Below are 144,179 nucleotides of genomic sequence, written 5' to 3' on the forward strand. Positions count from 1 at the left end.
TAAATCCCTATGTCACTCGATGGGTTGCCAACTGACTTACTGACAGAACCCAGATTGTAAAAGTAGCCAACTCCAAATCCAGCTCCAGACAAGTGACAAATGAAGTACCTCAGGGTTCAGTCTTGGGACCGCTCTTGTTTGGCATCTACTTCTCTGAAATACAGGCCAACACTAAGGGACTCAGGCTAACAAAGTTCGCAGATGACTGCAAACTGGGAGCCATTATAGAATCCCCAAATGATTTGGATATTCTACAAAAGGGCCTTACAGAAACAGATGCTTGGTATCAGAGCCATGGGCTCAAGCTTAATGCCAAGAAATGTATAGTTATCCCCTTTGGGAAAAAACATGTACCCATGAATTACCACATAGGTGGCAGTATGCTAAAGACCAAAAGTGTGATGTGAGACTTAGGGACACAGGTGAACAGTGGTCTTACCTTTGATAACCACATCACCACAACAGTCAGGAAATCCTTCTATGTGGTACACGTCATCACTAAGGGCTTTTCATCCAGAAAAAAGAAGATCATTGTCCCACTGTACTCATCCCTCATTAGACCCATTATAGAGTACAACGCCCCATTTGGTATGTACCTCACAAGACATCTGCAACAGCTGGAAAGGCCGCATAAACACTTCACTAAAAGAATCACAGCCCTAAAGCAGATGCCCTATGCTGACCATCTAAAATCTAAAAAAACTCCAGCTATACTTTGTGGCATATCGTCTACTCAGAGGCGATCTCTGCTTAACATACAAGACCATGTCAAACCCTGAGCTGTTGGACATGCTCCACTTAAAGAAATCCCAATCCCTCAGAGCCACATGCTCCAGGTATCTAAACCTTGTCATCACAATGAACAGAACATGCTGGAGGGATAGGTTCCTTACCCAGAGACTCCCCATACTCGGGAATAAACTGCCCATACATGTCAAGCAGAGCATCCTGCTAGACAGGGGTCCAGGGAAGTAAATAATGAGGGAAGAAATATCCGGGAAATTGCTTGGCTAGGCTTGTATAAGCCCTAGGGCCGATAGCCTAGTACCAACATATTAACCTATGAACCTATGACTGTAAACTGTGTGCATTCATTGAATCCCCAAGCAAAGTCAACATACTACAAAATGGGCTTACATACATAAATGATTGTTGCCAAACATACAGTCTTAAACTTAACTCAAAAAACATGCACTGTTATTCCTTTTGGCAAAGAAGAGGTACCTGCAAATTACACTGTTAATAATACCTCCCAAGTTCCCACACAATGGTGAGAGATTTGGGAATGCAGGTTGATAGCATTGTCGGCTTTGATCATCATGTTCATACAGTGGTAAGGAAAGCCTTTTACGTTGCACACCTCATAAGTAAGGGCACAGTATCCAAGACTAAGGATGTTATTAATCCACTGTACTCACCCCACATCAGACCAATAATAGAGTACAATGCTCCCTTTTACATGTACCTCACCAGACACTGAGCAGCTGGAGAAACCTAAGAAGTTTCTTACCAAGAAAATCCATAGGATTATAGGATCATAAGATCATAGGAACTTACTAGGTTATTGGCCCTGAGACCCTTACAAGCCTAGCTAGGAATTTAGCCCATGTTCCAACAAGTCAGCATCCAATGCCCCTGTCCAGCAGGGATACAGGTGGGATCCCAGTGATGTATTTTCTGTTCCCCATCCAGTTATCCAGGTTGCATGCAAAAAGGATTAATGAGGTACTCTGCTTGATGTGGAGAGGGAGTCTATTCTACAGAAAGGGGAAGTCTCTAGGATACAAATATGTCCCACCAACAAGTCCTATTGATATCACAGACCAGGTTGAAGTTACGTGTGCAGATTACTCAAGTGGAGCTTAACTTGTGGATATGCAGCATTCCCATCAAGGTGGGGTCTGAGATTGCTTTGTATGCCAGACAGAGGTCACCTCTGAGGAATCTGTATGAGACTGAGTAGAGGGACAAGGGTTTTAGCCTATCTGTGTAGGGTGGATGTTTAAGGCCCTGGATTCTCCTGGCAAGGAACCTCTGTGGTGTCTCCAGCTGCTGCATGTGCTTTGTGAGGTACATGCCAAAAATGGCATTGTACTCAATAATGAGTTTTATAAGGGAAGAATACAGGGATGTTATGACCTCCTTGTGTCTGGATGAGATACCCTTACTAATGAGGTGGCTATGTAGAAAGCTTTCCCTACAATGGGGGCAATATGGTGTTCAAAAGTCAGTTTGCTATCAGCCTGGGTGCCTAAGTCCCTCACAACTGAGTCTGTGCTTATGACCTTGTTATTAATGTGATAATTTGTGTGGATGTCACTCTCCCCAAAGTGGATGTTGATGATGATGCATTTTTTGGCAGTCAGTTTGAGGCCATGTTTCTGGCACCAGTCATTTGTTTGGGTGAGACCCTCTTGCATGATGTCCACATCACTAGGGGAATTGATGACAGCGCCTAGCTTGCAGTCATCTGCCCACTTGGTCAGCCACAGTCCGCTAGTTTTGGCTTGCACCTCAGAAAAATATATCCCAACAACAGAGGCCCCAAGACTGATCCCTGGGGTACACCACTCATTACGGGTCTACTGCTTGACGTGGCTTCCCCTATTTTGACTAGGTGGGTTCTATCTGTGAACTAGTTTGCTACCCATATGGTAACATATGGATTGATGCCTAGCTAAGAGAGTTTATCTATTATACCTGAGTGGGGAATAGTATTGAAGGCTTTGGCCAGATAAGATAGGCAGTGTGCACTGTCTTCCCCTTGTCCATGGCTTTGGTGACTGTCTCAAAGAAGTGAACCAAATCATAAACTCCCCTTGATGAAACCAAATGGTGTGGGACTGAGTGTTTGGAGGCTGCCAATGACCTTGTTAATGAGGTCCATGATAATCCTTTCTATGGCCTTGCAGATGATGGGTCTATAATTTCCTGGATTGGTGGATGTTCCACCTTTGTGCAAAGGGATGACAGTGGCTGTCCTCCACTTGGCTGGGATGAAGCCAGTACTCAGGCTTTGGTTGAACAGGGTGCCTAATGTTGCTGCAAGTTCCTGCCTGAGTTCATGTAGGATGCAGCCTGGGATGTTAACAGGTCCCATGGAAGCTGTAATTTTTGCCTTTGATAGGGCACTGATAACTTGCTCCCTAGAGATAATGGGAGGGGGGCAGGTGCTGGGAATGTCCTGATTTAATGGTGGGGGAAAGAGGGGTGACGTTTTCACTGAACTAGTCTGCCAGCAGGTTGGCTATATCTTTGGCATTTGTGTATGTGGTGTCCTTAACCACCAGTTATAAGCAGATCTGAGTGCTTCCTTTTAGATTGCGGACATATGTGAAGAAGGCCTTATGGGTGTCTTTAGTAGATCTGGCCAGTTTGGACTCGAAGTTTGCTTTGGAGGATTTCACTAGTGCTCTTATTTGCTTGTTCAGGCTAAGGAGAGATTGCTTCTAATTAGGCACCTGCTCCTTCTTGGTGCTGGACAGCAATCAAAATGTTTTCCTTTTATTATAGAATTTATTTATTGCAGATGTCCACCAGACAGGTTTACTCTTCCTTGAGGAGGAGGATTTTGCCCTGCCAGGTATTCCTGATTCCATGCAGCTATATAAATGCTCAACTAGTACTTTGCTTTAAGTTTGGACATATCTGCCAGTTCCTCTTGAGGGGTAGGAGCTGTGAAACAGTTTATACCTTCCCTCAGGAGGCTGTAATCAGCTTTGGAGAAGTTTATTTGTTTGACCCAAGCTGGGGTGGGGTTGGGGGAGATAGTGACTTTGAAAGTGACCACATTGTGGTTGGATCTTACTAGAGAGGATGACACTGTAGGGATGCTGCAGTGATTATTCATGTTGTTTAACATCAAGTCCATGAAATTATCACCTGTTGTGGCGGTGTTGACCATCTGGTCCAAGGCAAAACTCAAGGAATCTCTGAGAACTTGTTTTTGGCATGAGTAGTCCTTCCAATCTATGGTTGGATAGTAAAAGTCACCCAGGATCATGATAAATGCTGAATCTTGATAGATTCAAAGAGGTCCAGATAGGTGGAGTGGGCATCTTGAGTCAAAGTGGGGGCCTGTAGCTAGCTATGATTTGAATATTGGTCTTGGTAATGGTTAACTGCACCTGGGGTGTCTCCTGTGTGTCATACTGTTTGATCAGCCTGGAAGTGTGTATGTCTTTAATATATATTGCAATGCCACCTCATTTTGCTTGGCTGCCCATGGTTTGGCATCAGAATGTATCATAGGATGAGTAACCTGGTATGGCTGGGGTGCTCTCTACAGCTTTGAACCAGGTTTCTATGAATGCACAAATGTCAGCATTTTCCAGTGTTAAGAATGCTTGCAATGAGTGCAGTTTCATATTTAGACTCCTAGCATTTAGCTGCATGACCTTTAATTTGAATTTTGATGAAATTTTCATGTTGGTAGTTTTAATCTCATGGCATTGCCTAAAAAAGGCAATATGTTGGAGGGAAGAACCTTTGCCAGAAGTCTGAACCCCAAGGGAGACAGATGCAGGCCATCTCTGGCAAAGCATTGTGGTCTGTCGATCATATCTTCCCAGGCTGTCAGGCACTGGATCCCCTTGGAATGACACCAGAAACTAAGCCAATTGTTAAAGTAAATCATTTTCTGTTTGTGTTGTGGCATCATTCTGGGTGATGGTAGGATGCTGCTAGGAACATACCTGCCTGGGACACATATTCAGCGAGCTCGATCATCTCTCTCTTCATATAGTCCAGGGAGGTATATCTCAAGTCATTCATACCAACATGGACTATGACTATAGTCTATGGTCCTCAGATGTGACCTCTGTCTGGCAGACAAAGCGATCTCAGACCCTGCCTTGATGGGACTGCTGCATATCCGCAAGTCAAGCTCCACTTGAGTAACCCACACACATGGCCTCAACCTGGTCTGTGACATCAATAGGACTTGTTGGTGGGACAGATTTTTTTCCCAGAGACTCCCCTATCTGTGGAATAGACTCCCTGTCCACATCAAGCAGAGTACCTTTTTACCCCCTTTTAATCACAACCTGGATAACTGGGTGGGAAATAGAAAATACACCCCTGGGATTCCACCCATGTCCCTGCTGGACAGGGGCATCGGGTGTTGATTTGTCTATACATGGGCTAAACTCTTAGCTAGGCTTATAAGGGCTTCAGGACCAATAGCCTAGTAACTTCCTATGATCCTATGATCCTATGACAGAGTCATAACAGTACCTGTTAAGAGGCTTTTAAGTGCATTGGTGATATGGCAGATTCTGGCATTCCAGGGATTTCAACACATGGCCTACATGGAGAGAGACTGAAGTTCCTGTCAGCATACTGTGTATTGTATAGACTGCTGAGAGGTGACTTGTGCCTGGCCTAGAGACTACTCTTGAACCCTGCCTTAATAGAAATGTTGCACCTCTGCAAATCAAATGGGAAAAGACTCACTCACTGTTGGGACCTTAACTTAGCCTGCGACATCAACAGGACATGCTGGAGAGATAGATATGTCTCCCAGAGATTGCCACTGCTATGGAACAAACTTCCAATTCACATGAAACTGAGCTCATCAATAACCCTATTTAAGTGTAACTTTTATAATTGGATGGAAAATTGTAAAATTACCCTGGGAGTTTCACCTATGTCACTCTTAGATAGGGGCAACCAGTGCTGATCATGGATTCACAAATATGGACTACATATCTTGGTCTATAAGAAAACAATGGTACAACTTTGTTAGACTTGAAAAGGCACTAGGGCCATTAGCCTAATAACCTCCTATGAACCTATGAACCTAGGGCCATTATGGTAGTAGCCTCATATGAACCTATGAAGCTATGCAGGCCTGCCAACATCTTGTCTCACACACGTCCTGCTGATGTCATGTACTATAAGCTCAGCTGCAGTCTTGTAAAAGACAGACTTGTGCTGTGTCACTTGCTTTAAGTACTGTGTTCTCTAGTCTGTGTACTTAGGTAGGAAGGGATTCTATTCTCATTGCAGTTAATTGTGTGTGTGTGTGTGTGTGTGTGTGTGTGTGTGTGTGTGTGTGTGTGTGTGTGTGTGTGTGTGTGTGTGTGTGTGTATAGAGTCTTTTACCACAGCATGTGGGACAGTGTTATTACCATAATCTCAAAAGAACCTGCTGATTTTATCAGCTATATCAGATGTTTGGATATGCAGTCATTCTACCAGAGCATGGACAGACACTGGCACGGAGGACAGGCAGACGTCATCTCATCCTATATAAGACAGATTACAGTGACATGGCTTTTAATCTATCCACATACATCACGGCATGGTTTGTAGGCCCTGTGTTATTTTGCTGAGAAAGCCCTATGGTCTCTCCAGCTGGTGCATGTGTCTGTTGAGGTACATGAAAAAGAGAGCATTATACTGTATTACTCTTCTGATGAGGTTTAACTACAGTGCTGTCATACAAGCCTAAGATCTGAATATGATGGTGTGGATTATGATGTGTACCATTCATTGGTACTGGAAAATCATTACAGAGAGAATTTAGAAAGTAATGATATACATTGCAGTTTCTGACTTCACAACCCTTACAAGAGTATTCACTATACAGTTGTGAAATTTTGATGCTATCAACTGTGTAACTTTCCAAGACCCATGTAAGTCAAAGATACAACGAGCAGTTCAACAACACAAATGCAGATACACACACCCTGAGCATCAGACACAGTTACTGTATCCCTGAATACAAAAAAAAGAAAACAGGGATATGGCACAGTTGTCATCACTTGTACAGGATGTTGTGTTGGGGGGAAGACATGAAGCCTAGGCTGACACAAAAGGTCAGTGAGTATGAGCGAGTAAGGAAAAGAAAGCAGACATTGGGATAAAACAACAAATGGCAGTAAGACAAAATGAGTAACTGTTGTGTATGTATCTGTAGGGGTCCTCTAGGAGAAACTGGTGTGTGAGTGTGTGCATGAACACAGCAATGCTCTTTGTTAGCCCTATATCTTGGTCTGTCAGAAGGTGTAAGCCTTGCATAGTACAGGTGGCAGTTCATTGCTGTTGTCCCTGACCATGAGAACTTGCTCTGCCAGGAGTTGTACTGGCATCTCCATGCCCAAGGTCAGATGCAGTGCTGCTGCCTGAACATGACCGATGTTTGCTGGGCAAGCTCCTTTTATGGGGAGGACCAGGACCACAACTCCATGGCCTGCCACATCTGGGTCTGAACAGCACACACTCACTGATGGAGCAGTGGAAGTACTGCCACTATGGGAGCATGATCAGGCATGACCACGTTAGCTGAAAGCAGATAATGTGGTTGACCTATGCTCACAAGTATGCCGTTCCCCTCCCAGAAGATGTTCCATCACAGACACAGCTCATTCTATCACAGGTTCCTCTTGGTCCATTACAGACACTCCTCATTCCAATGTGTCATTCCTCTGATGCATTGAATCAGCAACACAGTGGAAACAGTCAGACTGTGCCACATCCACATCCCTGAGTATTTGTCTGGAGCACCTATGGGAATGTGCCTCCATGATGGCCCTAAACATACACTGACTGGCACAGGAAAAGACATCTGCACTAGGTGGAAGAGGGACAGCAGGCCTTCTCTGTGCATCCCTTTCAATCCTCCTGTGTGACACCTCAACTACACTTTGGCTATGGCCAAACTCAACAGGCACTGAAGCTGCAGTAGCCACATTACCTGACCAATGTCTTTGCCCTCTAACGGTCCAATATCTGTGGGGTCACTGGACAGGGTTGATGTAGGCCTACTGGCTGTGTCTGATGAAAATGCAGGGGATGGCAGTATGTCAACTTCAGTGTCAGATTCAGCCTCTGCACCCCCCACTTATGTCTTGCTTTGGCCACCATCATCGTCAGAGTCTGCTGATACACTGACATAAAGTGTTATAGGGCCCACACTCCCACTGTCATGATCACCTGCGATAAAAAGCAAGAATCACAGGAATAAATTAATACCTACACTACTATAGTGCAATATATGCTAACAAGCTAACAGTGCTGCCAATTATTAGACAGTACAGCAATACACACAACAGGCTTGAGATCAACATCACACTCTACAATATTTCTTTAAATTGCTCAGCAGTACTAATATAAAAATGTTTGCCTTACCATCTGCAGATGAGATACTACTCTGTATGCCATATGGTCCTGGAAGAAGTTAAGCAATAGGTAAGGTATCACAATTAACAGTAACACAGGGAGTAATGCATTTATCCCTTTATACGTGCATTAAGTTTAATGTCAACAAGAATGTGGCTGACAGCTCCAACCTAATTATAATTGTAGCAATCTTCAACCCCCTTCAAAAAAAGATATGTGACACAAAATTAAATTATGCATTTCAAAGGTTGTGCTATACAACAGTATTTAACTGTTCGGATAGCAAAGCCTACCTAGAAGTTCCTCCTGGGATGTGCTTGCTGTCTTGGAAGGTGTTGCACCCACATCCAGTACATGCTGTCCTGCATTCTCCTGGGATCTGTCTGGATCTCTTATATTGGCCAGGAAATGTTCACTGGGATTTAGTGGAGGTTCCATAGCAGACCTTCCCCTGAGAGCCATTTGGTCACAGTTCACTGCAGCTGCTCACCTGCATGAAATAGCGATCATGTCAGTGGCCCTGTGGCATACCTGTTCATATAAAGTCTAGGAAATCAAACATAATGAAGTCATTGTTTAGGGGCGGCTTGTGCTATAGGACTGCAGGACTGCAACCCCCCCAACTGTGGAAAGAAAATAAAACAAAATAAAAAATTGCGAAGAAAATAAAACAAAATAAAAAAATTGTGAGAAAAAAATCACTAGTCCCGGAACTTTGCGCATGTGTGATTGATTCACAGAGCTCACACAGAAGAACTCCGGACTGCTGTGTCAGCAGTCTGGATAGGAGGAAAGGCATCTCTGCTGTGCAGATGCCCAGAAGTCTATGCGGTGACGACCACATAGAACAGAAGATTTCTGGACTGCAACGTCTGCAGGCTGGAGCCTGCTCTCACGGGGAAACCTTCCCCGGGACTGTTAGCAGGACTGTTATGGGCTTGAGTGGGACTGTTGCAGCTGCAGATGGACTCGGGGAGCTAGACGTTTAGCTTACACTGCTGGGAACAAACTGTTTTCAGGTAGGGAAGTGTGTGTGTGTGTGTGTGTGTGTGTGTGTGTGTGTGTGTGTGTGTGTGTGTGTGTGTGTGTGTGTGTGTGTGTGTGTGTGTGTGTGTGTGTGTTAAATAACTAATGGTTCATGACCCAGCAATTTGGAAGTCCTAACAGCAGCTATAGTTCCTAGAGAATGAGAGATATTTCACCAGGGGTGAATACAAAGTAAATGATTGCTCTTTGAACCTTAGCCATGAAGAAAAAAAATGTGAAAAAAAAGGAGAGTTCAGCCTAATCAGAGGCCTACGTTATACTGGACTTCCCATCATAATTTAGGTGATACCCATATGTTAACTGAAGTGACAGACATTGCAACTTAGTCTAATCTGAAATGACTTCCAAAAGTGGCATTTGTATCTGTGTTTGTTTGACAGCATGCAACTTATTTTCAAGTCAATGTCTTATCCTCAAAGCTACATTTCTAGCTTTCTTAAATCTATAAAGAGTATGATTTAGGTCTAAAATCTAATACAGGTGTTACAGTACAGAGAAATTAGTTTATCATTTAGCCCACTATGTTTCTTGCAAAGGTTTACTATGTTTGGAAACCTTGTGATCTTGTAATATAGAATGCCAAAGGGTATCAAGATATTTAGAACTACTCAACCTATATACAGGAGAATGCTACGATATAAAAACAAAGATGAATTATGAGTTAGACTATGATTAAACTAATATGTAGGAGACTATAGCTAGTAATAATGAGTCAATCCACCAAATGAAGCAAATGCATAGGATCAGAGTAGTTAGATTAATACATACTACAGGGTTTATGGTAAATGGGGTGAAATAGCCAAGTAATGGGACATTGGAATGGCTGCAGGGGGGAGGACCCATTCGACCATGATTTTATGAGGTGGGGATGGCAGCAAACTTAAAGACAGCCCCAGCTGTACTATAATTCTCAACTGTCCAGATTTTCACAGAGTGAATAGATTTTTGCTTAGTATTTTTGGTTTGTTCCTCATAAAATTTGTGGTTTTCTGGCAAATCATTTTAGAAATGAAGTCACTAAATAATGACAGACATTGAGTTTCAGACTTCATACCCTTCAGAAGAATGTATGCTAAAGCAAGACCTGTTATTTTATCAGCTGTCTACATTTATACAACATCAATTTTTAGTACTGTCTGTACATTCCCCCAATATATTTGGCCTTGTCCAGATTTCCTGCGTTAAGAGGTTGAGAGGTACGTACAAATCACTTTATAGAATTAGGTATATCAAAACCTCTCAACTGTCCCCGACTTTGACACAAAATGTTACTCTCCCCCTAATAATCCCTCTGCAAAATGGCAATTTTGGAAGAAAATGTGGAGGGTTTACAAGTACGGAATAATTGTAATGATCAGAGTTATAGATTACTTTTATTTCAGAAATGCATGTAGATTCTCTTATTTTGTCAGCTGCTCAACTTAACAGTACTAATATTAAAAGTGTCCCTTCTTTGACAGGTTCCCAGCTGTATTTTTGCATCACATTTATGGTCCATTTTTCAAAAAATTGTGGTTTTCTGGCAAATTAGTGGCAAATCATTAAAGACTGAAGTTAGAAAATAATGACAGACATTTGAGCTTCAGATTTCATACCTTTCAGAAAATTCATACTAATGCAAGACCTACTATTCTAGTATCTTTCTAACCTGTTTATAAGAGCAATATTTAAACAGTGTCCTTATTTTTGGGCCTTTGTCCCACTTCTATTAATGGCTTTGTTCAGATTTCTTGCTCTGAGGTTGAGAAAGAAGTATGACAAATGTGTCAGGGCGATCACCATCAACCAGAGGCATTTCAAATTGTGACCTCCTTGTTGCAACCCACTCTCCCATGTAGTGACTCTGGATGTGTCCAAGCAAAGCAAGGAACAGTTATGCAGTGTAAGTGTGCAGAGTATCCCCCCATCCAAGGTAGACACAAGTACTATAGTGGCTTTTCATTTGTCCTGATTTTGCAGAATGTTCTGGTTTTCTGTCATATTTTTATACTATTGATTTATGCTTATTATTATTATTCAGAAAATGCATGTGTTGCACTGCCTGTTGTTCTGTGTTTAAGTAACAATGCTTTAATGACCATCAGGTAAGCTTGTCTGAGATTGTAAGATGCAAGTAAGCTTCAATAAGCATACTATTAAAGGATTACCAACATTGAAAGCCTTTTTGTTGTTGTCATGCAGAGAATATTTACATAACTAGATAACGTATAAGCCTTAGGTACTGAAATGCGTATTACAGTATTTGTAATAAATGACAGGATTATCATATTTTCAGAAGCTCACTACATTTGTTGGAGACTTGCAGTCATCTTTGCAGGCTTTGCCAGTAAACTAAACAGAATGCCAATCTATCATGTCTGGTCCATAACTTGTGCAGTAATCCTTTAAGCAATTTATCTTGACCTTGTTTCTTGTTTGCTTTTCATTTTTTACTTTGATCATGTTTTCCCCATGAAACAAGTAGATAGTTGTTGTCAGGCAGCAGGTCTTTTTTGGATAAGAAACATTTTTACAAGTGGGGGTGTCACAGAGATTGCTACTTTCAGCATGTTACTTGGTACTTTTATAAAGCTGAATATAAATTATAATTAGAAGTGCAGTGCAAGGAGAAGTGGTTTGAGCTGTGTGCTGCTTGTTTTTTTTATACTTGATTTTAACTGGCATCCCAGTAATGTATTTAAAAAGTAATTTATTTTTTCATGCCTCACAACCTTTTTATTTCCATCTAGATATTAAGTAAACTGTCACGTAGCCAATTAATTGAAATATTTTTTTCTTCTACACTTCATTTTGTCTTGATTGGACTCTTATAATGATGGTTTGGCACCCAGGACAGCGTATTTAATTAAAGTCCCAGTTTTTGTGGTTTTGATTATAGCTTCTCCCCTTTCTAGTTTTTCACACCCCTTCCCATTGGCCTCACCCATTCATCTGTCTCCTGCAGCCCTCCTTTGATTTGAAGTCACCAGCCGTCACTGTTGTTAGTTACATTACACCCAAACTTGTGTATGGAATAATATGGAAACCCTATAGGAAAAGAAGCATGAATAAACTGGAAAGAGTACAGTGGAACTATACCAATGGCATCCATGGATCTGAAAATCTAAGATATTATGAAAGACTAAAAATATCTGAACTTACACAGTAGTGGTGCTGCGGTTGCATTGTCACCTCACAGCAAGACATTGTCTCATTTGATTCTCAGCTAGAGCGTCTTCTGTGTGGAGGCATGCGTGAATGGGCATACCTTCATTGAAGGTTGTGCATCAGGGCTGGTAACTTGGCATGTAAAAATCCACTACCAAACATTAGCATACCGGAGTTCCGCTGTGGTGACCCCTAACAGGGATAAGCCGAAAGACACAACAACAACACAGTGTCTCTTACAGATATTTAAGGGGAGATCTTAGGCTCAGAGTAGTTAGGTTAATACATATAGGGACAACTACCTCTGGGAATGTTTGGGGTTATCAAAATGTACTAGAGAATCATCAGATAACCTATGTAGAAAATTCTTTAGGAATGAGAAGTGTACTCATTGGTTCTCTGACAGAGAAGCTGATGCTTGGAACAGACTACCAAATTACATTAAAGCAAGTACTAGTTTAGATATTTTTAAGAACAGCCTGGACATTTATTATGGGAACAAGTGTTTTGGTATATTGGCAAGCTAGAAGGGCATTAATGCCAGTGCTTGAAACATTTGTATGTATGTATATATGCTTTCCCATGGCCGCCCGCAGCATTCAGATTCTGCATGATTTGCTGCCATATTTGCATGTGGTGTGCCATATGTCCCCGTTTCCTTTCCCAGGAGAAAAGCACCATGTTGATAAAACCCATCCATGATTACTTGATTTTCCCCATCAGTGAAGGGAGGGGGGGGGTCTACATAGAATGACATGAGTAGCATACTTGCAGGTGTCCTAAAAGACAACAGAAGTAAAATACACATGAGTATCACATATCTACAAAATAACTGCTTCCAGGTAAAACAGCAAAGGTAGGCAGTCAGGAGTACCCAATGGAACAACATAAAACTGTCTGCAGATGTGAAATACTAACAACAGGCAGGATGCAGAACAAGGAGAGTAACAAGAGTAACATATCTTTGTTTGTGCCATCACAGTAACTCACCTTTGCCCCCCATGAAAGAACAGGCAATGACCCATTGTGCTAAGAAAACATCTTTGAAATGCTAAAAGTGCTACCACAGGACCTGTCCCTGAAACATTTGTACACATTTATTTATTTATTTTATTTTATTTTACATTTGTTAACCGGGGCTGTCTGACTGAGCCAAAAAGGCCCTTTTTCAGCAGAGGCCCGGGGATAAAAGCTGCACAAAGAAAAATTACAGACACATTTAGTCATTTAGACATGATCAGTTTACACACAAATTACAGGAGACATGTTTTTACAGTGGTATTGCGCACATAAACAGTTACAGTGGAGAGAACAAACAAAAAAATATTAATTTTAAAAATAAATGTAATTAATAGATTTGTGGTGTACGGCTGGAATTTGGAACATAGGTAGAATACATACATAGTACACAGGTACAGTACATACATTGCAGATTAGCCAGTGTTTGTGAGTAAGATTGAAAACTATTATCAAGTGCTCTAGAGTTTGTATGTATGTGTTATCTGCTTTCACTAGCCTGGGGAGCAATCATGGCACTGCCAACTTTCCTTGAGATGTTGCCTGATGAAGTCTTTAAAGGAGGCTTTGGATGATGTGTTTTGAATGCTTGTAGGGACAGAGTTACATTTTTTAGCCACTGAACTACTATATAGTGCATCTCCAAAGCTAATGTAGCTGTTGGTGACTTCTAGTAGTAGTTTGCTTGATGATCTAAGAGGCCCTTTGGCTGAGTGATGTTGTACTAGGTTTTTGAGTGCAGGACACTTATTGGGGAGGTAATAGATAGAATGACAGAGGCAGAGCTGATTGTAGGTTAGGAGGTTGGGCAGTTCAAGCCAGTGGAGCTGTCTCAAAGCAGTACAGTGATGAGTTCTATATGAGCAATTTGCAGCAAAGCGGGCAATTCTGTTATATCAGGCTTCCATTTTGCTTAGTTCAGTTTTGTTGAGATTAGTCAGAATGGGAAATGCATAGAGTAGGGTGGATAGAAGTTGGGAGCGAGCAATGGCTGATCTTGTGTTGTTGGTAAGAAATGATTTGATACGGTAGAGCGACCCCAGTTTGGCATGTACTTTTTTAATAGTTAAGTTGAGATGACTATCAAATTTTAGGTGGGAGTCTATGGTTATTCCCAATAGCTTAGCCTGTGCCACTGGAGCAATTGGAGTAGCATTAGTGGAGTAGATAGTGAATTGACTGTTAGTGTTTTTGTTAGAACTGGTTATAATCATAAGATGAGTTTTCTTTGGATTGAGGATAAGTTGGGCTTTGGTAAGGTAGTTTTCAACATCAGAGAATGCTAGTTGAGTTGTTTGCAGGAGGGTGGGAATGTTTTGTGCAGCACAGATTAAGGTAGTGTCATCTGTATACTGAATTATAGATGCATGCTGTGTGGAGGTATGGAGGTAATTTGTGAAGATTGTGAATAGTAGTGGTCCTAAGATAGAACCCTGTGGGACTTCTATAGTTATGGGCAGCTGAGGAGAGAGAGAATTTTCCCATTTCACAGCTTGGTACCTGTCAGTTAAGTTGCTTTGGAACCAGGTAAGAGTGGAATTTGATAGATGATGCTGGTTTAGTTTGTTTAGCAGGATTTGGTGTCAGACTGTGTCAAATAATTTGGACATATCCAAAAAAAGAGTTGACACTTGTAGGCCTTCATTTTTGAGAAGGTTTACTGTGTCTGTGAAGCAGAGGAGGGCTGTATCACACAGCATTCCATTTTCATGTATTGTCAATCATGTATACCTCTGAAATGGCTTGACAAATATGTTCATGTCATCAGTACACTTCTAACTAATGCATCCAGATATAAGTATAAAAGCCTTTGCTTCACATTATTCTTAAATACATTTCAGCATATGCAGTATTTAGGTGACAAAATGGGAGCATACCTGCTGAAGTTCAATACTCCTCTCCACAGAAATATCCTGAAGAAAAAGCATTTTTACAGTCTTCCAAATATATACAAACTCTCCTCAGCATCATTTTAGCTAGCTACACATTTACATTTTATAATGGTGTAGATTATTAATCTATCTTTGTCTGCATTTCATTGATGCTAATTACAACATAAGCAGCTGAACTGCATACTAATCAACTAATCCAACATGGTGGAGCTATTCAACAAGCTATAAAGCATCCACATAGACTCCATGCTGGTTTTTCCTGCAGATGTCAAAACCTTTGGAGTACAGACAAGGAAAGTTTACACAGACCGAATGTTAGGGGCTGCTGCTTTAATCCATTTGTGTGTGCTCTAGGAGGAAACGAATGCTGCTGCCAATAAGCCTAGGCTGAGGAGGAGAAGAGTTTTCAGCCACGTTTAACTTATCACAACATATATGATGTAAAAAGTGTAAAGTGCTACAGGGTGGACAGAGACACACTGCAGGAACTCTTTGACCTCTGCCGACCTCAACTCAAAGCCACAGCCAACTGAGGGCAATTCATCTTAGTGAAAACTAAGGTATATGTACCCTTAGAAACTTAGCTACATGTACTTTTCAGAGACCAACAAGGGACATGCTGGAGGTGTCACAGGCATCAACATCCAGGATGCTCCACCAATGCCTGAATGCTATGATCCAACATGCCAGTGAGAACACCTATTTTTCCCATACCTCTAAGGAGAGGGCCAGAAATATGCAACGGTTTTACTGGGTAGTGCACTATCCTGAACTACTGGGTGCCATAGATTGCACTCATGCAGAAATTAAGGCACAAACTGGGGAACAAGGTAGGCTCTATATAAACAGAAAGGGCTTCCACTCTGTCAACTGCCAAGTCATGTGTAATGCCAAGGGAATCATCCTGAGCACGTGTGCTGGCAACCCTGGCAGTTACCACAACTCACATATCTGGCACACCTTCCAGCTGTACCAGATGTTTTCTAGGGGGGGTTATCCCACAGGGCAATTTACTGGGGGATGCAGGCTATGCAATAAAACCGTGGCTGGTGACATCCATCAGAAATGCTCACAGCCCCAGAGACGAATGCCATAATGAGGCACATGCTCAATCTAGAAATGCCATACAGCATGTGTTTGGGCTGCTAAGGTCATGGTTTCAGTGCCTGGATACATCTGGGTGATCCCTGCAGTATAATCCATGGAAATGTACAGAACTACTCACAGTATGGGCCATGCTACACAACATAATCCTGAGGAAACAGCTGATGCAGGATCAGCAAGGGGAAGGGACACACATCCCACCACCAATGGCAAGGTCACCACCGTCACAGGCAGATGAGGAGTCAGTGGGGGAACTACCAGCTGCTGTGGGTATAGGCAGACATAGGCATGCTCAGCATGCCCTTGCATTGGCTAAGAGACAACACATAGCACACTCACTCACCATCTAAGGGCATAAAACCTTCCTCCTACTCACATACATATATTAAGATTGATGTCAGCCAACTCACACAGCCTTTACCTCCCTATGTATTGGCTGTGTACTGCTTGCATCAGACAAAGTCAGCCCTGGAATAACACTGTGGCAACTGCTGCATTTACATGGCAAGTCCTGAACCTGGAATGCATTGTTTAATAATATTATGGCATATCCGTGTAATTCATCACTTGGTACAGTAACCAAGTAAAAGGTGGGATATTTGTACAGACATTACCTTAACATGTGACACCAAAGACTTATCTGACTTATATGTGTCCTTTAGTAAGTAGTAGGCCTCAGGCGTCAAATAGTCATACAGCCGTATCTCTCAATAGAACTGATGATCACTGCATGCCCTCCGTTTAGCACCATACATTTGTACTGGGAAATCATTAAATAGAGATGTTAGACAGTAATGATAAACATTGTAGTTTCTGACTTCACAACCCTCACAAGATCAGACAACAGGCTGAACTGAAACATGAACAGTTGTTATTCCAGCTCTCTTGTGACAACTGTTGTTAGTATAGGATTGTCATGTACATGGTTCTAGGTTCAACTACAGCATATTCCATGCACTTTTACTGTTGTTCCACTTCCCATTATAGTCACTCTCACTTATAACACTTGCCATAGTATAGCTGATATTAATGATATGTATGAGGGCTGAAACACTAATATTGTGTCAGTTATTTCTTTATTTATTTATCTATGTATTGTTACTCTTGATGCTTGGATTGAGGAATTTAGGATGGAGGACAGTCCACACACGTGTAAGTATTAACCACAAAGAGTACCTGTAGGACTTAAAAGATGAATATAGGCAAGACTGGTATTCATAATGGTATTCTGTTCTCTGCCATTTTTTTTTACAGCTGCCATGGAGAGAGGGTGTAATGTTAGGACCCATGCCACTAGTTTGATGAGGATGAGGGAGACATGTGGTATGTATGCAGCAGAAGAGTAGTGTTATTGTATCATTAAAAGCTAAAGATAGCTTATTTGGTATTTTATACAGTTGTATCAAACTGAATATGCATATTCGAACTGTAAAAGCAAGTATGCATGTATTAGTCTGTATCACAAACCAAGATTACGGTATTAGACTTTAGTCAGAAGTTGTGGGTTCAAACACCACACTTCCCAACTATGCAATAACCATTAATTCTTCAATTATGTGTAACTTAAAGGTTTAAACTAAAAGCTGTATACCAGTGGCACAAATGCCCCACTGTAAACTGTAATCTGGATAATTGAAACATGCATATGTGCAATAGATGCACATGTAAAGGAGTACTTGCTGTAGTCTGTAGTACAGTGTGCATCTGTCAGGAGCTGCTAGTCTTAAAAGTATTAAGATATCTATTAGGGGGTGGTAGCCCTAAGAGTAAAGGTTAAGATATTAGAGTGAAATCATTGTATTAATGCATTATATGTTACATATGAAGGTGCTAATGTTATCTCTGTTTCTATCTCTCACTCCAACCCTTATATCTTTTTTTCTTTCTTTCTTTTTTTTTATTTTATTGTATGTCATCAAAATCTGTCCATGTCATCCATATGTACCACATTACTAAATGCTCCACAGCACAGCAGGGTAGGTCTGCCCCACAGGATCCACCTGCCTCCAGTCTACCGGCCCTGGCACCATTGTCCAGCACATCTTAGAGCTGACCTGGCAGCACTACCTCTGCTGCCCCTGCACTACCTGCACCCTCAGGTAGTTCTGCCCCAGAGGATAGGTCAATGGTTCCTTCTGGGAGCAGTGGCAGGGGGGATGAGTTTATCACCCACTCTGAACTGCCAGGAATGATACATAGGGTTGAGTGGCACACTATTGGTGCACACCTACACTGGATGAAGGGGCAGCTCTCCCTCATTTTATGTAGGACCAGTAGGAGGAGGAGGAGATATTGAGCACTCCAGGCAGTGACAGAGTGAGTTGACAGTGATGACAGTCCTGTGGGCGAGGACTTGATTCTCACTGTCAACCAACTTGATGACCCTCACCTTATCCATGGTGTCCATCAACCTCTTGTGATCATCACTGTCCCTGTGTCTTGTCTTGTTTGTGTTTTCTGTCTGCAATTGCTTCCTCACCTACCCAACTTACCATACCCAGACATAACTACTTCCCTTCATCAACATTCCTCTCTCTCCCAAAAAAAAATAACAAAATGGGCACCTGTCGTGCACACGCACAAAAAAGGAAATCATCCCATACATAGCTATTCATTTCACATGTGTCTTCTTGACACATTTGATTAGGTCCAATTGTCTATACAACATAATTGCGATGTGGTCACCCTCTCTCTGTAGGTGGCAGTCCAAATTCAGATAATATTATACATATATCAGTTTTTATTGTTGAGCAAATAGATAGTTACAGCTCTTTCCTACCTCCCTCCTGCACATTCCTGTATTGCTTTCTATTTGTTCTTCCCCTGCTTGCTCCCCATTTCACCACTGTCCTGTCTTCCCCATTCCTTTTCTTTAATGCATTATTGTGCAATGGTGCACCAAAATTCACCAATGATAAAGCAAAAGTAGTAAAATGTAATAGATACAGCTGTATTCAAACCTAGTACCATCCGACCCCAAAAAGAAATGTATTACGGTATTAACACCTGCTGCCACAGAGTCAGTTAAATAGCTGGTGTATTCCACAGACTCAATACTAACTGTCAGAGTTTAGCAATGTTGCCACTGGAATAGTTACATGATATTCCCTTATTTACTAATCATGCTTAAGGCCTCCCTTTTGCCTATCACGCAATGCCATGCAAACAAGATAAGCACAGCCAAACCTTCCATTCATTTCTCCATTTCCCCTGATTGTGCCAAGTGCCACATTGCGCAAACAATGGTAAAAAAATAGTAATAATAAAATAATAATAAAATACTGACAGAGAAAACACAATTTGCACACAAATAAAGAGGAGACTGGATGTTAATGAACCAGAATCAGTGAATTGTGCACTGATTACTTGCATTTCCACCCTTGACAGATATACATGTAGCACTTTGTCAGTCTAACCTGACACACCCACCTGAACCATTAAACACAAACCATTAAGGAATGCCTGCACTATGTTTACATCCCTACACAGATCCAATTTTTTCGGATTTAGCAATTCTAATTATTTCAGACCTCATTTGTATCTTCCCCATGCTGACAGCCCTGAATCTACACCAGAAGGCAACTGTGTAGCTAGGGAAACTGAAGGGGAGACAAATTGTTTATGTGTTGTACACAGGGGAGTACTGATTTTAAGATGATGTTGTTGTTGTTTGTCTTTTGGCTTTTCCTGGTTAGGGCTCGCCACAGCACAACTCCGGTCCACTAATGATTGGCAGTAGATTTTCAAGAACGCAGAGGTGCTAGCTCGACGTTCAACCTTTAACGAAGGCACGCCCATTTACGCATGTCTTTCGAACGCCCACCCAACCGCGGGGAGGACATGCATATGCCTGCATTTCCTCAGCTACATATTGCATATGCTGACATGCAACTATGAATAGTCTGTTTAATGTTTTTATAATTAATTTGAATAGCACACACTCTTAGGCTTCTGTCTGCATTATTTACAAGTCCAGTGTTCATTTGGGGGCAGGGGAGCAAGGCTGCATTTGTGTTATTACACAAAAAAAGGATTTGATGTTGCTATTGTTACTCTCCTTTTGTTGCATCCAGCCTACTGTCACATGTTAAGGACAGTCATGTACAAATCCCACACATTTTACTTTTTCTTCTGTCCATGTAGACTCCTTTCTGTGGCTGTATTCCAAAAGTTATGGAATTCACAGGGAACACCGACAAGGAATTTACACAGTTGCTTTATAGCTTGTTGAATAGCTCCAGCATGTTGCCTTGGTTGATTATCATGCAATTCAGCTGCTTATGCAGTAATTAGCATGCCAGAGTGCTTACCTTGCTTGCGCAGGTGTGCTCACCACTACATGGTACTTACTGAATTTAAATGTTTCTGAGCCCGTGCGTGCATCTCACAGAAATGAGCACATGGTGGAAAACCACCATGTAGACATTACTGAATCCCAATCTCTGTTTATAATGTCATTAGTTTTACTCATAAATCTTGCCACTGTTTGCCTTCTCATAGTCAGTGAAGTATCTGTAAAGTTTTGACTGTTTTAATTCACCATTTCTTTTTCTTGCTTTGTTTGCATTGCTGCATCTGTATATCTACACTTGATATTATTGAATGCCAAGCCCTGTTGCAGCGATCAACTCTGAGAAGTATAACTCTGATTTTTCTTCTGCTACTAATGCTAGGCCAATTTCTGATGCATCAGTCACATCTTCCTGTAGGTCCCAATCTACCCTGTCACTCCACGTAGCTTCTTCTCATTCAGGCAGCTAATCCCAAGTAATAATTTTGCCAGTATCAATGTTGCAAAACATTCATCTTGTATTTTTACTATAACTATCTCTTCACTCTCTTTGTCTGTCACAAACGTATCTCCTGCTTTTTTCACTTACACTGCTTTACTCTCCTCCATATTGGATTACTGGAACTGTAGTACCTGCTCTCTGATACCACCTTGGAGCACCAGAGAGCAGGAGAAGTTTCCGGTGCCCTGGCCCTTAGTCAGTATCAATACTAATTGGATCTCTCCAGAAAAAAGGCCAGTGGCATAGTGGGACTAACCCAGTCAGCAAAGTTGAAGTAAAATATTACATAAATAAATACATGGTGACATATGCCTCGTGGCAGCACTACAGGCTGTAGACTACTCCTAGACCTATCTTGGTCTGTGCTGAGTTATAAGATGCTCATCTTCAGTATATTAGAAAACTGATAACAGACAATGGGATATGGGCTGGAGACATTTAGAGCTCATTACATGAATGGCAATGATAACCAATCTCTTCTAAGTAGGATTTGGTGTGCTACCAAGTTTAAGGTGGAGAAGAAATATATTTTTTTGTTCTAAATGGACAATATTGTTAGCTATATGCGCTAGATCAGAGTAGTTCACCTAAAACAGCTTTAGATTTCTATGCCAGCAGTATAAAGGTTGTTATTGTGGCTGTAATATTTGTAGATTGCATCCATTATGTAAATAAAGAAAAGAGCTCTGAAAACAAGTAACTGCTATTGCAAATATTTAGACTGTATAGATCCTAATGAACTTCTAAGGCAATCATGACCACTTTTTAGACTCAATGGCTATTACCTCTTTAGACTTGAGGGGATAAGTTAAAATATTAACAAGGTGCTATTTGTAGTCCACAGTCTGATTTCCTCAGCCTCTATTTGCCTACTGTGTAATTATGAACATGTCACTAAACCAGACAATGCTCTAGGGCAATTCTCAAACCAAGCTAGTGTCTTCAGTGGTCTCCTGGACAGCATTCCAGCCTATGATCTATGGACTGCAGACAGTGTCACATAAGACAGCTGGAGTAAGAATCTTCATAATGACATTTATATTGATTTTCCTCCTTTCCTTGCCTTGATTTAACCTGTTCAAATTTTTACGTTTGATAACGTTTGAAGGTATCTTTTAGTCCCACCCCTCCCACTTGCTGTCAGCCTTTGTAGTGCATCCAATTCTGTCTCTTCTCTGTTCGCCACATCTGTTTATCTGTCCTATTTTCTCCTAATACTCATGCCCCTCTACTGATCTTATTGCTTTGGTAATTTTATTGCAAAGAATTTTGAGTCTACTTTATAGCTGCCAAACCTTATACGTTACCACAGATGTGGTTTTATTAATGTCCATTGCTGGAAAGGACTCCCCAAGTCTAGTATCCTAGGGTCCTCTTAATGATTGTCAGTGTCCTTTTACATTTTATAGTATGAGTTAGCTGGGGGAGATTATTAATTTGTCACAGAACAAAGTATTAGAAAGCTACTTTAGACAACACCAGCAACCACAGGAAGCATTGCTCATTCACAAGAGGTGTATCAAGTGAACATCAACAATGGCTAAGAAATGATCACTGGGAATTACTTCTTTGTTCTGTCTTCATCTCATTATATTTTATCTAAAACATACAAGGGCATTTTGATTATCGAATGCATTTTCGGGGTAGGGAGCTCTATAACCTCATTCACCATTGCAATACTCAAAAAGATTATATAACAGTAGCAAGTTTGGGTAAGACTCCTGATCTGTGATTCATTGTAAACAGTTTTATGCCTACATTCTGCTCTGAGGCAAAAACCCAGTGAAACTCATTTTGTTCTTTCATTACTTACGATTATTCTTCTTGGCAGCCTTTTGATGTACCTCCCAAAGATACTTCCATGTAGCCATTTTCTACTGTTCACTATCTTTTAATGATAGAGATAACTGTATTCTGCTGTTGTTCAGCTCTTCCTACATTTGAGTCCCATGTTGACAACATTTTCTTGAAGGCATACTGAAACACAGAAGATATAAAGTCATTGCTCTTTGTTTCTGTAGATAAGGTTAGGTTACATGCATTACCACTTATAATACTTAATTTTTCCCATGGCTAGCTAACAACTTCAGTTGACTTTTATTGTATCTAACAACTTTTTTTATTGCAGTCTCTGCAGAAAACTGCAATAAAAGTCAACTAAAGTTGTTAATTAGCCATGAGGAACTCTATGTTTTATGAGTGGTAAAGCTTGTAGCCTTATTGCAGCCACACTTACAGCCCTAGGCATTTATGTTTAAGGCTGCGAGGGAGACAATAAAAAGATATTTTGATTAATCTGAATATTTGAAATATATTATCCATTGAGGCCCAAATCCAATAACGTAAGTACATGACAAATGTCTCAGAAGAAGGCTATAATTGTAGGACATGTATTTTACTTTAAATACAGTGTATTTTTTTTGTACTTTTAACATTACTGAATCATACAGCACTCTTCAACATTCAGGACTGAATCCATTGTTACAGAAAAAAATATGCTAAGATCCTACATTTCTTTTCCACGTATTTTCCCTTTCAATTTCACATAGATTGTTGCTTAAGAGAAAAATTGTTTCTTTTTTAAGCCATTTATTTTAGTCAGTGGGCATAAATGTGAATGCGGCTTTCAAGTAAAAGTACAGCACAGTCAAGCAGAATACATTTAGAAGAGAAAGACAATGGCTAAAGCAACTAATTATTAGTAATGCATGAACATTTCTTGATGTAGAAATGATCAGTGAATAACTCACCAAAAACGTGAATATGGTAGTGTTCATAATTTGCATCAGTAGAGCTTTGTAACTAGCATTTATAAAAACGTAACATTATACACAAGAGGAATATATTAGGCATGGTAAAAAAGTTGCTGAAACTGAAAGTACATTTAGATGATGTCATGCCTGCCAAAGCTCATATATGCAGCTTGACCCCCAGACTGAAGTTATATGAGTTTATTTTTTGAGTAAGTCATCATCATGCATGCCCAAAAAGTAACATAAATAAATATACAGGTTATATACAATCTGTCTCTGGTTTTACACATAGCTTCAGCTGTAGGAAAAAAGAATGTAAAGCCAGAACTTTGCAGCTGTTTTTCCATAACTGCGGTTACTTTGGCCATTTTTTTATTTGGTCACATGCCTGTCTTATGATGTCCAAACATCACATGATTCTGCATTGATCAAAGATGCATTCATATATCATGTTCTGCTTCAGTGTTCCTACAGACCTACAAAATCACATTGGCTGGATTTAACAATCCTTTTTTTTCAGGTCACTATGATTTAAGTATAACCCCTGCACTTACTTTTTTTGTTAATATAGATGCATAAGATTCAATTAGAATGTCTATTGTTTTGATTTAGACCTGGTGATAGTTGAAAAGGCCTGCACAAATCACTCAGCTACTGAGTCAATAAAGAACAGTGACTGAATATATGAGTAAATGCACCCTGCATTTGGTTTACTCATAAGCAACCTACCCCATCTTTGCTGCTGTAGAGGGCTAATGCCCAAGCAATGGCATAGGTAATCCAGGTTTAATTAGTAGTTCAGACACCATCTAGAAATGGCATGAGGGAACCAAGGGATAACATAGCTTTTCCTGTTCACCACTCTTCTGGGGGTGATGCAAATCACATGCTGCTACTAGGTAGAGGTGATCTTCTATGACTCTGGTAGACAAAATAATTCATAATTGTAGCCAGGGCAGGCAGGTGGGAGAGTTTGAGACATCACTGCCTTAGGTCCCAGAGCAAAAGTTCTCTGAGACCATTCATTATTGCATGACTAATAAATGGCTCTGCATAGAAATATCAGCACTCAAAATGCTGAATGCTCACAAGCCAAAAAAAAAAAAAACAAAAACACAGTAGAAGAATGAATGTCAGAAAAATGCCCTTCGCCTTTCAATTTGTTTTTACAGATGAGGCAAGCCCCCCCTGCAACCCCCCACCCCCAAACATAACCAACTTTGAAATCGCCATACGTCAGAGAAAACGGAATATTCAGAGAAATGGCATCTTGGACTTGGTATATGTAAGTCAATTCTTTTAGTCATTTAGTCGCCATATTTCAGGACTCACTGTAGCATGTCCTGATATTTCAAATAGTGTCCAAATAAGCACACATACCAGCATGTAAGGGGGAGTAGGGCCATAACACAGAGTAAGCCTTTCTCTATGTACAGCTTTGGTGGCTCCTTGATCCATGCATAGCTTCACAAAGTAACTCGTGGTAACAGACTGGCAGAACTAGTGATCCTCGAATAACAGGTTTACAACTGGAAACAGGAATTAAGTATGGACTGAAGAGGTTGGGAAGTGGGGCTTATAGAGAATTCTATGTTTTCCACAAGTGTAGAACTGTGCCTAAGATGTAATTAAAAAAAGTATATATATATATATATATATATATATATATATATATACATATATATATATATATATATATATATATATATATATATATATATATATATATATACAGAGAAAGAGATGTAGATATGTATAGATGTATAGATATACGGATATATAGATGTGCAGTTACTGTTGCCACTCAAAAACAAAAAAGAGGTACGTCTGCTTCCAAGTAGCAATGCTTGTGGAATTGTGACTTAGGAGAAAATACATGTAATGGAAAATATACAACTGCAGTATAATATTTTTTCTTTTGTTAAAAAGGAATTGATCCTGAATGTTGGAGTCTAAATGCAATTTTTGATTCAACAACCTTATACCATGTCTAAAATGTTACTCCTATACAAACATAATATATATATATATATATATATATATATATATATATATATATATATATATATATTTATTTATACACACACACACACGCACACATACACACACAGACACACACACACACACACACACACACACACACACACACACACACACACACACACACACACACACACACACACACACATTAGGTTTCTATACATACAGAGAGAGTAAGAGATAGAAGAGAAAAGGAAATAATATATTAGACTGCCTCAGTAGTCAATATGCATGCTACATAGCTCACTTTATTAGTTGCTTATTTAATATTTCTTGCCTACCATAAAAGTAAAAAAGGGAGGAAATGTACAGACAAACATTTCTTTATTCTTTGAAGTCAGTCATTTATTGTGACTATGGAAAGAGCTAAGCCACACTTGTTTTGTGATTGTCTGATGTGTTATTGTTTTGAAAGATGATTGCATCTACATGGGCTTCACTGAGGGTGGGTAACATGTCACTGAATTATGCGGCATGGCTAGGGTAATATGCAGACCCAGCCAACCCATCCTGTGGTACATTAGTATCTGCGTTGCATAATGTTATGAGTTTGGGTCACTGTACTAGGATTCGTCATATGTATTCTGTGGGTGATTGAAGGAGTTACATTATATGTGAGTAGAGGCTGACATTATAATAGAAAGTTGTATAACTGAAGCATGGATATGCCTGTAAGGAAATGTGACCACTAAAATGGTGCATAGCTGAGAAAGACAATCAACAGTCCAGGTACGACAGTTAGGATTGGCTAAAATCATTGAAATACTTATTAAGAGATATGAAAGTAATCTAATCACCATATCTGTAGGCAGTGGTCTTGTTTGGCATCTAATCAATGTCAAGATGATGAGTGGGCTGAAAGTCCACTAGTTTAGGTGGAGTCTAAGTATTCCAAGTTGTTTCTGTGTGGGAGGGAACTAGAATGACAGCTGAAATAACAGACTGTGAATAGCAATGAAGTCAAGAAAATACAAACTGGTATCACTGAATAGGCTAGGAGTAATTTGTATGCTGTTACCAAAATGGTCAGCTTGCTGGGGGAAGGAAAAGTATGACTTTTATCCAGCTCAACTAGTTTGAGGACGGACAGGCTCCATTTGTGGATCCTGCCAATATCTGAAGTAAAACCTTTGGGGGAAGCCATAGCATTCATCACAATATACTAGGAAACACTTTCAGACTTGTGTAAGGTGTGATGATTGCATCATGCCACATCCCATGTGGAGTATCAAGATTAGGGATATGGCACAAAAGACATAATGATGCGCCTGGGTGTGTCTATCTTCTCTCTAGGCCTGAATAACAGATCTGGTCTGGGAGCACAGATGGCTTCAGTGGACTGGGCACTGTCAGCTGGGGAAGCCAAAATGATTTCATTTTTGTGTGTGAAGTGCTGTTAGCATGATTGTAATTGGCTGAGGCTGAAGTAAAGGAACTTTCACAACTGGAACTGTTCATTCTGCATTTTTTCACTTGGTACAGGGTCACTGCAAGTTACTTGCTCTGTATACAGTACCATCATAAATCCCAGAGTGTGGAGAAGATTGTAAGCTTGGGTACAATATATTGCCTTTATGTCAATCATTTTTCAAAAGTATGTCAAAATATCCAAAACATCCCATTCTGTTGGCTCTTGAATGTGAAAGATACCACAGTTTGTTTGTAGTACAGTCAAACCTGTTGAATTATGCATGCATGCAATAAGTTGGTTGTTCAGACTTCATATATTGCTTTGTTTACATAATACCTCATACTAATTTACAAAGCATCATATATTTATTTCTTTACAATTTGTGAATTTGGTAGATGGACTGATTAAATTGACGCAGTTCAATCATGAACTATGTGCATAGAAAAAATAATAGATCACGTTGTAGAACGAGACATGAGAATGCATATAAATGAGAAACCATTATATAGAGGATTATGACCTGGTCTCTAATCACAACCAACAGTTTAAGTGTTCAAGGCCTTTTAGAACTCATCACTGTCTTAATCTTAAACAGCTAGGATGGCTAGAGTTTCTAAACCAGCTACAATTTCACCAGCTTGTCATAGTCCATAGGACCCTGTATCAACCCACCAACACTCCAATACTCTCTTGCCTCATTACACCATATAACAATCTTAAACATTTATGCTCCTCAGACAGACTGCTTATCAATACCAGCAGATCCAACAACTTAGCTGGAGACTCTTTGTTCACTAATACTGTTGGAAATCACTGGAACCTTCTTCCCTCAGAACTTATAACTCTGACTTCTCTGTCACTTTTCAAACAGAATCTAAAACTATTTCTCAATAAACATTGGTTATGCCCCTGTACTAACCCTGACTAACTTTCTCTACTTGCACATGTTTGAATACACTGTATCTCTATCAATGTATCCTTAATCAACCAAAGACCATGTTATTGCAATTTATAATATGTATATATTTATATATGTAAATAGTACTATCTCTTGCACAATACCTTGTACTGTTTTGTGATTTGCTCACTGCAAGTATTCTATCTTTATAAACAACAGCTGTTATATAATTGGACTGCTGCAACTACATATATTGTATTTGTGTATCTGACTTGGAGCTTTTCTCCCTGGGCCTCTACTGAAAATGGACATGTATCCAATTAGACTAGCCCGGTCAACAAATGTAAAATAAAATAAATGTAAAATAAAAATAAATAAATAGATGTCAAGAAATTCACCTTGAAAGCAACGCAAAGGAAAGCTCAAGAGGTGAATCTTAACATCCATGTTGAGAATACAAATGACAATTCTTTGTTGTGAATGGAGTCTATCTGCTCTATGTACCACCATTTAGAGAAAATGGTATAGCCATAAAGCTCTTTGCACTGCCACAGAGACTGTGGACAAAAGGACAGAAGCAGTGTCCATCTGAGGATATAAAGGCCTTAAAAGCTGTCAGGCACTTCATTCTGCCACAAGTCATACTTTTTGTTTTAAAGTGTAGCAGAGAGAGAGGCATCTTATGTATTTGAAGATGCTTTAGTTTCTACTGCTGCTCTGAGGGGGAGGGCATTAACTGCTGTTATATTTTAGCATGCAACTAAAACTTAACAGTGTTTAGGGCTGCTAAATAAATATTAGTTGAGTATCTTTATCACACCAGAATTCTACTTAACAACCTTGTATTTTCCTGATTTCCAAGCATAATTGAAGTGCTCGGTGTACTACATATCATTATATGTAGCGTTTCTCCTAACGTTATTATACCATATCCCTAAAGTATAACAGTTCAGCCCATGTATACACAACTGCATGCATCAGTGATGAGTTGCCCTTTCCCACCAGACTTTGTACTAGTAATACATTTCTCTGTCCATCCATCCATCTGTTTTCTAAGCCACAAGTCTTGGTGGGAATTACAGCTATAGCAAGGGGGGGGATTCCCTGTCTGTAGCAAAAGTCATCACTTCATCCTGTAGGATTGCCAGAAATTTCTAGATAATCTTACAGGTTCAGAACTTTAAATGTGCCCTCATTTTTTCCCACACCTGTGTCAAAGTGGACTTTACCTGGTACAGAGTGTATGAGAGATACTCAGGTGTAATCCTCACATGGTTTTCAGATTATCCAAGATGCTTTTGTATTGTCAGGTTCCTCTCATAGTGAGTCCAGCTAAACCATGAAGGAACCTCATGTCTGCCAATGTATCTGCAATCTCATCCTGTCTGTCACTATCTAAGGCTCCAAACCAAAAGTGAGCATGGGTATGTAGACTGATAGGTAGACAGACAGCTTCATCCTATGACCACCCTTTGTTTCACCAAAACAGTCTATTAAAATGCCAGTAGTACTACCAAACCAGTGGTCAGTGTCCAGAACCCATCTACCATCAGTCATGAATGAGACCCTGGGATACTTCTACTCTTGCACCTGAGGTTAACCCCCCCCTCCCCGAGAGTACTCCACTGATTTCTGGGAGAGAAGATGACTTCTCTGATTAGGAGGAGATGACTTTCAACATGCTATCTGCATATGTATACATAACCCATAGCAGACATAAACACATAAGTACACACACACACACACACACACACACACACACACACACACACACACACACACACACACACACACACACACACACACACATCAAATTATAAAGATAGCAACATACAGAGAAACACAGGCATACACTGATACATATATATATATATATATATATATATATATATATATATATATATATATATATATATATATATATCTTGTGAAGTAATTTGAGTATAGAGCTGAATTAAGGACTAGATTTTTGGCTTACAATTATAAATTTTTAAACACAAATCCAAAAATGCATTACTGTCTCCTTTGGGAAGTCATCTACCCCAGGGAACTACCACATTAACAATACGCACCTAAGAGCTGATCCAGTTATTTGGGATTTTGGAACTTATGTGGACAGTGACCTAACTTTTGACTAATGTGTCTATATTGTAAGAATGTATTCCAGAGTTTATAAACAAAGGGATGAGTTTAGATCTAGGGATGTCATTGTTCCATTTTACTCAACCCTCATTAGACAAGTCATTGATTCTAATGCCCCCTTTGGCATGTATCTGTCCAGACACATGAATAACTGGAATGCTCAAAGAGGTACCTTACAAGAACCCCTACCTAACTATGTACACCGATTAGAGAACTCAGTATTTAATGCAAGCAGAACAGCACAAGTCTGACTTGTAAAGTGTCAGACAACACTTTATAAATGATGATATCAACAGTGTCTGGTGAGAAGAGGATGGTAATGACAGTGTCCCACATGCAGCCTAAACAACATGTCCTACATGGACTGACTCAAGCTTCACTCACTATACTCAGTATTTTACAGACTGCTAATAGGTGACCTGTTTCTAGCATAAAAGGCATTCTCTGACCCATTGCAGATGGATTTTCTGCACATCACCAAGTCAAATGGCATCAGAAATACTCAGTCTATGGATCTAAACCTCTTCTGCAACATCAATTAAATGATACCGCTGCTATGGAACAGACCCCCCCCAATCCACATAAAACAAAATTCATCCCTGTCCATTTTCAAGCCCAACTATGATCCATGAATGGAGAAATGGAAACTTTATCACAGGACTGCCTCCATGTTACTAATGGACAGATGCAGCTCCTAAATGCTTTACCCCATGCATGGGTCCCCTCAAATTATCTATGGTATGATCCCAGTTGTTTTCATTAGGGGATACTATATAATTATTGATCATGAGATGAGTAAGACCAATCTGTAACCAAATGGGATATGTTATTTCAAGCACAAAAAGGGAAACTGGCTAGGTGTAAAGTGGTCCTCAAGGGCAGCTAGCCTATGAACTTATGAACACAGCCTGCTGGTTAGAAGGCTAGGAGAGACTGAAAATGTACTGTGAAGGATTATTTTATATAACGCTGAGAAGAAAAGGTATGCTGCTTTTCAGTTTATGTTTTTTGCTGTTCCAACAAACGTAATAAGCATACGTTTTATATACTTTTGCCCAGTGTCTTCTCAAATTTTATACTGCTGATATGTGGATGGGCAGCTGGTTAGAGCCGTACCATTTTTCAGATACTATCAGTACCTCAGCTGCCACCTTAAAACCATATTGTAGGCTACCAATTCTTTATAACACTGTAGCTGTTGTGTTGTTGACATGGTTTCCTGGCAAAACCGAACCCAAAGAAATTACTACAAAGACTTGTGGAGTCACATGTAGGGATTGAACAAAAACTGGTAAAACTACAACAGCTAATTCTGCTGTCAAATGTGGATGCTATGTCTACTACAACAAAACTAAGAGAAGGTTATGACCTATAATTGTACTTGGTGGTCTTTCAGTCCTATGCCATAACAGAGAAGTTGGAATTAGGAGACATGACAAAAATCCTGTCTTCCCAACTAAAAAGAGAGGTCTGAAAACATAAATGCACATGGAAAACACAAAGACAATGGAAAACATACATTATATAATACCTTTTACTGGACCAACATAGGTTTTGCAATTACTCAAGCTTTTTGAGCTGGCAAAAACCCTTCTTCAGGAGTTATTCATATAACAAGGGCCCATGCCAGATCAAAAGTTTGTGTAATTGCAAAACCTATGTTGGTCCAGTAAAAAGGTATTACATCATGGTTGTGGTCCCCTGTCTTTATATTTTCTGCTAGTGGACCAACACAGCATATCTTTAATTTTTTTCTTTGTACAGGGAAGGAACTGATTACATGAGCTGTGACAAAATTAAGAATGAACTATTGGTCAGAGCTTGTATTATCCTTAAAGAACAAGCAGTCAGATTTTATAACTAGGCATTTAATGCAGATGGACCAGTAAGGATTTAAATGCGTGATTTAACATATATTTTAAAGCTTTGGCTAGAATCTCATGACAACAGCAAAGTGCAAATGTTATATATTTTAGCAGTTGATGCCAAGTTATGTGTTACAAATGCTGACAAACGTACTGCTAGTATAACTGTGAAAACTGAGAGCTTTAAGTAAGTTGCCCTTGCAGAGCGTGACAAGACTACTGCTAAAATAACATAACTGAGTCTGCATTATATAATTTAATCAAAATTAAGTTAGTAAAATGCATTACGACTTTAAAAGAAAGGGAGGATCAAATCTGAATAAATTCTGGAAGCATGATTTTCCTTGTTAAAGGTCCCCTGGTATAATGAATAATATTAATAACAATCAAAAGGTGGAGGCAATATGTGACAGAAAGGAATATCCCTTCACATGTATAGACTCTGATCTAACTCACAGTATAATATTAGGAAAATGATTTCCCCATTTTAATGCACTATGCATAATGTATAGATTCACATGCGGCAGGCTGATACGCTTGACAAGAGCAGCAGCTTGATACACCTATAAGAATGAGAGTTAGAGGCAAAGCAGGGAGACTCATAGAAATTAAGACTCAAGTCCAGGAAGAGGGAGGTGCTAAGGAAGTTACGGAATGAGCTAGAACTTAGTTGTGCTTAGAAGGTGAAAAAGTTCCTGTCGATTATCAGAAACAAGCCATGAGCCTAAAACAGTAAGAGATCTCAGTAAAGGGACTAAAAAGTGAGCTGATAAGGGCATTTGACTTAAAAAAACGATATAAGACAGAAGTCTGTACAAAGACCTACAAGAAAATGTGAGCAGTGAAGCACAGGAGAAAGTTGAATAGTTTCAGTGAGGACAAGAAATTACAAGTCAACTAAGCAGGAGAATGCAGAGCCTTGACTCTGTTTTTGTTAATATCAAGTGGAAAATTCACATAAAGGCACACTTTTAATCATATGTATCTGATTGCCAATAAAGTAAAAATGATGATAAATTTTGTTCTGCAATACCATTTGCTGTAGGAAGGCAACACAGAGAAGAAAAATAAATTGAGGCTTAAGTAACTGCTCACACTAAGGTAGAGGAACATTAACTTTAAAGGAAAGAGAATACCCAAGAGTCGTAGTCATAGCAAAAAAAAAAAAAAAAAAAAAAAAACAGTAAAGCCGAAGGCAACTTTGGTTTAGAACTATTCTTAGCAGGGAAATACATAAGAGAAACTGTAATGATAGTGTTGTACTGTTGGAGAAAGAAGCAACACCATCAACCCCAAGGAAAGTTAATGAAGAAATTAACCCTGATGGACTTACAGTAAATATACAATAGAACGATGTCACTTTAAGTAGCACACAAGAAAATATAAACACGTTTGTAGAGGAGGAGAATGAGCAAGATATTCTCATTACCCATTGTTGAACTAAAATATAACCCCTGATACAGACTAAATAAAAGTAAGACATTCTGCATCACTTGGGTACCAATATCTTATGGATCTTTAATAATTAAGCTAGCCCATAGTCACATGCTAAGGGGTCTCATGGGAACGGATAAGGAATAAGGTAAGATTATTAGCCAGATTTTGCTATACATGTATAGTGAAAAAGACAGAAAATGTATTATTTGAACATATTGCTATGGATATTTTGGAGCCAGAAGTAAAATCTAACACTGGGTAACAGTACATGCTAGTAATAATAGTTTCCAAAAGCAGGATCAGTGGTAATTGCAAGACTATTGCCTGAAAACTGATGCTGGTATTCTCCAGGTATTCATAAACACATTATTACTAACCAAGCCACTTCCTTCATGTTAAGAGTACTGCATCAGCTGTATCATTGCTTTAAAAATCATACAGTTAAAGAGACCAGTATATCATCCACATATTGACTGCTTACAAGATGGGTTTAATAAAACACTGAAATATATGCTAACACACACACACGCACACACACACACACACACACACACACACACACACACACACACACACACACACACACACACACACACACACACACACATAAAAAATGTCCATTTTACTTTGTAATTTCTGCATTTGCTCTGGTCAGCCTAACTTTTCCACTGGAATTGTTCTTGGGGATACTAGTGCTACTGTTAGCCTTCTTCAGTCCATCCATTAACCCTTATTCTATATAGAGTGACACAGCATTCCTTGGCATGGAACCAATTATTATAGCAATAACCCACGTCTGGGTGTGGGTAATGCTAAATTTACCCACGGTTGGCGTGGTTTGGTCCCGAGCCGAGGACCAAACAGCCAACCGTGGGTAAATTTAGCATTACCCACACCATGACATTATTTAAGAAAAGAAACTGTTACTTTTCTTAAATAATGGCATAGTATAATGCCTGTTTACTGCCCTTCCGCAGATGTCTGGCATCCGGCAGTTCTGATGTACCGCGCCTGCGCAGTACATCAGAGCTGTGCAAAAGAAGAAAGCAAGATCTCCGTTGCTTTTAGTGTCTCGCTATGTTAAATGAGTTTAACATGGCGAGACAGTTAAATAAGCAACGGACATCTCCGTTTATTTTAAAACTGTTTCGCTATGTTAAACTCATTTAACATAGCGAGACATAAAAAACGGAGATCTTGCTTTCTCCGTTGCTTTAACACTCGCTATGTTAAATGGGTTTAACATAGCGAGACAGCTAAAATAAGCAACGGAGATCTCCGCTGCTTATTTTAGCTCGCTATGTTAAACCCATTTAACATAGCGAGACAGTTATACTAATGGAAAAGTCCGGCGACGGACCTTTTCCATTAGTATAACTCGATTTACAACGGGCACGCTGGCCAATCAGCGTGCACGTTTTGGGGGGATCATGGTATAATACCTATTAAAAATTTCAAAAATAACACTTGCTGCCTTGTGGGTCAATAACATCTCCATCACCTCACATCCCGCCTCACTGGTATATCTGAAGTACTTGTCCCCTTCTTATCAATTCATTTAAATGATTTCATTATACCATTGCCAGCACTTGTACAGAGCTAGCAAAAATTATTTTACCACTGTTTAATTTATGCAAAGCTAGAAAAACATCCTCTACCACCACTTAAAGTATGTCATGCCAGTAGCATAAGGCTTCATAACTTCTGGTCTTTATTGCCATTGTTTAACTTCTGTGTTATGCAATTCACAGGTTATCTACCTGGGGCTACGGTCTAGGGATCAGTTCTGCCCATCACATGTGCTCTTATAAGAACCATTACCAGCATATTGTCATTTTCACATAAACCTTTGTTTTCTAGCTGATCTATCTTAGCTTATAAAAACTGAAAAGACTGATGGAAGGAATCTGACCCTCTCCAGTGTTCAGTGACATCCTCCTCATAACTCATCTTACTTCAGTTTTAGCCAGGGTACCAGTCCTGTCATTGCATATTTTATTAGGGTTTGTAACCTTTCCCATTAGGCATTTCGGCATGATTACACTTCTGCTGTCTTTTCCTGTAAGCTATTCTGTGGATTTGTTTCACCTCGCATTATTATAGCCTTCCTTATACATTGAATACATGGGCAGTGAACCCTACCGGCATTTACTAGCAAATTAGTTTTGATTCTCCTTGAGCAGACAAGCAGTGTGTTAGCACTCAGCAGCCATCTTAAGTGGGATTATACAAGCCCACATTCCCATCCATACACATAGCACACCATTTACTGTCATCCTGAAACATCCATATTGTTTTACAGTTTTCCTTATGATATAAAGTTGATTGATAAAAAAAGTGTTTTCTTACAAAAGTAGTCAAAGTTTGTATACTTGAACTCTAAATTTTAACACAGACTGCACTTATTCTGGGATTCACCGATGTTTAACATAGTGCACAGTGAAATTGATGCAGGTAGCAGCAACGAGCAGTGTGTGAGTGATGCAGAGTCACAGACAGAGCTGCTAAACAGTCTGAAAAATATCACAACATGCAGGGCATACCAAATGAGTGTATCATTATATGGAAATGAGGCTCCCTGCAAATGATGCACATGTGTTATGTAAATGGTGACAAAATAGTTTCAAAAATCTTAGCTACTGATAAAGGCTGGAATCCCTGTCTCTTTACTGAGTGTACTGTAGGCTCTTCAGGGTAGATTAGATCTGTGGCTCACTTATTGTCCTCTCAGGGATCATGTTATACTTGACCAACATTTTTCTTGAAATAATGTGACCAACACTAGATTCTTCTTCCAGTACCTCCTCCTGCTCTGGAACAGATTCCATCTATCATCCTTCAGACTTTACTTGGACAACTGGATGGGCACCCTTAAATTCATTCCAGGACTTATAGGCCTTACCCCTAATGAAAGGGATGGTACAGTCTATGAGTGGTTAATGACATGGCACTCATGACCTTCTGACAAATTGCCTTGCATTCCCTATGATCCTGTGGCATCAAACATGGTGGAGGAATTCAGACACATGCAAATTAGGTGCACTGTGCTGCAGTGCACACGAAATTTAAATGCCAGGGATTTTTGGTGTACAGGGCTAGGGATGTGCATGGAGTAAGAGCAGCTGTTGCCAAACAATTCATAGTAGTGGTTGCCACTGGGATCAGTGCCAACGAAATTGTGCATTACAGCCATCCATGCTATTGCAGAAGGTACCGTCAGCACTTTACATACTAGAATGGTACCAGATGCACAGGGAGACCATATAAATAGCTGGTTGAATTATGTCACCTACAAGTAGAGTCAATGGGGTTACAAGGATTGCCCATCTCAGTGGACACAAAGGTATGTGTTAAATACATATTATTTGGTACTGATACTTTTCAGTGACCTACAGTGGACACGGTAGATACCTAGTAGGCAGCAGCCTCATATATCCTGCACCATTTTCTTGATCTCATGATGATACAGTATACAGAGGAGCACATCTTTTTCCTCGGGATTACAGAGGACAAAACCACCAGTCTTTAGGTATTTTATGGAATACTCTGTCTCCCTGCAGTCCTGGTAGCCATAGATTACCCACACATTGTCATCAAGACTCTGACTGGTTCACTACTCCTTCAAATGCAAAGTGGTCTGTAATTCCTAGGGCATTGCACATAATTTGTCTATGAGCTACCCTGGTAGTTCCAATAATTCAAACAAATGGCACACATCTAACCTATATAACTGGTTCCTTTGAGAGGCCTTCCTACATGGTTATCTAATTGGTTGGCACACTTGTTGCTAGGTTACATAGTTCAGTTAAAGGGAAGGTCACATATAATGGTGCAACCATTGTGTGCTGCAACCAGTGATGGATATGTTTTAGGAGCTGTAGATGACAGCTCTCATCCACAACCCCCGCAATGGCAGAGAGTCTATATAATACTATCCCTGTAGGAATGTTACATTATTGAGCATGGCTTTGGATAACTGAAGGGGCACTTCTGTTGCCTTATCATATTAGACAGGGTGTTGCATTGGTTTGTAAAACTGAGGGGGAAATTGTGCCACCTTAATAAATCAGGCAGGGTGCTGCAGTAAAATCTACGCAATGTGAGTCATGTTCCATAAAGTGGCACTACAGAAATAGCCACAGTGTCAGGGAAACATCCCAGTATGGTCCAGCATAGTTGTAGGAGGCAGTGCAGGGGCAGACTGTAGAGTCCAGGGGCAAAGAGGTGGCAGCAGCAGCACATGTCAGGTAGAGATGGGCACTGTAGATTACAGCAATGGTAAAGAGGTGGTGTCTGGTCTGCAACTATGAGCCATGATATCAGATGACAAAAAGCTTCTGAGCTTCCCAAAAAACATAAGCTGCATGTTTTTTTTTGCTTGATTATACTATTTACTGCACTTTTTATTGTGGTCTGCTTATTTAATACTGTATTTTAATACTGTAAACTAAACTGCACTGCTTGTACTGCATTTGTCTGTCCTACTGTGCCTGTTAAATTGTATTTCGTTGCTATTTTCACTGTTTACAAAGCTTTGTTTGCTATTTTCACTGTTTTGCAAAGCATCTGTTCTGTTTATTCTATTTTCCTGCCAAGCAGTGCTTTAAGTAACTGATTTGTTTGCTGTTTAAAACATTATTTAGTGTCTATTTGCTGTTTTTCTGCTGTTTAAAACATTTTTAGTGTCTCACTGCTATTTTTCTGCTGTTTAAAACAATTTTAGTGTTTCAAATCTAAATTAGTGTATCTAGTAGTTGTAGCTTAGTGTAGATACAAGTTTGCTGCATCTGAATCTGTTTGTAGTGGCTGCTGAATTCTGAGCACATTTTCCAAGCCATCATTGATTAAAGGTGTCCACCCTTAGGTTCATAGGTGTGTACTAGGCTAATGGCCCTGGGGCCTTTACAAGCCTAGCCTTAGGGTTACCCTGGCATAGTGCCACCCGACTTTAGTTCCCAGTGCCTCTGTTGAGTAGAGCCAATGGAGTTATCCCCAGGGTGAATTTTCTGTTTCCCATATACTCATCAAGATTTCTCTTGAAGAGAGTCAGTCAGCGAGGTGCTCTGCTTGACATGTATTAGAAGTCTATTCCATAGCATGGGCAGTCTCTGGGTTATGAACCTGACCCTCCAGCATGTTATGTTAATTGTGGTAATGAGGTTGAGGTCTCTTGAGTGTGTGTTGTGGAGGGATTGGGATTTCTTTAGATGTAGCATTTCTAACAGAGCTGGGTCAGACATGGCTTTGCAAGCCAAGCAGAGATCGCTTCTAAGTAGGCGATATGAGACAGAAAATAGTTGGACATTTTTTGAGTCTGTCCATATAGGACAAGTGTTTAAGGCCTAGGATCCCCTTTGTGAGGTACTTTTGCTGCCTCTCCAGTTGTTGCAGGTGTCTAGTGAGGTACATGCCAAATGGGCCGTTGTACTCGATGATTGGCCTAATGAGGGAAGAGTAGAGGGAGACAATGACGTCTTTCTGCCTGGATGCAAAACCTTTAGTAATGAGATGTGCCACATAGAAGGACTTTCTGACCACAGTGACAATGTGGTGATCAAAACAGAGGTTGCTGTCAACCTGTGATCCCAGATCTCTTATACTGCCTTCTGTGTTCCGTGGACTACCATCAATGTGGTAATCCTTTTGAACTGGGTTTTTCGCAAAGGGGATGACGACACTTTTTTTGGCATTGAGCTTAAGGCCATGGTTCTGACACCAGTTGTTGTTCTCAGAGAGGCCATTCTGTAGGATGTCAACATCACTTGGGGAGTTAATAATAGCTCCCAACTTGCAATTGTCTGTGAACTTTGTCAGCCAGAGTACCTTCATGCTGGCCTAGACTTCAGAGAAGTAGATACCAAACAGAAGAGGACCCAGGACCAAACCCTGTGGGACTCCACTCATGATTAGTCAGCAGTCTTACTTGGAGTCAGTTACTTTCACACTGTGGGTTCTATCTGTGAGCCAGTGTGCAACCCACCTAGTGGTATAGGGGTTGATGCCTAGCTTAGTAAGTTTTTCTATGATTCCTGAGTGGGGAATGGTATCAAAAGCATTGACCAGATCAAGGTAGGCTGTATGAACCACCTTGCCTTCATCCAAGTTGTGGTGACTGACTCAAAGAAGTCAACCAAGTTAAGCAGATATGATGTACCCTTCACAAAACCAAACTGTGTGGGATCCAGAGTTTGCAAATTCCCTATATCCTTGTTTATTAGGTCCATGATGATGCCTTCCATAGCCTTGCATATCAGACTCATCAGGCTAATGGGGCAATAGCTCCCAGGGTCTGTAGTCACTCCTCCTTTGTGGAGAGGGATGACTGTAGCAGTGCACCATTCAGTAGGAACAAAACCTGAGGTGAGGCCATGATTGAGCAGGGCACACAGGTGAGATGCCAGTTCACTCTGTAGTTCATGTAGAACAGAGCCAGGGATATTGAAAGTCCCATAGATGCTGTATTCTTGGCCTTGGACAGTGCTGTTTTAACCTATGCAGCAGTAATACTGGGTGTCTGGCAAGCTACTGGTATTGTGATTGGTCCTTTTTGGGGTGGAGAGGGGTAACATTGGCACTGAATCTGTCGGCCAGTATACTGGCAATATCTGTAGGTTCAGTATAGGAGGTACCATTGTGCAGTAGCTCAAATCTAGGTATTGCTGTAGAGATTCTTTACATAACTATATAAGGTCTTGTGGTTGTCTTTACTATCTGCTGCAATTCTGTTTTCATAGCTAGCTTTAGAGGATTTGATGAGGGATCTCAACTTTTGTTGAGGCTAATAAGGGAGTTTTTCCAGTCTTGGGACTTCACCTTATTCTGCATCAGTTTCCTCCTTCTGTTGTAGAGTTTCTTTATGACAGGGGACCACCAGATTGGCTTCCTTTTTTGGAGGAGAGCATCTTGGTTCTATCCATGAATCTGTGTACATGTTTGTGCAGTGCATTGGTGTTTGATTCAGTGGTCACGCAACTATTTTCCTTTGTTGCATGGATGCCATGAAGTTAGCCACCTCTGTTTTTAGGAGCCCAAAGTTAGCTTTGAAGAAGTTTTTCATGGTGGTAACCTTTGTGGGGGGTGGGGGGGTGGAAGGGATGTGGATTTCCAAGGTGATTAGTTTGTGGTCAGATCTAACCAGGGAGGAGCTGACTATTGATGTAGAGCAAAGGTTGACATGTTAGTAATGACCAGATCAAGGATGTTGTTACCTCTAGTGGGGGTAAGAATGAGCTGGTCCAGGGCATTGGAATTAATGTACTCTAGGAAACATTGGGCAAGTGTATTGATACATGAGTAGTTTTCCCAGTTAATGGAGGGGTAGTTGAAGTTGCCTAGTAAGAGAGTGTTAGGTTGGACCCTAATATTCTCTAGGATGCTTAGGAACATGGAGTGTGAGTCTTGGGACATGGTTGGGGACCTATAGCAGGCTACGACCTGAATTGCTGTCTTACCAAATATTAGCTGCATCTAAAGTATTTCTGATGCGTTATGTTGGGCTACCACTCTGGAGGTGTGTGCATCCTTTATGAATATGGAAACACCACTGCCTTTGGAGCTTCGGTCCAAGTTCTGGGGTCGAAAGGTTTGGAATGAGTTATAGCCTGATAGTGCAGGGGTACTTTCTGCTGCCTTGAACCAGGTCTCTGTTACAGCACAAATGTCGTTGTTCTCCATTTTAAGGAGTGCTTTGGTCAAGTGCACTTTGAGATTTAGACTTCTAGCTTTGAGCAGCATGACCCTCAGATTGCATTTTTATTTGTAGCTGTTATGGTGGTAATTTGGTCTTTGGAACACTACCTAAAAAAAAACAGTATCTGCAGGAGAGGACAGAACTAGTAGATCTAGGGGAAAAATTGAAGAACAGAATTTGGCACAGCTCAGAAGCTTACAAACAGTTCTGGACACTGCAAGTCTGTACCTGGACTAGACTAGTTACAAGAAAGGCAGGAAACAAGTGCAAACACGGGCTTTTAAACCAGAAAGTTGAGAGAGATGGAAAAACTGCCCAAATGGCCAATAAACTACAATTTCTGGGCCAGAAAACACTCCTCTTGTGGTAGATAGGCTACCTAGAGCTAACCACTCCCACTGATAAGCTAGAAGGCTTCCCTACAACACAGAAAGACTTGGGGGGCTCAGGAGCTTACAAACAGTCCTGAATACAGCAAATCTGTATCTGGACTCGACTAGTTACAGGAAAGGGGGGAAATAAGTACAGATGCAGGCGAGAAGCGTGCTGATTGGAATCTGTCTGGTGAAGGGAGACTGGTCTAGGGCTTGGAGTAAGCACCTTAATTGGTTCTTTTGAGTATTTTTTTTACTTTTTAGCTTCTGGTATTTAAGCCCCTGCATTTGAGCAGGTTTGTGCTTGTTTGTGTGTTGTGCAGTACCAAACACTGACACTTAATTCTGTGCCATAGCTAGACAGATAATTCTGACAATAATTCCCTTATATACAGCTGTAGTACATTAGTGTAGTCCTCATCTTTAGTACATTTCCAGTCTAAGAAGTATTGCTAGTGAGCTTTGACCTATTTTGGGGTTCCTATCATGTCATCGAACTGTTACAAGTTTGAACCACATATAGTCGAGACCATATGTTCGAATTTGCAAACGTTCGAGCTTGTGAATGGAAATCTGCATAGGCAGAGGTTTCCATTCACTTTAATGTGGTGCGATCCCAGAGATGGTATACTTAAGTAGCAGGGGTGTGGGGGTGCAGGGGGCTTGCCCGCCTGCTTACAACAGTTTATTTTGTTGTCTGTAGTGTGTTTTTTTTTTTTAGGCATTCGAAGTTATGTAACTTCGAACATAATGGTTCTACCATTAGGTGGTCGAAGTTATGTAACTTTGACTATGTAATATCGAACTAATAACCACCAGCCAAAAACCCTGTCAGAAATACCCATCAACAAAGCACCTCCTACATTAGTGCTGACAGCACCCCTTTGTGATAACAGTTCTTCAAACTTAGCATCATGAACAGTCAGACTACCAGCTTCTCTTGCCAGTCTTATTGATTTGGGTCTCCTGAGGCAGTATAGCAACTGCCTCATGTACACTGACAACCCTCTATTAATAACTCACTCTAGTACAGAATGCAACAGATGTATCCATACCAAGAATCTTAAATTCATGCTCTCTCGCACTCATAAAAGAAACACTGAAGACATTGTCAACTCACCCACCACTACTCATACACAGTTTACGCATCCAACACATAAATAAACATATGTGTGGGTTCTCTCAAAAAACGTACAAAACACCAGATACCTCCAAAACAAAACACTTCTACAACTAACACAGTTCCCACAGCACCCAAAACACATAGCGACACCAGTGTCTCACCTACCAAGCTCTTAAGGTGTAACACTCAAAAACACCATATTTTCTTGTCATTGGATACTCCATAGTGCAATACATGGATGTCCCACATACCAAGTTAGATAAGGAGAAAGTCACAGTCGGCTGCGTATTAGGTGCCAGGATTTGTCAGATCATGCATGCACTCAGGTCTCTCGGCAACAAGTACCATTATGACTCTGTCTAGCTCATGTTGGAGTAAATGGCCTGAGATGTACCTCACTGGACTATATGAAGACAGACATGATTGAGCTCTCCAAGTATGTGTTCCAGGCAGGTATGTCCCTAGCCTTGAGCAGCATATTACCCTCACCTAGAATGATGCCCCAGTAAAAACAAAAAATGATTGATTTTAATAATTGGCTTAGATTTGGTTGTCATTCAAAAGGGATCCATTTTTGTCAGCCTGGAATGACATGGTTGACAAACCTTGCTGCTTTGTCAGAGACAATTTGCACCTGGCACCACTAGGCTTTCGCTGCTGCCAAAGGCTCTTGCCTCCCCCATAGTGCCTTTTTAGGCAAGGTCTCAAAAACAAAATTGCCAACATGAAAATTGCCAGCCATAACAAAATAAGGGTTACGCTGCTAAACACTTTTAAACTAAAAACTGCACACCCTGGAAGCTCTTCTATCGCTGGAAGATGCAGAGGTCTGTGCAGTCTCAGAAACCTGGTTCAAGGCCTCAGAGAGTACCCCAGCCTTGTAAGGCTACAAAGCCTTCCATACCTTCAGAACACAAAATGAGTGCATGAGAACCAAAGGAGGCGGTGTTTCTTTCTATATTAGAGCTAAATTCACCTCCCAACTAGTTAAACTGGATAACTCCATGGAGCTACTCCAAATTCAGATTACTGTGGTCAAGACCCCCATTCAAGTCATAGCTAGTTACAGATCCTCCTCCATGGATTATGATGCACATGAGGCCTACTTGACCAAATTGGATTCAATCTAAATACTGCCAAACACTCTGGTCATGGAAAACTGTAAAACCTACTCTAGCCCTAACTCAAAAGTTTCTTGATGTTGTTAACTAAAATGCCCTGGAACAAATTGTTCAAACCCCAACAAGAAGAACAAACATACTAGCTCTGGTCCTCACTAACATGACAAACAGATGCACCACCACAACTGTTGGACCATCATTAGTTAAATATGACAACAAATTAGTCACCTTTGAACTGGCACCAACACCAGAACTCACAAAGGGCGAAGTCAGACTAAAAATGTAGCAAACTATCCCCTCCCAGGGGAAGGTATAAATGAATCCCAAGCCCCACCCCCAACTGGAAGTGGTAACTACACCAAAGCTTGCACTAAAGCCCTGTACAATCACTTGTATAAGTGTACAAACTCAGCTGTTCCAGAGAGAATCAAAGCCAGAGCTCCAAATAAAAACAAGCCACCCTGGTGGATATCCAACATCAATAAACTTTACAACAAATGCAAAAAGTTGCTGTCTAAGAAAACTAAGGTGAGGCCGCAATGATGGAAAAGCAGCCTCCTCAGCCTCAACAGGAAGCAAGGCAACATGTCAAATCCTCTATGGGTAACTTTGAGAAAAACTTAGCAATCACAGCCAAGGATAAGCATAAGGCCTTTTACAGCTACATACATAGCCTAAAAGGTAGGATCCAAGCATGTGCTGAACTAGTGACTAACAGTGTCCACTGATCCCGTAAATTTAGCAAACCTGCTAGTGGACAGATTTGGTGAAATTTTACTCCCTTTTCCCCTCCAAACATATCACAAACCTTGCTCCTAACCCCCCAACCTACATATCTGAACAGCAAGCCATTAATGCATCTGAGTCTGTTTGTAATGGCTGTTGCATTCTGAGCACATTATCCAAGCCATCTTTGATTAAAGGTGCCCTTCTCCACCCTTGTGAGAGAAGTGTGCTGACTGGAAACTGCCTGGTGAAAGGTGACTTGTCTAGGGCTTGGAGTAAGCATCTTCATTGGTTCTTTTGAGTTTTTTAAACTTTTTAGCTTCTGGTATTTAAGCCCCTGCATTTGAGCAGGTTTGTGCTTGTTTGCATGTTGCGCAGTACCACACACTGACACTCAATTCTGCACCATTGCTGGGCAGATAATTCTGACAATTTTTCCCTTATATACAGCTGTAGTACATTAGCGTAGTCCTCATCTTTAGTACATTTCCAGTCTAAGAAGTATTGCTAGTGAGCTGTGACCTGTTAAATCACTAGCCAATAACCCTGTCAGAAATACCCATCAACAGAGCACCTCCTAGATTAGTCCTGAAAGCACTCCCTTTGTGATAACAGTTCTTCAAACTTAGCATCATGGACAGTTGGACTACCCTTGTTTCTCTTGCCAGTCTTGTTGATTTCGGTCTCCTGAGGCAATGTAGCAACTACCTCATGTGCACTGACAACCCTCTATTAATACCTCCCTCTAGTACAGAGTGTGAGAGATGTATCCATACCAAGAATCTTAAATCCGTGCTCTTTCACACTGAAGACATTGTCAACTCACCCACCACTACTCATACACAGGGTATACATCCAACACATAAATAAACAGATTTGGTGAAAATTTCACTCTCTTATCCCCTCAAAACATATCACAAACCTTGCCCCTAACTTAACCCCCACCCTACATATCTGAACAGCAAGTCATTAAAGCCTTGTCTAATGCAAATAACACAGCTTCTATGTGACCAGACAGCATCACAGGCTGTCTTCTAAACAAACTAAAACATGAACTAGCATCACCATTAAGTACCCTGTTCGATCACAGCCTAACCACAGGCTTTGTTCCTGTGGAATGGAGAAAAGCAACATTTATTCTCCTCCACAAAGTTTGCTTAGCAACAGACCTGGGGAATTATAGACCCATAAATCTGACCAGCCTCATCTGTAAGTCCATGGAACGTATCATCATGGACCTCATAAATAAAGACATAGTTGACCTCCAAACCCTGGATCCAACCCAATTTGGCTTTGTCAAGGGCAGATCTTGCCTGTTAAACCTGGTGGATTTCTTCAAAAATGTGACTAGGGCCATTGATGAGGGAAAATGAGTGCACACAGCATACCTTGGCTTGGCAAAGGACTTTGACATAATCCCACACTTAGGCATTAACTTATCAAACTGAATGTAGACCCCTTTTTTGTAAGATGGGTTGCTAACTGGCTCACAATCCAGTCACACACACTATCAAAGTGGATGACTCCACATCAACCAGCAGACCTGTCACCAGCGGGATGCCACAAGGATCAGTGGTGGGCACCCTACTGTTTGGCATATACATCTCAGAAGTTCAGGCCAAAACTAAGGGACTGTGGCTGGCCAGGTTTTTGGATGGCTGTAAACTGGGTGCAATTATTGAATCCCCAAATAATGTCAGTATACTTTAGGAGGGTTTTACGCAGATCAACGACTGGTGTCATAGTCATGGTCTCAAACTGAATGCAAAGAAATGCATCATTATCCCCTTCAGTAAAAACAATGTCCCTTCACACTATCAAGTTAGCAACAATACCCTATGTACCTATGAAGTGATAAGGAATTTGGGATAACAAGTAGACTGACACTTTTTCTTTGACCACCATGTGTCTACTGTACTAAGGAAGGCTTTCTGTACAGAACACTTGAATAGCAAAGGCATCACCTCTAGAGCAAAGGAGGTTATAACCCCTCTATACTAATCACTAATCAGGCCCACAATTGATTATAACTCCCCTTTTGCATGTACTGTACAAAGAGCTGTCAGCAATTGGAGAGAACTCAGAGGTTTCTAACTAAAAAGATCAAGGGACTCCAGCATGTGCCTTACATAGACAGACTGAAGTCTCTGTCACTATACTCAGTATCATATAGATTTATTGGAGACTTATGCCTGGCTTACAGAGCAATTTCTGACCCAAACCTAAAGAATTTGCTTCACATCTGTAAATCAAATGGGACTAGGGCTACACATTCCAAGGACCTAAATATGGCCTGAGACTTGAATAGGATGTGCTGGAGGGACAGATTTGTCTCCCAGTGACTGACGCATCTTTGGAATACGCTGCCAATTCAGGTGAAGCAGAGCACCTCTATGACACTGTTCAAAAGAAACCTGGATGAGTGGATGGGCACTATAAATTCTTACTGGGGATAGCACCCACAACCCTCCTGGTCATTGGCACTCATTAGTAAATACAATTATGGGTATTGACTAGAGTATCTATGGTATTACATTGGGATGAAATGACTAGACTTGAAATGACCTCCGGGTTTATAGCCTAGTAATCTCCTATGATCCTATGACAAAGACAACCAGAATAATATGATGCATTCATTATATTATATGCAGGCTATGCAGTTTAGTTTATGCATTGTCCAAGATTTACATCACACATTGCTATAACAGTATATGATAAGGGGTGGGAAGGGCACATTCATCATTTCTTCCATTTGTTTGGGTGGGAAACAGTGACAGCTGAAAGCAACATGGCTTTACAGGGTAGGTAAAGCCATGGGAGTTGAATGTGATAAGTACTTCCTGGTTATGGAGCATCAGGGATCACAACCTCCAGTGGTAGAGTTTAGTTGCTGTATTGTGGCCATTGGAGTGAACACTATGGTGGCTTGTAGTCTCAATGTCTTGTTGTGTCTTTCAGCTTTTCCCAGTTAGGGGTCGCCACAGCGGAACTCCGGTCCGCTAATGATTGGCAGTAGATTTTTACGTGCCGAGTTGCCGGCCCTGACGCACAACCTTCAACAAAGTTATGCCCATTCACGTATGTCTCCACACAGAAGATGCTCTAGCTGAGAATTGAACAGGACGTCGTACTGTGAGGCGACAACGCTACCGCAGCACCACCACCGCAGTCTATATCTTGTCGTCACAATGTCTGTGACAGGAAAATTGAAGAAATATGGGAATAAAGTGCGTGCACCCTAATAGATTGTCCAGTGTTAGTAGTCAAAAGAGTTTTATCTTTCATAACTTGGATAACAGTCACAAGAAGGTGTGGCACTTCATGTGTTCACAAGTGATAACCATAATGTAGTGCAATGTGAATGTTTGCAAGTAGTCTATCATCTGTTGAGTCCAAGGTGTGCAACTACTTGTATTTATGAAACTGCAAATGGCTGGGTATGACTGACTGAGTGCACATAACAGATGGTGTAGATGTCTCAGCAGCAGTCTGCGTAATACAAGTACGGATGCACAGTATATGGATGCTCATGGGTTTATATGACTTCATCAAGTTTATAAAAACTTGAAATTCCTGTTGTCTAGACCATATGATCGAGTTTTCAAAAACTCAAAATGAATGAGGGAGTTTTCAAAAACTCAAAATGAATGAGGAATAAATCTATGTTTTTACAGGGGGGAGCCCCCCTGTAACCCCCATGTGGGGAGCTGTGCCGCCATGCCTCCTGCAAATTATATATAGCAACTTTGAGATCACACTACAGTGGGGGAAAGGGTAAATTCCCTGATCCCCACTGTCCAGCAATCTACACAGAATTTCTTCAGGGAATTTATTCTTTTCGCCACTGTAATGCAATCTTGGAGTTGGTATATATAATTTGCAGGGGGTGGGGGGGTGCAGGTGGAGTTACCTCATTACAAAAATGTAGATTTTTTTTTTGAGTTTCCAAAAACTAGATGAAGTCATATAAACCTGGATGCTCACACAGCTGTACACTGCATGGCCTGCAGAAGTATAACAGAGACCTAAGAATAATTTACCTAAGAATATATTCCTCCTTCACTTGTAGGCTCTGTGGCATTTCTCTCTCAACCCCTAGCTAATTGCCCTCACTGTCCACTCTTCCTCTCCTTCCTGTTATTCTATTCTTTCCCAGCAACCTCATTGCACCATTCTTCCTGACTGTCTCACCTTGCAGCTCATTTCAGAAAACTTAGCTGACTCTCTGATTGTTTTTTTGTAAAAGTCTCTACCTTCCCTGTGCCAGCCCTAAAGGCTCCTCCGCCCTCCATCTAGTTATATCTCTTTCCCCTTCATAAACTCTGCTTCCCATGCTATTATCCTTATTCTCCACCCATTTCACCCATAATGCATTGCACTGTTTAAAAATGCACTCTTAACTTGGTGCCCTTTCTTTTCTTCCCCGTCCTGCTCTGGATCACCCATGGATCTGCCCTTTTGATTTACAAACGCCATTTCTCTGCTTGTATTCTACCATGATTTACTAGAAAATGCAAGCTGCTTTAAGATTTGCAAGCTGATTTATCCCCACATTTGATAGAGTATTTTTTCTTTATATGCTCTATTTGTGCATTTGATGTGGATTCGGTATAATGCTCTTTCTCTACATTGCTTTGCATATTTATAATACCAACTGCTAACTTTTTGTACAAACTATGCTGATATCCTACATTTGATAATATAAATTTACTACATGCCTCAGACACCAGATCCAGTCTATTGGTTTAACTTGCTTGCATTATAGTCCGTTTCTACACCAACTCGCATTGGCCTTTCTGAATGTACTAATGCCTTCTTAGAGCAAGACATCTACTAGGCTTACACTAGTACATACAAACTGGTGTAAAGCATTTAGTTTAACTACAATCACATATCTGTGCTGTGCATATCTCTTGTTTAATGCCAACAAACATCAGCAGACTGCAACCATTATTAAAGCTCTAATGTGCTTACCAGTAGCCAGTGCCAAAAGTACAACCCAAATATCTCAATACTCTTCTTTGCTAGTAGTCTCTCAAAAGGCGGAACAAGAGTATGGTACTTATGTGTACTTAGTGGGCTATTGAGCCCGTTGCAGTGCTTTTATTGAAGCAGTATCTTCTCTAGTACCTCTGGACTTGATGAAAAAAGTCTGTTGATTAATGGTTGCTTCCAGTCTGGACTACCTGTATTAAGACCAATACAGTAAGCTATTTCCAGGAATATAACAGTATAAAGCACAGTTTCTATAACATACTGAATAATTACTGCATTTGTAACCTTTAGCTTCTTTTACTATTTATTGTAAGCCTTACAGAATAGCTGCATCACCAGATGGTGCTTCACTCCACATGTTAAACCACTATCTGGCTCAGTACATGTTTTTCTTATTGTGTGCCATAGATAATTTCTTTTTTTTACTGCTGATTCTAGATGCTGTTTTTGTCTCTTTCTGTCTATATTATTCTAATACTGCATTTTGTACTGCTGTTTACGGGTCTATTTTATCAATTAGACCTTAGGACTGGATGGTTAAAACTCTATTGCATATTGTATAACCGCGTTGGATGGTTAAAACTCTATTGCATATTGTGTAACTGCAGTCCTCATCACATAGTACCTGCATTTGGATGTTTAGGAGTTGATGGTTAAATAATTAATGCATATGTTATAACCAATGTCCTCAACAAGTATTACCTACTGAATTTGCCTGACTTCTTTCGGTTATTAATTGCCTGTATCTGCCTCTTCCTTTTGCATTTAAGTGTTAACTTGTTGTTATTGATGGTTTATTAATACTACTCTGTATCTCCTCTCTCTCTCTTACCTTTGTGCTCTCTGCTTTTATATACCTCTGTCTCCCTTACCCATTTATTTTCTCCTGAGTTCCCCTTCACCCTGATCTCTTCATCCTGTCTTGTATCCTCCCATTTATGTCTGTATTGCTTTAATCTGCCCCGTCTAACTTTTTTCTTTTTTCTTCATTTTTTTCTCCAGGCAGCACATTCAAACTTGACCTTCCCCTCACTGCTAGCCAGGCTGAGGCTTTCTGGAGATAAAGTTACAGCTGTACCTCAGAATCTACACTGCAGAAGGGAATCACCTCTACCTCCTGCCAGATGCTCCAACCTAATATCCGCATTTTTATTTCAAATTTAATGTATGTACACACTGTTATACCTTGCTACGGTCTTCAACTTTATTACATTAATAAGATTTTAAACTTGCGTTTTAGCCCAATGGTCCCTTGTACATTACCACTGCCCATCTCCAGTCTTTCTTACCTTCAGCCATCTTGTCTCTTTAACTGCATTTCCCAACCTGCTTTCTTTACTCACCCTTTCAACTGTACTCTCTCTGTTGCACTAGCTGAGAGTTTTTCCTCTCCTTGTTACATGGTCCTAACAAATTTTCTCTCCTTTTTAACGTAAGAATATTTTCCTCCCTCACTTGTAGGCTCTGCAGCATTTCTCTCTCACCCCCTAGCTAACTGCCCTCACTGTCCACTCTTCCTCTCTTTCCTGTTATTCTACTCTTTCCCCAGCAATTTCATTGCACCATTCTTCCAGACTGTCTCACCTTGCAGTTACTTTAAGCAAACTTATCTGACTCTCTGTTTTTTGTGCCAGTCTCCACCTTCCCTGGTCCAGCCCACTCTATTCACCCTGTCTGCACTCAGGCTCACTCCACTCCCCTACCCTCCCCCCACTCCCACCCCCCACACATAATTTAACTTATACCTAATCATATCTTCTTCCACACTCCTGACCCCTCCCCTTGCCATCCTGTCATCAAATTCCAGTTAACATTGCCTCACATCTTGATATTTGTTCAGATCAGCATAACTAATCATATCCACACATCCCACCTCCTTCCACTCTAACTTTCCCTCCTCCCCCCTTATCTACTCAAATATCTGTTTCGCCTCTTGCTCACCCTTACCTCCTCTACTGAATCAGTCATGTTTCTAACTATCCTCGACATTCCTCCTATAATACTATTTTACCTCCTCACCTCTTATAATATTCAACTGATACCTCAATATTCCTCTCCTACATTTACCCACTCAAATGCTTTTGCACTATCTCATCACTTTTTCATAATCTCCCCATTCATACTTCCGTTAAAAAAACATTTCCTAAAATTAAATTGCATCTTCTTCCTTCAGTTTCTTCAAAGAGTAAAGAGAGGTGCTTTATTACCTGACTCTCTATGTAAACACCGTCCTTAAAACTCTACTGCTATTAAGTGATGTCCATCCAAACCCTGGCCCTAACTCTCTCTCCCCATCAACAACTTAACAGATCTACTCACCAATCACCTCTCTCTCTCACGAAGAACATCTATCTTTTTTCAAAGAATACTGCAAGTGTACTCAACAAAGTTAGTGAATTCCATGCCTGGATGTCATCTCACTCCCCAGATATTATTACCCTTACTGAAATTTGGCTGAAACCCATTACTCATTGGTAAAGGCTTTCTCCATCCAGGGTATAATATGCTCTGACTTGACTGTCAAAATAAAAAAGGGGGTGGACTGGCCATTGTCTACTCTAGCCATCTTACACTCACATTGCTTGACAAACCTACACTATCCTTTCTATCTGCTGAACTCCCAAGTGCCAATCTTAAAATTAATAGTCATATTAAAATTACTGTTTTTTTTCATTTATATACCCCCTGATGATAACAACCCCCTTCTAGAACATATCTTCTCCTGTTTTGCCCAACATATATAATGAAACCATCCTTCTAGGGGATGTCAACATAAATTGGCTGTCTCACTGCTCACCTCACTGCACTCTAAGTATCAACTTGCATGGCTTCACCTAGCTAATCTATACTATCACACAGACTAATAAGTCTTACAACTCCAGCTCACTTATTGACTAGATATTAGTCTCAGATCCACAACAATATCATAACCCCAAAATTCTGCCTGACTGCCTTAGTGATCACTCTCCAATAAAAGTCCTTAGATTCTCTTCACATTCCCCAGACTACAGAGATACACTGAATGTTGCAATCTATCAGACTTCAATCTTAACACCTTTAATACTCTCCTCTCCAAAGTAAATAGGTCTTCTCTTTGCCACCTGCCTCTAGATGAAGCAGTCATCACATTCAACTCTACTTTCCTATATACTTAACTCATTGGCACCACTATGTACAATACATATCAGATCTAACATATCCCCCTGGTTAACTAATGCCACTCACTCCTTGATGAAAGCTAGACATCAAATTTGGACAACCTGGGTAAAAACTAATTTCCCCATTCACCTGCAAATATATAAAGAACTCAGAAACCTTACTGAAAAGCAAATAAAGACAAACAAAACTTCCATAATGACCCACCTGGTTCTCAAATATGTAATCCCAAGAAATTCTGCACTCAATAAATCAAATACTCTATCCTGGTAACCCCTCATCTCCCAATCCCTGCCCTACAAACACACCCCTTGAAACCACATCAAACTTCAACTCCTACTTCATAGAATCCATCAGTAAGTTGATAAGTCCTATCCCTTCGAATTCTGACACTAAAACTCCTCCAGATCCCCCCTCAAGTCTGGACTCCACTAACACCTTCTCCCTTAAACCTATACCTACCAGCTATATTAAATATTTACTTTACAAACTAAAACCTTGCTCTGCATCTGCAGAAAATCTACCTTCCCGCTTTTTCTAGCTAGCAGCAGACTCTCTAGCCCTCTCAGTTGCTATACTAATTACCCAGTCAATCACAGAATCCAAATTTCCCTCTGACTGGAAAGTTCTGGAAATTCTATACCTTACCCATTCACAAAGGAGGAAACTCCACTGAAGTCTCCAGCTTCAGACCTATAGCCATCCCATCACCTCTTTCAAAAAATGTGAAAAATGCATACATAAGCAAGTTATGGAACACTTACTTTAGGAAAATCTGCTCACCCCTATACAACACGGCTTTCATCCAAGCATAGCACCACTACTGCCCTACTATTCTTTATCAATATGATTTCTCTGGCAAAGAGATAACAATAAATTAGTATCATGCTTATTTTTAGATCTCTCTAAAGCATTTGACACCATGTCTCGCTCCCTTTTTCTGGACAAACTAACATCAATTTCTCCTCGTCTACTAGGGCCTGGCTTTCCAGCTACCTCTCTGACTATCTACAATCAGTAAAATGGCTCACAGCTCTTTCTCCCCCACTCCTCATCAAAATGAGTGTTCCCCAAGGATCAATTCTTCACTATTCTTCACTATATTAACTGATTTACTCTTTACCGCCTGCCTTCAGTCTACTCTCATCCAATATGCTGATGACTCTACTGTCATCCCTATTGTGGACACCCTGTCTGACTTATATTCTATTACTCAGAAATCCTGCAACTCCTTTGAAACCTGGCTCTCCAACAACAAGCTAAGTCTAAATGTTAGAAAGACTAAACTCTTACTTTTTCTTCTCAAAAGCCTGAATAACCTCAAATCCACTTTTACTATCCATTCTCTAGATAATACACATATCATAGCTGAACCCTACACAAAACTTCTAGGGGTCATGATAGATGACAAACTGAAATTCAGTTTGCATGTCAACAATTGTATTAAGAAAACCCATCAAAAACTCAGCCTATTATATAGAAATAAAAAGTTCCTATCCAATGAGGCCAAAGTCTCCATCTCTCATGCCTGTCCCCTACCAAGCCTATTGCACAGTTATCGGATCTTCTATAACCTCCAAATCAGCCTCCTAACTAAATTAGAGAATACCTTTAACAGAGTGTCTAGATTCGCTCCAAATTACAGCTATAGAACTCATTGCTGTCTCTCTCTAAATCAGTTAAACTGGCTGGAACTACCCCACCAGCTTCTCCTCTCCCAGCATCAAAATATCCACTCTATCTTATACCAACCATTTTTCTGTCCCAGCCAGACTCCTCTTATCTCCTAAACCACAAACAAACGTTCGCTGTGGAGAACCAAATGAGGGTCCAGACCAAGACTGCAGACAAATGTTTAATAATCCAAACTCTAACGCTTTACACACAAAAAATACGTTTTCGAAAATCTTCCTCAGAAAGCAAACACCAGAAAACAATAATGTTACAATTAAATATCTTTGTATGAATAGATAGACCAATGAATTCATAGCATAAATGATATACCAATAATTCAATTAAAAAGTTTAAATTGAAAAATTTCAATTAAAATGTTAAAAAACTTCAAGCGTCCTCTTCCCTTTACTCAGCACAATAATAAAAATATAAAAAATGTGTGTATGAATGAATGAATGAATGAATGTCTCTTTAAACAACTAAATATGTATGAATATGAAAAATTCATAAAATTAATATGTACTTTAAAATATATAATTTCTATTGTACAAATATAAAATACAGACAACAGTTAAAACATTGTAGGGTCATTTATAACAAATTGTGTTCCTGTACTGCCCTCTAGTGGAAATTTATAATTTAGCACTCCTCAATTTTAAAACTGAAATAATGTGTATGAATGAATGAATGAATGTCTCTTTAAACAACTAAATATGTATGAATATGAAAAATTCATAAAATTATTATGTACTTTAAAATATATAATTTCTATTGTACAAATATAAAATACAGACAACAGTTAAAACATTGTAGGGTCATTTATAACAAATTGTGTTCCTGTAATGCCCTCTAGTGGAAATTTATAATTTAGCGCTCCTCAATTTTAAAACTGAAATAATAATAGGACGCTTGAAGTTTTTTAACTTTTTAATTGAAATTTTTCAATTGAAACTTTTTAATTGAATTATTGGTATATCATTTATGCTATGAATTCATTGGTCTATCTATTCATACAAAGGTATTTAATTGTAACATTATTGTTTTCAGGTGTTTGCTTTCTGAGGAAGATTTTCGAAAACGTATTTTTTGTGTGTAAAGCGTTAGAGTTTGGATTATTAAACATTTGTCTGCAGTCTTGGTCTGGACCCTCATTTGGTTCTCCACAGCGAATGTCTGTTTGTGGTTTTGGTTTTCTTTGTTTGCTTTCCTCTTATCTCCTCTTACACCCCTTCCAGGTTGCTTTGAAGTTCAGAGCAAGACTTACTACACATCTATAAACCCAAGAGCAAAATGGGTCAAAACGTCTATAGCAACAACCCTACTATCTCCTGGAACAAACTCCCATTAGAAGTGTTATCACTTACTCAACCAAATATATTCAAATCACCTGCCAAAGAATCTAAGAAGCCCCTGCATATGTCACTGTACTCACCCCCCCTTAAACTGTCATCATCTCCTATTTTTAGTACTCTGTCAGCCTTTTACTGGTTCTCTTAACTTTTAGTGCCATCTATCTTCCTCCTCTTAACTTGATTATTGCCTCCTACTCCATCTTAGAATACCTCTGCATGTTTTTCACTAGTGACAAATACCTGACTGTATGTACAATCTTAGCTCTTTTCATCCTTGCTCATATTTTGTGAATGTAATGTAAACTCAGTCACTCTACATATTTCCTAAAATTGTACTTTTCCTAACTTAGAACTTTAATATTTCCTGCTGTTTAATTTCAACTCAAGTATTGTTAAAGTCTTCTTGTTTACATAGTTTTTAATGTTAAAGTTTATATGTAAACGTTGTGGATGTTTTCTCCCCAGTCCTATGCTGAAAAAGGGCTATCAGCTCAGCTGGACAAACCTGGTCAACAAATGTGAAATAAAATAAATAAATAATTAATTAATTAAATAAATAAACAAACAAATAAAATAATGTTGAGGTGTCAGGTTGTTTGTGAACAGGAGCCTAGAATGATGGTGATATGGATGAGCTCTCTCATGGTAAAACTGCAATGGACTGTGCTATGTGCACATTGTCATTATTGTCATCCACAGAAGACGTGCTGACATCAGGCATGTGCTGTCCCATTGTGCTGATTCCTTCATCAATAGAAACTATGAAAGCATGACCATGTAATGCCTGTGGCAGCATCCACAAATATGCCTATACCTTCCATACCTTCCCTGTGACATGTATAGTAGTAGACAATAGCACATGTATGTAACATATGGAAACAAACATAGATTGATATGTCATTTGACACATTTGTGGCCCAGTGGAACCTAAAAGTACAGATATGCAGAAAGTCCATGGTAAATCATTTATATTGTAAATGCAGTACACTGTACAATATGGATTTGCAATGGGTAGTACCATTCTGTTGCATCCCTTACTGACACTTGGGTGGTCATTGCAAACCTAGTTCCTACCCTCAGTCCACTTCTAGACATAAGAATCTGTTCTCCCTCTTTGTGGGACAGAAGTAACTTATTTTACATGAGCCATTTCTATCTTTGTGGTCAATCCACTGAGGTGGACATGCCCTTTGTCCAATCCAAAGAGTATCATATGGGTTATTCCTTCATCTCACCTAGTGCAGAGACCTACTATAGTCATTTTCAGCATTCATGTTCTGCAACATTCCCTGCCACATTTGGTCTTAGTACATCTTGTTCATGGCACTTTTACTCAATATGTGCATGCCATACTTGTGGAGGGCTTGCAGTAATGCTTCTGTCTCCTGGTTGGTGAATTTTTCCTGTTGTTGCCTTTCCTAAGGGACCATAGCAAGCCCTGTACATCTCTGTGCTACACATGTCAATGAAAGGGCATGACAGTCTGTGGAAGACATCCAGCTATAGCCACTTGTATCATTTCCTCATTCTGCAGCAGGTTAGCCCACGTACTGCTATGCATAAAACTCCCATGTACAGTTTGTTGCAATGGGCATGGCCTTTCTAAACTCATTTCTGTACCACTGTATTGGCCCAATGCAGTGGTATGCACATTTTGTTCCCCCCTTCTCCTTACAATGAGTTGTCATGTCTACCCTTGTGCACAGGCATCTTCATATCCCTTACGCCCTGTCCTTCCCTTGGTATCCAGTATCCGTGGTTCACAACAAGGCCACCATTACCACAGCTGGATATGGCTGTGCATTATCATTATTTTGTGTTCCTACTCACACACACCAGAGGACTTGCTTACATTGCCAGGGTACATTAGCAGTGGTTATCTGCCTGCAGTATTTGTAGCTCCACTTTCAGAGAGTTATTATGTAAAATCCTGTATTTGACAGATTTTTATTTGAAAGATTTCTCATTCAAATTGATGCATGCATTTTATATCACACATATACGGATCTTGTAGGAAGGCAGTTATGCTAATGAGACATTTTAGCTCCACGACTTGCATCTGGAATGCAATACAGTGCTCTGCATTCAGTATGGCAGTGGGGATGCAAGTGGCCAGTTCTAATGTGCACTGCTTTTGTGAATCCATAGCAGTATGGCATCGCATTACAGAAATTTGGTAGCACCCCACTGCTCCACTATGCTTTACTTCATGTGATGTGAAAACATGTGCATATGTGCATGAGGCTACCATTTGGCTCAATGAGTGAACCAATGCAATGTTTATGACTTCCTCAAGCACTACAGGGCTCCGGAATGTTGCTTCAGAGAGAGAAAGATATTTTTGTTTTTCCTGAACAGGATTTTATTTAACACCTGCTGGGGCAATATGATGGTATTTTATAGAACATAGATGCCTGTCATGAGATTTCCAAGATGGCAAGTGATGCCACTAGCATCACTCATCCTGATTAACAATGCTGGCATTGGAATAGCAACCTTCAATGGTGCCACCCTGACCTGCTTCAGCAGTGGAACACAGAGGTTAGGAAGAGAAAACCAGGCATGCATTTTAAGCATTTTTTTGTCTCCTCATATTACCCGATATACTTTTGAACTGAGATGTGCATACTTCTTTTAGAGCAGCCACGATGCAAGAAAAGAACATGTCAGGCTGTCACAGGTGGCGGGAGTGACTCGCCCAACAGGGGAGTGCATACACCGCGTGTGGTACTGCACTGTGTAACTGCCATTGTATATGTATCGTACTCAGTGAAGTGTATATACCGTGTGTGGCACTACACTGTGCATCTGCCATTGTATATTTACCATACTCAGTGGAGTGCATATAATATCTGTGGCACTATACTGTGTACCTACCATTGTATATGTACCATACACTGTATGTAGCACTGCATTGTGTAAATGTCATTGTATATGTACTATACTCAGTGAAAGACACACACCATGTGTGGCACTACACAGTGTAACTTCCACTGTATATATATCATACTCAGTGGAGGACATATACTGTGTGAGGCACTACACGGTGTAACTACCATTGTATATATGTATCATACTCAGTGGGATGCATATACAGTGTGTGGCACTGCAATGTATAACCACTATTGTATATGTATCACATTCAGTGTAGGGTATATACTGTATGTTCATAGGTTCATAAGTTCATCTGTGTTTACTAGGCTAATTAGCACAAGGGCCTTTTTAAACTTAGTCATGCATCACAAATCTCTGACAAGTTCTGATACCTTTGATAAGTATAAGCAGGAGCTTGGGAGATGAAAAATTTGCAAGTTAGGGCCTGGGCAATGAACCTTTTAGAGGTTGCCTGTGTCAATTAGAAACATAGGTGCCAAACTAAGGATGAATTTCCTGTTCCCTATCCAATTGTCTTGGTGGCACTTGAATTGCATTAGGGAGGAGCTCTGCTTCACATGAATGGGGAGCCTATTTCACAGAAGGGGTAATCTCTGGGATATATACCTGTCTCTCAATCAGGTTCTATTTATATCACACATAAGATTTAAGTCTTTAGAATGGGTAATTCTGCTGCTGTTTGTTTTGCGGATATGCAGGAGGTGCATCAGAGTGGGGTCTGGCAATGCCCTGTATGTCAGGCATAGAACATCCCTCAAAAGCTTGTAGGAGACAGAATACAGGGGTAGAGCCTTGAGGCAATTTGCACAGGACATTTTACTTAAGCCCTGTATTCTTTTAGTGAGGAACTTCTGTGGACGTTCCAACTGTTGGATATGTCTGGTTAGGTACATACCAAAGGGGGCAGTGTACTCAATGATAGGTCTGACGAATGCCGAATACAATGGAACAATGACTTCCTTAGATTTACATGCCATACCTTTGTTTATAAGTTGCACAAAAATTGAAGAAAAGGCCTTCACAAAGTATCGCAATCCAAAAATTAGGATATATTCCAATCAAGCCTAAGTCACGACTACAGGGACAACTCTAAGGGTTGTGTTGTCAAACCAGTGAGGACTTCCTGAATTAATGTTAGAATTTCTCAATTTATTTACCATGCACTTTGGAAGGCTTTGTATCCTTCCTTCCTCAGACAAAACAGGAACGCATAATGTTAAAATCTTTAAATAGGCATATGTTAAACACTGGCATTGGTCTTGATTAAGCACATAATTAACAATTACTGATGACGTGAAATTGAAACAGTAGATTAAAGTTATAGGTACCTTTTCCAGCCAAATACCCAAATAATACGTGAAAACGTTTTTAAAAACAAGTATTAAAAACCTGCTCCGGTGTATACAATATCTTATTACCCATAAGCTGATCTAAATAGCTACCTGTACCCTCTTGTAGCTATTAAGACACATATATTAAAACCTATAAAACTGGGTTGGATAAAAAATATTAATAATAATTATAATTATTATTAATAGTTATGTTTACATGGTTCCATAAACATCAAGTAAATATACCCTAAGATATACTTGCTATTTGGAAGGCATCCTGGGATATTGTCTGGGCCCATTGATGCAATGTTTTTGGCCTTAGAGGGAGCATTAAGGACCTATTCCCTGATGATAGCAAAGGGAGTTATATTTGATCGTATTTCCTGAAGGAAGGCTGAGGGAGAGGGAGGGGTAAAGTTGGAACTGAATTTATTGTCCATTAAGTTTTCTATATCTTCTGGCTCAGTATAGTTGGCTACATTTACAATGAGCGCTGCACATAATTATGTATTGCCTTTGAGGTTGTGAACATAGCTAAAGAATGCTTGTAGTTGTCCATGGCCTGGGAGGCCAAATTCACCTCAAATTTGGCTTTGGTAGAATTTGTTATTCCTCTGAGATGTTTGTTTAGTTTGATGAGTGCTTTTATCCTGCTGGGTGCTGCACCTCCTAAGTTTTGCCACAGTTTTCTTCCTTCTGTTATACAGCCTATTGATTTTGTGATTCCACCAGGATGGCTTGTTTTTTGAGTTAGTTCTGTAGTTCTTCCTGGTGGATACAGCTGCCTCTATGCAGCTATTAACATGGTTGTACAGGGTTTCTGTGAAAAGGTCTGTATAGGCAGCAGTGTTCTCAGGGTTTATGGGGCCTTGACATTTTGCTAGGTTATCACTTGATAGCAGGAGGTTAGCCTTAGAGTAGTTCCTGAATATTCTAGGTTTAGCTGACCATTTTGTGCTCTGACCTTTCAAGGGGAAACATTACAGAAGGGGGTGTGCATCATTTTCCCATATTAGTGAGGACCAGATCCAGTATGGCTTCAACCCTGGTTGGTGTGCTGACTTTCTGGTTCAGGGAGTCTGTGTTTACAAAATCCTGGAATCTCTGTGCCTGTACGTTTGGTGCCTTATAGGATTCCCAGTTAATAGTGGGGTAATTAAATTTGCCCATGAATATGGTATTGTGTTGGATGGTTAGTGTTTTTAATAAGTTTAAATAGATGGTATGGGTTTCCTAGGTCATAGGGGGGATCTATAGCTTGCAAGCAAGTGATATTGGATTTTGTCTGTGGTGATTTGAACATGGAGCACTCAAGTGCATTGTCCTGTTTGACCAGCCTTGAGGTATATTTATTTTTGATGTAAATAGAGACACCTCCACCTTTACTCCCTGTCTGTGTAGTAGCTGTTCTAAAAGTGTGGAAAGCATTATAATGTTGCCCTACACTGTACATCTGTCATTGTATATGTGCCATACTCAGTGGAGTACCTATAACATGTGTGGCACTACACTGTGTAACTCACAGTGTACATGCATCATGCTCAGTGGAGGTCATATACTATTTGTGGCACTGCACTGTGTAACTGCCATTGTATATGCCTCATACTCAGTGGAGTGTATATACCATGTGTGGCACTGTGCTGTGTATCTGTCATCGCATATGTATCATACTCAGTGGGGTGTATATACCATTGCATATGTATCATACTCAGTGGAGTGTATATACCATGTGTGGCATTGCACTGTGTATCTGCCATTGCATATGTATCATACTCAGTGGAGGCATATACTGTGTGTTGCACTACACTATGTATTTGCCATTGTATATGTACCGTACTAAGTGAAGTACATATGCTGTGTGTGGCAGGACACCATGTAATTGCCACTGTATATGTGCTATACTCAGTGTGGGGTATATAATGTGTATTGCACTACACTGTGTAACTACCACTGGATATGCACTATACACCATGTGTGGCACTGCACTGTGTAACTGCCATTGTATATGTACCATACAAAATGTATAGCACTGCACTGTGTAATTGCCATTGCATGTATATCATACTCAGTGGAGGCATATACTGTGTGTGGCACTACACTGTGTATTTGCCATTGTATATGTACTGTATTCAGTGGAGTACATATATCGTGTGGCAGTACACTGTGTAACTGCCATTGTATATGTGCTATACTCCGTGCGGGGCATATAACATGTGTGGCATTACACTGTGTAACTGCCACTCAGTATGTACTATAGACCATGTGTGGCCCTGCACTGTGTAACTGCCATTGTATATGTACCATACTCCATGGAGAACATATACTTTGTGTGGCACTACACTGTGTAACTGCCATTGTATATGTACCATACTCAATGGATAGCATATACTGTGTGTAGCACTACACTGTCTAACTGCCACTGTATATGTACCATACTCAGTAGAGGGCATATACTGTGTGTGACAAACTGTTACTGTATATGTACCATACTCAGTGGAGGGCATATACAGTGTGTGTCACTACAGTGGGTAACTGCCACTGTATGTTTACCATAGTCAGTGCAGGGCATATACTGTTTGTGGCACAACACTGTGCAACTGCCATTGTACATGTACCATACTCAGTGGAAGACATATACCTAGTATGGCAATACACTATGTAACTGCCATTATATATGTACCATACTCGGTGGTGTGCATATACCACTGGTGGCACTACACTGTGTAGCTGCCATTGTTTATGCATCATACTAGTATATTTGTTTTTTTTTCTTGTTCTTATGCAGTTCTGGATGAGGTAAAGGTCACAGAGTGGAAGTAGCTGTCTCAGCATTAGCCTGTTGATGACACTGGTGCTGAGTCATCAGTGATCACTAGGTCTGCCTGTCAGAAGGTGATGGAGATCATCTGGAAGAAGGTGGTCTAGCAGGATTGACTTTGACCTCTGTGGTCACTTCTCCAGATGGACTTGTAGGGTCTTCTTCTGACAGTGTCACAGAGGGCATCCCACCTTCTCCTGGCATCATTTTTGGAAACTGGTTTTGGCCATGGTGCAATGACAGCACAATGCCTGTTTCAGCCTCATAGACTGTCTCCTGGTGTGTGTTGTGAAGTCTCACTTCCAGCAGGTCCTAAGCCCTGGGTGTTGCCATCTGGGCCAGCATGTCATCCATCAATGGTCCCTGCTCTATCCTCATTCAGGTGTTCTCCTTCATACTATGTCTTACCCCATGACTTTTTATTGTCCAACCCTTCCTATCATCAGCTATCCACTTTTTGTCAGCCTGGGTTCATCCTCTGTTATCTGCCCCTTATTTGTGTATCCTTTTATGTGTCTATGGTTGTGTTTTATGTTTGTTTATTTGATTGTGCTATCTTTTTTCCTTCTCTATCCTTCCCTTCCCAAGCATTGTTGTCTTCCTGCCTCATCAACCCCTTTTAATTATATACTGAAAATGAGTCTTTCAACCTGACAAATAAAAAGATTGCCCTTCCTTCTCCATACCTGTCATTTTTATGGTTACTCTTGTGTTTTTTCCTCTGCTTGATCCATTCCCCTTTCATACCTTCCTATCTTCCCCTTTCTTTCCCACATCAGTAATGACCCGGATCTGTAATTTGCTTGCAGAACTCTCTATAGGCTATCTGGAATGCTAAGTATGCAGCACTTCATTGCACTGTAGATGCGCATGGACTTTGCTATGTGAGCCTGCCTTGGAGATGACATCCACCACATTAGTTACAGACCTGTCTGTACTGCAACATGTTCACTGTGGCAAACTAGCACTGCTCTTCCCCATAGCAGCACAGGTCTATTTTACTATGCAGCTCTTTTTCAGTACATTAGAACTATCCTCCTTCTAATACATTATCTGATGAACTTTGGGCACCATCACTATACCTGCTTCTTGACAATTAGTATTGCATAGGCACACAGCACTTCTCTGCAAATCACACCCTAAGTGTGCTTACACCTCACTATATGTGGAGTATTAAAACTATAAACATTTAATCAGGAGAACACACACACATCCGTGCATTACACATAAAAAATATTAAATGAAAAATATGTTTATTTATATTCAAAACTTGATAGTAGCAACCAGAGACCTTCAGGAAGCCAATCTCAAAGTGACACAATTTAAGTTACTTATTTTTACTATTCAGAAGAACTGTGCAGTTATATTTCCATAGCAATTTATGCTTCTTTATGTTAGATCAGTAAATATCTTGCCAGGAAGATCTTGATATAACTAAATTAAGGGAAAAATACATTTCTCTCTTTTTTTATTTATCCTTTAATGGATGAGTCAGTTCCACTAGGCAAGTATTCTATTTTCACAGATCTGGAGTGGTATGTTTGCTACCAGAGTAACTTTGGCCAGGGCAAATAGGAACGTTTAAATAATAAACCGGCTCAGCTCCCCAGACACTGCAAACTTTAATAGACCAAACGAGCAAAAAAACACATAATAATTCTTTACATATGAACAGATAACTTAGCGCTTTCACCCACATACATAGTCAGACATCATCAGAGTAAAAAAACCCTTCATCTTTATTGCATTTAAAGCTATTAGTTACAAACACACCCCTCTAGGCAATCAACCCCTACCAAAATGCAATTTATAAAGTCACAGTAAAACATCACTCCTATGCTTGTTTAAAAGCACTGTTACTTATAACTAGAAAAAAATATTATTCAACTAAAACACATACATTTTAAAAAAACTATATATAAACATGTTTGTGTAAAAGTAGTAAATACAAATAATAAATAAAAAAATAAAAAAAAATAATATAATACTTAACATTCTTCAAACAAATGTAGATTTGTACTTTAAAATACTAGAGACTGAGATGTGATCATTAATGCCTGGAGGTTTAGATGGATCCAGCCTCAACTGTCAGATGCACTCCCTCATCTCAAGTAAAACTTTTAAATCACCTCCTTTGTCCTTAAATGGAATTCTGTCTATTACAAAAAAACAGAAATCTCTTAAAATTAGGGTAACTCATACTGTGCATATACAAGGCATTGTTAGTTCTTTTGTTCCTGATGTCTCTTAGGTGTTCCAGAATTCCGAGCCTTAACTTTCTTGTTGTTTTCCCAACATAGAAAGTTGAACAGCTCAAACATGTAGCAATGTACACTACCATCTTAGTATTACAGTTACAGAATCCAGGACACCTAATAGTTTTATAGAAGCCTTGAACCGCCACATAAGGGCCATTGTTGATAAACTTACATGTACTACAAACTCCACATTTACTCATTTTGGAGCTCTTATATGTCTCAATATTAGGTTCAGCTTCCATCAATTCTTTAAGGTTCCTACCCCTACTATATGTAAAAGTTGGGGTGTTAACTATAATACTTATAGTATCACTATCAAAAGAACTTTGCCAAGTATCCTTAATAATTCTAATAATTTGTCCTGCCTGCCCATTATATGGCAAAATCATAGCCTGTTCTTTGTATTGTGCATGGGACTCTGAAGCCAACTCATTCCCCTCCTGGAATTCCTTCGTTAAACCCCCATGTAAAATAGGTTTAAAGGATGTAGTTCTCTTAGTTTCTATTTCTTTTCTAACTCTGGACAACATTTCTTGTGGATAACCCCTTTCTGTAAACATAATAATTAAGCTGGTCAGCTCAATGTTTAGCCGTTCATCCTCACTAATCAGCCTGGATAATCTGACCATTCGGCCTTTGACCAAGTTCTTCTTGATATAGTGTGGATGACAACTCTGAAAATGCAAGAAACTATTAGAATAAGTTTTCTTGCGATATATACTTGAATTTAGGCTTACATCATGCATGTTTTTGTATAACAATATATCCAAATAATTGCAGGTTTTCTCATGTATTGTGTAGGTGAATTTTAAGAATGGGGTAGTGTTGTTAAGAAAATCAACAAATGTATGGATCTCATCCCTACTCCCTGTCCATAAAATTAGTATATCATCAAGGTAACGCAAATAAAGCGTTACCTGTTTCATATACTCAGTAGGGAACACCTTCTCCATCTCCCATTCCGCCAGTACCAAGTTGGCATAGATTGGCCCACACCCAGCACCCATGGCAACTCCTGCCACTTGTCTAAATAGTTCACTTTCAAATCCAACAAAATTGTTTGACAGGACCATTTCCATAAGATCTACTGTCACACTACGTTTAACAGTATGGAAACCACTGTATTTGTCCAAACTCCTACTAAACATTTCCAGACCTTGTACCTGAGGAATGATCGAAAAAAGGTTTATAACATCAATTGTCACCATCAAAAATGGTTCAAAGGTTTGTTTTTGTCTAATAACCTCCAAACAATGCCACAAATCCCTCAGGATATATATCAAACTTTTAACAATACCTTTACAATGAAAATCTACGTAGGAGGCCATTGCTTCTGTTTTGGAGCCTTTTGCTGACACTATTGGGCGAAAGGGTGGGTCATTCTGATTTTTGTGAATTTTTGGAATTCCAAAAATGGAGGGGGGGTCACTAGGAATTCAACCATCAAATAATGGTATTCATTAACATCAATGATCCCCTACATTAACCACTTGTAAAGACGCCAGTCAATTTTAGTGTATGCCATACACATTTCGTTCCTCGATACTCTGGTATATGTGTTTGTATCATTTAGAAGACTGTACATCTTGTTCGAGTAGTCAATATTAGACATGTTAGACATGATCACCACCCCCCCCCCCTTGTCAGGTTTCATGACCCTATACAAATTAGTGGTAGTTAGTTTTTGAAGACAAAACCTCTCCCCAGGTGTTAGGTTATTCAGTTCTCTCCTTGGTCCCCTTAACATTCTTCTAAGTTGTGCCTCACACAACTTCTTGAAGATATGAATACATGGGTGTGCAGGAGGTATAAAGGTACTCGACCTCTTTAGTCCAATCACATTGTCAATGGTTGGACTAGGTTTTTTATTAAAAAAATACTTCCAAGTTTAACTGTCTAGTATACATCTTAAAGTTAACCAATACAGATGTAAACCCCTTCTTGAATAGAGACAAATAGTTATCCATTAACTCTAAGTTAGAGAAGTTCTAAACACTAACATTGTCACAATAGTTTGTTGAGTTAAATCAAGTGAGTCACTCCCAAATATCTACGTGGCATTCTTCTTCTGGGAACTTTGCCTACTCTTTTCAATAGGTGTCATGGGATATTTTATATCCATCTGCGCTACCACCATCTCAAACAGATTGGTCTAACATCTCGCCTAAAGTAGAACGCAATCAGGACTGCAGCAAATTCTATCAAATGCTGCACTGCAGTCCCAGCTATCCAACTACCCAGAGTGGGAAGAGAACCCACAGCTTTCTGTGACAAAGATGAGTGTAATACTGGTTATGTCACTTTTAAATAAATCCATAAATCCATCCCCTTTAGGGACATATTGTCTATGCCATTTGCAGCTGACTTTTAAACAGAATGTGGTCACCGACTCAGTCTGCCATCAAACCCAGGGCAGCTGTAATTTTTGCTGCACTCTAGACATGTCAAATAATTAAGCACCTAAGAAGATATGGGAAAGGGAGGCTGGTACAATTTTTATTTTTGCAAGTGAACTTTGTTTAACAGCCACATATTATGTATAATATACAAGAACATCTGAAACAAACATGATTATAACTATGTACAAAAAAGTATAAAAAATGCAAAACTACGTTGTAAAAAGTACTGGGTAATTTTGAACTCTAACTGCATAGTTTATTATGCCTACTGAGTTAAAAAAATCAAAGAAAATTAGTTTTACAGCAATTAAGATACTCCATAAGTTGCCAATATAGTTTGAGTTGGTTGTAAGTGCTGAGAAACAGTGTTGTAATTATAAAAGAATAGCGAAGCCCAGAAATGTACAATAAAGCTCCTAGTCGGCAGAAACTGTTCAGTTACTTAATTCTCAGCATAGTCACACAGCGTGGAAATGAAAATACTTAAAAAATCACTTTTATTAAATCCACCAAAACACATTAACACTCAAACCATATGTTTTCGTTTCTTGACTTCATCAGATGTGGGCTGGAACAGCAAGGAGAATGCAATTGCTGAAGAGCACTTATGTCCTGGTGGGAGACTAGTAATTTCTGATGAAGTTAAGAAGTTTATTGTACATCTCTGGGCTTTGTTATTCTTTTGTGTTTACTGTTTTTTGTGGAGCCCTTGCGCTTTCTTTGGGATTAATAGTGTTGTAATTATGATAATTATGGTATAAGACGGTCACCTAACCTGGACTGAAGCACTAAAGGAGGAGGCGTGTCCATATACATTAAGGATATCCACACCTCCAGGCTAGTTGCTCAGCATAATGCATCTGAGATTATCCAAGTGCAACTAACTCTGGGCAAGACCGCAATCCAAATTGTAGCTTGCTGCAGATCCCCCATGATGCCCCAGGATTCCCACTCCTCATTTCTTGATATACTGGAAAATATTAGGGTACAACCAAGCACCCTAATAATGGGCAATTTCAACTATCCTACAATTAACTGGGAAAACTACTCATGTACCAACTTCTTTGCTCAACGTTTTCTGGAATTCATAAATTCCAACGCCTGGGATAAACTTATCCACACACCCCACCGGGGCAGCAATATCCTAGACCTGGTCATTACCAACTGGGGCAACCGGTGTTCCACACCAGAGGTCAATTCCTCATTTTTCAGATCCGACAAGCTAATCACCCTAGACATGCACATCCTGCCCCCACCCTCCAGTAGGGAAACCACTGTAAAAAATTTCTCCAAAGCCAACTTTATGCTTCTTAAGACAGAAGTGGCAAACTTCATGACACGCATGCAGATGGACAATAGAGGTACGACTGCTGAATCTTACACAAATAGGTTCATAGGTTCATAGGTTCATAGGTTTATACTAGGCTATCTGCCCCAAGGCATTTATAAGCCTAGCCCGAATTTTTGTGGCTTACACCACCCCTTATATGAAAAAATACTGTACCCATTAGTTTGTTGTACCTTTGTCCAGCAGTGACACAGAGATGATTCCGGGGTAAACCTACGATCTCCCATCCACAGGTCAAGATTTCTCTTGAACAGATCCAGCGAGGTGCTCTGCCTCACATGGACCGGGACTCTATTCCACAGCATAGGGAGTCTCTGAGTGATAAATCTATCCCTCCAGCACGTCCTATTTATATCCGTGCTAAGGTTTAAGTCACTTGCTATAGTGGTTTTGGTGGATTTGGATTTTTTGAGGTGGAGCACGTCCATTAATTCTGGGTTGGACATGGCCTTGTATGTCGGGCACATGTCACCTCTGAGCAGATGGTATGTGACTGAATAGAGCCGGAGTTTCTTCAATCTGGCAGCATATGACAGATTTTGGAGTCCCTTTATCCTTTTGGTGAGAAACTTTTGGGGTCTCTCCAATTGCTATAAATATTATAAATGCACTTTATAAGAACTTACACTAGTGCATGGATCATGCAATCCCTAACAGAACCAAGATACTATCCTCCAAAAAAGGAAGTCAATCTGGTGGTCCACTGCCATAAACAAACTCTACAACAGAAGAAAGAAACTGTTGCAAAAAAGAGTAAAATCCCATGACTGGAGGAACTCCCTGGTCAGCCTCAGTAAAAAGCTGAGATCCCTCATAAAATCCTCCAAAGCTAGTTATGAAAACAAAATCGCCACTGATTCTAAAGACAACCACATAGCATTCTATAGCTATGTCAAGAATCTCAATGGCAACACTCAGATCTGCTCTCAGTTACAGCACAATGTCATTAAATATACAGAACCAGCTGATATTGCCAACATCCTGGCAGCTAGGTTCAGTGGTAACTTTACCCCCCTCTCACCCCCTAAAGGGCTCATTTCTATACTGGAAGAAAGCTGCACAGATAAAAAACACACTCTCCAAAGCCAAGAACACAGCATCCATGGGATCTGACAACATTCCAGGCTGCGTTCTATACAAACTACAATTACGAACTAGCACCCCACCTAAGTACCATGTTCAATCATAGCCTCACCTCAAGCTTTCTGCCCACTGAATGGCACACAGTGATGGTTATCCCACTCCACAAAGGGGGAGCCACCACAGAACCCGGGAGCTACCACCCCATTAGCCTGATGAGCGTGGTCTGCAAGACTATGGAACGTATCATCATGGAACTTATAAACAATGACACTGGTAATCTCCAAACTCTGGACCCCACCCAGTTTGGGTTTGTAAAAGGCAGATCATGTCTCCTAAATCTGACAGACTTCTTTGAAGCAGTCACCAAAGCCTTAGATGAGGGTAAGGTCGTTCACACAGCCTATCTAGATCTAGCCAAGGCTTTCAGCACCATCCCCCACTCTGGAATTATAGATAAACTCACTAAACTAGGTATAAATCCCTATGTTACAAGATGGGCTGCCAGCTGGCTCACTGACAGAACCCACACTGTGAAAGTAGCAGATTCCAAATCCGACTTCAGACCAGTGACAAGTGGAGTACCACAGGGTTCAATCCTGGGTCCTCTCCTGTTTGGTATCTACTTCTCAGAAGTACAGGCTAACACAGAATATATTTGGCTAATGAAGTTCACAGATGACTGCAAACTAGGAGCCATTATCAAAACACCTAACAATGCGGACATCCTACAAAAGGGCCTCATTGAGACAGATGCCTGGTGTCAAACCCATGGCCTCAAGCTCAATGCCAAAAAGTGCATTGTCATCCCTTTTGGTAAAAACTCTGTACTCATGAACTACCACATAGGAGGTAGTCTACTTAACACTAGAAGTGTGATAAGAGACCTTGGGACACAGGTAGGCAGTAGTCTCTCCTTTGATAATCACATCACCACAGTAGTCAGGAAATCCTTCTATGTGGCACACCTCATCACAAAAGGTTTCTCATTCAGGAAAAAAGAGGTCATTGTTCCCCTCTACTTGTCACTCATTAGACCCATTATAGAGTACAATGCCCTTTTGGTATGTACCTCACAAGACATCTACAACAACTAGAAAGGCTGCAGAAATACCTCACAAAGAGGATTACCAGCCTCAAACAGATGCCCTATGCAAACCGTCTCTCAAAAAAACTCCAGCTTTACTCTGTTGTATATTGCCTGTTCAGAGGCGATCTCTGCCTAACATACAAAGCTGTCAAACCCAGAGCTGTTAGACATGCTCCACTTAAAGAAATCACAATCCCTCTGAGCTACATGCTCTAGGGACCTGAACCATGTCACCACAATAAACAGAACATGCTGGAGAGATAGAGTCCTGTTCCAGTGACTTCCCATACTCTGGAACAAACTACCCATCTATATCAAACAAAGCTCCTCATTAGCACTCTTCAAGAAAAATCTTGATTGGATGGGAGATAAGAAATTCACCCCGGGGACCACTTCTGTGGCACTGCTTGACAGGGGCACAGGAAAATAATTTTCTTGGGTGGTGAAATCCAGGGTACCTTTTTGGCTAGGCTTATATAGGCCCTAGGGACAATAGCCTAGTACCTATCTATGCACCTATGTACCTACCTATAAGGTTGTCAAGTGCCTTCTTCCTGCCTTAATTGGCCATCTGCTTAGATCTATCCATGAAAGTTAATCAGAGTCTTTCAGTTTGCTGGCAATATATGCTCGGACTATATTAGTTACCTGCATGAACCAAACAGTATAATGGTTAAAGAGTTTACCTCACAGGCATAAGGTGCAGGATTTAATTTTTAGCTTTGAAAGGGGAGCTAGCTAGGGTTAGAAGGGCAGCTAGCCTAGAACTTAATTATGAAGTAAATTTGCAAAAACAATATTGCTTACAGCAAAAATTATAGTCCAGTTACCAAATCATTTTCAGAACATTTAGAGTTGCTAAAAACAAAACAAAACAAAACAAAACAAAAACATTAAAGATGAGTCAACAATAAAAAAAGTATAATCTTTGATATTTCAAACAGCAAGCTAATTACAAATGAGCATACGGTTTCATATGCCAGTGAAGTAGGTAGTTAAGTACTACTTTATCAGTGTGGCAGTGGTGCATAAGATAGAGTCTATGAGCTAGTTGGTAATGACAAACTTCCTTTCGTACAGGGTTTGATTCCCTCAGCCTTCATCTGCCTACTGTGTGACCTTGAGCAGGTCACAACCAGACAGTGCTTTGGGTCAATTCAAAATTTGGGCTAGGCTCCTTAATGGTCTCCTAGACTGCATGCCTAGTAACAACCTATGGAATAAAAAAATAGAATCTATATACTATATATATATATATATATATATATATATATATATATATATATATATACATACATTTATGTGTGTGTGTGTGTGTGTGTGTGTATGCGTGTGCGTGTGTGTGTGTGTGTGTGTGTGTGTGTGTGTGTGTGTGTGTGTGTATGCGCGCGTGTGTGCATGTATGTCTAAGTATGACATCCCTCTTAACGTGCAGCCATTGAAAATGCTAAAAAGGTCCTTCAAAAGTAGGTGCATCCAGCTAAAAATCTGTGGATCTAATTAGCATATAATTTGAATGCCAAATAGCATAGAACTCTTTCAGCAGGAATGTGGGATACTACTCAGAAACACATTTAAAAACACAGAGAGTGACAAAAATGATGGAAAAATATGCAAACATTATCAAGGATACAATGTAAAATCTGTGTACTTTAATGAGCTATATTGCAAAATTTTACCATACACGGTAATTTGTTTTTGTTTAAGAAAAAGGGAGATGTAACATGTGTGTCCTTTTTATTTAAATTATTGTTGCCACTAGTGTGTTGATCATGTGATGGAGTACGTAAGACACCAGGCAGTTGTGCTTGATGGACAACTGCCATTAATAGGCTATACAATAAGAGAAATAAATTTCTAAGACTAGGAAGGAACCATCTCAAAACTGGAAACACTCCCTCCTCAACTTAAACAAGCAAACAAGACTCCTAGTGAAGTCCTCAAAAGCTAACTACGAATCCAAATTAGCTTCCCTAACTAAGGATAACCACAAGGCAATCTTTAGTTACTTCCATAACCTCAAAGAGCCAGATTTGCTCTGAACTCATAGTTAATGGTGCTACATGTAAACAACCTGTGGATATATCAGCAAACAGACACTGTGAGACTCACCACGGAACAAGTGTTGACACAAAGTTGAGAGTCAAAAAACCTGAACCACTCCTTCAAAATAGGATAAAACGATTTCTTAGAAACAAAATGCAGAGTACAGCGTGCTGCAGACGCTTCATCAGATCTAAATAACAATGAAAATCCTCTGCTTAAATACAACCATAATCACAAGTCTAATCAATCAATAAAACAATAAACCTATTATTAGGTTTTACCTAACTGCTATTAATTTAAGGCAGGCACATCAATAAAAACTTTCCCCAGCACAAGAAACTCACAGCAGTTAGCCCAAAAGTATAACGTATCCACAATAATAAATTACAATGCATAGAGTTTAAAGCCTTTCTTGGCTGTTCAAATATATATATACACAATCAGTACATTTACATACAAAAAACAGAAAAAATACGATGAAAAGAAATAAAATAAACAAAAAATGCACACATAGTTTAAAACCATTGTATGCTTAGATATGCTTCATCCGTTTGAATTATTTATTATCAGCAGGTATTCCATCTTTATGCATCTTTAACCATGATAATTCTGTCTATGTTTATTTTAAGAATACCTTGCATATGTGTCTTCATTATTATATTACTTTATATCTACATGCATTTTGTGTGCATTTTTTGTTTATTTTATTTCTTTTCATCGTATTTTTTCTGTTTTTTGTATGTAAATGTACTGATTATGTATATATATATTTGAACAGCCAAGAAAGGCTTTAAACTCTATGCATTGTAATTTATTATTGTGGATATATTATACTTTTGGGCTAATATGCCTTGAGTTTCTTGTGCATTAAGAAGTTTTTCATTGTTGTACACCTTTAAATTAATAGCAGTTAGGTAAAACCTAATAATAGGTTTATTGTTTTATTGATTAATTAGACTTGTGATTATGGTTGTATTTAAGCAGAGGGTTTTTCATTGTTATGTAGATCTGATGAAGCGTACGTTGCAGTACGCGAAAGCACTTATCCTACTCTGCATTTTGTTTCTAATAAATCGTTTTATCCTACTTTGAAGGAGTGGTTCAGGTTTTTTGACTCTCAACTTTGTGTCAACACTTGTTCCTGGTGAGTCTCACAGTGTCTGTTTTCTGATATATTTTATTTTTTCACGTGGAGACTCTCTGTGTGTGCTGCGGCATTTTTTGTGACTAACCTGTGGATATAGCAAACCTGCTGGCTGACAGGTTCAGTAAAAATTTCACTCCCCTGTCCCCACCACATATACCCCAAAGCATCCCAAACACCTGTGCCCCACCTAGTATTTGCAAGGAGCAGGTCTTAAACGCCCTCTCCAATGCCAAAAACACAGCCTCTGTGGGACCAGCCAGCACCCTGGGCTGTGTTCTACATGGGTTAAAACAGGAATTTGCATTGCCATTGAGCATGTTTTTCAGTCATAGCCTAAGCACTGGCTTCATTCCAGCAGAATGAAAAACAGCTACTATCATCCCTTTGCACAAAGAGGGTGCATCCACGGACATGTGAACTATAGACCCATTAGCCTGACCAGTCTTATCTGCAAGGCCATGGAACGAATCATCATGGACCTTATTAACACAGATATAGGAAATCTTCAAATGCTTGAGCCCACCTAGTTTGGCTTTTTCAAGGGGAGATCATGCCTGTTAAACTTGGTGGACTTCGTTGAGACAGTCACCAAGCCCTAGACAAGGGCAAATCTGTGCATACTGGCTACATAGATTTAGCCAAGGCCGTTGACACAATCCCCCACTCAGGCATCATTGATAAACTCACACAGCTGGGTATCAACCTATATTTTGTCAGGTCGTTTGCAAACTGGCTCACTGATAGAACTCATACGGTCAAAATAGGGGACTCCACCTCCTCCAGCAGACCCGTATTTAGTAGTGTTCCAGAGGCATCAGTTTTGGGACCCCTTACTGTTTAGAATCAACTTCTCTGAAGTACAGGCTAAAACTGAAGGACTGTGGCTGACAAAGTTTGCTGATGACTGCAACCTGGGAGTGATCATTGAAACCCCTAGTGATGTCAGCATCCTGCAAGAAGGTCTTAAGCAGACTAATGACTGGTGCCAAAGTCATGGTCTTAAACTTAATGCAAGAAAATACATTATCATCACCTTTGGCAAGGGTGATGTTCCTGCAAGTTACTACATCAGTAGCAATACCCTAAGCACACAGTTGTGAGAGATCTGGACACACAGGTTGACAACAACATTAACCTTAATTATCATGTCTCCACAGTGATAAGAAGGGCATTTTATATTGCTCATCTCATAAGTAAGGGCAGTAATAGTGTGCAGTGCTCCCTTTGGTATGTTCCTTTCCAAACACCTGCAGCAATTGGAGACACCACAAAGATTCCTTACAAAGAAAATTCAGGAACTTCAAAATCTGTCTTATGTGGACAGACTGAAATCATTGTCACTTATCTCTGTCATCCAGACTGCTCAGAGGTGACCTGTGTCTTGCATATATAGCAAACTCTGACCCAGCTTTAATGGAAATGCTGCACTTTTACAAGTCAAATGGCACAAGAGTAATTCGCTCAAAGGACCTTAACCTGGTATATGACATCAACATTAACTTGCTGGAGAGACAGATTTGCCTCACAAAGGTTGCCCCACCTTTGGAAAAAGCTTTCTATTCATGATAAACAAAGCCCCTCTTTGACCGTATTTAAATATAATTTGGACGATTGGATGGGTAACCGAAAGTTCACCACAGGGGTTCCACCTGTGTCCTTCTTTGACAGGGGCAATAGGTGCTGATTTTAGTGTCTGCTTGAACCAGACATCCTTGGGAACACAGGTTGAACTTGGCTAGGCTTGTAAGGGCCCTGGAGCCATTAGCCTTGTAACCTCCTATGATCCTATGATCGTATGACAAATCACAGTGATGAGGGAGATTCAGAAAATTGTATGAATGGAAAAATCAATCATGAAAATAGAGGCATAGATAAGAATGTATTCTAAAATAGGGATACGTGAGAGATCTGATGCATGCTTACACATCCATGTACAAGTGTGGTATGTGGGAGCTTTGGTCTTAGTGAGTGTATATATATATATATATATATATATATATATATATATATATATATATATATATATATATATATATATATGTGTGTGTGTGTGTGTGTGTGTGTGTGTGTCTATACATATGCATGTATGGTTGCATATACTGGTACAGGTGTGGGTATGTGTGTGCACTGATCTTGGTGAGTAGGGGTATGTGTGCACGCGTGTGCGTGTATGTGTGCACTTGTGTAAGTATATGTGTGAGCACAGGTGTGGGATGTATGGATATGTTGTTAAGAGTGAATGGGTATGTTAGTGTGAGTTTCTATGTCAGTGTATGTGCATGTGGATGCAGGTATGGGTGTCGAGACACTAATATGGGTGAGTGTGTGTGTTTTCTATGGGTGCTGAGACACTAATATGGGTGAGTGTGTTTGTTTTCTATGTGTGTGTGTGTGTGTGTGTGTGTGTGTGTGTGTGTGTGTGTGTGTACTTGTGTGTGTATATGTGTGAGCACAGGTGTGAGGTGTATGGATATGTTAGCATGGGTGAATGGGTATGTTAGTGTGAGTTTCTATGTCAGTGTATGTGCATGTGGATGCAGGTATGGGTGTAGACACACTGATATGGGTGAGTGTGTGTGTATTTTGTGTGTGTGTGTGTGTGTGTGTGTGTGTGTGTGTGTGTGTGTGTGTGTGTGTGTGTGTGTGTCCAGGGATAGGTGTCTTAGTATGGTTGAGTGGGTATGTATTTGTTTATGTGAACATATTGTGTGTCTGCTTACAATGATCAATAGTATGTATCTTAGCTACATGCATCCTTACAGGAATGTAGCAACAACTGATATTCTCCTAGATATACATGCCTTGTCAAATAGTGTGAAATAGCTTCTGCATTATAGCTGCAAAAGCTATTGTTGTCCTGGTATAAATCAATTTTACAAATATAACCCCTGTTTTACTGTGAAATGAAAGCTGCCAGTATGACTTTGCTTCCATTTGCAAAGACTTGAAGCAGATTTTGCACATATTTTTATAATCTTTTCAATTTCATAAAACTTGAGAAAGTCACACGTAGGATCTATACATCTGAACATAGTTACTTGATGGAAGAACAATTGAAAAGCTTGAGATACTGTTAATTTAATTCCTTAAGGGTACATAGAGCAAAAATTACTGCACAGTGAAACATGACTCATGGAGATTCAATGACACGATCTAAATTTTGACACATATCTATCTGCCCTTTTTATCCTTTATTAACTTTGCGTATGTACTTTTCAAAATTGCGTAGTTTATTCATTTATGTTTAAATCTCTTCCATGTGTAATTCAGTGGTGAACTTATTACTTTAAATCGTAAGTTCAGAAGGTCACCATAGAATTAAACTATAGGCCAGATTCATGAACAGCTAATTTTCATGCTGCTATCATGTGTGTGTTGTGATAGTGCACCATTTTGTATTCATTATCTGTCTCTACACATTTTGTAGTGCTGCCAAACTAAGGTAAACAGTAGAGTATGCTAATGAAAGCATAATCAGTTGAATTGCATGCTAATGAACCAATCCAAGATGGCAGAGACATTCAGGAAGCTATAAAGTAACTGTGTTGAGATGGTATGGTCCTTTGCCATGAGCAGCAACAACTACTGGAATACAGCCACCATCACACTTAGGAAAAAAAAAACATGTTAGGGACTGCTGCTGCTCTCTTGCAAGTGTATATGCAAGAGGTTCAGATCTATGCTGCTGACAGACCTTGTCTAAGCAGGAGAAGGGTGTTCAATCTCCATGTTACATATTATGGACTACATGACATTGAAACAGTAGAGTGATACAGGGTTGATAGGGAAGCACTATAGGAACTCTGCAACCTCTGCTGCTCTCGAACTCAGACCCAAGAGAAATTGAATAAAACTTATACCAATGGAAACTAAGGTATGTGTAGCATCAAGGATATTAGATTCTGGTACATTCCGGAGACTCACAGGGGATACACTAGGCGTGTTATAGGCCTCAGCCTCCAGAATATTTCATAATGTCTCAATGCTATGCTAGAATAAGCAAGGGAGTACATCTATTTTGCATGAATACCAGATGACAGATCAAGAACCATGCAAGAATTTTATTCTGCAGCAGAGATTCCTGAAGTCTTGGGGGTACTAGACTGCACTTACATAGAAATAGAACACTACCTGGTGAGTAGGGAAGGACATGCACCAATAGGAATGGATTCCACTCAGTCAACTGCCAGGTTGTCTGTAATGCTCGAGGGATCATACTCAATGTCTAAGCAGGCAACCCAGTTAGTTATCTTGACGGCTCATGACACCCTTCGGAAATGCACACACACCTGCAGAAGAAGGATAAGGTGATGCCTTTGCTTAAGCTAGAAACATCATAGAACATGTGTTTGGCATGCTAAAGTCATGGTTCTGCTGTCTAAGTACATCAGGGGGTGTCCTTCTGTACGACCTGAGCACTTGCGCAGAAAATGTCACAGTCTGTGTCATGTTACATAATATCATCTTGAGGAAACACATGCAACAGGAACAGCAAGACCAGGATCACACATGCCTGAACCACATGTAGGGGCAATACCTCCAGCATATACAGACGAGGACTCTAAGGGAGAACCTGCAGAGGTAGCTGGCAGCCATAGGCATGTGCAATAGGCCCTTGCCCTGGCTAAAAGGCAAACGACAGGAAAATACACTCGCCATCTAAGACTCAAAGGTCAGTGCACAGACTCGGCAATTAAGATGAAAATGATAGCACACCAACTCACCAGCGAAGGAATACACATAGTAACTTAAGCAAATACAAATATTAAAAGTAATGCTATCCAATGCCTACAAATTTTACTTACCCATGTAATGTCTGTGCATACCTAGCATTAGACAGAGACAGCCCTAAAGCACAACTTGTAACTGCAGTAATTTCAAGGTAAGTGCAGAACCTGTATTATACAAATAAATGTGTAAGAAGATAAACTGCCTGCATACTGTCAGTCATAAATGTACTCAATCAGAACCTCTATGAGGTGTCCACCAATGACATTATTGGGTTACAGGAATGACATTTTCAATATACAGGTATGCATTGTACTCAGCAACTGGCATCAAGCTGATCACTTACCCACTGTAATTGGAACAGTCAACAGGACAATTATATCAACAGTTTCACAAGTACAGCAGTAAGCAATAATACAATATCATTGGTCTGAATGCATGAATTACATTAATAATGAAACAAAAAACATCTTCCAAAAGGAGTATTTACAGGAAAAATCCACAATCTTGTTATGTGCTAAATATTCATATAAACAACCTACTGAGAAACACCTTCTTAGCTATCCAGTCTGTGCATCAGACATATATGCTATCTTAAGTCAAACCCAAATGAGCAAAGGGCATGGAGCAGTCATTATCATCATTTGCACAGGATGGTGATGGGGAAAGCAGTGACTGTGTGTGAGTAAGAAGCACAGAGTATTCAGTAAAATATGAAATACCTCCAGGGCCACTAACAGGAGATTTATCACAATCAACATTAAGGTTTTCTTAGCTTGCATGTGTGGGGTTGGTATGGGCTGTTTTTGTGAAAAGTGCGTATGTCTGTATGAAAACAATCAAGCTGTTTGCTAGGACTACATCCTTACATGTCAGGTCTGAGCCATGCATGGTAGAGTTGTCAGTTCAGTGTCATCTCTCCCAGCCATCTAAACTGCCACTGCCAGGAGTTGCACTGCCACTTCTATGTCGCTGGTTCAAAGTGGCAGTGCTACCTGAATGTGAGTGATGTCTGCTGGATGAGCACTCTTCCATGATTACATCCAGGACCATTACCCTGTGGCCTACCATGTCTGGATGTGGACACCTCAATCACTGATGGAGCAGTGGAAGCAATGCCACTACAGGAGTGGGATCTTGCATGGCTACATTGGCTAACACCAGAGGATATTGCAGCTCTACGGACATGTGAATGCCTGCCCTCCCCAAGCAGATGTTCCATCACAGACACAGCACAATACAGTATGTCACTCATCCTATCCAATGAGTCAGCCACATAATTGAGGTGGTCACGGACGTTAGAATGCACCATGTTTAGGACTCACACAATGTCTTCTGAAGCCCTTTTGGAACATGTCTGTGCCTCCATCATGGCCCTATATTGTACATACATCTTGCAGCACGTAATGACACAACAGTGTCAGGATGAGGGTGGATAGTAGGTCATCTGAGAGCACCTCTAGCAACCTTTCTGTGGTGTGCCATGCCCTCACTATGGCTATGGGCAGACTCATCCAGCTCTGCAAATGGAGTAATCACACCACCCCGATCAACTGTGTCACACTCAACCTGTCTTATATTTGAGGCCTGAGTGGAAAGGGTATGTGTAGGCATGCTGCCTGTGTCAGAAATAAAGGCAATGGATGTGTGACCCACAACGTCAGTGTTAGATTTAGTCTCTGTGCCCCATAACCATGCCTGTATATCACCAGTGTCATCATCAGAGGCTACTGATACTCTGATATGAGGTGGTATAAGTTCTACAGTGCCACTGTCAGGTTCACCTGTGATAATAAACAGCCTGAGACTTGAATAGGATGTGCTGGAGGGACAGATTTGTCTCCCAGTGACTGACGCATCTTTGGAATACGCTGCCAATTCAGGTGAAGCAGAGCACCTCTATGACACTGTTCAAAAGAAACCTGGATGAGTGGATGGGCACTATAAATTCTTACTGGGGATAGCACCCACAACCCTCCTGGTCATTGGCACTCATTAGTAAATACAATTATGGGTATTGACTAGAGTATCTATGGTATTACATTGGGATGAAATGACTAGGCTTGAAATGACCTCTGGGTTTATAGCCTAGTAATCTCCTATGATCCTATGACAAAGACAACCAGAATAAAATGATGCATTCATTATATTATATGCAGGCTATGCAGTTTAGCTTATGCATTATCCAAGATTACATCACACATTGCTGTAACAGTATATGATAAGGGTGGAAGGGCACATTCATCATTTCTTCCATTTGTTTGGTAAACAGTGACAGTTGAAAGCAACATGGCTTACAGGTAGGTAAAGCCATGGGAGTTGAATGTGATAAGTACTTCCTGGTTATGGAGCATCAGGGATCACAACCTCCAGTGGTAGAGTTTAGTTGCTGTATTGTGGCCATTGGAGTGAACACTATGGTGGCTTGTAGTCTCAATGTCTTGTTGTGTCTTTCAGCTTTTCTCCCGGTTAGGTCGCCACAGCGAACTCCCGTCCGCTTACCACTGGCAGTAGATTTTACATGCCGAAGTTGCCGCCCTGACCACAACCTTCAACGCTGTATGCCCATTCACGCATGTCTCCACACAGAAGATGTTCTTAGCTGAGAATTGAACAGGACGCCGCATCGTATGACAACGCTTACTGCAGCACCACCACCAAGAAGTCTATATCTTGTAGTCACAATACCAGACAGGAAAAATTGAAGAAATATGAATAAAGTGCATGCACCCTAATAGATTGTCCAGTGTTAGTAGTCAAAAGAGTTTTATCTTTTCATAACTTGGATACGTCACAGTTAGAAGGTGTGGCACTTCATGTTCACAAGTGATAACCATAATGTAGTGCAATGTGAATGCTTCAAAGTAGTCTATCATTCAAGTTGGGTCCAAAGAGTGCAACTACTTGCATCATGAAACTGCAAATGCACAGGTATGACTGACTGAGTGCACATAACAGATGGTGTAGATGTTCCCAGCAGCAGTCTGGGCGTAATACAAGTACGCATATATATGGATGCTCATGGGTTTATATGACTTCATCAAGTTTCATAAAACTTGAAATTCTGCTTGTCTAGACCATATGATTCGAGTTTTCAAAAACTGAAAATGAATGAGGAGTTTTCAAAAACTCAAAATGAATGAGGAATAAATCTGCTTTTACGGGGAGCCCCTGTAACCCACATGTGGGGAGCTGTGCCGCCATGCCTCCTGCAAATTATATATAGCAACTTTGAGATCACACTACAGTGGGGGAAAGGGTAAATTCCCTGATCCCCACTGTCCAGCAATCTACACAGAATTTCTTCAGGGAATTTATTCTTTTCTCCACTGTAATGCAATCTTGGAGTTGGTATATATAATTTGCAGGGGGTGGGGGGTGCAGGTGGAGTTACCTCATTACAAAAATGTAGATTTTTTTTTTGAGTTTCCAAAAACTAGATGAAGTCATATAAACCTGGATGCTCACACAGCTGTACACTGCATGGCCTCGCAGAAGTATAACAGAGACCCAAGAATAATTTATACCTAAGAATATATTCCTCCCTCACTTGTAGGCTCTCTGCATTTCTCTCAACCCTAGCTAATTGCCCTCACTCAAGTCCATTCTTCCTCTCTCTTCCTGGTGTTATTCTACTCTTTTCCCAGCAACCTCATTGCACCATTCTTCCTGACTGTCTTCACCTTTGCAGCTCCTTTTCAGAAAACTTAGCTGACTTGATTTTTTTGTAAAGTCTCCACCTTCCTGTGCCAGCCCTAAAGGCTAACTCCATCTAGTTTATATCTCTTTCCCTTCATAAACTCTGCTTCCCATGCTATTATCCTTATTCTCCACCCATTTCACCCATAATGCATTGCACTGTTTAAAATGCACTCTTAACTTGCGCCCTTTCTTTTCTTCCTCACCCCTGCTCTTGGATCACCCAAGGATCTGCCTCTTTTGATTTTACAAACCTATTTCTCTGCTTGTATTCTACCATGATTTACTAGAAAAATGCAAGCTGCTTTTAAGATTTGCAAGCTGATTTATCCCCACATTTGATAGAGTATTTTTCTTTATATGCTCTATTTGTGCATTTGATGTGGATTCGCATAATGCTCTTCTACATTGCTTTGCATATTTATAATACCAACTGCTAACTTTGTACAAACTATGCTGATATCCTACATTGATAATATTATAAATTTCATTTCGCTATGCCTCAGACACCAGATCCAGTCTATTAATGCGTTTAACTTGCTTGCATTATAGTCCGCTTACTACACCAACTCGCATTGGCCTTTCTGAATGTACTAATGCCTTCAGAGCAAGACATCTACTAGGCTTACACTAGTACATGTAAACTGGTAAAAGCATTTAGTTTAATCCACAATCACATATCTGTGCTGTGCATATCTCTTGTTTAATGCCAACAAACATCAGCAAACTGCAACCATTATTAAAGCTGTAATGTGCTTACCAGTAGCCAGTGCCAAAAGTACAACCCAAATATCTCAATACTCTTCTTTGCTAGTAGTCTCTCAAAAGGCGGAACAAGAGTATGGTACTTCTGTGTACTTAGTGGGCTATTGAGCCCATTGCAGTGCTTTTATTGAAGCAGTATCTTCTCTAGTACCTCCGGACTTGATGAAAAACGTCTGTTGATTAATGGTTGCTTCCAGTCTGGACTACCTGTATTAAGACCAATACAGTAAGCTATTTCCAGGAATATAACAGTATAAAGCACAGTTTCTATAACATACTGAATAATTACTGCATTTGTAACCTTTAGCTCTTTTTACTACTTATTGTAAGCCTTTACAGAGTCAGCTGCATCACCAGATGGTGCTCCACCCACATGCTTAAACCAAATTATCTGGCTCTAGCAGAAGTTATGTTTTTCTTATTGTGTGTACATATAGATAATTTCTTTTTTACTGTTGATTCTAAATGCTGTTTTTGTCTCTTTCTGTCTATATTATTCTATCATCGCATTTTGTACTGCTGTTTACTTGTCCATTTCATCGATTAGACCTTAGATCGAAGGGTTAAAACCTATTGCATATTGTATAACCGCTGACGGTTAAAACCTATTGCATATTGTGTAACTGCAGTCCTCATCAATAATATAGTAACGGCATTTGGATGTTTAGGAGTTGATGGTTAAACAATTAATTTATTATAAATGAGTAACCAATGTTCCACCATATTAATTTACTGAATTTGCCTGACTTCTTTTCGGTTATTAATTCTGTATCTGCCTCTTCCTTTTGTGTATTTAAGTGTTAAATTGTTGTTATTGATGGTTTATTAATACTACTTCTGTATCTCCCTCTCTCTCTCTTCTTAAGTACCTTTGTGCTCTCTGCTTTTATATGGCCTCTGTCTCCCTTACCCATTTGTTTTCTCCTGAGTCTCTTCACCTTGATCTCTTCATCCTGTCTTGTATCCTCCCATTTATGTCTGTATTGCTTTATCTGCCTCATTTTAACTTTTTTCTTTTTTTTTCTTCATTTTTTTTCTCTCCAGGCAGCACATTCAAATTTGACCTTCCCTCACTGCTAGCCAGGGCTGAGGCTTTCTGGGAGACAGTTACAGCTGTACCTCAGAATCCACTGTGAAGGGAATCACCTCTACCTCCTGCCAGATGCTCCCTAACCTATTTATCCGCATTTTATTTCAAATTTAATGTGCGTACAATACCTGTTATACCTTGCCATGGCTTAACTCTTTATTACATTAATAAGATTTGGGAAATTGTGTTTTAGCTCAATGGTCCCTTGTACATTACCACTGCCCATCTCAGTCTTTCTTTCTTACCTTCAGCCATCTTGTCTCTTTAACCCATTTCTCAACCTGCTTTTACTTCCTGCACCCTTTCAACTGTACTCCTCTCTGTTGCAGTAGCTGAGAGTTCCTCTCCCTTGTTACATGGTCTTGGGCCAAATTTTCCCTTTAACCCAAGAAGTTTTCTCCTCCCCTCACTCTGTAGAAAGCCCAGCATTTCTCCCCACCCCTAGCTAACCGCCCTCACTGTCCACCTTCCCCCTCCTTTCCTGTTATTCTACTCCTTTCCCCAGCAATTTCATTGCACCATTCTTCCAGACTGTTCCACCTTGCAGTTACTTTTTGCTAAACTTATCTGACTCTCTGTTTTTGTGCCAGTCTCCACCCTTCCCTGGTCCAGCCTAATTCTATTCACCCTGTCTGCACTCAGGCTCACCTAACTCCCTACCCCCAATTCCCACCCCTCTACACATAAATTTAATTCTGAGAATTCAATCATATCTCTCCACACTCCTGACCCCTCCTTGCCATCCTGTCATTATCAAATTCCAGCTAACATTGCCCCTCACATCTTGATATTTGTTCAGATAAGCACAACTAATCATATCCACACATCCCACCTCCACCTAACTCTCTTCCCTCTTCCCTACCCACTTCCAACATCTGTTTGGGCTCTTGCTCACCCTCACCTCCTCTACTGAATCAGTCATGTTTCTAACTATCCCCATATCCTCCTATAATACTATTTTACCTCCCTCACCTCTTATAATATTCAACTGATACCTCAAATATTCTTCCTACATTTAGCTCCACTCAAAATGCTTTTGCACTATTCTCATCACTTCTTTTTCATAATCTCCCCATTCATACTCCTAAAAACATTTCCAAAATTAAATTGTATCTTTCCTCAGTTTCTTCAAAGAGTAAAGAGGTGCTCTTATTACCTGACTCTATGTAAACACCGTCCTTAAAACTCTGTCAAGGCTATGATGTCCATCCAAACCTGGCCCTAACTCTCTCTCCCCATCAACAGTCCTAACAGATCTACCCACCAATCACCTCTCTCTCTCACGAAGAACATCTATCTTTTCAAAAAGAATACCGCAAGTGCACTCAACAAAGTTAGTGAATTCCATGCCTGGATGTCATCTCACCCTCAGATATTACCTCATTGAAATTTGGCTGAAACCCATTACTCATTGGTAAAGGCTTTCCATCCAGGGTATATTGTGCCTGACTTTTGACTGTCAAATAAAAAGGGTGGATCAATACTGTCTACTTCTAGCTTATCTTACACTCACACGTTTGACAAACCTATAATTATCCTTTCTATCTGCTGAACCCCCAAGTGCCAATCTTTTAAATTAATAGTCATATTAAATTACTGTTTTTTTTTCATTTATATAGCCCCCGATGATGGGTCACAACCCCTCTAGAACATGGCCCTCCTGTTTTGCCCAACACATATATAATGAAACCATCCTCTAGGATGTCAGCACAATTGGCTGTCTCACTGCTCACCCCACTGCACTTCCATATCAACTTGCATGGCTTCACCTAGCTTAATCTATACTATCACATTAGACTATTAAGTCTTACAACTCCAGCTCATTTATTATTGACTAGATATTAGTCTCAGATCCACAACAATATCATAACCCAAAATTCCTGCCTGACTGCCTGTAAGTGGATCACTTCTCCAATAAAAGTCCTTAGATTCTCTCTCTACATTCCCCCAGATCATGAGAGATACACTTTGAATGTTGCAATCTATCAGACTTCAATCTTAACACCTTTAATACTCTCCTCTCCAAAGTAAATAGGTCTTCTCTTTGCCACCTGCCTCTAGATGAAGCAGTCATCACATTCAACTCTACTTTCCTATATACTTAACTCATTGGCACCACTATGTACAATACATATCAGATCTAACATATCCCCCTGGTTAACTAATGCCACTCACCTTGATGAAAAGCTAGACATCAAATTTGGACAACCTGGGTAAAAACTAATTTCCCCATTCACCTGCAAATATATAAAGAACTCAGAAACCTTACTGAAAAGCAAATAAATAAAGACAAACAAAACTTCCATAATGACCCACCCTGGTTCTCAAGCAATATGTAATCCCAAGAAATTTCTTGCACTCAATAAATCAAATACTCTATCCTGGTAACCCAACCCCCTCATCTCCCAATCCCTGCCCTACAAACACACCCCTTTGAAACCACATCAAACTTCAACTCCTACTCTTACATAGAACCATCAGTAAGTTGATAAGTCCTATCCCTTCGAATTCTGACACTCAAACCTCTCCAGATCCCTCCCTCAAGTCTGGACTCCACTAACACCTTTCTCCCTTAAACCTATACCTACCAGCTGGTATTAAATATTTTACTTTTACAAACTAAAATCCTTGCTCTGCATCTGCAGAAAATCTAGACCTTCCCACTTCTTTTTTCTAGCTAGCAGCAGTACTCCTTCTAGCCCCTCTCAGTTGCTATATACTAATTACCCAGTCAATCATCACAGAATCCAAATTTCCTCTGACTGGAAAGTTCTGGAAATTCTATACCTTACCCATTCACAAAGGAGGAAACTCCACTGAAGCTTTTTCCCCAGCTTCAGACCTATAGCCATCCCATCACCTCTTTCAAAATGAAAATACAAGGCGTTATGGAACACTTACTTTAGAAAATCTGCTCACCCCTATACAACACTTGCTTTCATCCAAGCATACACCACTACTGCCCTACTATTCTTTATCAATATGATTTCTGGCAAAGAGATAACAATAAATTAGTATCATGCTTATTTTTAGATTCTAAAGCATTTGACACTCATGTCTCGCCTCCTTTTTTCTGGACAAACTAACACTCATTTCCTCGCCTCACTAGGCCTGGGTTTTCCAGCCACCTCTGACTATCTACAATCAGTAAAATGGCCTCACAGCTCTTCTCCCCACCTCATCAAATGAGTGTCTCAAGGATCAATTCTTCAATATTCTTCACTATATTACCCGGATTTACCTTACCTACTTCTGCCTTCAGTCTACTCATCCAATATGATGACTCTACTGTCATCCCTATTGTGACACCCTGTCTGACTTATATATTCTATTACTCAGAACCTGCAACCCTTTGAAACCTGGCTCTCCAACAACAAGCTAAGTCTAAATGTTAGGTTACCCAACTCTACTTTTTCTTCTCAAAAGCCTGAATAACCTCAACCACTTTTACTATCCATTCTCTAGATAATACACATATCATAGCTGAACCCTACACAAAACTTCTAGTCATGATAGATGACAAACTGAAACTAGTTTCTATGTCAACAATTGTATTAAGAAACCAATAAAAACTCAGCCTATTATAGAAATAAAAAGTCTTTATCCACGAGGCCAAAGTCTCCATCTCCATGCCTGTCCCTCACTGCCTATTGTACAGTTATTATCGGATCTTCAGTGCAACCTCCAAATCAGCCTCCTAAACTAAATTAGAGAATACCTTTAACAGAGCGTCTCAGATTCCGCCTCCAAATTACAGCTATTGAACTCATTGCTGTCTCTTTCTGAAATGTTAAACTGTATTGAACCATCCCCACCAGCCTCCTCCCAGCAATCAAAAACATCCCACCCATCTTATACCTTCAAACCACTGCCAGCCAGGACCCTCTTATCTTCCCAGGAACCACACTGAACGAAAGTCTGCTGTGGGAGAATCAACGAGGTCCAGACCAAGACTGACAACGTTTCAATCCAACCCACCGCCCACACTGCCACAGCACCGAACGCCACACCAACGACCATAGCACACAATGATACACCAACCAATTGAAGATTTCAATTAAAAAAAAAAGTTAAAAATCTCAAGCCGCCCTCACTTTACTCGAAGTATAATAATAAAAATATAAAAATGTGTGTAAGGAATGAATGAATGAATGGAATGTCTCTTTTAAACAACTAAATATGTATGAATATGAAAAATTCATAAAATTAATATGTACTTTAAAAATATATACTTATTGTACAAAATATAAAATATGTAGACAACAGTTAAAAACATTGTAGGGTCATTTCTATAAATAAATTGTGTTCCTGTACTGCCCTTAGTGTGAAAATTTATACTTAGCACCTCAATTTTTAAAAACTGAAATACTGTATGAATGAATGAATGAATGTCTCTTCAAACAACTAAATATATGAATATGAAAATCTTACAAATTATTATACTTTAAAAATATGAAAGTACTTCTATTGTACAAATATATAAAATACAGACAACAGTTAAAACATTGTAGGTCATTTATACCAAATTGTGTTCCTGTAATGCCCTCTTTAGTGGAAATTTATAATTTAGCCCTCAATTTTAAAACTGAAATAAATAATAGACGCCTGGTTTTTAACTTTTTAATTGCAAATTCCTTTCAATCGAAACTTTTAATTGAATTATTGTAACAGTTGCCTATCGAGGCAGTGAATTCAGTGGGTTCATCTGGTCCAAGAAGGTGTATTTAATTGTAAACACATTGTTTTCTAGGTGTTCATTTGAGGAAGATTTCAAAAACGATTTCAAAAAGCCAGAGTTTCGATTAGTTAAACATTTGTCTGCAGTCTTGGCCTGGACCCCACGGGGTCTCCACAGCCAATGTTTGTCAGGGTTTTGGCTTTCTCTCGGATCAGCCTCCATCTCCTCTTACACCCTCCAAGTTTTGTAGCCAGGACCATTATCTCATAAAACCAGTCAAACTTCTGTTGAACCCCATTATCCTGAACAAACCCCATTAGAAGTATATCACCACCTAAACCAAACATATCTAAACCACCCTGCCAAAGAATTCCAGAAGCTCCACAGCCACTGTACTCTACCCCCCTTAAACTGTCAACAATTCCTATTTTTAGTACTCTGTCAGCCTTTTTACTGTCTCTTAACTTCGAGTGATAATCATCTCCTTAACTTGATTATTGCCTCCTACTCCATCTTAGAATACCTCTGTAAGGTTTTTCAACAGAAGTGACAACACTAACTGTACAAAAGGGAATCTAGCTTCCTTTTCATCCCTTGCTCATATTTTTTGTGAATGCAATGTAAACCCTCAGCCCACCTTACATATTTCCTAAAATTGTACTTTTCCCAACTTAGAACTTTAACACTCCTGCTGCCTTAACTTCCAAACCCGGCAAATTGTTGTGAAAGTCCCCTGCTGCATGGGCCTGTTGCTCTATATGTAAACGCCTCCCAGTCCCATGCCAGAAAGGCCATACTAGCCCAGCGGACAAACCCTAATAACAAATGTGGAAATAAAATAGAACAACAATTAATTAATTAAACAAGAATAAAACAAACAAACAAATAATTTTTGAGGTTGTTGTTTTGTGAACAGGAGTCTAGAATGATGCAGATGGATTGAGTTTCAAGGGCAAAACCCAATGACCGCTGCTATTATTGTCATTATTGTCATCCAGAAGACGTGGCTGATACCAGGCATGTGTGTCCCATCAGCTTGATCCTCCATCACAGAAACCAGGAAAGTGGGCCGACCATGTAATGCCCTGTGCAGCATCCAAATATGCCGAGACTCCTCCGATACTCCCCAGACATGCATAGTAGTAGACAGTCAGCATGTATGTAAATATATGGAAACAAATAGATTGATATGCCATTTGACGGCCTGTACTCCAAAGAAACCCCAAAAGCACAGATATGCAGAGTCCATGGTAAAATCATTTGAGTATCGTACCAGTACACTGTACAATATGGATTTGCAATTGGGTAGTACCCAAGCTGCATCCCCCATTGACACTCTGGGTGTCATTGCAAACCTAGTTCCCACCCCCAGCCCACCCCAGACATAAGAATCTGTCTCCTCTTTTGTGACAGCACCCTATTTTATATGGAGCTGCCTCATCTTTGTGGGTCAATCCAATGAGGATATGTCCCTTTATCCAATCCAAAGAGTATCATATGGGCTATCCTCATCTCACCGAAAAAGACCCGCCTCATAGCCCAAGCCTGCATTCATAAAACCTGCAACATCCCTGCCAGCATTTGGGTCCAGTACATCTGGTCTGGTGGCACCTCCCTTTACTCCACACCAGAGGCCAGTGCAAACCCTTCCTGTCCTGTCAGCAACCTTCCCTGTTGCTGCCTCCCATGGGACCATAGTGTCTCTACATCTCGTGCCACATATGTCGAAAGGGCAGCTGACAGCTCGCGGAAGAGCATCCAGCTATGAACTTTCACTGCATTTCATTTCCTCATTCTGCAGGTTAGGCCTAATGATTGTATATGCATAAACTCCTGTGCCAGTTTGTTGTAGCTGGGTATGGCCTTTCTACTCCTTTCAAAACAATGTGTGTATTGGGCCCACCTATGTAAGGCTGGTTTTTGTCTCCCTCCGGCAATGAAGCCGTCGCTGCTCCACTTTGTGTACACAGGCATCTTCTGATTCCCGTTTCTGTCCTTCCCTTTTGGTATCCAGTATCCGTGGTTCAAATAAAGGCACCGGCCACTACAGCTGGATATGCCACTTTGGTCACGGCTTCGGTGTTCCACCACAATTCAGAGGATCATTACACTGTTAAAGCACAGCAGGGTTATTCTGCCTGTGCATTGCAGTCTGTTCACCGTGAGAGTTATTATGTAAAATCCTGTATTTGATAGATTCTCATATTTGTTATCTCCCATTCAAACTCTTGATGCATGCATTTTATATCACAGATACTTTGATCTTGTAGGGGCCAAGTGCCGTGCTTGACCTATGACACTTTAGCCCATCGACTTGCATCTGAATGGTAAACACAGCACTCCATCCAGTATGGGCGTGGGGATGCAAGTGGCCAAGTTCCCAGCACCGCTTCTGCAAACCATGCAGTATGTACACTCCAGATTATTAGAAATTCTGTAGCACCTCAACTGCTCCAATTATGCCTACCTGTACGTAAAAATATGCATATGTGTATGAGGCTACCACCTGGCCCTAAATTGAGTGGAAACCCAATGCAATGTTTATGACTTCCTCAAGCACCACAGGCCCCAATGTTAAGCCTAGTGAGAAAGATATTTCTTTTTGTTTTCCTGAACAGGATTTTATTTAGCTGCCAGCAACATGACAAGCATTTATGAACACAGATGCCTCATTAGAGATCAAGATGGCGGTGATGCCACTATATCACCAATCCTGATTTAACAAATTGCTAAGATTAAAATGAAACCCTCTAATTTGTTCTTGACCTGGGTTTCCATGAGTGGAACATAGATAAGAAGAGAAAACCAGGTATGCATTTTAAGCATTTTGTCTCCCATATTTTCATCTCAAGAGTACTTTTTGAACCGAGGATGCATGACTCCTTTGCATGTCACCATGCATAAAAAAGAAATTACGCCAGCCTGCCCAGTGGTGGGCAGGAGTGGACCTACCCAACAGGAGGCATCTGCAGTAACTGCAACTGTAACCGGCCACTGTATATATGTAACGACCTGTTGAAGTATATAACTGTGTGGCACCAATCGTGCATCCGCCAATTGTATATCTACCTATACCTCAAAGCGATATTAATACAAATATCCAGGCACTAACTGTGCACATAACGACGTATATGCAATAACACAATCATGCAAGCACCGTACAGTGCAAACGTACACTACACCAGGAAACACCATGTGTGGCAATCATTATAACCCAATCGTATATATATCACACCGTGGAGGACATAATGTGGCACACCACACTGTGCAACAATCATTTATATGACCATATCATGGATTTACCATGTGTGGCACCGCAATGTATAAACCACCACTATGTATCAATATTCAAAGTAGGGCATACAATTAAACCATAGGTTCATAAGTTCATCTGTGTTTACTAGGCCACCAGTTATCAAGCAATCTTTAAACTTAGTCATGCAACGCCAAAACTTCTACGTTCTGATACCTTTGATAAGTATAAGCAGGAGCTTGGGAGATGAAACATTTGCAAGTTAGGGCCTGGGCAATGAACCTTTTAGAGGTTGCCTGTGTCAATTAGAAACATAGGTGCCAAACTAAAGATGAATTTCCTGTTCCCCATCCAATTGTCTTGGTGGCACTTGAATTGCATTAGGGAGGAGCTCTGCTTCACATGAATGGGGAGCCTATTCCACAGAAGGGGTAATCTCTGGGATATATACCTGTCTCTCCATCAGGTCCTATTTAAATCACACATAAGATTTAAGTCTTTAGAATGGGTAATTCTGCTGCTGTTTGTTTTGCGGATATGCAGGAGGTGCATCAGAGTGGGGTCTGACAATGCCCTGTATGTCAGGCATAGAACATCCCTCAAAAGCTTGTAGGAGACAGAATACAGGGGTAGAGCCTTGAGGCAATTTGCACAGGACATTTTACTTAAGCCCTGTATTCTTTTAGTGAGGAACTTCTGTGGACGTTCCAATTGTTGGATATGTCTGGTTAGGTACATACCAAAGGGGGCAGTGTACTCAATGATAGGCCTTCTAATGCGCAATCCAAAAATTAGGATATATTCCAATCAGTTTATCACTTAGTCAAACCAGTGAGGAAATTAATGTTAGAACTCAATTTATTTACTCATGCACTTTCTCGAAGGCTTTGTATCCTTCCTTCCTCAGACAAAAACAGGAACGCATAATGTTAAAATCTTTAAATAGGCATATGTTAAAATACATGATTAAGCACATAATTAACAATTGATGATGGAAATTGAAACACACACAGTAGATCGTGCTATAGGCAATTTTCCAGCCAAATACCCAAATAATACGCGGAAAACGCTTTTAAAACAAGTATTAAACTCGTTCGTGTATACAATATCTTATTACTCCATAAGCTGATCTTAATAGCTACCTGTACCCTCTTGTAGCTATTAAGACACATATATTAAAACCTATAAAAAACTATAAAAAATATTAATAATAATTATAATTATTATTAATAGTTATGTTTACATGGTTCCATAAACATCAAGTAAATATACCCTAAGATATACTTGCTATTTGGAAGGCATCCTGGGATATTGTCTGGGCCCATTGATGCAATGTTTTTGGCCTTAGAGGGAGCATTAAGGACCTATTCCCTGATGATAGCAAAGGGAGTTATATTTGATCGTATTTCCTGAAGGAAGGCTGAGAGGGGTAAAGTTGGAGCTGAATTTATCGTCCATTAAGTTTTCTATATCTTCTGGCTCAGTATAGTTGGCTACATTTACAATGAGCGCTGCACATAATTATGTATTGATCGTTGTGAACATAGCTAAAGAATGCTTGTAGTTGTCCATGGCCTGGGAGGCCAAATTCACCTCAAATTTGGCTTTGGTAGAATTTGTTATTCCTCTGAGATGTTTGTTTAGTTTGATGAGTGCTTTTATCCTGCTGAGTGCTGCACCTCCTAAGTTTTGCCACAGTTTTCTTCCTTCTGTTATACAGCCTATTGATTTTGTGATTCCACCAGGATGGCTTGTTTTTTGAGTTAGTTCTGTAGTTCTTCCTGGTGGTTACAGCTGCCTCTATGCAGCTATTAACATGGTTGTACAGGGTTTCTGTCAAAAGGTCTGTATAGGCAGCAGTGTTCTCAGGGTTTATGGGGCCTTGACATTTTGCCAGGTTATCACTTGATAGCAGGAGGTTAGCCTTAGAGTAGTTCCTGAATATTCTAGGTTTAGCTGACCATTTTGTGCTCTGACCTTTCAAGGGGAAACATTACAGAAGGGGGTGTGCATCATTTTCCCATATTAGTGAGGACCAGATCCAGTATGGCTTCAACCCTGGTTGGTGTGCTGACTTTCTGGTTTATGGAGTCTGTGTTTACAAAATCCAGGAATCTCTATGCCTGTACGTTTGGTGCCTTATAGGATTCCCAGTTAATAGTGGGGTAATTAAATTTGCCCATGAATATGGTATTGTGTTGGATGGTTAGTGTTTTTAATAAGTTTAAATAGATGGTATGGGTTTCCTAGGTCATAGGGGGGATCTATAGCTGGCAAGCAAGTGATATTAGATTTTGCCTGTGGTGATTTGAACATGGAGCACTCAAGTGCATTGTCCTGTTTGACCAGCCTTGAGGTATATTTATTTTTGATGTAAATAGAGACACCTCCACCTTTACTCCCTGTCTGTGTAGTAGCTGTTCTAAAAGTGTGGAAAGCATTATAATGTTGCCCTACACTGTACATCTGTCATTGTATATGTGCCATACTCAGTGGAGTACCTATAACATGTGTGGCACTACACTGTGTAACTCACAGTGTACATGCATCATGCTCAGTGGAGGTCATATACTATTTGTGGCACTGCACTGTGTAACTGCCATTGTATATGCCTCGTACTCAGTGGAGTGTATATACCATGTGTGGCACTGTGCTGTGTATCTGTCATCGTATATGTATCATACTCAGTGGAGTGTATATACCATGTGTGGCACTGCACTGTGTATCTGCCATTGCATATGTATCATACTCAGTGGGGTGTATATACCATGTGTGGCACTGCACTGTGTATCTGCCATTGCATATGTATTATACTCAGTGGAGGCATATACTGTGTGTTGCACTACACTATGTATTTGCCATTGTATATGTACCGTACTAAGTGGAGTACATATGCTGTGTGTGGCAGGACACCATGTAATTGCCACTGTATATGTGCTATACTCAGTGTGGGGTATATAATGTGTATTGCACTACACTGTGTAACTACCACTGGATATGCACTATACACCATGTGTGGCACTGCACTGTGTAACTGCCATTGTATATGTACCATACAACATGTATAGCACTGCACTGTGTAATTGCCATTGCATGTATATCATACTCAGTGGAGGCATATACTGTGTGTGGCACTACACTGTGTATTTACCATTGTATATGTACCGTATTCAGTGGAGTACATATATCGTGTGTGGCAGTACACTGTATAACTGCCATTGTGTATGTGCTATACTCTGTGCGGGGCATATAACATGTGTGGCATTACACTGTGTAACTGCCACTCAGTATGTACTATAGACCATGTGTGGCCCTGCACTGTGTAACTGCCATTGTATATGTACCATACTCCATGGAGAACATATACTTTGTGTGGCACTACACTGTGTAACTGCCATTGTATATGTACCATACTCAATGGATAGCATATACTGTGTGTGGCACTACAATTGTCTAACTGCCACTGTATATGTACCATACTCAGTAGAGGGCATATACTGTGTGTGACAAACTGTCACTGTATATGTACCATACTCAGTGGAGGGCATATACAGTGTGTGTCACTACAGTGGGTAACTGCCACTGTATGTTTACCATAGTCAGTGCAGGGAATATACCGTTTGTGGCACAACACTGTGCAACTGCCATTGTACATGTACCATACTCAGTGGAAGACATATACCTAGTATGGCAATACACTATGTAACTGCCATTATATATGTACCATACTCGGTGGTGTGCATATACCACTGGTGGCACTACACTGTGTAACTGCCATTGTTTATGCATCATACTAGTATATTTGTTTTTTTTCTTGTTCTTATGCAGTTCTGGATGAGGTAAAGGTCACAGAGTGGAAGTAGCTGTCTCAGCATTAGCCTGTTGATGACCCTGGTGCTGAGTCATCAGTGATCACTAGGTCTGCCTGTCAGAAGGTGATGGAGATCATCTGGAAGAAGGTGGTCTAGCAGGATTGACTTTGGCCTCTGTGGTCACTTCTCCAGATGGACTTGTAGGGTCTTCTTCTGACAGTGTCACAGAGGGCATCCCACTTTCTCCTGGCATCAGTTTTGGAAACTGGTTTTGGCCATGGTGCAATGACAGCACAATGCCTGTTTCAGCCTCATAGACTGTCTCCTGGTGTGAGTTGTGAAGTCTCACTTCCAGCAGGTCCTGACCACTGGGTGTTGCCATCTGGGCCAGCATGTCATCCATCAATGGTCCCTGCTCTATCCTCATTCAGGTGTTCTCCTTCGTACTATGTCTTATCCCATGACTTTTTATTGCCCAATCCTTCCTATCATCAGCTATCCACTTTTTGTCAGCCTGTGTTCATCCTCTGTTATCTGCCCCTTATTTGTGTATCCCTTTATGTGTCTATGGTTGTGTTTTATGTTTGTTTATTTGATTGTGCTATCTTTTTTCCTTCTCTATCCTTCCCTTCCCAAGCATTGTTGTCTTCCTGCCTCATCAACCCCTTTTAATTATATACTGAAAATGAGTCTTTCAACATGACAAATAAAAAGATTGCCCTTCCTTCTCCATACCTGTCATTTTTATGGTTACTCTTGTGTTTTTTCCTCTGCTTGATCCATTCCTCTTTCCTACCTTCCTATCTTCCCCTTTCTTTCCCACATCAGTAATGACCCGGATCTGTAATTTGCTTGCAGAACTCTCTATAGGCTATCTGGAATGCTAACTATGCAGCACTTCATTGCACTGTAGATGCGCATTAACTTTGCTATGTGAGCCTGCCTTGGAGATGACATCCACCACATTAGTTACAGACATGTTCACTGTGGCAAACTAGCACTGCTCTTCCCCATAACAGCACAGGTCTATTTTACTATGCAGCTCTTTTTCAGTACATTAGAACTATCCTCCTTCTAATACATTATCTGATGAACTTTGGGCACCATCACTATACCTGCTTCTTGACAATTAGTATTACATAGGCACACAGCACTTCTCTGCAAATCACACCCTAAGTGTGCTTACACCTCACTATATGTGGAATATTAAAACTATAAACATTTAATCAGGAGAACACACACACATCCGTGCATTACACATAAAAAATATTAAATGAAAAATATGTTTATTTATATTCAAAACTTGATAGTAGCAACCAGAGACCTTCAGGAAGCCAATCTCAAAGTGACACAATTTAAGGTACTTATTTTTACTATTCAGAAGAACTGTGCAGTTATATTTCCATAGCAATTTATGCCTCTTTTTGCTAGATCAGTAAATATCTTGCCAGGAAGATCTTGACATAACTAAATTAAGGGAAAAGTACATTTCTCTCTTTTTTTATTTATCCTTTGTTGGATGAGTCAGTTCCACTAGGCAAGTATTCTATTTTCACAGATCTGGGGTGGTATGTTTGCTACCAGAGTAACTTTGGCCAGGGCAAATAGGAACTTTTAAATAATAAACCGGCTCAGCTCCCCAGACACTGCAAACTTTAATAGACCAAACGAGCAAAAAAACACATAATAATTCTATACATATGAACAGATAACTTAGCGCTTTCACCCACATACATAGGCATCATCAGAGTAAAAAAAACCCTTCGTCTTTATTGCATTTAAAGCTATTAGTTACAAACACACCCCTCTAGGCAATCAACCCCTACCAAAATACAATTTATAAAGTCACAGTAAAACATCACTCCTATGCTTGTTTAAAAGCACTGTTACTTATAACTAGAAAAAAATATTATTCAACTAAAACACATACATTTTAAAAAAAAATATATATAAGCATGTTTGTGTAAAAGTAGTAAATACAAATAATAAATAAAAAAATAAAAAATAATAATATAATACTTAACATTCTTCAAACAAATGTAGATTTGTACTTTAAAATACTAGAGACTGAGATGTGATCATTAATGCCTGGAGGTCTAGATGCATCCAGCCTCAACTGTCAGATGCACTCCCTCATCTCAAGTAAAACTTTTAAATCACCTCCTTTGTCATTAAATGGAATTCTGTCTATTACAAAAAACAGAAATCTCTTAAAATTAGGGCAACTCAGACTGTGCATATACAAGGCATTGTTAGTTCTTTTGTTCCTGATGTCTCTTAGGTGTTCCAGAATTCCGAGCCTTAACTTTCTTGTTGTTTTCCCAACATAGAAAGTTGAACAGCTCAAACATGTAGCAATGTACACTACCATCTTAGTATTACAGTTACAGAATCCAGGACACCTAATAGTTTTATAGAAGCCTTGAACCGCCACATAAGGGCCATTGTTGATAAACTTACATAAACTACAAACTCCACATTTACTCATTTTGGAGCTCTTATATGTCTCAATATTAGGTTCAGCTTCCATCAATTCTTTAAGGTTCCTACTATATGTAAAAGTTGGGGTGTTACCTATAATACTTATAGTATCACTATCAAAAGAACTTTGCCAAGTATCCTTAATAATTCTAATAATTTGTCCTGCCTGCCCATTATATGGCAAAATCATAGCCCGTTTTTTGTATTGTGCATGGGACTCTGAAGCCAACTCATTCCCCTCCTGGAATTCCTTCGTTAAACCCCCATGTAAAATAGGTTTAAAGGATGTAGTTCTCTTAGTTTCTATTTCTTTTCTAACTCTGGACAAAATTTCTTGTGGATAACCCTTTCTGTAAACATAATAATTAAGCTGGTCAGCTCAATGTTTAGCGTTCATCCTCACTAATCAGCCTGGATAATCTGACCATTTGGCCTTTGACCAAGTTCTTCTTGATATAGTGGGGATGGCAACTCTGAAAATGCAAGAAACTATTAGAATAAGTTTTCTTGTGATATATGCTCGAATTTAGGCTAACACCATGAATGTTTTTGTATAACAATATATCCAAATAATTGCAGGTTTCCCCATGTATTGTGTAGGTGAATTTTAAGAATGGGGTAGTGTTGTTAAGAAAATCAACACATGTATGGATCTTATCCCTACTCCCTGTCCAAAAAATTAGTATATCATCAAGGTAATGCAAATACAGCATTACCTGTTTCATATACTCAGTAGGGAACATCTTCTCCATCTCCCATTCCGCCAGCACCAAGTTGGCATAGATTGGCACACACCTAGCACCCATGGCAACTCCTGCCACTTTTCTAAATAGTTCACCTTGGAATCCAACAAAATTGTTTAACAAAACCATTTCCATAAGATCTACTATCACACTACGTTTAACAGTATGGAAACCACTGTATTTGTCCAAACTCCTACTAAACATTTCCAGACCTTGTACCTGAGGAATGATCGAAAAAAGGTTTATAACATCAATTGTCACCATCAAAAATGGTTCAAAGGTTTGTTTTTGTCTAATAACCTCCAAACAATGCCACAAATCCCTCAGGATATGTGGCAAACTTTTAACAATACCTTTACAATGAAAATCTACGTAGGAGGCCATTGCTTCTGTTTTGGAGCCTTTTGCTGACACTATTGGGCGAAAGGGTGGGTCATTCTGATTTTTGTGAATTTTTGGAATTCCAAAAATGGAGGGGGTCACTGGGAATTCAACCATCAAATAATGGTATTCATTAACATCAATGATCCCCTCCATTAACCACTCGTAAAGACGCCAGTCAATTTTAGTGTATGCCATACACATTTCATTCCTAGATACTCTGGTATATGTGTTTGTATCACTCAGAAGACTGTACATCTTGTTCGAGTAGTCAATGATAGACATGTTAGACATGATCACCACCCCCCCTCCCTTGTCAGGTTTCATGACCCTATACAAATTAGTGGTAGTTAGTTTTTGAAGACAAAACCTCTCCCCAGGTGTTAGGTTATCCAGTTCCCTCCTTGGTCCCCTTAACATTCTTCTAAGTTGTGCCTCACACAACTTCTTGAAGATATAAATACATGGGTGTGCAGGAGGTATAAAGGTACTCGACCTCTTTAGTCCAATCACATTGTCAATGGTTGGACTAGGTTTTTTATAAAAAAATACTTCCAAGTTTAACTGTCTAGTATACATCTTAAAGTTAACCAATACAGATGTAAACCCCTTCTTGAATAGAGACAAATAGTTATCCATTAACTCTAAGTTAGAGAAGTTCTAAACACTAACATTGTCACAATAGTTTGTTGAGTTAAATCAAGTGAGTCACTCCCAAATATCTACGTGGCATTCTTCTTCTGGGAACTTTGCCTACTCTTTTCAATAGGTGTCATGGGATATTTTATATCCATCTGCGCTACCACCATCTCAAACAGATTGGTCTAACATCTCGCCTAAAGTAGAACGCAATCAGGACTGCAGCAAATTCTATCAAATGCTGCACTGCAGTCCCAGCTATCCAACTACCCAGAGTGGGAAGAGAACCCACAGCTTTCTGTGACAAAGATGAGTGTAATACTGGTTATGTCACTTTTAAATAAATCCATAAATCCATCCCCTTTAGGGACATATTGTCTATGCCATTTGCAGCTGACTTTTAAACAGAATGTGGTCACCGACTCAGTCTGCCATCAAACCCAGGGCAGCTGTAATTTTTGCTGCACTCTAGACATGTCAAATAATTAAGCACCTAAGAAGATATGGGAAAGGGAGGCTGGTACAATTTTTATTTTTGCAAGTGAACTTTGTTTAACAGCCACATATTATGTATAATATACAAGAACATCTGAAACAAACATGATTATAACTATGTACAAAAAAGTATAAAAAAAATGCAAAACTACGTTGTAAAAAAAGTACTGGGTAATTTTGAACTTCTAACTGCATAGTTTATTATGCCTACTGAGTTAAAAAAATCAAAGAAAATTAGTTTTACAGCAATTAAGATACTCCATAAGTTGCCAATATAGTTTGAGTTGGTTGTAAGTGCTGAGAAACAGTGTTGTAATTATAAAAGAATAGCGAAGCCCAGAAATGTACAATAAAGCTCCTAGTCGGCAGAAACTGTTCAGTTACTTAATTCTCAGCATAGTCACACAGCGTGGAAATGAAAATACTTAAAAAATCACTTTTATTAAATCCACCAAAACACATTAACACTCAAACCATATGTTTTCGTTTCTTGACTTCATCAGATGTGGGCTGGAACAGCAAGGAGAATGCAATTGCTGAAGAGCACTTATGTCCTGGTGGGAGACTAGTAATTTCTGATGAAGTTAAGAAGTTTATTGTACATCTCTGGGCTTTGTTATTCTTTTGTGTTTACTGTTTTTTGTGGAGCCCTTGCGCTTTCTTTGGGATTAATAGTGTTGTAATTATGATAATTATGGTATAAGACGGTCACCTAACCTGGACTGAAGCACTAAAGGAGGAGGCGTGTCCATATACATTAAGGATATCCACACCTCCAGGCTAGTTGCTCAGCATAATGCATCTGAGATTATCCAAGTGCAACTAACTCTGGGCAAGACCGCAATCCAAATTGTAGCTTGCTACAGATCCCCCATGATGCCCCAGGATTCCCACTCCTCATTTCTTGATATACTGGAAAATATTAGGGTACAACCAAGCACCCTAATAATGGGCAATTTCAACTATCCTACAATTAACTGGGAAAACTACTCATGTACCAACTTCTTTGCTCAACGTTTTCTGGAATTCATAAATTCCAATGCCTTGGATAAACTTATCCACACCCCCACCGGGGGCAGCAATATCCTAGACCTGGTCATTACCAACATGGGCAACCGGTGTTCCACACCAGAGGTCAATTCCTCATTTTTCAGATCCGACAAGCTAATCACCCTAGACATGCACATCCTGCCCCCACCCTCCAGTAGGGAAACCACTGTAAAAAATTTCTCCAAAGCCAACTTTATGCTTCTTAAGACAGAAGTGGCAAACTTCATGACACGCATGCAGATGGACAATAGAGGTACGACTGCTGAATCTTACACAAATAGGTTCATAGGTTCATAGGTTCATAGGTTTATACTAGGCTATCTGCCCCAAGGCATTTATAAGCCTAGCCCGAATTTTTGTGGCTTACACCACCCCTTATATGAAAAAATACTGTACCCATTAGTTTGTTGTACCTTTGTCCAGCAGTGACACAGAGATGATTCCGGGGTAAACCTACGATCTCCCATCCACAGGTCAAGATTTCTCTTGAACAGATCCAGCCTGCTCTGCCTCACATGGACCGGGACTCTATTCCACAGCATAGGGAGTCTCTGAGTGATAAATCTATCCCTCCAGCACGTCCTATTTATATCCGTGCTAAGGTTTAAGTCACTTGCTATAGTGGTTTTGGTGGATTTGGATTTTTGAGGTGGAGCACTCATTAATTCTGGGTTGGACATGGCCTTGTGTCGGCACATGTCACCTCTGAGCAGATGGTATGTGACTGAATAGAGCCGGAGTTTCTTCAATCTGGCAGCATATGACAGATTTTGGAGTCCCTTTATCCTTTTGGTGAGAAACTTTTGGGGTCTCTCCAATTGCTATAAATATTATAAATGCACTTTATAAGAACTTACTAGTGCATGGATCATGCTATCCCTAGCAGAACCAAGATGCTATCCTCCAAAAAAGGAAGTCAATCTGGTGGTCCCCTGCCATAAACAAACTCTACAACAGCAGAAAGAAACTGTTGCAAAAAAGAGTAAAATCCCATGATTGGAGGAACTCCCTCGTCAGCCTCAGTAAGAAGCATAGATCCCTCATAAAATCCTTCAAAGCTAGTTATGAAAACAAAATCGCCACTGATTCTAAAGACAACCACATAGCATTCTATAGCTAAGTCAAGAATCTCAATGGCAACACTCAGATCTGCTCTCAGTTACAGCACAATGTCATTAAATATACAGAACCAGCTGATATTGCCAACATCCTGGCAGCTAGGTTCAGTGGTAACTTTACCCCCCTCTCACCCCCTAAAGGGCTCATTTCTATACTGGAAGAAAGCTGCACAGATAAAAAACACACTCTCCAAAGCCAAGAACACAGCATCCATGGGATCTGACAACATTCCAGGCTGCGTTCTATACAAACTACAATTACGAACTAGCACCCCACCTAAGTACCATGTTCAATCATAGCCTCACCTCAAGCTTTCTGCCCACTGAATGGCACACAGTGATGGTTATCCCACAAAGGAGCCACCACAGAACCGGGAACTACCACCCCATTAGCCTGACGAGCCTGATCTGCAAGGCTATGGAACGTACCATTATGGAACTTATAAGCAATGACACTGGTAATCTCCAAACTCTGGACCCCACCCAGTTTGGGTTTGTAAAAGGCAGATCATGTCTCCTAAACCTGATAGACTTCTTTAGCAGTCACCAAAGCCTTAGATGAGGGTAAGGTCGTTCACACAGCCTATCTAGATCTAGCCAAGGCTTTCAGCACCATCCCACTCTGGAATTATAGATAAACTCACTAAATATATAAATCCCTATGTTACAAGATGGGCTGCCAGCTGGCTCATTGACAGAACCCACACTGTGAAAGTAGCAGAAAATCGACTTCAGACCAGTGACAAGTGGAGTACCACAGGGTTCAATCCTGGGTCCTCTCCTGTTTGGTATCTACTTCTCAGAAGTACAGGCTAACACAGAATATATTTGGCTAATGAAGTTCACAGATGACTGCAAACTAGGAGCCATTATCAAAACTCCTAACAATGCGGACATCCTACAAAAGGGCCTCATTGAGACAGATGCCTGGTGTCAAACCCATGGCCTCAAGCTCAATGCCAAAAAGTGCATTGTCATCCCTTTTGGTAAAAACTCTGTCATGAACTACCACATAAGGTAGTCTACTTAACACTAGAAGTGTGATAGAGACCTTGTGACACAGGTGGACAGTAGTCTCTCCTTTGGTAATCATATCACCACAGTAGTCAGAAACTCCTCCTGCATGGCATACCTCATCACAAAAGGTTTCTCATTCAGGAAAAAAGAGGTCATTGTTCCTTTCTACTTGTCACTCATTAGACCCATTATAGAGTACAATGCTCGTTTTGGTATGTACCTCACAAGACATCTACAACAACTAGAAAGGTCACAGAAATACCTCACAAAGAGGATTACCAGCCTCAAACAGATGCCCTATGCAGACCATCTCAAAAAACTCCAGCTTTACTCTGTTGTATATTGCCTGCTCAGGCGATCTCTGCCTAACATACAAAGCTATGTCAAACCCAGAGCTATTGGACATGCTCCACTTAAAAACATCCCAATCCCTCCGAGCTACATGCTCTAGGGACCTAAACCTTGTCACCACAATAAACAGAACATGCTGGAGATAGAGTCCTGTTCCAGTGACTTCCCATACTCTGGAACAAACTACCTATCTATATCAAACAAAGCTCCTCATTAGCACTCTTCAAGAAAAATCTTGATTGAATGGAAGATAAGAAATTCATCACTTCTGTGGCACTGCTTGACAGGGGCACAGGAAAATAATTTTCTTGGGTGGTGAAATCCAGGGTACCTTTTTGGCTAGGCTTATATAGGCCCTAGGGACAATAGCCTAGTACCTATCTATGCACCTATGTACCTACCTGTAAGGTTGTCAAGTGCCTTCTTCCTACCTTAATTGGCCATCTGCTTAGATCTACCCATGAAAGTTAATCAGAGTCTTTCAATTTGCTGGCAATATATGCTCGGACTATGTTAGTTACCTGCATGAACCAAACGGTATAATGGTTAAAGTGTTTACCTCACAGGCATAAGGTGTAGGATTTGATTTTTAGCTTTGAAAGGGGAACTAGCTAGGGTTAGAAGGGCAGCTAGCCTAGAACTTAATTTTGAAGTAAATTTGCAAAAACAATATTGCTTACAGCAAAAATTATAGTCCAGTTACCAAATCATTTTCAGAACATTTAGAGTTGCTAAAAACAAAACAAAACAAAACAAAACATTAAAACATTAAAGATGAGTCAACAATAAAAAGCATAATGTTTGATATTTCAAACAGCAAGCTAATTACAAAGGACCATACGGTTTCATATGCCAGTGAAGTAGGTAGTTAAGTACTACTTTATCAGTGTGGCAGTGGTGCAGAAGAGTCTATGAGCTAGTTGTTAATGACAAACTTCCTTTCATACAGGGTTTGATTCCTTCAGCCTTCATCTCCCTACTGTTTGACCTTGAGCAGGTCCCAACCAGACAGTGCTTTGGTTCAATTCAAAATTTGGACTAGGCTCCTTAATGGTCTCCTGGACTGCATGCCTAGTAACAACCTATGGAATAAAAACAAAGAATATATATATATATATATATATATATATATATATATATGTGTGTGTATGTATATACATACATTGTGTGTGTGTGTGTGTGTGTGTGTGTGTGTGTGTGTGTGTGTGTGTGTGTGTGTGTGTGTGTGTGTGTGTGTGTGTGTGTGTGTGTGTGTGTGTGTGTGTGTGTGCACGCGCGTGTGTGCGTGTATGTCTAAGTATGACATCCCTCTTAACGTGCAGCCATTGAAAATGCTAAAAAGGTCCTTCAAAGGTAGGTGCATCCAGCTAAAAATCTGTGGATCTAATTAGCATATAATTTGAATGCCAAATAGCATACAACTCTTTCAGCAGGAATGCGGGATACTACTCAGAAACACATTTAAAAACACAGAGAGTGACAAAAATGATGGAAAAATATGCAACCATTATCAAGGATACAATGTAAAATCTGTGTACTTTATTGAACTATATTGCAAAATTTTACCATACACGGTAATTTATTTTTGTTTCAGAAAAAGGGAGATGTAACATGTGTGTCCTCTTTATTTAAATTATTGTTGCCACTAGTGTGTTGATCATGTGATGGAGTGTAGACACCAGGCAGTTGTGCTTGATGGACAACTGCCATTAAACTATACAATAAGAGAAATAAATTTCTGTCTAAGACTAGGAAGGAACCATCTCAAAACTGTTAACACTCTCTCCTCAACGTAAACAAGCAAACAAGACTCCTAGTGAAGTCCTCAAAAGCTAACTACGAATCCAAATTAGCTTCCCTAACTAAGGATAACCACAAGGCAATCTTTAGTTACTTCCATAACCTCAAAGAGCCAGATTTGCTCTGAACTCATAGTTAATGGTGCTACATGTATACAACCTGTGTATATATCAGCAAAAACCTGCTGGCTGAACAGGAACAGTAAAAATTTCATTCCTGAACCACTCCCAAAGGATAAACACTTAGATGCAAGGAGAGCTCAAGCAGCCCTCTCAATCAAAAACAGCCTCTGTTACAGCCAGCACGTCTAATCATCAATAAAACAATCCTATTATTATTTTCAACTGCTATTTTTGGTCATCAATACTTCTTCAGCACAAAACTAGGCGTTAGCCCGTATAACATCCACTTTATTCAGATAGTCTGCTGTTCAATATATATATACCCTCAGTATTTACATACAGATCATGAAAAGAAATAAAATAAACAAAAATGACACATAGTTTAAAACCATTGTATGCTTAGATATGCTTCATGTTGAATTATTTATTATCAGCAGGTATTCCATCTTTATGCATCTTTAACCATGATAATTCTGTCTATGTTTATTTTAAGAATACCTTGCATATGTGTCTTCATTATTATATTACTTTATATCTACATGCATTTTGTGTGCATTGTTTATTTTATTTCTTTTCATCGTATTTTCTGTTTTGTATGTAAATGTACTGATTATGTATATATATATTTGAACAGCCAAGGCTTTAAACTCATTGTAATTTATTAGTGGATAAGTTATACTTAGACATGCCTTGAGTTTCTTAGCATTAAGAAGTTTTTCATTGTTGTACACCTTTAAATTAATAGCAGTTAGGTAAAACCTAATAATAGATTTATTGTTTTATTGATTAATTAGACTTGTGATTATGGTTGTATTTAAGCAGAGGGTTTTTCATTGTTATGTAGATCTGATGAAGCGTCTTAAAAACATCCTACTCTGCATTTTGTTTCTAATAAATCGTTTTATCCTACTTTGAAGGAGTGGTTCAGGTTTTTTGATCTTCAGCTTTGTGTCAACACTAGTTCCGTGGTGAGTCTCACAGTGTTTGTTGGCTGATATATCTTATTTTTCACGTGGAGACTCTCTGTGTGTGCTGCGGTATTTTTTGTGACTAACCTGTGGATATAGCAAACCTGCTGGCTGACAGGTTCAGTAAAATTTCACCCTGTCACCACATATACCCCAAAGCACCCCAAACACCTGTGCCCCACCTAGTATTTGCAAGGAGCAGGTCTTAAACGCCCTCTCCAATGCCAAAAACACAGCCTCTGTGGGACCAGCCAGCACCCTGGGCTGTGTTCTACATGGGTTAAAACAGGAATTTGCATTGCCATTGAGCATGTTTTTCAGTCATAGCCTGGCACTTCATTCCAGCAGAATGAAAAACAGCTACTATCATCCCTAAAGAGGGTGCATCCACGACATGTGAACTATAGACCCATTAGCCTGACCAGTCTTATCTGCAAGGCCATGGAACGAATCATCATGGACCTTATTAACACAGATATAGGAAATCTTCAAATGCTTGAGCCCACCTAGTTTGGCTTTTTCAAGGGGAGATCATGCCTGTTAAACTTGGTGGACTTCGTTGAGACAGTCACCAAGCCCTAGACAAGGGCAAATCTGTGCATACTGGCTACATAGATTTAGCCAAGGCCGTTGACACAATCCCCCACTCAGGCATCATTGATAAACTCACACAGCTGGGTATCAACCTATATTTTGTCAGGTCGTTTGCAAACTGGCTCACTGATAGAACTCATACGGTCAAAATAGGGGACTCCACCTCCTCCAGCAGACCCGTATTTAGTAGTGTTCCAGAGGCATCAGTTTTGGGACCCCTTACTGTTTAGAATCAACTTCTCTGAAGTACAGGCTAAAACTGAAGGACTGTGGCTGACAAAGTTTGCTGATGACTGCAACCTGGGAGTGATCATTGAAACCCCTAGTGATGTCAGCATCCTGCAAGAAGGTCTTAAGCAGACTAATGACTGGTGCCAAAGTCATGGTCTTAAACTTAATGCAAGAAAATACATTATCATCACCTTTGGCAAGGGTGATGTTCCTGCAAGTTACTACATCAGTAGCAATACCCTAAGCACACAGTTGTGAGAGATCTGGACACACAGGTTGACAACAACATTAACCTTAATTATCATGTCTCCACAGTGATAAGAAGGGCATTTATATTGCTCATCTCATAAGTAAGGGCAGTAATAGTGTGCAGTGCTCCCTTTGGTATGTTCCTTTCCAAACACCTGCAGCAATTGGAGACACCACAAAGATTCCTTACAAAGAAAATTCAGGAACTTCAAAATCTGTCTTATGTGGACAGACTGAAATCATTGTCACTTATCTCTGTCATCCAGACTGCTCAGAGGTGACCTGTGTCTTGCATATATAGCAAACTCTGACCCAGCTTTAATGGAAATGCTGCACTTTTACAAGTCAAATGGCACAAGAGTAATTTCAAAGGACCTTAACCTGGTATATGACATCAACATTAACTTGCTGGAGAGACAGATTTGTCTCCAAAGGTTGCCCCACCTTTGGAAAAATTTCTATTCATGATAAACAAAGCCCTCTTTGACCGTATTTAAATATAATTTGGGCATTGGATGGGTAAGGTTCACCACAGGGGTTCCACCTGTGTCCTTCTTTGACAGGGGCAATGTGTGCTGATTTTAGTGTCTGCTTGAACCAGACATCCTTGGGAACACAGGTTGAACTTGGCTAGGCTTGTGGGGCCCTGGAGCCATTAGCCTTGTAACCTCCTATGATCCTATGATCGTATGACAAATCACAGTGATGAGGAGATTCAGAAAATTGTATGAATGGAAAATCAATCATGAAAATAGAGGCATGTATAAGAATGTATTCTAAAATAGGGATGTGAGAGATCTGATGCATGCTTACACATCCATGTACAAGTGTGGTATGTGGAGCTTTGGTCTTAGTGAGTGTATATATATATATATATATATATATATATATATATATATATATAGTGTGTGTGGGTATATATATATAGTGTGTGTGTGTGTGTGTGTGTGTGTGTGTGTATCATATACATATGCATGTATGGTTGCATATACTGGTACAGGTGTGGGTATGTGTGCACTGATCTTGGTGAGTAGGTATGTGTGTGCTGCACGTGTGCGTGTATGTGTGCACTTGTGTAAGTATATGTGTGAGCACAGGTGTGGGATGTATGGATATGTTAGAGTGAATGGGTATGTTAGTGTGAGTTTCTATGTCAGTGTATGTGCATGTGGATGCAGGTATGGGTGTAGACACTGATATGGGTGAGTGTGTGTGTTTTCTATGGGTGTGAGACACTAATATGGGTGAGTGTGTTTGTTTTCTATGTGTGTGTGTGTGTGTGTGTGTGTGTGTGTGTGTGTGTGTATACTTGTGTGTGTATATGTGTGAGCACAGGTGTGAGGTGTATGGATATGTTATGGGTGAATGGGTATGTTAGTGTGAGTTTCTATGTCAGTGTATGTGCATGTGGATGCAGGTATGGGTGTAGACACACTGATATGGGTGAGTGTGTGTGTATTTTGTGTGTGTGTGTGTGTGTGTGTGTGTGTGTGTGTGTGTGTGTGTGTGTGTGTGTGTGTGTGTCCAGGGATAGGTGTCTTAGTATGGTTGAGTGGGTATGTATTTGTTTATGTGAACATATTGTGTGTCTGCTTACAATGATCAATAGTATGTATCTTAGCTACATGCATCCTTACAGGAATGTAGCAACAACTGATATTCTCCTAGATATACATGCCTTGTCAAATAGTGTGAAATAGCTTCTGCATTATAGCTGCAAAAGCTATTGTTGTCCTGGTATAAATCAATTTTACAAATATAACCCCTGTTTTACTGTGAAATGAAAGCTGCCAGTATGACTTTGCTTCCATTTGCAAAGACTTGAAGCAGATTTTGCACATATTTTTATAATCTTTTCAATTTCATAAAACTTGAGAAAGTCACACGTAGGATCTATACATCTGAACATAGTTACTTGATGGAAGAACAATTGAAAAGCTTGAGATACTGTTAATTTAATTCCTTAAGGGTACATAGAGCAAAAATTACTGCACAGTGAAACATGACTCATGGAGATTCAATGACACGATCTAAATTTTGACACATATCTATCTGCCCTTTTTATCCTTTATTAACTTTGCGTATGTACTTTTCAAAATTGCGTAGTTTATTCATTTATGTTTAAATCTCTTCCATGTGTAATTCAGTGGTGAACTTATTACTTTAAATCGTAAGTTCAGAAGGTCACCATAGAATTAAACTATAGGCCAGATTCATGAACAGCTAATTTTCATGCTGCTATCATGTGTGTGTTGTGATAGTGCACCATTTTGTATTCATTATCTGTCTCTACACATTTTGTAGTGCTGCCAAACTAAGGTAAACAGTAGAGTATGCTAATGAAAGCATAATCTGCTGAATTACATGTGAATGAACCAATCCAATATGGCAGAGACATTCAGGAAGCTATAAAGTAACTGTGTAGAGATGGTATGGTCCTTTGCCATGAGCAGCAACAACTACTGGAATACAGCCACCATCACACTTAGGAAAAAAAAAACATGTTAGGGACTGCTGCTGCTCTCTTGCAAGTGTATATGCAAGAGGTTCAGATCTATGCTGCTGACAGACCTTGTCTAAGCAGGAGAAGGGTGTTCAATCTCCATGTTACATATTATGGACTACATGACATTGAAACAGTAGAGTGATACAGGGTTGATAGGGAAGCACTATAGGAACTCTGCAACCTCTGCTGCTCTCGAACTCAGACCCAAGAGAAATTGAATAAAACTTATACCAATGGAAACTAAGGTATGTGTAGCATCAAGGATATTAGATTCTGGTACATTCCGGAGACTCACAGGGGATACACTAGGCGTGTTATAGGCCTCAGCCTCCAGAATATTTCATAATGTCTCAATGCTATGCTAGAATAAGCAAGGGAGTACATCTATTTTGCATGAATACCAGATGACAGATCAAGAACCATGCAAGAATTTTATTCTGCAGCAGAGATTCCTGAAGTCTTGGGGGTACTAGACTGCACTTACATAGAAATAGAACACTACCTGGTGAGTAGGGAAGGACATGCACCAATAGGAATGGATTCCACTCAGTCAACTGCCAGGTTGTCTGTAATGCTCGAGGGATCATACTCAATGTCTAAGCAGGCAACCCAGTTAGTTATCTTGACGGCTCATGACACCCTTCGGAAATGCACACACACCAGCAGAAGAAGATAAGGTGATGCCTTTGCTTAAGCTAGAAACATCATAGAACATGTGTTTGGCATGCTAAAGTCATGGTTCTGCTGTCTAGCACATCAGGGGTGTCGTTCTGTACGACCTGAGCACTTGCGCAGAAAATGTCACAGTCTGTGTCATGTTACATAATATCATCTTGAGGAAACACATGCAACAGGAACAGCAAGACCAGGATCACACATGCCTGAACCACATGTAGGGGCAATACCTCCAGCATATACAGACGAGGACTCTAAGGGAGAACCTGCAGAGGTAGCTGGCAGCCATAGGCATGTGCAATAGGCCCTTGCCCTGGCTAAAAGGCAAACGACAGGAAAATACACTCGCCATCTAAGACTCAAAGGTCAGTGCACAGACTCGGCAATTAAGATGAAAATGATAGCACACCAACTCACCAGCGAAGGAATACACATAGTAACTTAAGCAAATACAAATATTAAAAGTAATGCTATCCAATGCCTACAAATTTTACTTACCCATGTAATGTCTGTGCATACCTAGCATTAGACAGAGACAGCCCTAAAGCACACAACTTGTAACTGCAGTAATTTCAAGGTAAGTGCAGAACCTGTATTATACAAATAAATGTGTAAGAAGATAAACTGCCTGCATACTGTCAGTCATAAATGTACTCAATCAGAACCTCTATGAGGTGTCCACCAATGACATTATTGGGTTACAGGAATGACATTTTCAATATACAGGTATGCATTGTACTCAGCAACTGGCATCAAGCTGATCACTTACCCACTGTAATTGGAACAGTCAACAGGACAATTATATCAACAGTTTCACAAGCAGAGCAATAAGCAGGAATGCAATATCACTGGTCTGAATGCATGAATTACAATATTAAATGAAACAAAAATACTTCCAAAATGGTGAGTATTTACAGAAACACCCACAATCCTGTTATGTGCTAAATATGCATATAATCAACACACTGAGAAAGACTCTGTTAGCTATCCATTCTGTGCATCAGACATACATGCAACCTTAAGTCAAACCCAAATGAACAAAAGGCATGGAGCAGTCATTATCATCATTTGCACAGGATGGTGATGGGGGAAAGCAGTGACTGTGTGTGAGTAAGAAGCACAGAGTATTCAGTAAAATATGAAATACCTCAGGGCCACTAACAGGAGATTTATCACAATCAACATTAAGGTTTTCTTAGCTTGCATGTGTGGGGGTTGGTATGGGCTGTTTTTGTGAAAAGTGCGTATGTCTGTATGAAAACAATCAAGCTGTTTGCTAGGACTACATCCTTACATGTCAGGTCTGAGCCATGCATGGTAGAGTTGTCAGTTCAGTGTCATCTCTCCCAGCCATCTAAACTGCCACTGCCAGGAGTTGCACTGCCACTTCTATGTCGCTGGTTCAAAGTGGCAGTGCTACCTGAATGTGAGTGATGTCTGCTGGATGAGCACTCTTCCATGATTACATCCAGGACCATTACCCTGTGGCCTACCATGTCTGGATGTGGACACCTCAATCACTGATGGAGCAGTGGAAGCAATGCCACTACAGGAGTGGGATCTTGCATGGCTACATTGGCTAACACCAGAGGATATTGCAGCTCTACGGACATGTGAATGCCTGCCCTCCCCAAGCAGATGTTCCATCACAGACACAGCACAATACAGTATGTCACTCATCCTATCCAATGAGTCAGCCACATAATTGAGGTGGTCACGGACGTTAGAATGCACCATGTTTAGGACTCACACAATGTCTTCTGAAGCCCTTTTGGAACATGTCTGTGCCTCCATCATGGCCCTATATTGTACATACATCTTGCAGCACGTAATGACACAACAGTGTCAGGATGAGGGTGGATAGTAGGTCATCTGAGAGCACCTCTAGCAACCTTTCTGTGGTGTGCCATGCCCTCACTATGGCTATGGGCAGACTCATAGCAATATCTTTGTTCATAAGTTCATAGGTAGATACTAGGCTATCTGCCCTAGGGCATTTATAAGCCTAGCCAGAGTGTATTTGGCTTCCGCCTCCCTATTAGATTAGCCTACTTTGCCTCTGTAAAGTAGGTCACAGAAGGTACCCTTTTAAGATTAGTTTACCATGCCTCTGTCTAGCAGGGACACAGAAGAGATCCCAGGGGTGAATTTGCGATTTACCATCCACGCATCCAGATTTCGCTTGAAGAGGGTCAGCGAGAGGCTATGTCTAACATGAATTGGGATTCTATTCCAGAGTGAGAGGAGCCTCTGGGAAATGAATCTGTCCCTCCAGCATGTCCTATTTATTTTTGTGCTGAGGTTTAGGTCCCTGGAGCATGTAGCTCTAAGGGACTTGGATTTTTTGAGGTGGAGCATGTCCATTAATTCTGGGTTTGACATGGCTTTGTACGTCAGGCATAGATTGCCTCTGAGTAGGCGGTAAGCAACTGAGTAGAGCTGGAGTTTCTTTAGTCGAGCTGCATAGAACATCTGTTTGTAGCCCATGATCCTCTTGGTGAGGTACTTTTGGGGTCTCTCCAGTTGCTGCAGGTGTCGGGTAAGGTACATCCCAAAAGGGGCATTGTATTCAGTTATGGGCCTGATGAGTGACGAGTAGAGGGGCACAATGACCTCTCTTGATCTAGATGCGAGCCCTTTCATGATAAGATGGGCTATATAGAAGGTCTTTCTAACCACTTTGGCAACGTGATTATCAAAGGAGAGATTACTATCTATGTTGGTCCCCAAATCTCTAATTACTTCTTCCGTACTTAATGGATTACCACCTATGTGGTAATTTGTGGGCACCTTGTTTTTCCCAAAGGGATGACTATGCACTTTTTAGCATTTACCTTGAGGCCGTGGCTCTGGCACCAAGCATTCATCTCTGTGAGACCCTTTTGGAGGATGCTTGTGTCAGCTGGAGATTCGATTATGGCTCCCAGTTTGCAGTCATCTGTGAACTTTGTCAGCCATAATCCCCCCATGTTAGCCTGAACCTCAGAGAAGTATATACCAAACAAGAGAGGTCCCAGAACTGAGCCCTGTGGGACACCACTTGTAACTGGTTTGGATTCGGACATGGCACCTGCGATTCTGACCATGTGGGTTCTATCTCTGAGCCAGTTTGCAACCCATCTTGTGATATAGGGGTTGATATTTAAGCTGGTAAGCTTATTTATGATGCCCGAGTGGGGTATTGTATCGAAGGCTTTTGCGAGGTCCAGGTAGGCTGTGTAGACTACCTTGTCCTCATCTATGGCTTTGGTAACTGTTTCAAAGAAATCAATTAGGTTTAAGAGGCAAGATCTGCCCTTAACAAAGCCGAATTGGGTAGGGTTCAGTGTCTGGAGGCTCCCAGTGTCTTTGTTTATGAGTTCCATAGGTTCATAGGTTCATAGGTTCATACTAGGCTATCTGCCCTAGGGCATTTACAAGCCTAGCCAGAGTGTGTTTGGCTTTTGCCACCCATTTTAAATGAATTTTGCTATGCCCTTTTTCGAGGTTAGTATACTGTGCCTCTGTCTAACAGTGACACAGAAGTGATACCCGGAGTAAATCTACGATCTCCCATCCACTCATCAAGATTCCTCTTGAAGAGAGTCAATGAGGGACTCTGCCTAACCTGGACTGGGATTTTATTCCAGAGTGAAGGGAGCCTCTGGATTGTGAATCTGTCCCTCCAGCATGTCCTATTTATTTCAGTGCTGAGGTTCAAGTCTCTCGAGCGCGTAGATCGATGGGATTTGGATTTTCTGAGGTGCAGCATGTCCATTAATTCCGGGTTGGACATGGCTTTATAAGTCAGGCACAGATCGCCTCTGAGCAGGTGGTATGCCACTGAGTAGAGCTGGAGTTTCTTTAACGGGGCAACATATGGCATCTGTTTGAGCCCTTTGATCCTCTTGTTGAGGTACTTTTGGGGTCTTTCCAGTTGCTGCAGGTGTCTGGTAAGGTACATCCCAAAAGGGGCATTGTACTCAATTATGGGCCTGATGAGGGATGAGTAAAGAGGCATGATGACCTCCCCTGATCTAGATGTGAATCCCTTCATGATTAGGTGGGCTATATAAAATGTTTTTCTAACCACTTTGGCCACGTGGTTGTCGAATGAGAGATTGCTATCAGCTTGGGTCCCCAGGTCCCTAATTACTTTTTCCGTACTTAATGGATTACCATCTATGTGGTAATTTGTGGGCACTTTGTTTTTGCCGAAGGGGATGACTATACACTTTTTGGCGTTTAGCTTGAGGCCATGGCTCTGGCACCAGTTGTCTGTTTCTATGAGGCCCTTTTGTAGGATGCTTGTGTCAGCTGAAGATTCGATTATGGCGCCCAGTTTGCAGTCATCTGCAAACTTGGTCAGCCACAGTCCTTCTGTGTTGGCCTGTACCTCCGAGAAATATATACCGAACAAGAGAGGTCCCAGGACTGAGTCTTGTGGGACACCACTTGTAACTAGTTTGGAGTCTGACATGGCTCCAGCAATTCTAACCATGTGGGTTCTGTCCTTGAGCCAGTTTGCAACCCATCTAGTGACATAGGGGTTTATATTTAAGCTGGTGAGCTTATCTATAATGCCTGAGTGGGGTATTGTATCGAAGGCTTTGCAGGTCCAGGTAGGCTGTGTGGACCACCTTCCCCTCGTCAATGGCCTTGGTGACTGTTTCAAAGAAATCGACCAGGTTTAAGAGGCAGGATCTGCCCTTAACAAAGCCAAACTGGGTAGGATCCAGTGTCTGTAGGTCCCCAATATCTTTATTTATGAGGTCCACGATGATTGTTTCCATAGCTTTGCAGACCAAGCTAGTCAGGCTTATGGGGCGATAGTTTCCAGGATCCATTGAGGCACCACCTTTGTGGAGAGGGACCACTGTTGCTATACGCCAGTCTTTGGGTACATATCCTGTAGTAAGGCTGAGACTGAACAGTAGTTTTATGTTTGGGTTTAGTTCTTCTTGGAGTTCATGTAGGACACAGCCTGGGATTCTACTAAACGACAGCCTCCAAACACTGTGTTAGCTATTGGTGTTGAGCAATAGGTGGAACGCTTTTATTATTCTCAGTATCTATTTAGGGTTGCCACCTTTTCCAATGCCCAAAGTTGGACAATTGTGGTACAAATGTCAGATTTTGCAGGCCAAAACATACCCATGGCCAGTACAAAGGGTAGAACTTCACTTTTGTGCCTAAATAAAAGCTTATTCTTGTAACATTTTAGTTGCTTAATCTGCTTCTAATAACATTTAGGTGTTTCAGATATAGAATAACTGTTTTATGCAACTATTACATAAAATATAGGAAATAATTTTGGCCTAAAATCTCAGGACATTGACCATTTTTACAATTTTTTTGCAGGACACAACTGCCCAAAGAGGGACTGTCTCTCGCAAAGTGGGGCAGGTGGTAACCCTATATCTATTGTGTTAATTATAATGCACTACTGACCCAAACATTTCTGATACAGTTATCTTTTGCTATGTACTGCATAATATGTTCTAGGTTACTGCAGCATAGCCAGTCATGTGCTTGATGTTTTAAACTGCTTATAACGTGTAGTATATCCCCAGCTCTGCCTATTGTCAATGCCATGAATGTTTAAGATTTTGTCCTTTAGATTTTTAGTGACCACTGTTATTATTATCTATTTTAGTCATCTCTGCTCTTGGTAATGTACATAAATGCTTAGTGTTTTGTTCCTTAGAATTAGTGAGTATTACTATTTAATCTACATCCACTTTCTATATGGTGCATTTTGTTTGCTCACTGCTCAGTTTAAATTGCTACAATGTACTAATGTTTTTTCCTGGATGAATGTGTGCATTTGTTGTCTTCTCATTGTACATAAGTATAATACCGTAGTATAACTCTTCAGATTAAGTGACCATCGTTAATGTGAACCTACTCCTACTTGCAGTTTAACTTCCTACCTCTTCTTCCATTCATCCTTCTTTCTACCCTACCATCTCCCTTTTCTCAATTACAGCTTCTTCCTGCTTCTGGTTTACATATCACATTTTAGAACTTACCTCACTTTTTGTCTTATCTAGCTACACCTACTGTTTTTCACTCCAGCAAACATTCCCTCTCTGAATAATTTTTCTTTTTGTGTTTATTTTAGCTCCAGTCCTGTATTCCAGCTCGAATGTGAGTCCCATCCTTGGCTTAGATATTTGGGTGCCTGATTCCCACAGCAAGAGGCAACTGCAATACTAAAACCATCTACGGAACTCCCTTCCCAAACAGTCGGGAAAGACTCTTAATTAAATTTGAATGTATGTTTTCACCTAATTCTATCTACATTTACCTCCCTGAATGTATATCCTTTTACACTAAGTGAAGCCTCACTTGGGTGATCGGTGTGCATTCTAGCTTAGGATTGCCTTATTATAGTTTCCCCCTCACAGAAACCTGTTTGATGGCATAATCCTTGTATTAAAAATAGTTAAGGTTAGAAACTAAGGCCTCTGTATCTCCTGCAAACAAAGACCACACTCACCTAATTGGCTTAGGATTTGGCTGATTGTTTTTTTTTTTTGAAATGCAAACTGATCTATGTTTTGAGTCTACCCACTCTGTTCGCCCTCGCCTTGCTCGGGATCAGTCTGCCCCCCTACCCTAACCCATTCTCATCCATCCCTGAATACTCTAGATTTATAGTCTAAACTTCTTGTCAGGACCCTTCCCAAATGTCAATTATCCAATAAACATACATTTCTGCCCAAGTTACTCAAACTCTTCCCCAACCTGCTCTTCACTTTCAACCTCACACCCCTCATACATCCTTCTAGCACCATAGAACAAATCAATTTTCTCACTCTCTACTGTCTGTCAACCTTGACTATCATCACTTACTCTTCTACTCTTTCTTCTCACAAACTTTCTTTCTATTATTGCACCTACTTATACTTTCTTAAGAAAATGTTCCCTACAATCAATAACTCCACTCCTTTCATCTCCATAATGCACCTACACAAAATAACAGCATGCCAGTGTACCTCTTCTTATCGCCTATTCTGTTTCTCCTCTCTGGGCTGTCATCTTATCATACTAGCATTCTATACCCCCCATCATCACTCACTCTTATTCACATTACATCATACTACTATATAATCCTGCACTTCCATATCTCCTCATCCCTCTTTAAGACATCCTACATTCAGTTTCACAAATTAATCCATTTCAACCTTTCTGTCTCCTCACCTAAACATAGGCTGGAACTTGCTAGCTACTTTTCTTTCTTCACTAAATCTAATCTATTTCCTGCAACACTCCTACCAGATGTGAACATCCATCCCAATCCTGGTCCATCCCCTCCCACTAACTCTACCATCTCCACCACACCTATAGGGTACCAACTCCGCTCCTCTCCATCTAAATACCTGTCAATCTACTCCATTAACCTACAAAGTCTTCCAAACAAAATAACAGAATTCCATGCTTGGATTGCCCACCACTCTCCCTTGATCTTACCTCTCTCAGAAAACTGGCTCAAATGCATATCACAAGCTCAGAACGTTTACCTCCCAGCTATACAGGCCTTTTAAAAAGTAGGAGGTTTAGCCATCCTGTACTTGGAACAGTTTCACCTCTTGCCCCTCTCGCTACCCCCCCCCCCGACTCCTCCCAAGGAGAACTTATCTTTCTAAACAGTCACCTTAACCCACAAAAAAACTTGCCGTAGTATCTATCTATATACCCCCTGGCAACAATATTCCAGTTCTTGAATATATCTTATCCTGGATCTCCCAACATATTTCATGAGACAATCATACTAGGTGACATCAGTATTGATTAGAATAAACTCTCCCCTAAGTCCCCTATTTCTTCTCCCACTCAGATACACAAAAACTCCAGCTCCAAATTTGATTGGATCTTAACCTCCAGCCCTAATCAATACCATAACCCCACCACTTTGCCAGCTTCATTAAGTGATCACCTCCCTATCTCAATACTAAGACTACCTTTTCAAACCCCAAAAACCCACCTCTATAGAAATTGTCACAACCTGTCTAACCTCAATGCTGAAACTTTCAACAACCAACTTTCCCAGGTCAGTTGGTCTCAGCTGTATAGCCTTCCTCTAAATGTTGTTGTTCTTGAATTTAACAATATTTTCATAAACATACTAACTGTCCTAGTTCCCATCAGACAAATTAGGATCAAATATAATCCCACTTCATGGCTCACTAAAGATACCCTTTCTACTATGAAACTTAGAGACATAACCAGGAAACAATGGATAAAGTCAAAATTGTTTTCTCTCCTCCTTAAATACAAAGAACTAAGAAACATCACTACAACACTTATTATCCAGGACAAAATAAAATTGTGTCAAGAAGCCCAATCTACCCAGTTTTCTAACACCCCCAAAATTTGGCACACTATGAAAAATACACTCCATCTGGGGAAACCTTCTATCCTAACCCCATCTCTAATAAAACACCTCCTGAAACCACCACTCTACTAAACAATCAATTCATAGACTCTGTCTGTAAACTAACTCCCCCAGACAAAAACAAAAAAAAAAACAACCCCTCCACAATCTGCCTCTAATCAGCCTTCTCCCTGAAGCCTGTTCCACTGCCTATATAAAATCCCTTTTGCAGAAACTGAAATAATGCTCTCCCTTCTTCGTCAACTTACACCCCAATTTCTAAACCTTGCAGCAAATTGTATAGCATATCCCATCTCAATCCTTATCATCCATCCCATCAAATAATCCTCTGTCCCTGAAATTTGGAAATCCTTCTATACAATTCCACATCACAAAGGAGGTAACTCCACCAACTTTCCAGTTACCAACCAATAACCATCCTTTCCCCTCTCTCAAAATTTCTAAAGATATGCATTTATAGACAACTTCATGCCTGTCTACTTCAGGAAAACCTACTTAACCCCTCTCAACGTGGATTTAGAGCCCATTGCAACACATCCACAGCCCTTCTATCTTTCACCCAGACTATAGTAGATGCAAGAAATAACAATAAACTGGTGCCATGTCTCTTCCTTGACCTCTGCAAAGCCTTCAACACCATCTCCCACCCTAAGCTCCTCTCTAAACTAACTGAACTAAACCTCTCCACTTCTACCATTCTCTGGTTCTCTAGTTATCTTAACAAGAGAAAACAATCTGTTACATGGCAGGCTTCCTACTTACCCTTTTTACCTATCCAAACAGGTATCCCCCAAGGATCCATTTTAGGTCCCCTTTTCTTTAATATTTTTACTAACAAACTTTGCTCCACCTGCAGCTCCTCATCACTAATCCAATATGCAGATGATTCTACTCTTATTGCCCTCTCTAACAACCCTACTGATCTTCACTCCCTCACACAAGCCTCCTTTAATGCTATTTGTGACATAGGGAAATACTGCCAGCTATCAGGAATTTTGTACATAATTCTATGTCATTTGTGAATATTGATAGGATTTATATAGAAGTATGACAGAAGGAAATACTGCCAGCACAGCTATCTGGAATTTTGTAAATAATTATATGTATTAGAACTGTGTCATGTGTATATTAAACTGCTGGGGCAAAAGTATGTGTTGAAGAGAGTTTGCACAGTACTGAGCTTCAAGGATATATCCACAGTGTACCCTACTGGAATATAGAAGATCAACTTGCAAAAGTTAAGAATAGTTGAGGTTAAGTTACTTTATAGCTGGGCCATAAAGGAGAGATGTTATCTCTCACTTTGAATGCAGAAGCAGACACAATGTCTAGAGCTAAAAGTTTTTTTTGTACTGTCTTAAAAGAGAAGTAGTTACATTTTTTCTGTTATAGAGTAATTTGCAAAACTGTGTCCTAGGCATGTACGGACCCATGATATGTTAATATTACTTATTTATTATTTATTTTACATTTGTTGACCGGGCTAGTCTAACTGGATATATGTCCATTTTCAGTGGAGGCCTGGGGAGAAAAGCTCCAAGCATGAACAGTGACAAAGTTAACAATATATAAAAAGACATGTAAAATCACAATACAGAGGCAGCATTGGTCAAAAGAAGAATTATAATAATAACAGTGATTTTTGTATCATTTTGGACTAATTCTGAGCATATCTGGGAGTTTCCACCCAGGTTCCTAACATAGCTGAAAAAGGCCTTATGATTGTCCTTTGAATCCATGGCAATTTTTCTCTCAAAATTGGCCTTAGTTGATTTTATGAGTGCTCGTATTTTTTTACTAATAATGATCAGGGGTGACTTCCCTTTTATGGATTTTGTTCTATCATGTAATAGCTTTCTCCTCTTATTGTAAAGTTTGTTAATGGCTGGGGTCCACCAGACTGGACGTTTGCCCTTTGTGGAAAGAGTCTTGGTTTTATTTGGGATTGCCTGATCCATGCAGTCCTGGAGGTGTTCATAGAAGGCATTTGTAAGGGCTTCCGCAGCTTGGGTTGTGGTTTCCACTGGCTCACGGGCCTTGAAGGATACCACACCAGTCTTGAGTAGTGTGAAGTTTGCTTTAGAGAAGTTCTTCACTGTCGTCTTTTTTGTTTGGGGTGGGGCGGTGTGCATTTCCAGTGAGATTAGTTTATGATCAGATCTCACCAATGACGGATATACTTCCGTGTGGAGCATTTTGTCCCCATGTTTGTGATAATGAGATCTAGTATATTTTCTCCTCTCATGGGAACAGTGACTAGCTGTTCCATGGCATTTGAATTTATGAACTCCAGGAACCGTTGGGCTAGAAAGTTAGGGCTTGAGTAATGTTCCCAGTCTATATTCGGGTAGTTGAAGTCACCCAATATGATGGTGTTTGGAGATACATTTATACCCTCCAGTGTCTTCAGGAAGGCTGTGTGGGGTTCCTGAGTTTGAGAGGGTGGCCTGTAGCATGCTACAATTTGTAGAGCAGTTTTGCCTATGGTTAGTTGCACCTGGATGGTTTCCGAAGCTTCGTGCGTTGCCACCAACCTGGAGGTGTGGGTATCTTTTATGAATATGGATACACCCCCTCCTTTTGTGGTTTGGTCCGGGTTTTGGGGCCGGAACGCATGATATGAGGTAAAACCTAATAGTGCCAGGGTGCTCTCAGGAGCCTTGAACCAGGTTTCAGTTCCAGCACAGACATCGATGTTCTCCATACTGAGAAGGGCCTCGAGTGCGTGCATTTTGAGATTTAGACTTCTGGCATTGAGCAGCATTACCCTCAGTTTCTTCCCATTTTTGTTTTCTAGGGTGGTAGGTTTAGAATTTGAGCCTTGCCTAAAAAAGGCATGATACAACTCCCCATCATTGCACTCTCCAACTACTATGGATCCAATTTCTCAACATAGGTCTTGTCTTACTATGTCAAGTATCTTACTCTCATTACCTTTTGTACTTCCTAGGATTTTGCATATTTATATAACCTTTTTATTTATACTTGTTCTCTCTAGGCTAGTTACTATAATTTGTCTAAACTATTGTACAAATGTTTTTGTATTTTGCATTTTTCCCTGAAATTGTGACTGTTATTCATTTACTATCTGCAATTTTGCTGTACTCATATTTTTGTGGCTTTTCTCCCTGGGGCACCACTGAAAATGGACCTTATCCAGCTGGATTTTCCCAGTTAACAAATGTAAAATAAATAAATAAATACATTTAAGATGTAGAAGTGTTTTATTGTTTTATGACTTCTAGGATCTGTAAACATCTGAGAGATATGTATTTTTCAGAGGGTGATACTAAAAACGCTTGTACTTTCTGACAATGGGGGTTTAGCTTGGGAACTAAAGTCAGGTGACAAAAAGCGATGTCATTCAAGCTAACCCAGCAGTAATATTTCATATTCATTTAAGAACTCCCTCAGAGAGAGGCTGTGCATTTTGCATTTTGTCTTTGACCTAACAAGAACATCCACTCATCACCACCTTCTTCACTTGCCTTGCTATAAGTTTTAGGGCATAATAACTCTTTTAGATTCGTATTGGAATATAGTAAAGTACAGCTTAGATGTTTTCTGTATTTATTTGTGACTGTCCAGAAATGTTGTTTTAAATATTTCCTGTGATTTTTGAACTCTGATGTAACTGATTGCTTGATGAGTATTGTCTTGTTCCTTTATTATTTATTATAACATTTATTTAAACCTATCTTTGTGGCTAATATTGTGAGACATACTTAAGCTCTGAGAATACTTACATATGTATTTTGTGATACTGTACAGACAACTCCTAAATAGCCTTGTTCTTGGACAGGCTACCATTTGGATAAACAGTAACATTACACAGTAGGATTGGACACCCTTTGTTAAGGGCCTAAAGTAGCTGATAAGTAGTGTTTTGTGGCAGCTGGAACTATCTTATAGTGTGGACAGAAGGGGGCATAGCTTGTAAACCTGTGCCAGCCTTCCCCAGGTGTGTGTGTGTGTGTGTGTGTGTGTGTGTGTGTGTGTGTGTGTGTGTGTGTGTGTGTGTGTGTGTATAAATCAAATATCAAAGTGTGTTTGTGACAGCTATTTGGGCAGGGACACAAAGCATTAGTTGGACAGAGAGGGTGCTGGAGGTCTTAGCTTGGCCACTCAGCTGAGATCTCATCTCTATAGCTGTGCCAGTGGGGAATCTTACTGGGGATCTGGAGAAAGAGGGAGAAACCAGTCCCAGACTGACTGTGATCTCTGTATGCTCTTAAGGGAAATTGCACTTTACTGTGTGTGTACTTGTCATCCTCCCATTGTGTACATCACCCACTGTTTCCAGTAGTGAGGATTGAAACTCTTTGATTATTGGGTTAGTGTTGGGGAGTCACATACAGGGGCATCACACCATTGAACACTGATTAATTGATACCCAAGTCACCCTTAACCCAAAGAAAACTAAACTTCTTTTCCTACGAAAATCTACATCCTATCTCAAAACTTCCTTCATTCTCTCTTCCCTAGACAAAAGCATCATTTATGCTGACTCCTTTACTAAACTTCTAGGAATTACAGTTGATGACCAACTGAAATTTGACCATCATATCCAACAATCCATCAAAAAGGCCAATCAAAAACTAGGTTTACTGTATAGGCACAAAAAACTCTTATCCACCACCTCAAGGATCTCACTTGACCAAGCCTATCTCCTCCTCTGCCTACTCTATGCTCCCTCTATTTTTACAGATATCAAAGCAAACCTTTCAACCAAACTTGAATAAAGTCGCAACCAGATAGCCAAATTTGCCTGTAATCTCCCTTACAAATCCCATTACTGCCTTGCCCTTAAACAACTACAGTGGCTTGAATTCTCTTAGCTACTCCAACTTTCACAGCTACAGATGGCACATTCTCTACTTTACAAACCTGCAGACTGTCCCTCTCTGTCCACCCTTCTATTCTTTTACAAACCTGTACAATCTCTCCACAGTGCTGACCAATTGCTACTTAACACCTACAGGCCTAACAAAACTATTGGCAGACTACTTTACAAATGCTCCATATCCCAAACTTGGAACAAACTACCAACTAACTATATGATCTATCCAATCTTTGTTCCTTTTCAAAAAAGAACTGAAAAACTACCTTGCTAACTCTCCCTATTATGCCTGTCACCACCCTACCTAACGTTTTCTCCCCCAGTCGTCAGACTACTACATTTCCCTCCATACTCTTATGCAACTTTATAATCACTAGTCCTATGGAACCTTAGCAATGCCACTGAGCATTTGTTTACTTAATCTCTTCATTACCTTTCCTAAGTACTTTTAGTCTTCCCAGCCACCTGTCTTTTCATAACTATTTTCTTGTCACTATCCTTGCTCTCCTACACACGTCTTTCTTCCACCCTATATTTAAACCCTTCAATTTAATACTTTTTCTTCCTCTCTACCTACTTAGTCTAGACATTGATGTTATTTTTGGGGCCTTAATGTTTATCTCTTTCATTCTTTATTCCCCATTTCTAAATCCTCTTTTTTCCCAAGCTCTATCTCTATTAGTTCATAGCTGTACTTTTTCCTGAATGCTATACTCTATTAATTTCCACAAAGGCATAGATGTTTTGTTCCTATGTATTTTCATATGCATTTTACTTGTAATAAAACTTTGTTATTATTGTCTTATCATCTGTTTTGGAGCTTTTCTTCTCGAGTCTCCAGTGAAGATGGGCCGCCAACCCAGTGGACTAACCTGGTTAACAAAAGACAAATAAACAATTATATATAATATATATATCTGTAGCTATATATATATATATATATATATATATATATATATATATATATATATCTGTATATCTATATCTATTCCTAGGTTTTCTTAAAATCATGTTAAAACGTTATTATAAAAATCACAGTCTGTGACTCTCTTTGGAAAATGATCTGCATACTGAAGTCAAACCCTACTTCAACTCTGCTTTTTCATTTAGTTCAAAGAGCTTACACGTTGTGTCACAGAGAAAGGTAGGTTGACAGGTGGATTTTCTACACTAAGTATTTCCCAGAGTGCTGACAGCTGTGCATCGATGCTAAGCCTGTTTGCACTATATAAGGCAAACCAAATGTAAGTTTTTCACTGTTTCCTTCAATAGTAAGCCTGTTTGTATGCAATATACCATTGTGCAACTGGGGAAGGCAAGCACAACACTTTGTTTTTGAACTGGGCTTTTGAGCTGACATGGAAAGGTATAATACAACTTACGGAGCATATGTATGCAACATGTTAAGATAACAAGTAAAGCACTCCTGTAAACTAACTCAAGTTACCCAAAATATCCAGTCCAAGACCGAAATTCCACACAATGATTTATTAGTAAAAACAGGCAGTAACCAATTCTTGTAAAAACAGTCCGCAGCACGGATATGGTGGTCTAGCAAAAATGGATATTGTAACAATCCACAGCACAGGTCAAATAATTCAATACAAAGATAGATAAGTGCTTTCGTCTGATCTAATCACAGACTTTATCAAAATCATGAACTTACATTCTGTGAGTGTTTAAATACCTGTCATTTCCTGACATAATTAGCAAATTAAACAACAGTGTGACAAATAAAAACATATATATCAAACCTCTAAGGTACTTAATAAAATGAATAAAACATTTTTCAAATAGTTTTTTGTTATAATTTAAGTGCCCTTTGCTTCAGTACAGACACCAAAGATAAATAATCGTTAATACCAGGGGGTTGTTTGGCATTTAATGACAATTGCCACTTTAATTCCCTTCTTCCTATTTCATTACACCAGTCCCCTCCCCTCTCACTATATCTAAGTACTACTAAAATACCAAACTTGTATCCTTTAATATTGGTACATTTCTGTGCATGTTTGTATAGGGCATTATTTATATTGTGAGTTTCCATTGCATATAAATGTTCGTAAATCATTTTTCTCAGGGATCTTTCAGTTGTACCTACATACAACATATTACACCCCTGGCAAACACTCACGTAGACCACGCCCTTAGTTTGGCAGTTCCCTCCTACCAAATGTAGTCTCTGTGGAGGGTCCCCTATCCAAATATCTGTGCTTTACAAAATATATGGGCTCTGGTTACATCTGCCACATCTCTTGGTTCCCCTTTTTTCAGATGTATGTAAAAGGGTATGTTCCAACAGGTGTTTCATATTGCGCCCTACCTTGTACAAAAATAAAGGTCCATTACCCAGGGAATTGATCAGGTCCTCATTACCTTCCAGAATGACCCAATTTTTGGTTAAAATACCCCGTACTTTATGACCAAAGGAGCCATATTGTGTAACCATAGAGTAGGTGTGGATGTTGTTAGTCACAGAAAAAGATTGCTTTTTTTAACAGACTGGGGTTGCCACAACAAGGGAATGTATCTAGTACCCCATCCATTTAAGAAGTCACTACCCCGGTCATGGACCCAGTCCTCCAGGTAAGCCCTGTCAATAAACATTTGAGTTAATTGGCCTAACTCCCTCTTCAAACTGTCTTGAGATGAACACATTCTGGCCCCCCTAATCATGTGTCCTCTCACTAAGCTCTTTTTGACATGTTAGGGATTGTGGCTATTGTAACTTAAAAAAACTGTTTGAATAAGTCGGTTTGTGATATACCTTGGATGTAAAAGTATCCGTGTTTAAGTCCTTAGTAATACTAACGTCCAAATAATTAATGGTAATGGGGTCATATGTATGTGTAAATTTAAAATAGTCACATACTCTGTTAATATAATCTACAAAATTGGTGCAAGCTTTTTCAAAATTAGCTAAAACAGGGTGCAAAGGGGGTTGAACACAATCTTTTTCCTAAACCTGCTAGGTAAATATCCCATTAATTCACCTGTGTCTTGAAAAAATATCTGCAGGTTAAGCTTTCTAGTGTAAAGTTTTAATTCAGTCATTCAGCTATAGTGGCATCCCCTTTCCATAAAATAAAAACATTGTCCAGGTATCGCAAGTACAATAACTAATGTCTTGCAAAGTCTGATCCAAAAATAAAATGTCTTTCCCACATGGTCATAACCAAATTTGCGTACATTGGGGCACAACTTGACACCATGGTGACCCCTTTTAACTGTCTGTAAAACTCTTCCGCAAAAACAAAATAATTGTTGTTGAAGACTAGTTCCATTAATTCCATCACGAAATTTATCATATTAGTATTCAAATCACTGTATTGCAATAGTGCCTCATGAAACAGTTCTAGTCCAATGTCATGGGGAATGGAACCAAACAAGTCTACTATGTCAATTGTTGAAAAACCTGTAGTCTCATCCAAAAATTCCTGTTGTATCCTGGACAAAAAATCCCAGGAGTCAAACAGTACATTGTCAATACCACACAATATGTCCTTAAGTAGCCAGACAATAAACACTCCTAACAAATATATGGATCTAGTATGTGCTGCCACAATAAGCGTGTAAGGGGGATGTGACACATTTTTATGTACTTTTGGTATGCCGAAGACAGTTGGAATATAAGGATATTTGTTCTGCAGGAAGTTATACAATTCTATATTAATCACCTCCTGCAGTAAACTGTCTTCCAAAAACAATTGCAACCTTCTATGGGAAATATTGATTTCATTTATAGAGGCTACTTCATATTTGTCCATGTCTAATAGCATATTGGTTATGTCGTTAACTTAATCTATTTTGTCAACCAAAACCACACCACCCCCCCTTATCCGGCTTCATAACACGTAAACTGTCAGAACTCCTTAACTGGTTTAGGAATGTCGCTTCTTCCTTAGTGAGATTAAAAAACTTTTCTTTGTGACCATGGAACTCTTGAAAAATTTCTCTGGTGCAAACTTTTTCAAAATGAGCTAAAACAGGGGGCAAAGGGGGGTTGAACACAATCTTTTTCCTAAACCTGCTAGGTAAATATCCCATTAATTCGCCTATGTCTTGAAAAATATCTGCAAGTTAAGCTTTCTAGTGTAAAGTTTTAATTCAGTCATTACACCTGCTATATCCAGCTTCCTGGCAGAACAAATTTAAACTCTTTTTCGAATAAGGAGAAATGGGTGGCCGTAATAGATTGCTCTGTAAAATTAAAAATATTAAAGCCATTCAAACTCAATAGTATACCATCAAAACTAGAAATTATCCTACAAGGGCGGTCATAAAAACTCAATACCTGTTGTGATATTTGTTATTCCAGAACACCCTAGGACCTCTCTGTGACCTCCTTCTCGCAGTCTGTTGTCCCCCCTAAAAAAATCTATCTGTTTCTGTCCTGGTTTAAAATTCTTTCTGACCTAAGTAAAGGTGGATACTCCCAGTCAAAAACGTCGTCATTGTCCCTATTAAAGCCTTCAATTTGTTCTTCCTCATTCACTCCCTTTACATCATAACCTGTTGAATCTATTTCATTGATGTAATTAACCACACGGTTGACTTCTGTATTGTTACCATAGTAACTTTTAGGAAGCTGATAAGCTTGTATTTATATTCTAACTTGCCCCTCTTCAGTCTCTTTTGTTTTCTGTTAATATTGTCTTTAACATGTTGCTCAATCTTATTAAAAATGTTGTCATATTTAGATTCAAAATTAAGAAAGTTTGCATCATTTAAAATATCATTATTTAATTTATTAATGTCCTCCAACAGTTCTTTAATTTTGTTATTGTTAATCTTTATAATAAAGTGGAGCAGTTCATCGCTATGTCTGTCAAACATGGCTAGAAGTTCGTCTAAATCTTGCTGCCCCACAGTCAATCCATTGGAGAATTTAATCATTCGCAACCCCTTTGGAATCCTCTTCTGTTTAATACACTCCGCAAGGTACACATTATCTACTTATAAATTACATACCTTACTCATACTAATTTCAAAATCCTTCAGCCATTGTATTATGTCCATGGATCTCATTGGTCTCTCTTTGGTGAAAATCAGGGGCTCATCCTGAACTCACCCAGCATTCAAAATGGACCTTCCTAAAGTTTTCCTGCGAGAAATTAGTATTGCTCTGCTGCCCACAATGAATACTATTAGCAGTGGCAGCTGGTGACTTCAAATCGAAGGGGTGCTGCAGCAGACAGCTGAATGGGTGGGCCAATGGGAAGGGGTGTGGCCAACTATAAAGGGAAGGATCTATGCTCAAAACCACAAAAACTGGAACTTTAAATATGCTGCCCTGGGTGCCAAACCGTCATTATGAGAGTCCAATTAAGACAAAATGAAGTGTAGAAAAAAAATAATATTTCAATGCATTGGTTGCACGACAGCTTACTTAATATCTAGATGGAAACAAAAAGCCTGTGAGGCATGAAAAAATAAATTACTTTTTAAATACATTATTGGAATGCCAGTCAAAATCAAGTACAAGAAAAACAAGCAGCACTCAACTCAAACCACTTCTCCTTGCACTGCAGTTCTAATTATAATTTATATTCAGCTTTATAAAAAGTACCAAGTAACAAGCTGAAAGTAGCAGTGATACCTCCAACTTGTAAACATTTTTCTTATCCAAAAAAGACCTGCTGCCTGACAACTATCTAATTGTTTCATTGGGAAAACATGATCAAAGTAAAAAATGAACAGCAAACAAGAAACAAGCTCAAGATCCATTGCTTAAAGGATTACTGCAGAGGTTATGGACCACACATGATAGATTGGCATTCTGTTTAGTATATAGGTAAAGCCTGCAAAGATGACTGCAAGACTCCGACAAAGGTAATGAGTTTCTTAAAATACTGTAATACTGTCCTTTATTTCAAATACTGTCACATGCATTTCAATATCCAAGGCTTATACGTTATCTAGTTATGCAAGTATTCTCTACACATGGCAACAACAAAAAGGCTTTCAATGTTGGTAATTATTTAACAGTAAGCTTACTTGCATCTTACAATCTCAGACAAGCTTACCCGATGGTCATGTAATCATTGCTACTTAAACATAGAGCAACAGGCACTATCTGAATAATAAGAAGCATAATCAACAGAATAAAAATATGACAGAAAACATTCTGCAAAATCAAGCAAGACAGATGAAAGGCCAATGTAGTACTTGTGTCTACCTTGGATGGGGGGGGGGTACTCTGCACACTTACACTGCATAATTGCTCCTTGCCTTGCTTGGACACATCCAGAGTCACTACATGGGGGAGTGGGGTGCAGCAAGTATGTCACAACTTGAAATGTCTCTGGCTGACTGCAAAGGCCCTGACACATTTGTCATACCTCTCAACCTCAGAGCAAGACATCTGGACAAAGTCAGGCTCAAAATTAAGGACAATATTTAAATATTGTTCTTATAAACTTTCTAATAGAATAGTAGGTCTTGCATTAGTATGAATTTTCTGAAGGGTATGAAATCTGAAACTGAAATGTCTGTCATTATTTTCTTACTTCAATATTTAATGATTTGCCATTAATTTGCCAGAAAACCACAATTTTATGAAAAATGGACCAAAAATGTGATGCAAAAATATAAAATAGCCATGCAATACAGCTGGGAACCTGTCAAAGAGGGGGCACTTTTTAATATTAGCACTGTTAGCTTGAGCAGCTGACAAAATAAAGCTACATGCATTTCTGAAATATAAGTAAGCTATAACTGTGATTATTACAGTTATTTATTAATTTTAAACCCTCCACATTTTCTTCCAAAACTGACAGAAGTAAGTCATCTAAATAATTCCACATTAAAGAGATCTGTAACTAATGAAGAGGTTGCTGCTACAAACAACTTTATATTTCATTGTTTCATCTACAAATAAAGTGTCTGTTGCCCCTGAGGAATAAATTGCCTATATTACATAAAAAATAAGCTAGTAATATTGCAATAGGAAACGGATGGCAAACTGATAACAGGTTCATAGTTAGTATCTTCACCAAAGAGGACATTCTTAGTATGACAGCATCCACCCCTTGTGGGAGTAGAACTCACAGCCTTCTGCATCAAAAGGCAAATACACAACCTGTTGTGCTATTAACAATGCAAGCAGACCCAGCATAAGCAGCACTAAACTTTTCTTCCCCTGCAGCACTCAGCTCCTTGTAAAATCTACTCAATACTCAACTGTATCTCAACTTCGCAGCACAAGAAATCTGGAAAAAGCCAAAATTTATTGGGGGGGGACAAAATCCCCAAAACCAGGGACACATTAAACATTGCTTGTATAATCTTGTAAAGTTGCTAGAATAAAATGCTGGGTGGCTACCATACATTTTACTGCCCAGTCTTGAACCCAGGTCCCTGTGCATAACAGTCAGAGCAACATACCACTATGCCAAATCAGCAGGTTTGCAAGAGTGAGGAAGACTGAAACTTAAATGGCTATCATTTAGTGAATTTGGTTCTCAGCATAGCTGTCAACCTCTTAGCACAAAACACCTGGACAAACCCAGTGATGGGGGAATACAGCCCTCAAACATATTCAGTGAATTCAGTTCTTGCCATAGCTGTCAACGTTAGCACAAAAAAACCTGGACGAAGCCAATAATGAGGGAATACAGTCCCAAAAATAGGGACACATTTAAAATATTCATCTTAGAAACTTAGAAAATTGCTAGAATAAAAGGTTTTCTGTTACTATGTACTTTCTGAAGAATATGAAGTCTGAAATTCAAATGCCTGTCAATTTTATTTATTTAACATTTGTTAACCAGGAAAGTCTGACGGAACAAAAAAACAATTTTCAGCAGAGGCCCAGGAAGAAATAATCCAGACACATTTCTTTGTAACATGAGAGCAAACCCACACAAACACAGAGAGGACATGGAGACTCCACACAGAAGGCACCCCAGCCAAGAATCAAACCTAAGAACCTGTAGCTGTGAGGAAACAATGCTACCACTGCACCATCAAATATTTAAGGAGCTGAACATTCAGAAACCTGAAGTCTGAAATTCAAATGCCTGTCAATTTTATTTATTTAGCATTTGTTAACCAGGAAAGTCTGACTTGGAACAAAATACTATTTTTAGCAGAGGCCCTGGAAGAAATAATGCAGACATGTCTTTGTAACATGGGAAGACATGAAAGCAAACTCACACAAACACAGGAAGGACATGCGGACTCCACACAGAAGGCACCCAAGCCAAGAATTAAACCTGACAATCTGTAAGGCAACAGTGCTACCACTGCACCATCAAATATCTCAGAACGAAGTATTCAGAAACCATAGATGTTATGAGGAACAGAACAGAACAAAATATGAGGCAAACAAATGCAAATAAATACAACACAGAACAATAGTATCATATGCAGACTGACAGCACAACAGAATGGCTTATGGCAGCAAGAATTTGATTCCCTTTGTCTTCAGACTTGTATATGGTTAACCAATCCAAAGTGTATGGGCCACTGCTTCAAAACAGAAAAGTGCGTGTAATGACTACTACCTGGTTAATAAAGACTCGCTATAGTAAAATAAAATAATACAACATAACCATCTTAGCTTGCCTTTAAGAGGCCAGGACGTGCAACACACACAAAAGACATATGTCAGTGGCTTACTCATTCTTTAATACTACAGTAATTTACTGTTGTATGAGCTAAAAGAATAATGAGCCCTTTCAGATGCAAACAGGAAAGCCAGTCATAAATATGGTAAAAACACTTATATTTATCTTCACCTTCACCTTCATTGCAAGGCATCCTGGGAATTTTCCAGACTTGACTTCCCATGAAAAGCAGCAACCATAAATCAAATGGCACAGGCAATACAGAAAGGCATCCTCTTAATAAAAGATGTCATTTAAGAAACACAGAAATGTCCCATAAAGACACTATTACATTATACTGTAAAATAAAATCCTTAGAGGCTGGAGATATGATCTTTATTACCAATAAGCAAGACGAGGCACAAAGCATGGTACAGACACATGCAAACTACCTGAAATATATAACTTGTAACATCAGAGCACCAGATTTTGCAAAAATAAACCTGTTTAGCAACATAAACAGGTGTAAAAAATACCAATCAGCAAAATCATGTAAGATGCAACAGGAACCTAACACAAGTCCACCAGTTAAGTAAGCCATTGTGCCATTTGGATCTTAACACACAACCTTAGAGCTATGAATGTGGTATAAAAACAGCTACAGCTATAACTTCAAAAAACCTTCAGTAAATGTCACAGATCTGTCATTTTCATCTGCATGTTAGAAAATGTGATATACAGATATACAAATAAATCATGGAAGTCTCCTATACATACTATGCTGACCCATGAAGCAGCTGGGCAAGTTCCAGTGAGTAAAGTTTAACAGGAATATAAATAATAAGAGCACCACTGCAATGATACCACTTAATAAAACAACCAAACTAATCTAAAATGTAGGTATGTCAAATATCTGGAGAAATATATGCTGCGTGCGCTTTTGGTAACTTTATAACCTTCAAGATTAGAAAGAGAAACTATTGACAGTACGCTACATTACTCATCCTCCCTACTTTGTAAGCAAGCGCTAATACAGCATACTCAGCCACTATGAGTACTATAAAAAGGATGATTGATTAATTCCTGTCATTATTTGCTCAACTCAACCAATGAAACAAGGCTAGTCTTACTACGGAATGTTTTGGTTAATGGAGAAGTCTCATGTCATGTAGAACAAGCCAAGTTGCCATGCGATCATAAGCCCTCTTCCAATATATTTCAGCAATAGCTTGGTGATTCTGTTGCACTGGAAACAGCATCACAAAGAGCTACAGATGTGAGTGTTTTGTTAAATTCTACTTTTGGCAAAAACACTTGTCTCACAGGCTTTGTTGCATAGCAAATTAAAAAAGAAGTACAGAAACGGGTGGTCTTCAATAACTGACAATTTCTGCTACAGTGTATTCTTTATTTTCCAAATATGATATCATTTACACACAGATATGGATGCACACACACACAAACACACACACACACACACACACACACACACACACACACACACACACACACACACACACACACACACACACACACACACACAGACACACACACACACACACACACACACACACACACACACACCCTCTTGTACCTGTATCAAAGTTGGTCCATGAAGCCAGCGAGTAAAGTTGTCCAAAACACTGTGACAGCAAAGTCCCTGCAATGAATACATAACCCTTGTACCAATGAATAAGTCCAAAACACAGCGAGAGAGTCCCTGCAACAACAAAGAATACATAATCCAACTGCAGCAAAAACCGCGAGAGCAGAGCACCAGTCCTTTGCGCCGCGAGAGTACCAGCCTACAGACATTGCAGTCCGATCCCCTTCCCGTCTGTGCAGTTACAACTGCATAGACGTCTGGGATATTTTGAAGGTACTTGCTGTCTTGTATATCCAGACTGCTGGTGAGCCAGTCTGGAGTATGTGCGCATGCTTCAGACTGGTTCACCATCAGTCTGGCTATTGGAAACGTGTATGTGCACATGCACGATGTTGCAGGAGTTCGCAATTTTTTTTAGTTAGTTTAATTTATTTTTTAGTTAGTTTAATTTATTGTTTAGTTTTCTTTTTGTTTGTTTTTACAGCTGGGAGGGCTGCAGTCCCAAAGTCCAATAGCATGAGCCGCCCCTGACTATTAGTAGGAGATTGTCCAACCACTCGCCGTGAACGTGATGTTCCTTCCCCATTCGGGCCAAAAGGAACAGAAGCTCTCATCATCGTTGCCTGCTGGGGTTTGGAGTTTGCCTAACATCTTTTGCAGTTGCTGGTACTGCAAGGTCATAAGTTTGAACCAATGTCCGATGTTGTTTTCATCACCAACGGTCGTCATTTCAAGATTAGTTACTTCCAGATTAACTGTCTGGGACATAGTTAAATTGTTGGATTCCATTTTATAAGCAAAATAAGTCTGAGGTAAAATACAAACAGGAATTTCACAGTTCAATGGGTTTGGTCAGATGAACGCTCAACACGAATCCACAATTGAAAAAAATGAGAGTGCAGGAGTGAAAATCACCAGAAAACAAGTAAAGCACTCCTGTAAACTGACTCTAGTTACAGAAATATCCAGTCCAAGACTGAAATTCCACACAACGATTTTTTAGTAAAAACAAGCAGTAATCAATTCTTGTAAAAACAGTCCACAGCACAGATATGTGGTCCAGTAAAAAGCAGATATTGTAATAACAATCCACAGCACAGGTCAAATAATTCAAAACAAAGATAGATAAGCACTTTCATCTGATCTAATCACAGACTTTATCAAAACCATGAACTTACATTCTGTGAGTTTTTAAATACTTGTCATTTCCTGACATAATTAATAAATTAAAGCAACAGTGTGAAAAATAAAAAACATATTTATCAAACCTCTAAGGTACTTAATAAAATGAATAAAACATTTTTCAGATAGCTTGACATACAATAAGTTCTGCCCAGAGTGCTGACAGCTGTGCATCACCGCTAAGCCTGTTTGCACTATATAAAGCAAACAAAATTTAAGTTTTTCACTGTTTCCTTCAATAGTAAGCCTGTTTGTATGCAGTATACCATTGTGCAACTGGGGAAAGCAAGCACAACACTTTGTTTTTGAACTGAGCTTTTGAGCTAACATGGAAAGGTATAATACAACTTACGGACCATATGTATGCAACATGTTAGGATAAAACAGATTTGTTGTGCATATAATAAGAATCACAATATTTCCTCTATGATTCTTATTTTTGCAAAGAAAGTGTCAGTGAACTTCACTAAACACTGTTATTTCACCGTCCAAGTTCAAGACTTCAAAGTATAATCATGCATGTGCTCACACTTTGCCGACATCCGAGCAAATAATTTTCTCTGCATTGCACTTTAGAATGACATTTAGAACAGAAGTAAATATTGCTAATGGATTATCTCAATTCATTACATGGAAATTGTTTAATGTATTCACATGAAATGCAGTGATCTGTGTGCTTAACTGACCTTTTCATTCTGGGCAGTTGTATCAGCACTGCAGGCTGCAGCACTGACACATACAAATGATATACAACCATATACACCCTTGACAGATGTAAGTCATCATTTTTTATCTCTCCTGCATTGAAACATTATGTATTGCTTTGTATTGGCAGTTCACATTTCCCATGCATGAGCACAAAACACTGCTGATATCAGTAGCACTCAATAAATTTTACATGCCATAATCATAACCTGATGATAGGTTCATAGATAAGTAGTTAGGCTAGTTGCCCTTCTGAGACATTTTAAGCCTAGACAATTATCTTTTTGTGCTCAAAATAACCTATCCCATTTGGCTTTAGATTGGCCATACCCATCTCATGGTTGATATTAATATAATACCTTAGTACAAGGGACAATCCTGGTGCAACTTTTCTGTTTCACATCCATGAATCTAAGTTGCTCTTGAAAATGGACTGTAATGAACTTTGTTTTATGTGGATGGTGAGTCTGTTCCATAGCAGTAGTGTCCTAAATATATTGTATAGCAGTAAATGGAAGAGATGAAGAGGGTCTGAATGGAAAGATGATAAAATCAGCAAGAAAAGGAGAGTAGTATTACCAGAACTGAATTCACCCTCAAGTCTTGGTGTGTACCTTCACATAGTGGACCCTGTTTTCACAAAATCTCTCCAAGATGACACAGATATATAGACTGTATCTTATAAAGCATATAGTTTCAAAGATTCATAGATTGTTATTTGGCTAATGACCAAGGGGGACTTTCTAAGTCTAGCCAAGTTTTCCTGAGAGAATAATGATGTCCTGCACCCAAATAGGAAATTGAGGACCAGACATTTATAAGCCTACCTTTGTCCAAAAGGGACACGGGTGCCAGGCCTGGTGTAAATTTCTTATTCCCCAACCACTGGTCTAGGTTGCAGTTAAACTGAGTAATAGACTAAATTAGCTTCATATGGATGGGAAGCCTTTTCCATAGGAAGGGCAGTCTCTGAGACACATATCTGTTTCTCCGGCATGTTCTGTTTAAGTTACAGACAAAATTCAGGTCCATGGACCTTGCATTTCTGATATTGTTTGACTTATGAAGATGTAGGAGATTCATAAGTGTGTGGTTTGTGGATGCCTTGTAAGCCAGGCATAGATCTTCCCTCAGCAATCTATAGAAGACTGAGTTGAGGGAAAGGGATTTAAGGTGCTCTGCATAAGGCAGGTTTGTTATGCTTTGTATTCTTTTAGCAAGGAACCTCTGAGTTCGCTCTAGTTGCTGCATATGCCTGATCAGGTAGTCTATGATTGGTCTGATAATGGCAGAGTACATTGGGATAATGACCTCTTTTGACCTAGATGTCATGCATGATTCACTACCTATCCTGTGTTTCACATTTGTGTGTGTCCCAGCTACACAAGACAGGTCGGTACATGTCACTCACATTTCTGCAGTATACATTAATGTTACAGCATAGCTGACATAAATCAGCAGAACATATGTATTCATAATCACAACATTGCACTTAGTCCATCATATCAACAAATATGGATTTGCACAAAACGTTCCTCACAATATCTTCTCTGATCCAGACTAAGAAGCTAATGCTATCTACATTGCGCTGCCACAGATTAACATGTAGACTTCTGCAGTGGCACTTGCTCTAAGTACTCTGTCTTCTAGATTGTGTCAATAGATAGGTAGGGTGCTCTAATCTCCAATTGTCAACTTGTGTGTGTATGCAGTTGTGTAAATATGACCTTAACAATTAGTGGCCTAAATAAAGTAGTAGCCTGGAAGTACTTTTACACCATAGGGTAACTCCACATAAGTATCAGGCCCTTCTGCCAAAATAATATTCTCTGCAATGCCACACTGATGTCATTCTCTATAAAGTGTGCTCTCACGCTGTAAAAGTTCAACTTCTGTGATTGTGCTTGTGTTAAATACTGGGTTGTCTAGATTGCGTAGCTAGAGGGGGAGGGGGTTCTAACCTCACAAAAATTAATGTGTGTGTATGGAATTGTGTAAATATGAAATTAACTACTGGTGGCCTCAATACATCGGTAGCCTGGAGTAAATTTTGCACTGAAGGGTGAATCCACTTCAATGTCAGACCCTCCTCCAAACATCACCTTTTCTGTAACACAGTGCTGTTGCCATCCTTTGTAATGTGTGCTCTGACCCTATTAATGCCAGATTTCTGCAGTGGTGGTTGTGGTAAGTACTGTGTCCTCTAGATTGTGTAGCTAGATAGGGAGGGGGGGTTCTAATCTTATAACAATCAGCTTGCATGCGTGTGATGGTGGGGGCCAGTGCATCATCACAGGATTAATTCAACAAGTGTGCTCATTTGACTCCTGCTTGTGAAAAACATTTACGTGGTTAGACCAGCCCCACATCTCCTTTTCACTCTGTTCACAAACACATAACTTTCTGCAACACACTGATGAGGTCATCATTTTACCAATGCACTTTTCACACCATGAAAATCAGACCTCTGCTGTGGCATGGGCATATAATACATGTCTGTGTAGACTGTGTCAATTGATAAGTATGGATTCAAATACAGCACTTAGACTCTTCTGACTTTGTGTGAGTGTGTGTGTATGTGTGTTTGTAAATGGATACACAAGTGTGTTATACCTTTTATTATTCACTATATGTAGAAGTCTTCATAGCTGCAGAAGTAATTTTTGCACATACATTTGCATGCCACAGCTGAAGTCATCCTTTCAAAGATGATGGATGCCTTACACACAGTCAGAGTTCTCTAGTGGTGTGAGTATATAATACAGTGGTGTGTAGATTCTGTTAATTGATAGGTAGGGAGTTTGAATACTGGAATGCTTGTTATCTGTGTTTCTTCCTCTTACTGTGCAGAACAGGCTGCAAATACATATATAATGTATATCTAAACAGTGTGATGTGCAACCACTTTTTGCCAGACACATGAAGGTAATACAGAATAGTGATATCATCCATTGAAATGTCACCAAATAAATCTATATCTGTGCTTATGTTCAAGCAAGCCTTCATAAACCTGTCATGTTAGCCATATAGCTCAATCCCCGACGTCACTGCCTACAGTCAGTATACATGTTGTTAACAGTACTGTCACCTACATGTGCTGCGTTCATTTGCAGATGATTTTTCTTGGTAGAGGTGTTGTTCATTTCCTTTGGAAAGGCTATATTAAAGACTAATGCTGTCATCTGAATAGATTGTTGTTCCATCACAGTTGCAGTGAAGCACCTCCTCAGGACTGAGGACATAAGGCAATGTAATGCATGCTGTTGCCTGAGTAAGGCATCTGTTCCAATATGGATTATATCCACATTTAACATAATTGTCGTTCTACCATTACAGTAACAACAGTAGGTGGCTACAGGCATGTTTGTGTATACTTAGCATCAGGCATACAGCAAGACTCTTTCTGAGTAATTACAAGGACACATCCTTGAGTCCTACACATGATGTAATGCTTTCACATAACCACACTCACAGCAATTGGCAATGCAGTTATGCCATGGCACATTCATTGAACCCACTATGGTGTTGATTTTCCCAAAGCTTAGGTAAGTGTTCCAAACCAGCACTGAGTGACTGTAAACATTTGTGCCCTTAAGTGTTCTGCATGAAAGACAACCCCTTCAATTGCAGTTTCTACATATAGAGTGCTAGAGCTCTCCCCCATCAGTTTTAGAAGATAAAACGTCTGGGCAAATACAGTACAGCTGATTCAATGACTTCACATAGGTGGAGTTCAACAGCTGTGATAACAGTTCCACTGTGGTGAATGTGATCAATAGACATATTGTTATTTGGAAGTGTTGTACAGCTTGATGTTCAGTTGTAGTATAGGGCATCATTTTGTGTGAATGTACTGGCATCACACAACAATCATTACATCACATCAGTCTTAACTCCTTGGTATGCAGCATGAACTCATGCGAATGTAGTTTTGGATTTCACGGCAGTAGACATTTGTTCTGCCAATGTCATGCTGAGACCGCTACTGTGGCACATGCACTGATGTACTGTGGTATACATGAGTGTGTTCCAGTTCTTGGGTGTTATGTGTACAAACATACAGTAAAACCTTCCTTGACCATGGAACACTGATATAGGACAAATCCCAATTATGTGCACATGAGCATACTCATTTCATTGCTATCAGTCTGACATGCTGATATGCCATTCATTCTCAGGGATCCTTTCTTAATTCACATGCTAATTTCATTTGACTGTCACAATACCCATTGCTACCTCCTGTGGCAGATGTTGAAAATTCACAGCTCTGGGGAATACATTGCATCATGGTGTGGTGTTTTAATTTCTCCTTATCTGTCAGCACAATAACTATGTCAGGTAGGAGTGCTTTACATAAGGGTATCACGTATGTCACATTCTACTCCCACATTTGTAACTCCATGCACACCTACATATGGGATGCATAACCATTACAATATTGAGGTGCATAATTCCTTATAAGGGTGATCCTCCTCATACATGTGTTAGGCCTATTCCTGTGGTATACACAGTAAACACACAGGTCATTGTTTGCACTGCTGGGATGGGCTCAATTTTTGCTAAAGGAGATTGGGGTTTCTGAGACATTCTTATTTTCCTGCATATTGTAATGAAGAAATTCACGCTATGCAAATATGCCATAATGTATGTGCTGTCCTTGTGAACTGTCATCTCAACTCAGCATGTCAATGACATTCAGATGTCATGTAATTCCTCTTTGTTACAATGGGAATTGGTGTAATTGTCACATCCTATAATATTATGTGTACTTTTATTTGCCCACATGTGCTCTGGAAGTATGATGACCATTAATTATTTTGACCTGCATATTGCAAATTTTTATAATTACAATTTTTTTGCGACATGAGCATGTTCACATCAATTATCTTACTAGAATTTGAACATTTGCCCTTTTCTCTTACATATTTCTGTATACATCTCTTTGATTTCTGCACATATTGTCCTCAGTACACTTTTCCTGTCTGGTAACCCATGTATTATAGTTGCCCTTGCCATTTCACATTCTCTCTTGCTTATTACTGTATTCATATGTTTCATTTATGTGCACAGTACACTCTGTACACTTTCCCTAGCTGTGTATAGCATGGATTATTAACCTTATGTAGCTCTTTGTACTGTCCATGCTAGCAAGTTTAACAGGTTTGCCCATAGGCAAGCCTGTTTGTTTGCTTTGTGCTCGTATTGCTGAACATGTTTTCCTGGCTGCCAACACTGTTGCTGGCCATGGAAACCTGCTTGTATTTGTGAAGGCGAGATGAGCAGCATGCATATGCAATTAGTGCTGCTGCTCATTGCACTAACATGTAAACATTGTGTAGGCTTTGTGTGAAGCTGACACGATAGTTCATGAATCCTACTGTATGTATTAATGTCACTCAACTATTTATTAATGGCAACATAATCTGGTTCTGTGTATGCTATCTCACTTAAATATGATGCTCTTCAGTATGGAATTTTCATAAACTGATTTGAGTCACATTCCCGTTTTATTTTCTATCTTACATAAACCATTATTTGCCTGCTTTATTCATATATAATGTTTTGCTGTATGCTAAATGAGTCAAACTCTGCTTATGTTATTTACATGAATATTGTTAAGAATATGGCCTTGCGGCATGTTCACATAAGTTATTCCAAAGCTCAATGTACTTTTCTTTTACTGAGCTTGTAGGTGTACCTCCCATGGTCTGATTTTAAAATTATAGAACGGAATGCATTTCCCTAAGATATGCAGCTTATGTTCCTTTGCATTTCACTTACGTTGTCTTTCAGCTTTAGAACAGCATGCTGATCTAGCACTTGGTGCTTTTTTTCACTTAGATTTCTGGTGCAGGGCTTTATTCTAGCCATTTGAACACTGCACATGAGGTAAGTGCATTATCTCTGTGCTTGGGCATAAAATAAAATTCATGAAGTCAAAACTGCATATTGATATGAAACAAGGCTAACATGAAACTGCTAAACAACTTCAAAGAACAAAGTAAACATGAAAAAGCAGCAAACAAAGCAAAAAAGGGCAACATGAAATTATTTATGTATACAGCTGAATTCAAACAACTAAAAGAGTGCGCATTGGTTGGCATAGTTGGTAAGGTGTTTAGCCCTAGACATAAGGTGCAGAATTTGATTCTCCCCTTTCAAAGGAAAAATTGGCTGGGCTTAAATTTGCTTTCAAGGGTAGCTAGGTTAGTACTTATAAACTGTTGTCAGATACAGCTTTCAAATGTTTATAGCAAACCAAATACATAATATAACTGCATTAACAGATTAATCAACACATTTAAAAAAGAATTTATCATTTAAAAATACATAAGCAGACTAACCATATACTGCTTTTTAAATACCTAACTTTTGTATTCATAGAATCATAGGAGATTACTAAGCTATCGAACGGGAGGTCATTTTAAGCCTAACCATTTCATCCAAATGTAATACCATGAAAATGATAGTCAGTACCTAGTATTTAGTGATGATTGCCCATGTCCAGGAGGGTTGTGGGCACTATCCCCAGTAAAAATTTACAGTGTCTCATCCACTAGTCCAGGTTCCTCTTGAGTAGTGTCATAGAGGTGCTCTGTTTCACATAAATTGGTAACCTGTTCCAAAGATGCGGCAGTCACTGGGAGATACATCTGTCTCTGCAGCATGTCCCATTTAAGTCTCAGGCCATATTTAGGTCCCTGGAGTGGGTAGCCTTCATCTCATTTGATTTGCTGATATGCAGTAAGTTCATTAGATTTGGGTCTTGTATTGCTCTGTAGGCCAGGCATAAGTCTCCCCTAAGAAGTCTATACAACACAGAGTATAGTGACAGGAACTTTAGTCGGTCTGTGTAAGGCACATGCTGCAGCCCCATGATCTTCTTTGTTCGAAGCCTTTGAGGTCTCTCCAGTTGCTTACAGGTGCTATGTATGGTACATGCCGAATGGGGCATTATACTCAATTATGGGCCAGATTAGTGCAGAGTATAGAGGAGTTATAATCTCTTTTGCTCTTGAGGTGATGCCTTTACTAATCAAGTGTGCTATGTAGAAAGTCTTCCTTACTACAGTAGAAGCATGGTGGTTGAAGTTAAGGTTGCAGTCATCTTGTGATCCCAGGTCCCTTATCACTTTATGGGTACTTGGGGTATTGTTGTTTATTTGATAGTGTGAAGGG

The sequence above is a fragment of the Protopterus annectens genome, chromosome 1.part2 (genome assembly GCF_019279795.1).
Source record: "Protopterus annectens isolate FY-2018-M chromosome 1.part2, PAN1.0, whole genome shotgun sequence".
Classification (NCBI taxonomy): Eukaryota; Metazoa; Chordata; order Ceratodontiformes; family Protopteridae; genus Protopterus; species Protopterus annectens.